This window comes from Pleurodeles waltl, chromosome 11, assembly GCF_031143425.1.
Source record: "Pleurodeles waltl isolate 20211129_DDA chromosome 11, aPleWal1.hap1.20221129, whole genome shotgun sequence".
Classification (NCBI taxonomy): domain Eukaryota; kingdom Metazoa; phylum Chordata; class Amphibia; order Caudata; family Salamandridae; genus Pleurodeles; species Pleurodeles waltl.
In genome coordinates this window covers 450,325,195-450,469,373 of record NC_090450.1, presented here as the reverse complement: position 1 = coordinate 450,469,373, position 144,179 = coordinate 450,325,195, and positions in this window count along the sequence as shown.

Here is a 144,179-nt window from a genome sequence, read left to right as displayed (position 1 = left end):
AAATGTTAGCTTTTCCCTTTGTAAGAATAGGCAGTGGTCCCTGGGATCAATGCATGCTCCGAAAAAATATTTTCGCCCACATTCACAAAGGGGAAGGGGTCCCATATGGACCCTTTCCCATTTGGAAATGAATTACTGCCTTCTCTACTGAGTCGGTAAAATATGAATTTTTGGCGACTGCATTATGGGAGCGAAACATTCATACGTCAGTGCAATTCAGTATTAGGAAGGGATGCCCTAAATATGCTGCATCTTAATACCGATTCACAAAAGCAAAATGAGATTCGGTAAGAAGTTACAGAGTCACATTTTGCCGTTTGTACATGGCCAAATGCATGTTACATGTCTCAAACGGCCCGTAAAATGGTTCGTACATACGGCCCTGAGTTCTTTCTGAAGACTGTATCTGGGCTTGTGTCTTCCAGACTGCTGTGATGAGAGTGAGAATAAGTATCACGCTTACGACATGTCTGCTGTTGGTTTAGGTAGCCAAAGAAAGGTTCTAGAAGCCAAGGAAGCGTCAGCAGAAACGGGGCAGTTTTTGCCCTTCTCCATTTCCATTCAGACTCACTCTTCCATTTCTCAACATAAAAATAAGGATTCGTTCCTACTGCCACAGTGCCCTCTGTTAGGGGGCAAATTACTTATATTTAATTCCTTGTATTCCAATTCAACTCTGTTAGAAATGGGGTTTCTGGTTGGCTAGGGTATGCACCTCAGCCAGGCAGAACTTACCCATTCTAGTCAGGGCAAGGGAGTTACACGTCCAAGATAACCCCTGCTCACCCCCTTGGTAGCTTGGCACGAACAGTCAGGCTTAACCCGGAGGCAATGTGTAAAGCGTTTGCACAACACACACAACACATGTGACGCAATATCCCCACCACAAAGGAAACACAACCCCAGATTATATGAAAATATACTGTATTGTACACAACGCAATTATCAGACCAAACATCACATATCAGTACTATCCTGCTACCTTAGCAGTTGTCAGAACGTTACACATTAGTTACTCTGCAAACTAGCAGTAGTCACACATAACACACAGGTTACTCAGTATTCTGCAACATAGGCAGTAGTCAGGAAAACACGTTATTACAGCACTTGTCATAAGAATATCATAAAATGCCCATAGTAGGAACATTAGAAAACATATGGCAAGTTAGAAAAACATATTAGCAAGCATGTCCCTAAAAGGAACATTTGCACACACATATGTAAAAAGATCAAACACAGGTAGGTAATATAGGAATCAAACAAAAGTCTGTAGAAAGAACTTTGGATTGCAACTATATTGGTCCTTTAAACAGTACCTGGTTGGATGAAGGCACCTCCAGTGCCTAGAAGGCGAACAATGGGGCCCCCGGCACTCCTTTGCGCAAAACGGGGGCCTCCCTTATACTCTGGCATCAGAGGAGTGCGACATGCACCTCCTCTCTTTTATAGACAGGCCCCTCCATGGACCGTGATTACAGGGGGCCCCCCAGGGCCTCAACCGGCCCTCACAAGGGGGGCCAAAGACAGCAAAAACAACTTAGGGCAGGAGGGGGGCACCATGCACCCCCTCCGGTTTAATGACAGGCCCCTCCGGGACCCGCGATCTCTGGGGCCCCCCCCTAATAATGCCCGTTTTACCTAACAGCAGAAAAGGAGCTTCCTGCTCCTAACGCAGAGGCCAGGGGGAAGGGGGCACTCCCCGCGCCTTCACCTGGTCCTGCCGTGAAGCCACATGAAGATCAGACCCCTCCTGGGGCCCGAGCAGACACTCGCCTGCACCCGATGCGGTGCGCAAGTGTTCTTCCAGCTTCCCGGCCCGCTGTGGTGATCTTATTTAAAGGGGCACAATGCAGCAAGGAGCCTACGAGCTCCCAAGGCTCCATAAGCGTGCTGCAATCAGCGCTATGGCAGCCGCAACCATGGAGAAGCACCCTTCGTGAAGAAATGGATGCAGGGCTCAGGGGCCACAGCACCCTGCCCCTGGGGAGCAGAATCTTAAGACAAGGTCCTCAGGTGGAGGGCCCAGCTACAGGCCAGCACAAGGGAAAGGCAGCAAGTGGCAAGTCCTTCACAGTGACCAGGCAGGTCACAGGTCAGCACAGCAGCAGCAGTCCATGGCGGTTCCTGGTGAGTTCTTTCAGCCTTTGGTGTCCAGTTTCAAGATGATTCCAAGAGTCTCCAAATTGTGGGGAAAATTCCCCTGTACTTATAGTCAGTTCTTACAGTGTTTTACCATGGTAGGGAGAAGGGGTTCCAGCCAGTTACAACTGGTTCTGGGAGTGCCCCCTCTCTCCTTTCAGCACAGGCTCCAAACATCAGTGGAGGGTTAACGACCCTATTGTGTGAGGACAGGGCACAGTCTTTACAAATCCAGGTGTGCCCCGCCTCTCCCTTCTCTCAGCCCAGGAAGACTATTCAGTATGCAGATGCCCCTCTGTGACACCACCACCCTCCCTGTGTACAGGCTGTCTGAAAAGTATGCACAAAGCCCCAACTGTCACTCTGCCCAGACGTGGATTAGAGTCAAGCTGCAAAACACCAGAGTCATAAGCACAGATAAATGCGCACTTTCTAGAAGTGGCATTTGTGTGATAGTAATAAAAAATACACCCACACAAGTAAGCAGCATTTATTATCACCATCACAACCATACCAAACATGCCTACGCTACCCCTCATAAAGAAGACAATACCCCTTACACATAAGGCAGGGCATTTCTAATGCAATCCTATGAGAAGGCAGCACTCACAGCAGTGAGACACCAAGTTAGGCTGTTTGTCACTACTAGGACAGGCCATGCAATATGGCACATGTCCTGCCTTTCTACATACATGGCACCCTGCCCATAGGGCTAGCTAGGATGTACCTTAGGGGTGACTTACATGTAGTAAAAGGGGAGTTCTGGGCCTGGCAAGTAAGTTTAGATGCCAGGTCCCTGTGGCAGAAAACTGTGCTCACAGGCCCTGCGCTAGCAGGCCTGAGACAGGTTTTGAAAGTCTACTTCAGTGGGTGGCGAAAGCAGCGCTGCAGGCCCCCTAGTAGTATTTAATTTACAGGCCCTGGGTATAGAGATACCACTGTACAAGGGACTTATAGGTAAATTAAATATGCCAATTAGGTATAAGCCAATCATACCAACTTTAGATGGGAGAGCACCTGCACTTTAGCACTGGTCAGCAGTGATAAAGTGCTCAGAGTCCTAGAGCCAACAGCAAGAGGTCAAAAAAACCAGGAGGAAGGAGGCAAAAAGACTGGGGATGACCCTGCATAAGGCCAAAAGTCCAACAAATTCTCGTTCTTTAGGTTTCTATAGAGTTCATATGGAGGGAGAGAAATCTTGAAAGACGTTTTTGGGATGCACCTATGGTATGATATCATTTTCTGCAATCTGGCAATGGGGCAGCAGTTTCCTCTAACGTTTTATAATTCTGCCTTTACGTATTTCGCTGGGTAAACATATAAACATTTGTAAAGAGTATGCAATTTGACATAGGCAGCAAAAGTAACTGAGTCGCTCATGTGAAATACCAACGCTAAAATAGATGGAATTCCGCTAACATATTATCCTCTGTAACTAGCGCTCTCTCAATAAATCAGATGATAAAAGAGTTGTCGGACAGCAACGCCTTGAGGCATTACACCAGTTATCATATAGCAAAGCCTTGAGGCATTTGATGTCCCATGAAAATAATTGGTTTCCTGGTAAATGGAGCCATCCAAGCAGGCTAAATCAAATTCGGATAGCTACATATACATTTAAGAATAGAGAAAAGGATTATCAGGAATTTTCCGATAATGGCCAGAGAAGTGTAAACACTGACTGACAGCAGATACCAGGGCACATACTTCATACTTTCTTGAGGGAATCTGTTATACTAGTGTATTTAACAACCGCCTACAAATCTTGTTGACTGAGTTCAGAGGAGAATCACTAGGACTGGCAATTTGTTTTCATGACGCAAAAATCTCAAGAAATTTGCAAATTGATCATTACACAAATTGTGTGGAATTTTGCTAGTGCGAAATTTCAAGTGATTTTCACCCCATAAAGCTGTTTCCAGCAGAAAATGTCTTGCGGGAACAGTAGAACTGCAGCTGAGGCACATATTTGTCTCATACCAGTCTCCTGCCAGTATCTTGCATGACATCGAAACAAAAAGGGCCTCATTTACAACTTTTTGGAATGGGGCAGCGCTGCATGGCTTCTTGCTGCGCTGCCCGCATCAAAAGGAAAGGGCAAGAATGCACCGTACTAATGAAATACGATGCATTCCTGTCATTTCTGCCTGCACTGGCACACAAATTGATGCCAAGCTCCAACACAAGCACCGTTGCACCATGATGCAAGGGTGTCTTCATTGTTTGCACAATTGTTTTTGTGCAGGAGGGACACCTTCCTGCACAAAAACAGTCAATAAAGACATTTTAGCAGCACACATAGGAAGAGGAAAAAAAGAGGAAAAATTAAGTTATTTCTCCTTGTTACGCGTCTGCTGGGGAGGTACACAGTTCTGAGCATTCCCAGGTTTACAGATCCTTGTAAGTCTGGGAATGTGTCAAAATTCATGGGTGTTGCTTGGCAAAACCCACTGCATTGCCCATGGAACTCCTCCTTGCAGTAGATTAAGGCAATGCAGTGCTTTGCGCTGCCTTGCCTTACTCTAAATCTATGAGGCAATGCAAACCCACGCAGGGTGGCTTTGCATGACCTCTTAGATATGACTGAGAGGCCTCTTCAAAGTTTGGCTTTGAATTCAGTTTTCATCGAAGTTACAGACAAGCCTTTTTCAAGAAATTTCAGGATCTCTGCCACCCCTAGGTATCACCTTACATAGGTACTCTATTTACAGCATTGGAAAGGAATTCAGTTTTATGCGGCACAATAAAGATGGTCTAGTCTTTTAGAATTCAAATTAAAGGAGAAATCTAACGGTTTAGTAATTATTCGAAAGGAGTTGCGAGTCAACGAGTCAAAAATGGACGTCACCCTGCTCACAAGCATTAAACAAACAAACAAAGGGACAAATAAATAAACAAACAAACACATAAAAAGTGCTCTCCATGCTAAATATGAAACTGCCAAATTTATTCCCCGATCATTATTTTAAAAAACAGAAGTCTACTCCCTGCACTTACACACAGCTCAGTGAAGGCAAAACGGATCACCACACACATTTAAAGAATAGACACAGAAATGCAAAGTGCTGTCTGCTTTAAGATACCAAAGGCCTATTAGTTTCGTGAAAAATGAAGAGCTGTCAAAATCAATGCAGAAATTGGATCAAGGAGGGAATATCAATAGCAGTGCAGCATGTGATGGAGAGGAAAGGCACAATAAAGAGAGCCAGGATTGATTTTAAGGGGATGAGAGTTTTGAAACAAGACTAAATGGAAAGTAAATTAGGATCATTACATTATAACAAGCGTGCTAGGCATTTATGCTTTGAGGGAACTGGAAACTTCTGGAAAGTTAAATACTCTGAACTGATGACAAGTCAGGCCTAAAAAATATGATATCATGTTTCCTTGAAATCATCACCTTTGCTTAGTTGTTGTTGTGTGCCAAGTGGATCATTAGCAACAGTAGTTTCAGTGCATTCAAGCTATAAAACAACTGGAAATTATAGAAAGTTGGCTTAATTTCTTTGTTAAATGTATCTGTAAAGGACGTACTGCCAAAGACAATCCACTTACAAGCTCTTGCAGCAATTGTCTTCCGAGACCAAGAAAGAGGGTGCCACCTGATTAACAGAAGTACAGAACACACAATTGGAGCAGCAGTCAAAGGGTTTTGAGGAGGAGAGTTGCAAGAGATCGACCAAGATCCAGATGCTCCTTTTATGTTTGTAGAGCATGTAGCAATAGATACCACCAATATAACTGAAAGAACTTTCTGCTTGATGTATTGGATTTGTGGTGGGCGGGGTGACCTAGATGGAAACATTTGTCTGTAAGAACTGAAATCGAATATAGACGCAACTATGCTGGGTTTCATGAACATGTGAAAAAGCTGGATTCTGCCCAATTGTAATTTACCTGCTGAGTTAAATTGAGGTACAAAAAACATCTAGAGTCACTCTTCGGGTGAACCAGGAACACAGGCCGACTTCAGGCACGTGTTGCAGTTTGTACACTTTGTGTGGCTCTTGCTAGAGAAATGACGTCCAGGGGAACCGTTCAAACTGCTATGAACCGTGCAGTTTATGTGATGCTTGTGGGTTCTCCTAAGTCTTGTTTTCCTAGGGAGAACTACATTAATTGCACAAACTGAGCAGTTCTGTTTTTTGGTCCCTGGGCAAGATGCTGAGTGGCCACTCACCTGTTTTTCTCGAGAGAATTTCAAAGAATGTGATCATACTTCATTTCTGCATCGTTCAGGATAACAAAACACCCCTATAAGCAACAAATGAATGAAGATGTTCATCCCTGTTTTCCATTACATGCAATGCATCTCGCATAGTAGTTTGAAGGAGATCTTGAATGAGACAGGTAGTCACAGCAGTTTAGCAAGGACTGGAAACACGTGAAACCTTTTGATACACTAAAAGTGAGTTTCAAGGCATAGTTTTGTAGCGGTGAGCCTTGCGGGATGGAAAAGGGATGGCGCGTGGCGGTGATGGGGGGATGGAGGGGAGGAAAACAAATTGTAATTGAGAAAAAAAGGTACCTTTTTGTGCCGCCCCGGGCTGCAACCATCTGCTCCTACACTGGACTCAGACACAGGCTCCCAGCCTTCCCTGCATCCAATCTTAACAGCAATCGTGGCAGCATGAAAGCAGATTTAGGATAAGACAGAGTGCCCAGCCAGGGTGCTCTGTGGCAGACTGAAAGTCTCTGCCTTCTGTCTCCAACCCAGCTGGAGAGAGCTCTGTTCGCATGTGTTTTTGGCCTGCTCGAGACAACCGGCCATACACACATGCGTACTGAGGGTGAGCGCTGTGCACTCCCCCTCATCCCGGTCACAGCCCCAAGGCCCCGCCCCCTTTACTATAAAACGATAATAAACATAATTTTTATTGTTCTATGGCAATAGTTGTGCAGCTGTTGCTGCTGGTGGGCGGGGGGGAACGCTCTTCCGCCCTAATAGAGGAGCCGGTCCAGGTTTTGTAGTAATTGCAGCTTGTCGTTATCAGGTTTGCATAGGTACAAGGAGTTGACATATTGCAGTTTGGGAATAATGACAGCTCCTATCAGGTATTACTTTTACTGAGGAGGGAGAATTGGGTAATTTATTTTGCCTTACTAGGAACCCTGTACTATTATGATGGCATCAACATGGGGCGAAGCGCACTGCCTAAAAAGGTCTTCAATTTAATTTTCTGGTTAATCTGCTGACAGTGTTCTCCAGTTTGCGATCTGCTTAAAGCTGGATGGTTAGTTTTCAACAGATGCTGATTGTGCAGCAAGCAATTTCATACGCCAGCTGTGATGTTAACATTGTTATTGACCTTAATATGTGATTTGATGATATATGTATACATATAGTAAGCCACATTGTGTGATAAGATGATGTCATCAGTGTTTAGCTGCATGAAATGCATTCCATCATTACAAATTGGGGGCCAGAAGGCGTTGCATTGCCCTTGCGCCATGCATGGGAGTGCAATGGTGATGGAAAGACTTATCAAGGCACACAAAGCCACTTTGCTTAGCCCTGCCCGGCTCAATAAATCAGAAGAAACGCAAAAATTGCTGCCTTGTTTTACTCGCCCCACCGAGGGCAAGGGTGTTTCCACACATTCACCGATTTATTTTGCCACATACTCAGATTTATCATGTTTATTTCTTCTCATGTTTTCCTCTTTCTATGTGTGCTGCATTCTGCCTCTCAGGATTGTGTTTGTGCAGGAAAGTGTCCCTCCTGCAAAAAAACAGCCCTACCTACAATGTAGGCACCCTTACACCATGTCACAAGGGTGCCTGTATTAGTGCTAGACAGCCAAAAGTGTGCCAGCACTAGGAAATGACATATAATGTTAAAAAGGGTGCATTCCTGCACTTTTACAACGTGCAGCAGGGAGACTCTTGCTCTCAGGAAATGTCTGAAGAGAAAGAATCACTGCTGGTCCCCACAAATGAGTGCCAGTGGCTGACACCAGCAACCACCAGCTCGAAAATAATTACTAGTTGGTGTCAGCAGCTCCGTGAAGTTCTTCTCTAACTTTAGCACACAAGTTGCCTTGGGAGGGTAGGGGTGCCTGATATGCACAGGTGGCAGCAATTCGAGATTTTGACTTAGTAGGTTAGTGAAATGTTGAAATATTGTGGCAAAGGTATGCAAACCGGAAATGGATTGGTATTTGTGTGAATTAGCCAGGTCAGTTTCTTTGGAGAATGATGGGTTTGAGTTCTTTGAATGTGGAAGGAACTAGACCATTTGTGAATGATACTTTAACTATGTGGATGATGTTATGCTTATGTGCCCTTTCACCTGCTTAAGCAGATTGCAAACGTAGGGGGACTCTGATTGGTGGTAGGTTTATGTAATTTAGGGCCTGATTTAGATCTTGACGGTATTACTGCTAATCTGCTCCAGCAGTGATCCCAAGCACTCTGTCAATCTGACGGAGTTATGACCATCGTATTTAGATCTATGGCTATGATGGAGTGTACTCCATTGTGCTAGCTGTAATCTGCAGCCAACTCGACGGACTCCAATGGTGGTGATGAAAACTCCATCGCCGTCGGGAGAGTAGCATGGCGCCGACCATATTTAGATAACACAACAGAGCTAGCGGTGTACCAGCATCAGTCCCATGATGGCGGGAGTCCTTTGTGGGATCCATGCAGCAATGGAGTATGGCTGGGGCTATTGGATGGATGTTGGCAGTCCGCACCTGATGAATATTGGACAATTGTGAATACCTGCAAAACACACTATAAAACGCACTCCATTTCAGACCATGATCCTTTGCCATTCCACTGCTGACCATCATTATGAGGAGGACCTTTCCACTCAACAGCCAGGTTATTTCTTGTTTTCCTGTTTTCCCTTTGTTTCTTTCCCTTTTTTTGTTTTTTTCATTATTTTTCAAATCACTGTAGGGACACTAATATATATTATTAGAGTAGAGCCACAATTGTTTGGAGCAAAAATAAAAAATACTACCATATCTCAGAAAAGACAAATGTGGGACAGACTAGCCAAGAGCCTGCACACACAAGAGGAAATTAGGAACAGGTGGAACGACCTGTGAGGGCAAGTCCATTCTCTGGCCTCCAAGCATCACCTGGAGGACCAGAGAACTGGTGGGGGCTTTCCCAGCCCCCCCCCATTATAACTCTTTCCCGCAGAAGAGAATGTCTTGCAGATACTCCATCCTGAAGGCTTGACAGGAGTGCCTGGTGGAGTGGAGACTGGTAAGTTGCACCTATGTATGTCTCACTAATCAAAAATGTAGTCCTTGCCCTTAACGTAGCTGTTCAGAATGTTTCTGGACACCTTTCCAAACATATCTATTTAAACTTCAGTTCACAAAATACATTGTGTTATTCAAATCAGCAGCATCATGGCTATTACAACCTATTTAACAATTACCAATATGTATTATCAGATTGTGTGCAGCCCCCCCATGGGTCAACCCTTGCATTTGCTTAGTCCTTTACTGTATCTCAGTGTAGGTTGATTTACTTAAAAAAAACAGGTTCCAAACTCCATCCATATGTATATGAAGGTATAGCGCTTGTAAGTGGCATTGTAACCTTGGCACATTATACACATATTGGTACTTATCATAGATTTGTGTTTAATTTTCACTGTAATATTTTATATGGGTGTGTGTTACTCACTTTTTCACAAGTATTGCCAATAGTGTTCTCAAATGACTCCAACTATCATGATGCCTGCTTTTGTCTCTGTAAAACAGGAGTGCAGTGTGATGTTGCCTAACCTTCCTTTACTTCCAAATATGCATAAAAGACAACGCTTTACATAGTTGTCATTCACCATTTCATGTATGTGTAAAATGTCCATCTGCTGTGTTGATCCAGTATGTTGTCACCTTCTTGTAACTCCATTGAATTGATCTATTTGCTTGCAGAAATCATAGTGTGTGTATATTCAAAGGTTTCCAATCAGGTTCTTTGGTATGCTGATTCTAAGTATTATTGACATACAATTTACTTTGCAGTGTTCATGTGATGACCAATGCCATTTCGTCAAATAGGTTGTACCATGGTTTGTATTGGAGGCTTTTAGGCCTTGAAATGGCTCAGCTCTCAAATCTCTTCTTTACTGTGTTGAGTTGCATGTTTGGTACATGGAATGTACACTTCCGAAATATCATTTTACATTTCAGGACATCTCTTCGTCATTGTTACTGAAGTTTGCCTCTGTGCGCAATAACATGCATGTGTAAAAAGTGAAAAATCACAGAGGCCTCAACATACCATTAATCCTATTTTTTTCTTTTCTTTAGGTTTCGTCATCTGTAGCTGAAGACAGATTTGAGGTACAATACGGACTTTATTGTTTTATTTTTGTAATTCATATTAATATCAACACCCAGGGCAACTGGACTACCATCTGCTACCGAAAACACCTCCATTCCAGGCCAGGATCAAGCCTTTAGTGAGGACACCAATCCTGCAAGTCCGGATGATGAGGGGATAACTGGTCCATCTGGGCAGACAGCCCCAGTGAGTCACACTCGGCCCACACCTACATCTCCCACCCCTACTGCTCCAAAAACTATGCATGGATATCTCTACTCACTGCATCCAGAGGACCATGACTCACATTTTGTGCCCCCTCTGTCCTGGCTACTGTTGAGCAACCACCACCACCTCAAGTGTGCCAGGACCTATTGGAGAGGGCTACACTGCCTCAAGGGCACAGGGTAAAGGGGGTAGGTATCATGGGAGGGAATCAGTGGGCCAGGAAAGTGAGGCCAGTGGCATCGTCACCCAGACCACCATTGACTGAGTCTTGGGAGCAATACAACAGTCCCAAGATGTGAAGGGCCAGGTCCTAACGGATTAGGGACCATAAGCAGGTACAGGGAAGCACATTTTTGAGCTATAAAATCACAACTCCAATTTGTGCTCCTTGACTGGGGTGATGTTTGACATTTATCATCACATGTGCAGGGCTTTTTCAATACCGTCTACCCCTGTCTGTGGCCCTTCTACATTAGGGCACAATACATCTTCCACAGCCACAGGCGGGGAGGCCCTGGCACAACAGGAAACTGATCCATCCACCCCAGTCCCTGCATTTGTGCCTCCCAGGTGGGGAGATTCATCAGGATCACCAGGAGAGGATGGCTAGACCTCCACCACCACCTTCAAGAGACAATGAACCTAGGGCCAGATGTATCAAACTATTTTGCATTCGCAAACGGTGCAAATCGCAAAATATCACCATTTTTTAATGCTAAATAGCCTACTACGATTTATGGAAGGCATTTATTCTCAAATAAGGAATCACAATTTAAATGTATGAACCAATCGCAAATTGCAAATGGTTGCAAAATGGGGATTTTGCATGTGCAATTTGCCACCGACTCAAATTAGGAGGTAATCATGTGCAACCTATAAAATGAGGCCCAGAGTGCATCAGCCCTTTTTAACAATGGCTGCACTCAACGTCATGTCGAGGAGGATGAGGATCCTGGCAGGTTTGAGGAGAGGGAGGAGGAGACAGGAGCGCATTTTTAGACTGCGCATTACTCTATTTGACCAGACAGAGGAGGAGATATTTGATAAGTATAGGTTGAACGCTGCCATGATACTAGACCTAATAGCAGAATTACAACCATAACGGCAGCGACACACACACACACACACACAGAACCAATGTCATACTCACTCATTTGCAGGCATTATGCTCCCTGCACCTCTTAGCCTCAGAAAGCTATCAGGCGGCTATAGCAGCAGCTGGAGGTGTGTCTCAAAGTGCGCTCTAAGCTTCTTCAATTCAGTCTTCAATGCACTGTTATATAAACTTAATCAGCTCATTAAATTCCCCAACACCCCACAGGACTTTCAGCTCACAAAATTAAATTTCTTCTAGGTAGGCCAATACCTACATGTTTGCATAGATGGGACACATATGGTGCTCTCTGTCCACCATCTGAAACTGAGTACATATACAAGAATGGAAAAAATAGCCATTCCATAAACATACAGATCATCTGCAATGCCCCCCACATCATTACTGATTTAGTGGCACATTCCCAGGTAGCACATGAGTCGTACATCTTCAGATATAGTGGATAAGCTTCTTGCTGGAGAGCTTGAAGAAGGATAACTACTTAGTAATGAAACAGAGAACTATGTAGCATATCGTACAGGTGGGGTCATAGATAACAATTACTCAATGTTCACTCCTTTCATTGTAGGAGACAGTGCATATGCAGTGTGGTCCTTCATCCTAATACCATACCTCAATTCAACCACACCAAGTAAATGACGTTAAAATGTGGCACATAGGTGAACACGAAGTGTTATTGAGAGGAACTTTGGCCTGTTGAAAGGTCACTTCCGGTGCCTGCAGAAAAGTGGGGGCGTACTACAATACAGTCTGGAAACCTCCTGAAAGATTGTGGCCACATGTGCTATGATGCACAGTATCGCTACAACAAGAGGAATATCACTGGAACCCACTGGAACCCACAGATACACAGTCAGATGAAGATGATGACCCACTGCCTGCCCCTCACCCAGCAGACCGATCGAGAGCAGCAGATGGCAGGGAAAGATATGCTGAGATTACGCACAACTATTTCTGATGCACCACGTCTTGTTTATTTTTTTGCTACAGGTGTCACATTTATTGCCTCAACATCAGGTCAAATTTGTGGGCATTGGACATAGGTAGTCCAAAATGCACTATCTGTACTCAAATTGAATGCTATACTTTTAACAACATAGTATCAATGCAATGTCACAAAATATGCAATGCCCAGCACATGTCCGCATTACTTTTTGTGTCCACGCACCCCACTAGAATGCTCAGTGGGCTCAGCGGTATTGTGTCTGGAACTGCGATGTCTAGGATTCATCATAGGGTCTGTGACACTGCTGAGGCTGGAGAGCTCCCCACTATCCCGACCGCCCAGCTAGCTGTTATCAGCACTGCGGGCTGTCTGCATGGTATCCAATGTATTGGGAACCTGCGCCAATCCCCGTCTCCACTGCAATATGTCATTTCCACTTGCACGTTGTGACAGCAACGCAGTTGCATTGGGAGGCGATATACAGATCGGCTGAACCCATCCAACCTACCCATCAATTAGTGATGGCGCCTATGGTGGGTGACATGGTCCTGCTGCATTACAGTGCAGAGTTCCTTAATTGCATTTGTCATCTTCCTTAGATTTTCTGCTGCAGCTTTCTGTCCTTTCTGCAGCTGCCACATGTTGTGATTGATTGACACCAACTGCATGTGCATTGATTTAATCTGCTTACATTGTAGGCACTGCAGCTTTAACATGGATGCCTCCAGACCACCAAACAGAGATGGGCCCTCACTTTCCTCTGTACTCTGTGTGACATCTGATCTACGACTCCTGAGGGGAGTTTACTGGTGCTGGAAAAGGGACTGGCATCTGTGGGTGCGTCGAACGCAGCAGTGAATAATAGAATCAACAGTGATATAAAGGCAGCGGGATGCAGTGAACAACAACATGCAGTTACACTAGTTCATCTTAAATCAAACCTGATGGTGGGAAATAACATGTATAGTACGCTGGAGATCAGCCCAAGCTTCCTTTTCTTCTCCCCTTGATGATTCCCCCCCTTCCCACCCTCCCTTTTCTCCTTCATGGCTGGCGCGTCACCTACGCACGCTCTGCGCCCGAATTCACTTAGAGAGCGCTCGGTGCGCTACGTCCACCCTTGGCACGAGACTCGTGCGGAGGGGGGCACAGATGCCTCCCCTCGAGCGACTCCCCCGATCGGTTCCCCTCCTCTCTCTTTCTATCCTCATATCTTTATCCTTCTTTCTATTACATCTCTTTCATGTTCACAATGTTTCTAAATGATTTTGGTTGAATGAATGGCAATTACACATCCAAAAATGTAAAAGATATGCAAGTACAATTAGAATCAGAGCAAAAAAAATAAATAACTGTGTAATTATGTATTTCTTGGAAAACAATTGTACTTTCTTATTAATTGAAACAATAAAAAAAAGATTTAAAAAAAATCTGTTTGTGAGTCTACCATCAGAAGATGGTGTGTGTACGTCTTCAAAGTCATCAGAGTCCTGTGTAAATTCAGGGAGTGGTTCCACTGTTGCCCTGCGTCTGGGTGGTACTGGTGTAATGGACTCGATGATGTCAGTCTCAGACTGTGGCTGTCTTTCCTCATTGCTCCCTGTTTCTGTTTCTGCTGCATCAGGTGCAGAAACACCAGCAACAACAATGTGCAGCATGTCAGTCACAATGTACTTTTTTGATTTCTCATTTCACAGTTATCATTTTTAGTAAACATGTTCCCTAGCATAGTGTCTCTAATTGTCTTTTGTATTGTCTCTTTGCTTGGTTTTGAACCATAGTGCAACTTTTGTTATAGCTGCACTGTTGGGGTATGGACGTCCACTCCCATAAGACATTGTTGTGTAGCATGGAAAATGTGGGATGGACTATTTTTCACAGTGCATGGTAACATTGCACTAATCTAGGGGACAATTATACATGCACATATGGTGATTCAAATCATTAATACCCTTACCTTTGCTGGTGCCCGGTGTGCCTGAGGTGTCTATGTCAGTGACACCACCTACTGCTTTAAGCTTCAATGTTGACTCCACCATGTCTTCCAAGGGGGTGGACGTTGTCTGGGTGGATGTTCTTCCGCCAGTGCTCCTTGCCTCCTTCAGCCTACTTGCTACCCTCTCCTTGGCACTTGACTGTAAGCCGTACCAGCACTTGTGAATCTCCTCAGTCGCTTGCTGCGCAACACCCATCGTGCTGATTTTAGCCTGGCTATCACTCCACATTTTCCTCTTTTCACTTTTCGAGACATGGAGTGAGTTTTTGCTAAATAATTTGTCATGGTTCTTGACCACCTCTTCTGTGACAACCTCCAATTCTTGCTCACTGAATTTGAGTTTCCTCTTTCTTCCTCCTGTGTCCTTGCCATTCCCTCAGTGGCCATTGTATATTATGTTCCTGGCTGACTCTCCTGAGTGTATCCCTGATGCTGTGCTAGGTATGTCTGCCTGCTCCTGTGGCTGAGGCGTCTGGAAGGAAACAGCATGCACTGACTCACTTCCTAGTTGTGATGTCATCATGCTGCTCCAGAAAGCAAAATTTGCAATTTGCGATTACCAAATACCGATTTGCTTTTTTACTGAATTGCTATTTGCGATTGCGAATTTTTAGTAATCACAAAATATTTTGCAATTGCCTTGTTACATCAAATTTTGTGAATCCCAAATAGCGATTTGGGAAAAATCGATATTTGGGATTCGCAATGGCAGGACTTCATACATATGTCCCCTTCCTCCAGTGTGTGTCTATTTCATGGACACATTTTCCTTTTCTGAGGAGATATGAATTTTTTGCATTGGACTCCAAACAATTTGTGCTCAACAAATCTAGGCCTTCATTTACAAGGGCATTGTTCCACTGGAACATCACCTTTAACAACATTCCTGTGGCTCAATGCACTGTCCCATATTTACAAAGCGGCGTTAAGCTACTTTTGTAGCTTAATGCTGCATTGTAAATATAGCCACATCACTTTGCGTGAAAGGGGCAGGCAATGGGTATTGCTGTGGGAATTCCACTGCAACATCCATTGCATTTTGTCGCTGCCCCAGATTTACCAGGATTTGTTAAACTGAGGCAGCACTAAAAACTAATGCCACCCCAAAGGTGGCGTTAGAATGGCGCAATGAGGAGAAATACTTTTATTTCTCTTTGTTGTTATTTTTCTCATGTGCCCTGCATTCTGAAGCACAAATAGGAAGAGCAAAACACCATTAATGATTGTTTATGTGCTGGAAGTTGTATTGTGCAGCACACATAGAACTAGCAAATTACCATTATTGATTGTTTATGTGCAGGAAGGGACAACTTTCTGCACATAAACAATCATTCCCTGCAACGCCTGCATTGGCGCTAGGCAGCTAATTTTAGTGCCAACACTAGCAGAAACACTGGTGTGTGCCATATTGTATTAAATATGGCGCATCCCTGCATTTCTGAAGTGATGCAGCACAGCGTTGCCAAATTTGGCACTGCGCTGCTCCACTTTTTAGTAAATGAAGTCCGTAGTTTCATCCATTATGATGGACTTTTGTTTTTTATTACTATACTTTTTCTTTCTGATTTAAAAGCTACTGCACTCATCTTTTTGTTCCAAATAAATGCACGTAAAACAAAGTGAAAGACTGCTGTTGTATTTATTGTGGTAATTAAAGTTCTATGTCTTCTGTACATAATCATTTTTGGAATCTGTCAAACAGTATGATACTAAAACAAATAATAGATACTAACTTGGTAATATGTTTCCCATGTTAAAAAAAGATGAAATCCAAATGCATTGATGTCATACATTCCTAGGTAACAAGTTTGTGACACATTGAAATATGCATTCCACAAACCATGCAGAAGCCAAACAGTCTGTGCCATTGAGAAGTTGACAACCCAGAACTTTGACAACATGGAAGAAAGGGATTATTACATGAATCAAATTAAATAGGCAAACCTTCATTGATGCATGACCTCAGCTGTAGCTAGACATCCAGCCCTCACAATAGGGATCCCACATCAATAACACCAGTAGTCTACATCATGGCAGTAACACAATTTGAGGCCACATCACTGTTTTATGACACTGTGGCAGTATCCATTGCAATGTCACAACCAACATCCAGTGATGCGTTATAAAAGTTCTTTCATCTATTAGGAGACACATCAACAGCTTCCTACACTGAACACAAATTGGAAATTTAGCCAATGTGAAGGGAGATCAGTAGGCTATGGCCTCACATACACATGCGGTGATAGCATGTTAAACAGCACATATTGCCTCGGTGGCAATATCCCACAAAAAAACTGGTCTGTCGCAAATTCAAGATCTTCCATTCAATCCCAGTGCAAGTTGTCCCTGTACAGCATATGTCCATCCCAGAAGGGTTTCTGTCCCAGGATCAACTCATGTTCCCTTTGTACATTCCAACAGCAACATATCACTGCAAATGTCACAACTTTGAAATGTCCACATGAAGATGACATGGTGAAAAACCCTAAAACAGATTAACAAGGCAAAATCAATGATTTCACACTTACAATTTGACTCAAATGATAATTTAGGAAGACACATATTTAGCACAATCAAAGTTAAGCTATGTCAGTCAATGTAGGGAAACTCTGATCCACAAACATCTTTGTCTTGAACTTTGCTAAACTGACCATTCCTACCAAATTCCCATTGCAGACTGATATGTTCCCTATGTCACAAATTATTCTGACATTGGATGTCACAATATGTAACAATACACTTACACTCAGGTGAAGAAGTTGTCAACGATATCTTGACGTAGATCAATTCCTTTCTCTTCATTGGGCATTTCAACATTCTCACTCAGTGGCTCTACAAGGTCTCCATCCTCTGTGATGACTGGGATATTCTGTCTCAGGACAATGTTGTGCAGCATGCTGCAGGCAACTGTGATTTAGCACACCTTATCAGGTGAGTAGAGGAGGGCTCCACTGGTCTTGCCCAGACACCTAAATCTGGCCTTCAGGGGCCCAAAAGCTCACTAGCCTCCATGTTCTTCCATGGGCCTCCTTGAAGCAGGTTTCCTCTGATGTTGTTTGATTCTTTGCCGGTGCAGACAACCATGGTTGGTTAGGAAACATGGAAGCAATATATTGATAGATTAAAATCAAATAGGGCAATTGAACATTCCTAAGCTGGGGTTAAAGACAATTATCCTCAAGTCATATTGTACTTACGAAAACGCCCGGCTCTCTCAAGTCCAAGTTGTGACATTTTCAGTGCCATGGTGCTGTTCCGTTGTACAAAGGAATTATGTGCTGACCCAGAAAAGCGGGCACACACACTTGAGATGTAGAAATCTGATAGGCAGATAACTTGCACATTGATAGAATGGAAGTTCTTCTGATTGCGGTAAACCTGTTGTGTAGCATGTTGTGGCACTGAGGCAATATGTGCTATCAAGTGCACTAACCATATGTGGTAGGCTGCCCAAATCATAAAAAGTCCATATCCTCAGCTCATGGAAACCTGGTGAAGCTGTTGATGTGTCTCATCATTGAAGCAAGGGCTTCTTGTAGCACACCACTGAAGGTTGACGTGACATGACTCCAGATACTGCTACAGTATATTGAAAAGAGCCAGTGCCCACAAAATGAAGTACTGCCATGAGTTTCACTATTGATATTATTCCTGTTGTGTTCCTATTGTGAGGTATGAGATCAGGCTCCAGCTGCTGACACAAATCCAGTATAGTTTGCACACTTAGGGCCATATGTACAAACACATTTTCCCAAAGATACAGAATGGGCAAAACTGCTTGCTACATCTGGCCCTTAATCCTTGTTTTTTGATGATTTCCCTTTTCTCCATGGTGGCAAGGTCTCGAAACAGTCTGAAGAGTTGAGGACACCTTTTTCTACCCATCCCTAGGTTCATATGTCCGCATGTAAGGAAAACAAACTATCAATAAAAATTGTCACATGCGACTTTCATAACAAACACACATTTCATGCCTAGGTTAGATTAGTGATTTTATTGTTTCATATATGTTACCATAATTTTCAAACAACTTTGCTACTACTAATCAATATTTTTATAGATGTCTAACATTTTTTTAAAAACAATGTGTGAGTAATACATTTGAAATGTATTATTTGCACAATAATATTTTTTTTTAACTGCCATCAACTGAAGTATTGCATACACTGCAGCACTATTGACATCAAACACAGTAATGCTTCACTGTTTTATGTGTCATATCTTGCCAAAAACAGTGTTGTAGGTATCTGAGGCATGTATAAAAAGTAGCAATCATTTTGAGTGCTGGTGATACACAAACAATTTAAAAATACACTGCTACACGTCATAAAATGACAGGTGCCTGACCTAGTCATCAGGATATTGGCAGGTATTGACCACAGAGTAGGTGGAACACTTTCCAACAGATACTGTCATAGGCTGTGTGTGACGGCTATGCATGAAAGCCAATGGCTGTGTCCATCTCCGTCGTGGATTGTGTATATGATAAACTTGTATGCGGCGTATTGAAAAAAACTCACTTGCCTCCTAACAATGCAGCCATCAAAACCTCCTAATTTTTTTGCTGCTGTTACCAACCTCTGAAAGCCAGGATGCTCGGCAAAGCAATTGACAGAGCCCCTGCTTTCTCCTCTGAGGAGTTGGAGCTTCTCACAAGGGAAGTCCTGTCCCTGTACAGCCAGCTGAATTGGAACTCAGAGGAACAAGTACATGTTTGAATGAGAAAGTAACTTTTTCCTTCTGGTCCACAGGCCGTTTGGTGGCTTTTTGTTCATGAATGAAGTGTTGTGATTAGAGTGTAGTAAACTGAATGATTTAGCTGGGTACCAGGTGTTGTTTGAGAATGTTAGAAATGTCTGTGTAATGAAATGAAAAGCCACCTGAAAGATTTAGCTGAGTTTTCAGTGCATGTTACTCACAATTCCAGGTTTAATTAGTCAAACTACAGGCACCTTACTTCCAATGGCTAGTAATCACTGCATCACTAGTTTAAGTGGAAACATACAGCCCAGGTTGAAGTGAGAGAAATGTAAAGTCCAAGTAGAGTTTCCAAAGTTATTAAGTTGTCTGATGCTGCTCCTTCAAGTGTATGTACAGCCCATATTTTGGAATAGGAGAAGTTTCATGTGTTAAACATGTCTAGGTGCCACATATAGGGAAAGGTATTTCCTGTGCTGCCAGTCTAAATGACCCAGACTCTCAATCAGCTGTACAAGTATGTCCCATTACAACACACACCTGATCATACATCACCCAAAACCATACTCGCATAGACACATAGCATCCCTCCCATACTGCTCTTTGTCACTGTATGTGGTGCAAACAATAGTATCCGACTCTTAGAAACTTAGGGCCAGATGTAGCAAAGGATTTTTCCCATTCTGTGTCAATGGGAAAATGTGTTCGTACATATGCCCCTTAGTCATGAGAAAAATGAAGCTGTGTATGTGGTTCTGTGGAAATAATGTATCGGTTGATTACTCTTCAGTAGCTCACAATGAGTTGGACTAATATAGAGTGAGTCTTACTACATGAAAAGTTACCTATCCTTGGCTCAGATGATGTTTGTGTCTTGGATTGCTAACTTGAGGAGAAAGAAAGTGTTGAGGCTACTCCACAGATCACATCAAATTAGTGTTTCTTAGGAACTCTGAAATGTTTGTAAACAATGTGTACTGACTTTTCTGTCAATGCATTGTGTCACTGAACTACAGACAAACAAAATCACTCAAAACATCTTCTGTTGTATTTTGTTCTCATCCATATAGGTCAACACCCATCAGAAGTGGGGTTTGTTGAAGGCCATCATGAAGAAGGTACGGATCCTGGGGATCCCTAAGTGGTACAGCCTGCATTAGAGGAAGAGGTGGGAGGACCACTGACACTGGACCAGGAAGTCCAGCTTCCCAACGAGGCAAGTGTGTACGCCGCGCCCTGACCCCTTTAATGGCCCACATCCTTATGGTGATCTACTCGGAGCTTGATGGGCAGTTGAGGATGCAACAGCAGCGTCAAAGGGATGAGGTATTGCAAGTAGCTAATCTTGTTATTCAACATTTTTTACTTACAGCAAGGTTTTGGACATTAACATGACAGTTGACAAACATGTAACGCAGGCAAGGATTTCTGGAGGTTTAAGTTATTCATACAGTGTCGTACTGTGTTTGGTGTATTGTTTTGTGCTAAATGTTGTCACTAGGGGCCAGATGTAGCAAGGGTTTTGCGACTCGCAAACGGCCAAAAACGCCGTTTGCGAGTCGCAAAAGCCTCACCGGAATGCAGAAATGCATTTTGCGAGTCAGCTCCGACTCGCAAAATGCATTTCCGACTCGCAAATAGGAAGGGGTGTTCCCTTCCTATTTGCGACTCGCAGTGGGATGCAATTCCATTTGCGACCGCGTACGCGGTCGCAAATTGAGTCGCAGTTACCATCCACTTCAAGTGGATGGTAACCCACTCGCAAATTTGTGAATGGACCCAAAAATATTTTTTCAGGGCAGGGAGTGGTCCAAGGGACCACTCCCTGCCCTGAAAAAATACCGAAACTAAAGGTTTCGTTTTTTTTTTTTAAGTGCAGCTCGTTTTCCTTTAAGGAAAACGGGCTACACTTAAAAAAAAAAAAACTGCTTTATTTAAAGCAGTCACGAACACGGAGGTCTGCTGACTACAGCAGGCCTCCATGTTTGCGAGTGCCTATACTGGCTATGGGGCCGCAATTTGCGACCCACCTCATGAATATTCATGAGGTGGGTCATTGCGACCCCATAGCGAGTCGCAGTCGGTGTCTGAGACACCGTACTGCATTCCAAATTGCGAGTTGCAATTTGCGAGTGGCTGGGACTCGCAAATTGCAAGTCCCAATTTGGAAGATTGCTACATCTGGCCCTAGATTCCTTATCACAAGCCAATTATTTTTGTTTTGAACAGACACATGCCTGCCGTAAAAAAAGGGGTACCTGCATTTTCTCCATGTTATGAGGGACATTTGTACCAAACATGCCCCATGTGAGGATTGGGTCAGGTGTGATGCGCCATCACAAATGTGGGTAGGTAGTGTAGGCCCGATTCTGCTGACATGGCATAGTAAGCACTTTTGAGACAGTTCACGGTATAGACTTTAAATTGGTAAGTTGGTACAATGAAAACATGATTATGAGCATCTGCACCAAAAGGACTAGAAGTGTGTGTATAATGCCATCATTCCTTATCTGAAATATGTTTCAACAGCTAAATTCATTTCATTTCATGCAGACAGTAGCAGATTGTCAGGAAGCCTCATTCCTTCCCAAATTTAAATGTAAGCAAGTCTGTGTCAACCAACATGAATTTTCATGCCAAACTGTAATGATTGAAACAGACATGAATATGTCAACTTTAATGACAGAGTTACACATACCCCAAATTACATTTAGGTGGCCTTAGTTATGTCCAGATGAGAAAGCAATGATGTTGAGAAAAGTAAAACATAAAAAGACAAGTGCAGATGGATGGTTCCCTCACATAGATGTTGGAGTATGGCAATATCAGGCCCAAAACATGACTCTTTGAGATATGTAGAAATGTTTGTACTCTGTACTGAAGTGGTTTAGGAATTTAGCCAGGCCTATGCATTTGCTAATGCTGTCAAAGCCATTTGCCATGCAGAGAAATAAAAATGGATAAAAAATAAAAGGCATACATGATATGGACGGCAGCATGGGGGATTTCTAGACTGTGAGCAAATGGTTTGTGGAATTCTTCCCTACAGACATGAGATACTGGTGATTAAAAAGACAAGTGAGTGCCTTGAAGCTGGTTTAATATCTAGACTTGGCAAAAGTTTTGTGAGAAAAGTTCACGTTCAAATCTCTTCACCAAGATACCCTCGAACTGTTGTATCTGTCTTTACAGCATCATCTGGGCAAGGCAAAGGTGACAGCAGCAACGTGGGCAGGGCAGAAGCTGGGCACTGTGGTCTTGGTGCAGACACAACTGAGACAGAGGGACCCAGTGCCACGGAAGGTCAGGGGACTGGCGCAGAGGCCACAAGCTACTCAACATCATCTTCGGAGGATTCCACAGACCACCAGTCCCTAGTGGTGTCGGACCCTTGTGTGACTATTCCACCTGCTTCTCCATCTGACACCCACTTTTCCCTCTCCACCCTTCTTCTATCTACCCCCAGTTTGCCATAGGCAAGCTCCTAAAAGGGGTGACATTACCTTTGCTGCAGACATCTCCCCCATCCTTGTCTCCAAGGCTGCGCTCCACGAAGAGGCTATTGATCTATTGCGGACTATCGCTGTAGGGCAGTTTTTAGTACTCAATAAAATGAATGTCATCCAGGGGCTTAGTGGTCAGATGATCCAAATGCTGTCTTGCCTGTATGGCATTCACAGTGCTATATCTAGCCTACCAGCGGTCATTCCAGGGACTTGCCTCCTCATTGACCACAGAGGCCCAACAACCCCAACCTTGTGCGACAACTCCCACCCCTTCCTCATCCCAAATCCCTCTTTCCAGCCCTATCCAGAGCACATGCACATCTTTACATGTACCCACTCAAACACACACTAGCAGCACATCATCCCATAAACACAAACACAGCAAGAAACACAGACACACACATGCAGACACCAAACACCCTACCACCACCACAACTGCAAGAATACCCCCAAACACCACACCCACCCAACACACCATCCACAATCACCACCAGCCCACCCGCAGACACCACAACACAGACATCCACACTCACCACCAGCACACCCACACCAACACATACCCACCACAACACAAACACCCACCATCACCACACCTGCAGACACCACCCTACCATGGCACACACATGCACCAACACATCAACCAGCACCACAATCACACATAGCACCCTCGCAGCTAACACATCCACACACACACATACTGTACACAGATGCCCACACTCACCCACACAATGGACAGCAAGTAAAAAACACAAACCTAAACATACACCACATACACCAGACCCTCAGGCACGCACACCATCAACTCACACAAGCATAACAGACACTGCTACTCCCTCTACCTTCCAACACCAACTCCCTCCTGAACACCCTACCCATTTTCCAAAGGATCACATTATGTTTGCCCTGATCCCTTCCTCATCCGAAACCACCCCTTTCAAACGGAAAACCACCCTTCCCAAACATCTTGTCACAACTCAACATACCTCTTCCACATCCCAACAGACCCCTTCCGAAGCCAAAACCACCCCTCCCAAATCAAAACCCACCACTCCAAAATCCAAACATACTCCTACCAAAACCAAACCCACCACTCCCAAATCCAAGGATCACCCCACCCAGTAGGATCATTGGGGTGCCTGTTCTCTGCTGCATAGATGCCCCTTTCAAGGGACTTTTATTTGGCAATGCAAATAGGATGCACATTATGGGCATGCAAACCAGACTTTGGCCTTTGCTGTTTTTTTTTGGAATAAATCTTACAAAATATTAGGAAAGAGTTATCCCTTTGTCCTGGACTCATTTTTGGAAGTTAATGTGTGTGCCATGCACTTACTCTCATTTGTGACAGTGACAAGCACAGGTTGTATACATTAGATTTTTTTTAATGCATACATTAGTGTTCTACATTTGAGATGGACATTTTAATTTTGGTGCAAGCTTTTATCAAATTACTGGACACTTACACCAAAATTATATGTGTTTCTGTTATTGTGACTGGAGAATGCATGTGTGTTTATTTTAACATGACGTGTCAATAATATACACATATGCATACCTGCATACATCACTGACATGTTTGCAGTTAGAGGTAGGTTTGGTTGTACATTCTGTGTACACCCACATGTAGCATTTTTTAATGCAATTGCTACATTAATATAGATTTGAGTGCTTCCTATTAGGTATACTGTTTATGTTAGGAATGGTAGTTTAGGGAAAGTTATTGCGCACACCTGTATGGACACATTTCTATTTGGGACTGCTGTGACTTTTTGTGTAGGTGTCCATTGCCATGAAGACAGTTAGTACCAGATTTGTGGGTGTTACTAATATCTTGAGGTATGTTTTTAAACAATTTTCCAAGTACTACATTACAGACCTATGCATTGCACATCATTGTAGTATTGCTTGCAAATGTTTGTTAAACATGCTTGAGTCCAGTACTAATGTACAGCTACAATTCCAAGGATGACAGGTAAAACAGTGGCTTACCTTCTGTTCCAGTGATGGCAGGGTTGATTTTCATCTTGGTCAAGGAGCAGCAGCAGAACCACAGTTAGATTGGTGGTAATGAACATTGTAATTGGCTTGTTGGTAAAAGAGGCTGGAATCCTGCCATCAGGCACTTTTGCCTATGGCACCATTGACATGGGCAGTGATTCATTGCAGTGATGGTGGTTCATCAGCAGTCCTTTCTCTATGAGATCGTCAACATCTAAATAAGATGGGCGGATGGCCAAGTTAACGGATGGAAAATCTGATGGTAAATCGACAGCGGACCGTTACTGCCAAGATCTAAATCAGGCCCTTAATGTGTATGGAGAAAGTTTTAATGGTAAAAAGATATTAGAAACGTGTTGGGCTTTTCGATCTTTTTATTCTTAGACTTCAAGAACTGAAACTTCATATTCTCAGTAACCTAATGACCAAAGCAGCTCTCAATAATTGTTAAGATAATAAAAACAGTAAACAAAAATTGCAAATTATTCATTCAGCATTAACCGGGGAAATACATGGAGTACACTTGCTTGATTCTAGTCATTATTTGGGTAGTGCATTTCAATTCTTTAGTAGGAGCATTCATTATCGATAATTAGAATTACCAAATTCAGCAGTTAATGTTAATACTCAATTCATTTTAGCACACTCCACTTTGAGTTGAGCACACGCCAGCTCTTTATTTAGCACACCTCATATATATACAGTAGTTGGCATATGCGTGTTGTTTTGTGCTGTCCTGTTTTCGTTGTTTTTCCTCCTTGCCCACCTCCTATTATTTTACTTAGCACAGACCGTTTCTTAATTATTCCTGTTCTTATATTGGTAAATCTGTTTTCTATGATCATCATGTTCACATTTGTTATTTAATACACCCCACTCTTTGAGCAGTGCATTCCTGCTAATTGCTTAGCACTGTCTGCATTTTGATGTATTACTTACTCACCAATTTTGGATCAGCACAGCTCTACTGCTTGTAACATTGCCCTTTTATTTATGAAACATATATCAGTTTCTTGTGAAGTACATACCTGCCTTTGAGAAGCGTAGCCTGTTTCTGTGGAAGCACTTCCCAGACCTCAAGAAGCATGTTTGTCTACTTTGTGAAGCACATACTTCTTCTTTGTAGAGCTCCCTGAGCATATTTGAAGTTTAGTAGACAGGGTAGTCTGTCACAAACCTGGAACAGTACCTTGTCAACCTAACTGACAGTTTGCCTACCCTATCAGAGTCAAGCAGACCATCATGTTTCACTCTGCGGTGTTCCTACTGGCTCAGCTGGAGGAAAACTGACACCAACAGCCTAACGGACATGGGGCTGTCAGTATAAGTTAATTAGCTGTCTATCCTATGAGGGCAGACTGTCTAATGTACTTTTTTATCTTTCAGACTACCAGAGGAAAGTCCCAATGTGTCTGGGTCATTAGGAGTTTGTTTTTGTACAACAAAAAAGGCTGCTGAGAGGCCACATGAAACATGGCAGATGTTTAGCAAACTTTCAGTGCTTTCTGAGGACCCGCGGTGGCCACAGATCTTTTGAAGGCACAGAGAAATCCACCAGGCCAGCAGAGATCTATATTGTAGTGGTTGGTAGTCTTCAGTCATTACTTTTTTCCGCCTCGTAGACAGGGGGGCTGCCTGCCAAACTCTAAATGAGGCCATAAGTCTGTTATTTGTGAACAATAGCCTAAATCTTGTGAAAGACATTCTGATTCTTTGAAAAGGACGCCTTGTCTATCCCATCCTCAATCTCTATGAATCTCACACTTGAGCGCTATAACAATACTCTTTGATGCTCACAAGCATGCTTACTGAAATGCACACCAGCCACAGTACATTTCACATACTGTCTCATCATTACATTTGAACCCAGAAGCCATCTTAGGATTATAGACGCCACAGTATCTCATGTCATGTTGTTTCAGTGCTGTTGCTTGCACATAAAGCATGACATTATTGCATCTCCTTCAGCAGGGCTGGCACTGCAGCAGCCTTAGCTTGTGGTGTCACAGCAGTGGCCGCTGCAGGAGATAGACAGCAGTAGGGTTTGTATTGCCTAAATTATGGCCAATAACAATGGATCTACATTACAGTTCATGTGGGAATTTGGATACTGGTGGGGGTTAACTCAAGGCAATGAGTGATGATTGCAGTCTTTAACTTCTGTTGTGCTGGGGTCAGCTTACTAAGAAACCCACGCCAAGCACAGAGTACACCCCCTTGGCACTTGAACCCTTAATTCACACACAACTAAATAATAAATAGAAATATACTCAATGAAAACCAGACTCCTCTGGCCACTGCTGCATTAAAGATGTGTTTATGAAGGCCTCTCAGCATCAAAAAACACATCCGAAACACCCCACTTGGTGTTTTTCATGCAGGTCACAAATTAAACATCATTCTTATTGCGTTTGGACAGATTTCTCAATGAAACCCACCCCAGCTGTCTTAAGACAATTGGGTGAGAGCTTCAAAGTCCACATGTCACTTTGGCAAGCGCAAAACAGCTCACATGTGCACTTTGGAGCGTCCAGTCAAGGCACTAATCCAGTCCTATGCTGCTAGCAGCAGAGGCAGTTAGTTCTCTGCTACCGGCATCAGAGGAAACACCCAGCATATCTTTGGGCTGGTGAACGCTGTACAGGTCAAAATAAAATGGCAATGAAATCTTTTTATTGCCATTTCATTTTTGCCTGCGTGGCTCGCAGCGGGCAGGGGGTGATGCGCCCCTTCCCTCAAGAATAAACTGCCACTGCAGGAGCGGCTCGCATGGCTGGGGCTGGGTGGTGCTCGGAGTGTGCGGGAAAACAATAATTAAAAAATAATTTTAAAAAAAGTACCTGCTTTGCTCCATCACCGTGCTCCTCTCCGGTCGCTGCTGCAGGCACAGGCTCCCAGCCTGCCCTGCGCCAATCCTGATGCTGCTCAGAGCACCCAGCCATTGCACTCCCAGGCAGACTGGGAGCCTGTGCAGACTCTCTCCAGCCCAGCAACTGTGTTGCTGGGCTGGAGAGAGCTCTGTGCGCATGTGTGTTTGGCCGACCTGAGACAACAGGCCAAACCCACATGCGCTCCGAGGGGAGTGCATAGTGCACTCACCTCAGCTCGTCACCCCCAATGCCATCCCACTTTTACATGGAAAGGATAATAAACAGAGTTTATCCTTTCCATGTAAAAGGATTTGCAGTGGTTGCTGCTGGCGGGAAGCTACGCTCCTCTGCCCATTCGGAGGAGCCGCACCTGCGACACTGTTAGTCATAGAGTGACACCATGCTAAGACTAATTTTACAATATTTGACACTGTGTTTGCAGTAATAATGTCGCTATGTTTTGCGAGAAATAGCAGTACTTCTTGATCCGGCTGACACAACTGTTTCCCAATTAAATGCCTGCAAGGAAGAAGATCAACAAAACAAATTTACTATTGGATGAAACTAAACACTCAAGACACCTGTTTGGCCCTTATCCCCCAGGGAATTGATGGATAGCAGTCTAAGGTGTACTCATAGAGGCAGTGTTGGTTAGAGACTCTGAACTCCTTGAAAGAGTCAATGTAGCATATAAAATCAATGTCCAGTCTATGCTTTTACCCTAACATTTGAGGTAATTGCTGCTAAAACTGGCATAAAACTGACATTGATATAATAACTGACTAGTATAATCAAAGCTTTGCACTTTATTCAACTTTCAAGCACATACCTCACTCTTGCACATTATCTCAGACACATGCCCTGTTAAAACATTAAAATATATTATATATAATGAAACAGGAAAAATATAAAAACAATTATAAGACCCCATCAATGCATTTCATATATAAACAGTCATACAGGAGTCACTTCCCCACCAAGCCTCTAAGTTCCACAGCAGCGGAACTAAACTTATCTAATCAATGAAATCCTTTGAGCTTGCCCTAAAAGTAAACAGTCATGAATTATCTCCTGGTTGAAAGAAGTCTCATGTTTGGTCCAAACTGAATACCACAGCATTACTGGGGGCAGCTAAATATGATCTTCCAAAGGGCAGATGTCTAGCTCTGTCTGACACACGTAGCATGGCAAGTTGTTGGGAACTGACAAGAGCCTCCTAGAAAAAAACATTTTCTGTCACTTGTAACTTTGAGGCATTCCTATAGATCCACACACCAGTACCATAGATGACTGTTGAGAGGCACTGTGCCTCATAAATGGCCAGCAGAGTGTCCAAGGATCCAGATCCCAGCTTTTTAGAAAACTTTAAAAGGGCCTGCATTGTTTGTGCAAATCAAAGGCACCTAAGTGTCAAAAGGATGAGACCAATTGCTTTTACTATCAAAAGGGAGACCTACGTATGTAAATGTTCAGACCTCATTTAATTTTTCACCTTGAACGTAGTATGATTGCAGGCCCATGCAAACATTACTCATAATCATCACATGAGACTTGGCTGAGTCCATCTTTGGATCGCCAATAAAAGAGACAAATTTGTTTTGAAGCCCATCCGCTATCCTTGACATCAATATACAGTAATCAGCATAAAGAAGAGCTGGGAACTTCTTAGCGCCCACCCTTTGATAATCTGTTTCTGCCTCTTTCAGAAATTTCTCTAAGTCACTAATGCAGAGGCAGAAGAGAAATGGGGCAATGACACAACCTTGCCTTACACCACGTGACATCTTAATAGGGCCTGTACATTTTCCTTTTGCACCACATCTGATATGACCCGTCACATCCTTGTGTAGCTTTGCGAGGTATAAGACCAATGGTTCGTCAATGCCCATAGCTAGCATCTTGTTCCAAGGCTTGCCCCTGCTTACCCAAATAAATGCGGAGGTCACGTCCATAAAAGCAAGATGTAATCGACTTTTCTTAACCAAAGTATATTTGCTGATGATTAGGTGAACATTGAGACAGTGCTAAACTTTGCAAAGGTCTTTTCTAAAGCCAAACTGAACTTCAAAGAAGCAGCCCTGGTCCATCACCCAAGATTCAGGCAGGCTCAACAAAACTCTGCCCCGAATTTTGCTTGTGGAATCAATGAGTGAAATAGGACAGTAACAACATGGATCTGTCCTGTGTATCACAGTGCACGTTTACTGTTTTACTGTTACTGAATTTGAATTTGAGGGATTGAATTGAGGTTTATTGTGGGTCACAAAATCAACCGAGTCATATCACTAAGAGTTATCCTTAAAAATTCCAGGCAGACATTTTCTACCTTTTGGGGCATCCCACTTAAGTAGTCATCTTTAGCGCTCTATTCGTTGGCTGTGTCCAGGCCATCCTACTTAAAGCTGGCCCAGCTCTGACGTGCAGTGTTGAAGCGATTGCTGCTAAAACTGACATAAACCTGTGATCAATTGAATAACTAACTAGTTTACTTAAAGATTTGCGCTTTATTCTACTTTCTTACACATAACTTGCTCTTGCACATTGTTAGAATTGGGTCTCTAGCTGACAGAGGTATGCATCCAGTCCAAATAGAGGCCAGAATCCTAGTCAGGGTAAGTTGCATCACAACCTAAATTATCCTGTGCTCACCCTTTGGTAGCTTGGCACAGAGCAGACAGGCTTAACTTAGAAGGCAATGTGTAAAGTATTTGTGCAATAACTCATACAGTAAGGCAGTTAAAACACCGCATCAGGTTAGAAAAATAGATTACGATTTTATCAATAAATCAAGATCAAAATGTCAAAAATCCAATATGTAGATCTTGAGATATGCAATTTTAAAGATTTAAGTGAAAATAGTGCATAGAAGGGCAAAGTGGCAACTATGGTTATCTGGTTGTACTGGACCAGGAAAAAGTCACAAGTTCAGGATGACTGTGGTGGAGCGCGGGCCGGCTACAAGGACCCACTTGGGCACACTGAACACAGCATCTTAAATCCTGCGAGGTGTTGTTTTGCATCATCCAGCATCGGTTCCGAGAAGCTGTGCGGTGAGGCTTTGTGGGGCTTGGCGTCATTTTACATTGATCCCGGGGAGCTGTGCGGAGAGGCTTTGTGGGGCTTGGTGTTGCTTTGCGGCGATCCTGAGGAGTTGTGCTGTGAGGCTTTGCGGGACTTGGTGTCGCTATGCGTTGGTTCCGAAGGGCTGGCAGCTGCGCACCACCCAACATTGAGTCTGGTGAAGCCGGCAGCTGCGTGGCGAGGCTTTGTGTTGCTTTGTGACAGTTCTGATGAACACCACAGAAGGTAGAGCACCTTAGGCCTACTTCCAAGGCAGGGCAGCCTCACAGCATATAGAGTTCTGGTGTAGATGGGTTAAGTTTTCAATGTCCCTGAGAATTAGGAACAGGGTCAAACTAACAAGCCCTTTGAGATAACTTGTGGTGGGAAGGCAGAGTCCTTCTAGTAGAGTCAGGGAGCAGCAGATAGAAGGGAAAGAAATAAAAAAAGCAGTCCTTCCAGAAAAGCAGTCCTGTTGAGTTGTATAAGCAGCACAGTAGTCCTTCAGACAGAGGTTCAGTTCCAGATCCAGAAGTGTCTGATTTGACGGCGTCACAGACTCAGTACTGATACCCAAACATGCCTTTGAAGTGGAGGAGACTTCAAAGAGTGGTTTTGAAGTGCGCCAGTTCCCTTTCAGCCCAGTCCTGTCTGCCAGGCTATCTGTGTGGGGTTATCAGTCCTTTGTGTGGGGTCAGGTCACTATCCTTTGAATTGTAAGTGTGAACCCCTCCACCCTTCCTGCCCAAGAAGACCAATCAGTACACAGATGAATTCAGATGCAGTTGAATTTCCTGCGTTTATGGCTGTCTGAATGGAATGCACAAGGGGAGCTGTCAACCAGCACAGATCAGACGTAGATTGGACACAGTCTGCATGGCGCAAAGAGTAGTAAGAACAGAGAAATGCCTACTTTCTATAACTGCCATTTCTGAAATGGTAATGTTAAATCCGACTTTACCACTAAAGTGGATTTATCATTACCAATCCAAATAAATGAAACATGCGGTAGCTACTCCTTTCTGATCTAGAATTACAGCTTTAAAGTATTCTAAGAAAGGAATTCCCAATGCTGGCCTATGAGAGGAGTATCCCTCACATTAGTGAACAATGACTTTGGGAGTTTTTCTCTACCAGGATATGTAAAACCAAAAAGTAGATTTCCTGCTTTTTAAATACACTGCTCCCTGCTCTGTGGGTTACATAAGGCCTACCTTAGTGGTGGCTTATATGTAATAAAAGGGGAGTTTTCGGCTTGGCAAGTAGTATTAAATGCCAAGCCGAAGTGGCAGTAAACTGCACACACAGGTTCTGCAATGGCAGGCCTGAGACATGAGTAAGGGGCTACTTATGTGGCTGGCTCATTCAATACTGCAGGCCCAGTAGTAGCATTTAACTTACAGGCCCTGGCCACATGTGGTACACTTTATTAGGGACTTCGAAGTAAATTAAATATGCCAATTGGGTATGAGCCAATATTACCATGTTTTAAGGAGAGAGCAAAAGCACTTTAGCACTGGTTAGCAGTCCCAAATCCAACAAAAAAGGGTCAGAAAATTAGGAGGAATGCAAAACGTTTGAGTTTGCCCTTCATATAGAACAATTTTAGAATACAAGTTATCTCCATTTTTATTTTTTCTGATTGCCTTATTTTTTACCTGTGTAATGCTAGCCACAGTGTGGACATGCACCCCTGGGGTGCCAAAAGCACAACAAAGGCAAGACAGTATGTGTCCTTCCACACACGGCCAAGACCAGGGGCCAGATTACTTGCTCAAAAGTATACTTAGAAAAGTAGAAGCCACCAGCCAGTGAGTCACCAACTAGATTCACATCTTCAGATGAAGCTTCAAAAATGAGGATTGTTAAATCTCAGTAATCCCTGATTAATCTTGTTAAACCTTTGGACTCTCTCCCTGGTAACAGGGCTGGGAGTACTAACCATGCCGGATTTTCTTCTTATTCAGACTCATTATTGTTAGAAATGGGGTCTCTAGTTGGAACCCTTGTCCAAGCAGGAACCACAATCCTAGTCAGGGTAAGTCACACACAATCCAAATTATCCTGTACCCACCCTCTGGTAGCTTGGCACTGAGCAGTAAGGCTTAACTTAGAAGCAATGTGTAAAGTATTTGTGCAATAAATCATGCAATAACACAGTGAAAACACCACACAGGTTTAGAAAAATATAAGATGTTTATCGGAGTAAATTAAGGTCAAAACAATCAAGATTACATAAGCACAAGGTTTAATATCACTTTTACAATGATGAAAAGAGTCTTAAGTCTTACAAATCAACAAATGTCTCTTGTGTGCACAAAGTACTTAGTATGCTTCAAAATTAAAAGCACGAAGATCGCAGAGGACGAGATGCATAGAAAAAGGAAGGTGTGCATCAGATTTCCTTACGCCCACAGATGCTGCATCGATTCTTCCCACTCTGCAAGTGCTTTATATCGATTTCCAGCGTGCAGTCGTGGATTCTCATTGTGATGTGGGGTCTTTTGATGCCCAGGGACGATGCGGGGAAATCCTGGGCATCACAGGTGCTGCATTGATCCGGTGTGGCGATGCGTTGGAGTTCTGTCGCACTGCAGGCACTGCATCGATTCCTCACGCAGGAAGTCGGGTTGCATCATTCCGGCTCGGCGATGTGTCGATCCGGTATGGCTGTGCGTCTAAGTTATGGTCGCAACGCAGATGCTGCGTCGATCTCCACTCAAGTAGCCGGGCTGTGTCGATCCAGTTCAGCGATGCGATGATTCTTTGACTGCTGGGCAGGCTGTGTATCGATTTTTGCCACACAAGGAGTTTCCTTGGTCTTTTTGGTCCTACGACTTCAGGAACAGGAGGCAAGCTCAATCCAAGCCCTTAGAGAGCACTTCTCAGCAGAGCCAGAGGCCAGCAAGGCAGCAAGGCAACAGCAAGGTAGCAGTCCTTCACAGCAAACCAGTCCAGGTGAGTCCTTTAGGCAGCCAGGCAGCTCCTCTTGGCAGGTTGCAGGATCTGGTTCAGAGTTTCTGTCCCAGGAAGAGTCTGAGTGGGTGGGGTCAGGGACTGTGATGGGTCTTTCCGATCCGACCCACACTTTCCCCGGACTTGTACTGACTCTACCTTTGTCGCACCGGAAGTAACCCAGGATAACAGCGCTGGCATTGGCTGCCTGACAACACCGCGGGACCTGAGCGGATTTAAAAGACGGCTTCCTCCCCTTGCAGGGGAGCGTGCCAGGAATAGGAGCTGGGAGGCACCGAAGGTCCTGGACACAGAAGAACAGACGACTGAAGAAGACGCTGAGACCAGAAAGGAAGAAGCCGCTCTTGGAGGAGCGGAACGCCGCCGGAATCAGAGCCGACAGAAACCCTTGAAGACGTCCGCTGACCCCGGGGAGCTGTGCGAAAGAGCCACCACGCTTCAGGAGAATCGTGGCCTCTCCAGGTACGGGGTGAGGTACAAGGGAAGCGGGCAGGAGGTACGGAAAAGGGCGAGGAAGGGAAAACAAAGGGGCACAGCACGAGGAGAACTGGGAGGAAGGGAAAACAAAGGGGCACGGCATGGGGAGCACTGGGAAGAAGAAAAAAGACGGGAGAGTGAGAAGGATAAAGACAGCGAAGAGAGTTATATATGTACGCTAACATATAACATAAATCCAAAGAGTGGAAAAGGGAAAACAGGAAAGAAAGGAAGTCTCTAGTATCCGAACGACAGGAAAAGAAAGAAAAGACAGCGAGGAAAGCAATAGAACAGACCCAAAAGAAAACCAGGGAAGAATAAGTAAATCAAGAAGAAAGGACAGGAGAAAGGTAAATAGAGAAGAGAAGAAAAGAAAAGAGAGAGAAGAAATAAAGTAAACCACAACCCCACACTTACCAGTGAGGACGCGAATTCTAATCCAGAAGGAGAAGACGCTACAACCTACCAGAATATAACAACCATATATGTCTGTTCCCTATATATTACCTATCAAACCAATAAATCAAACCTACTAAATCAAGAAAAACCAGCGCAGTCTGGGGTTTATAAGAGCCATCCTCAGACAGGGACCCAGTTTATATACCCAAAAGTACCTTTGAAGTGGGAAAGAATTCAAAGGTCCCCTTTCAGTACAGGTCTGTCCGTCAGGGTCACAGTAGGGGGTTTGACAGTTCATTGTGTGAGGGCAGGCCACTAGCCTTTGAAATGTAAGTGTTGGGCACATCCACCCTTCCAACCCAGGAAGACCCATTCAGTATGCAGATGAGTGCAGGTGTGACTGAGTATCCTGTGTCTGTGGTTGTCTGGGTGAAATGCACAAGGAAGATGTCAACCAGCCCAGCCGAGATGTGGATTGGAGACAGGCTGTAAGGCACAGATGGATTTTAAGTGCAGAGAAAGTGGCATTCCCAAAATAGTAATATAAGGTCCAACCTCACCAATAAGCAGGATTTTGTACTATGATTCTGGCCATACTAAATATGACCTGTTTAGCGCTTTCAGAATCTACAACTCAAACAGTGTATGAGGGTAGCCCTAATGTTAGCCTATGAAAGAGTCAGTCCTCACAGCAGTGAAAAATGAATTTAGGAGTTTTCCACTGCCAGGACATACAAAACACACACTCTGCTCTATGAGTTACCTAGGACCTATCTTAGGGGTGACTTATATGTAGAAAAAGGGGAGTTTAAGGCTTGGCAAGTACTTTTAACTGCCAAGTCAAAGTGGCAGTCGAACTGCACTCACAGGCCATGCATTGGCAGGCCTGAGACATGGTTTAGGGGCTACTTATGTGGGTGCCACAACCAGGGCTGCAGGTCCATTAGTAGCATTCAGTCTAAAGGCCCTGGGCACATGCAGTGCACTTTACAAGGGAATTACAAGTAGATCAAATATGCCAATTGGGTATGAACCAATGTTCCCATGTTTTAAGGGAGAGAGCATATGCACTTTAGCACTGGTTAGCAGTGGTAAAGTGTGCAGAGCCCTAATACCAGCAAAAACAGTGTCAGAAAAGTGAAGGGAGGCAGACAAAAAGTTGTGGGATGACTACCATAAGGCTGTCAGGTCTAACAGCTATCTATTATCTACATAAACACACACTCTCGGGTAAAACATCAAATGGAAATCTTCCACCTGCTAGTCTCTGACTTCCCAGATATTCTGTTCCTGGCTGAAACCTAGCTCACTGATGAATCCTCGCCTGACATTTTAGCTGCCCTCCCTGAGGACTTACATTCTCTTTTCCAACACGCCAACACGCCAGCCAGTAAGACAGGGGGAGGCATACCAACACTGATTAAGAAAAGTTTTAGATTTTCTAAACTAACCTGCCTTAATATTGCCAGCGTTGATCAAATTGGAGTCCAAGACCTCACCACTCATATGTATTTTAACTTACAGACCCCACGGAATATATGCAGAATTTCCCCAAGGAGTTTTATGACCTACTTTCCTTCCTCTTAATAGATCATGCTACTGTCTTAATAGTCAGTGACTTTAGTTACTGGGTCAAGAGAATAGTTGTCAGAAATCATTAGACCTTTCAGAACATCTGAGTTGCAGCAATTTAGAACATATGTTTGTTCCTATCCACAACAAAGGCCATACACTTGACCAAGTCTGGCCAATCAATTTACAGTTGCTCCACCTAACTGTACCACCATGTGTTTGGTCTAAACACTGTTTCAACAAATACTCCCTGGCTGGGATCTCTCTCCAAAAACACATCTTTCACCCTGGCACACTTTCTAGGAACTGTTCTTGCATGGACATAATCATCTTCTGCAATTCTCTTGCAGTCTCTATACCTGATCCGAAGCATGATATTGACTCTGAAAAGGCGGTATTTGCCTGGTTACTTGCAGCCAGCAATGTCAGTGCTCTCTTACTCAAGTCCAAATTGGCCAGACATCATGATACACTTAAATGGTTCACTGATGATCTAAATTCAGCCTAGTCAGAATTGCACTGCTGCAAACGCAAGTGGCGGTAAGACTATTCTCCCAGAAAAAAACAAATTTATACAACCTATCTTTGAGATTACAAAGCTCGCCTCTTGCAAGTACAGTCTTTATTTTTTACTAATAAAATTATTCTCCCCATGAACAAATCTAAGGAGATTTTTAAAATTGCATTAGAACTATCCAACCCTGATAGATTCACACTATGTATTTCACCTTCTCAGAATATCTGTGACTCATTTAACACCTTTTATTGACAAGATTAAGACTATCAAAGTTAGTATACCAGCCAGCACATTTTTAAAATATGCCACACATGAAGATAGGAACCCATCCACCTTAGCCATCTTCAATACTATTGGTAACAAACATCTTATGGAGTTGCTGGACAAAGTAAAATCGGGCCCACCCAATGATCCTTGCCTCCCTAAAAGTTTAAAATCTGTATGCTTTATCTCACCTGGTTTAGCCTTGTCCCTCCTCCATTCTTCCCTATGTCAAACCTGAGTACCCAGCCCTTTTTAAGATGTTGTAGGGACTCCTCTTCAGAAGAAAGCCGGTGAGGATCCGTTACACTGAAAAATTATCACCCTAAATCATTACTATCGTTCCTGGCAAAATCGTTGGAGCCCCAGATGGCACAAAGTCTCTGTTCCTTTCTTGAAGAATCTAAATTCTTAAACCCATGCCTGGCTGTCTTTCACCCCACATACTCTATGGAATCAGTAATCCTCTCTGTGGTTGATGATATGCTTCAGGAATGCGACAGAGACTCTACACAAGCCTTAGTTCTCCTAAATCTCTCAGCTGTCTTTGACACAGTCGCCCACACTCTTTTAGTGGATTGTGCAAGGCTGCGGAGTTTCAGGGCCCAACACTTGACTGGATCAAATTGTTCCTAAAGGAATGCTCTCAATCAGTAAGTCTTACGCTTTTTAGGGCAATAAAAGCCCATCTGGATTGCGGTGTACCCCAGGGCCCCTCTCTTTCCCCATACCTCTTCAATACATACACACCTACTCTTATCTATGCACTTAAAAACATGAATTACATAAACTACAATTATGCCAATGACATGCAACTGCTTTTTAAGCTTGATGACTCCCCAGGTTGAATGAAACCTTTAAAAAAAATATGCTTCTTATCCACGTTTGGATGAACAGCAACCATCCTAAACTCAACATGGTCAAAGCCAAGATCACTAGCACAAAAAACAAAATAGACAATTGGAATGCCTTCTTCTGGCCAACTGATATGACAGACCCCGTAAGAAATCCATAAAATATCTCAGAATTCTTATTGATGGTGAGTTATCAATGAAACCCCCAACTAAGTGCAGTGATTTCATCCTGTTTCTCACTGCTCAGCAGGATAAGAAAAATCCACAAGTTTCTGACCTTTGACGCCGTAATCCAAGTTGTCACTGACTTAGTCATATCTCAGCTAGACTACTCATACTCCCTCTATGTTGGACTTCGTAATACTGGCCTTCATAGGCTCCAAATATTCCAAAATAAGACAGCTCGTTGGCTATATCGGCAGCCTAAATATTGTCATATCATCCCTCTACTGAGGGATCTCCTCTGGCTCCCAGTGGAACAAAGAATTGTCTTCAAAACAGCATGTATCGTTTTAAAAACTCTTGAACGTAAACGTTCTGCCTTTATTACCTCTCGACCTCTGTAATATGCATCCAACAGGACACCGTGTTCTTCCTCTAAGAATTTTCTGTCAGCATCTGAATAAAAAAAAAAAGAGAGAATGGGTAGTTCCAGATTTTCTGTCCTTGCCCACTATATATGAACAGGCCCCAAACTACAATAACTTTGGACAATCTCTTAAGACTTGGCCTTTCCAACAAGCATATCATTAAAGCATCTCCTTTTTTAGCAGTCTGTTTTGGTCAGTTCTCATCTGCCCTAGCACCATGAAACTGTTTGGTGTGTGTGTGTGCTTAACAAATAACTGTAACATAAGCATGATAAAAACAAAGTGCTTCAATTTACACACTATTACAGGTGCATGATGAACCAGGCATCTTAAGCCCCTCCTTAACTAGAGATGGATGCAAGAAGGTTTCTTAGAGTTAAACAAAATAGCACCCTTTCTGCTGGGCTGGTGTTTTCAGAGAGATTACAATATGAAACACTTTTGTAATGTATACTTAACAATGTAAAACTCCTTCCAGTTGAATATGTCAGAGTTCACAATTTAAAACTTCCTCCTCTTGTATTTGTCATGAGGTTGCACCATGCAATGCCCACTCCTACTATATTTGACAAAGAGATTATATTAGCAATTTCTCTATTAGTTATGAGCAATGACACTACTTTCTAGCTGGTTTTATTCAACTATAGCCCAAATTAAGGCCCTCATTATGATCATGGCGGTTCGGCCCGCCATGCCGGCAGTGGTGGCTGAAGCCGCCAGACGGCATGGTGGGCCGAACTGCCATATAATAAACATGGTCCACCGCCAGGCTCCCGCCGTCAGGCAGCCTGGCGGCGGGATGAAACACCATCTGCCAGGGTAGCGGCACTACCCAGCGGATAATGGTTAATTTCCCGCCAGCATTTTCCTGGTGGGATATCCCACCAGGAAAAGGCTGGCGGATGGGGTGCCCTGGGGCACCCCTGGGGGCCCCTGCACTGCCCATGCACTTTGCATGGGCAATGCAGGGGCCCCGGTGCAGAGCCCCATCGCGCAGATCACTGCCCGATTTTCGGGCAATGATCTGCGCGACGGGTGCAACTGCACCTGCCGCACAGAGGCATTCCGGAAACAAGGTTTCCACCCGGCGGCTCACAGAAAAGTTCATAATGTGGCCAGCGGAGTTCCGGGGTCGCTGGTGGTCAGTGTTTTGTCCACCAGCATGAACAAGGCGGTTGTTTCCGCCGTGTTCATAATGACCCCCTAAATATCCATAAAGGAAATCAACACAGCACCTTTTTTGATTTCAGTCTGGTTATTAGTGATTATCACAATGAACCACATGCAGAAATCACCTAATCCGGACTCTTTTGCAATCTCTGAATGCCCAATTCAAACATGTGCAGAGGAACTCATCTCAGAAATATACATTGAAATCATCCCTGTAAAACTGGCCACTGGAAAACACTGACATGCCCCATAAGGTCCTGAAAAAGGAAAATGATAGCAGAGAGACATGGAAGAAGAAATAAGAAATTAAACAACAACAATATATAGAATGATTCTTACTCATCCCCTCCAGAGGAGTACACTAAGACCCTCGATGCCAGAAACTACATTGAGCTCTGCCCTTATGACCCCCAATATACACCATTGCCCCTCACCACAGCAGTCCTCTAATACCTTCAAGAAATGCTGCGGTAGTGTGAACCTGAGAGAATGTGAAATGCGTCTGTTTTCTTTTGACCTTCAGTGGAATTGGGACGCCCACAGATGCAGTGAGACTGTTCACCAGCAGCACCTGTTTATTTTCAAACAATGTCCCTTTTTTGGCAAGCATAGCTAGATGTAAAATTTTGAGGGAAGAAAGATGTCTCTCCTCCATCAGCACTCTTTTCTTCCAGACTAACACACTCAGATTATGGTCTCCCAAAGCAGTGGATTAAACCAAAATTGTGCCATCAAGTTCAGTTGTATGTTTCCATTACTGTAGGAGAGAGTTTATATGTATTTCATACCAGTTCATCATTCACTTGTTGTCCCCAAGGGTCTGCCTGAAGTACTTTCCTGTTGTCCACTAATGGTTCAACTGGGATCTCATCTGGGAAACCTAGCACACTAATCTGAGTGCCTCTGATAGGGTTATAAAGGGCCTCTAAATTCTCATCAGTTTCACACTGGTTCCTACAGAAAACTACTTCAGACCTTCAAATCCAGAACCTCCTTCCCGGTCCATGAAGTGTGCCCATTAAGCTTAGTCACACTGAATTCTAGTTACTCCATTGTGTACTCTACTTTTAAAACTTTTACAGTGAGGCCCAGCAGTTTCCCCTCTATGCCCTTCACCATTGTTTCTATGGCCCAGTGTTTCTTCTTATGTCTGCATGACAGCATTAAATTAATTAAGGAGTATGTCCTCACCACTTGTCACTCAGTAGTCTGCATTTTCCTAGTTATAGAGGACATCCTTACCCCTTTTATTCCCTGCAGTTTCACTATGTTTACTTATGTAGTGGATGAAAAGAACGATACACCAAGATACACTGTTCCAAAGAGAAAGACAGAAAAGGAAGTCCTACTTTTAGGAGCAAGAATCCTCACACACCCAAGTGAATGACATGCTTCATCATCGGAATTGCTCCTCGTCAGACTGGCGCTGCAATGTCTGAGGGGCACCCCCGCATTCGGGCTCTTTGCCGGAGATCTTTACTCGATGATGCCAAGACCCCAAAAAGTGAGTTTGGAAGGAGAAACAAGGAGGAAGATAATGGCAGAAAGAGTAAAAATTGGCTCAGGACCCAAAACCTAGGAGTAACCATTTATTCAACCATAGAGGGCGAAGGCCAAGATTAAAACAAGTGAGGAGAGTGAAATGAATACAATGGTCAAAACACTCTCAACCACATATAATGGAGTAAGGGTGGTGTGGAATTACCAGACCATCCCTGGGACAAGGGTCAACATGTTTTGCGTCTTTAATGGTCCAGGTGGATCCAGCGACGCTTCTTCAGGACCAGGTGAAAACTTCTCCTTCTCAACAAATTAAAAAATGCCTATGGACTAAGACTGTCAATTGTCAATGCTACTGTCACTTACACTAATGTGTGGTTTGAACGTCCTATTCCTAATTGTCGCCCTGCAATCAAAAGAACAGGTGACAAGACAATAATGTAGTTATAACAAAATGGTTACAAAAACCTCGTATTTGGTGAGAAACACACTGTGATGGTGCAGGTGGTGGCACACTGGTGCATGCAAAATTGTTAATTAGCTTATCCCCTCATTAAAGGAACGAGCTTCATGTGACAGCGGGGGTCGATTGACCGGGCATGCGCTATCTAGTTGATAATTGAACACAGAAATAGCTGTTAATAGAGGTAAACAAGGTATAATGCCCAGACAGTCTTACAGTGAAGGTGCCCACATTTAAAAAAAATAAGCTGCTGCTGGACCCTTTAATCTCTTGCAACAACATAAAGCTAGAAACCAAAAACCACTGCAATTCTTAATCAGTAAATCCAAAGTCGCCAAGACAATAATAATGAAGTAATAGGATGAAAAATAGGCCTCTCTAGTGTGAGGTTTTTTAGTATTGAAAACATAATCCCCCAAATATGAGATCGAGAGAGAGAGTGACAATATAGTGCCATCACAGCAGTTGTACTGTAAAAAGTGCTTCCGAATAGCGGGAGCTAAAGGTCACAGGCAGCCGCTTGTAATCACATCGAATGAGTTGTTGAACAGAAAGTGGAGCTGCTGTACAGCCCCGCGAATGCCGATACCAGTCGGATAACTAAGTAGTGCCAGTCAGCACTACTAGGTGAAACTTACTTGTGTCGCTCGTGGCCACAGCGCTGAACCTACCCCGGACCGCGCTCCCGAAAGAATGGAGAGAGCATGGCAAGCGGGGAGGAAGAACGTGCTCGCCGGAAGAGGGGGTGTCGGCGTGACGCGAGTGTTCCTAGGCAACACTGGTATGACTTCCGCGCTATGTAGCGGTCTTGTGGAAAAAAGGTCAAAACAGAAAGAGGACTAAACCTCAGTATCATTAACAATCGTGAAGAACGATTGAAAGGAGCTGCATATGTCAAAAAATGCAAACAAAAAATGAAGGAAAAGATCTTCATCAACGAAAGGGGGGTATACTTATTGGAGTGAGTTCACCCAGATGTCATAATCCTAGCAAAATGGGGGCAACATAACAGGGAACTAAAAATTTGTCTTTTATTATATTGAGGATGAAGAAAAACAGCAATGAGCTGTATAAAATAGCATCATATGATAGATGTGACATCAGTCATACAGACAACAGTAATCTCCAAATGGAGAACATGGTTCTGATGTATAGAGGCGGCGGGCCCCGGTTAGGGACCTGTCCTGGAAGAAAGAGACCATATTGACAAAGGACCCAAAACTCAATGTGTCCCCCACCCAAGATAGAATTATCTTAGTGAAAGACTGATCCAAGGTATATCATCGTTGAGTCCCCTAATATGGATGAAAAGAATGCAGGATGCCAGCCGTACATCAGCATAAAAACAATAGTCACTGTATATATAATCTGGGGGGCAATGCACAACAGGCAGCATACCAGCAGGCTACCTACAAAGAAATTATATAGCTTTGATTAGGCTGCAGAACTTGTGGGTGCAGTTTAAACAGGAGTCTCATACACCAGTGTTGGGGTTTCAGACCTCCACAACTCATCTCCCCTCCTCTGCTCCATTAACATATGCCAAACGCCAAGATTATAGCTTTCTTAGTGCTACTTCCATCATCCAGTGTTCACAATGTCTGCCAGCCCTGCCTCCAAACCTCCTTCAGGGCATTAGCTGCACCACAATAGCCACCAAGGCTTCTATCCTCACCATTGTTGGAAATGGCCCTCTCTGCACGGTCATCCCCAGACTTTTTCCCTTTTCCATCCACTTTTTTGCTGAATTTGCTTTTGTTGGCTTTAGGACAGTTAACCAATGCTCAAGTGCATGTGATCTCTGCAAAAAATATGGTAACATTAGCTTATCCATGATAGGCATTTTTAATTTACTTATAAGTGCCTAGTAAAGTGCACTACTAGCACCCAGGGCCTGTAAATTAAATACTACTAGTGAGCCTGCAGCACTGATTGTGCCACCCACTTCAATATCCCTTCAAACATGTCTCAGGTCTGCGATTGCAGGTTTTAAATGGCCACGTCGACCTGGCAAGTTAACCCTCTTGTCAGGCCCAAACCTTCCTCTCAAATACATATGTCAACCCTAAGTTAGGCCCTGGACAGCCCAAGGGCAGGGAGCAGTGCATTTAAAAAGTAGGAGATGTGCTTTTAAGTTTCACATGTCCTAGTAGTGAAAAACTCCTAAATTCCCTTTTCACTACTGCAAGGCCTACGTCTCCTACAGCACTTTGATGCAAAAAAGGTACTTTTTCAGCAGATCAAAGCAGAGCCTTGTATCTGGTCTGTGCTCTATCATGGTGAGTGCGACATTTCAGATTTGCCTAGTCTAGCACAACCAGATAGCCACAGGTACTACTTTATGCTTTTAAGAATTACATTTCAGTTTATTCTTTTAAAATTCACATTTCGAGTTCTACTAATCATGTTTTGACGTTTTGGTCTTGTTTTGTTCATTTAATTAAGCTCTATTTTACTCACCAGGAGTGGTGTCTGTTTTACTGTTTTTAGTATTGCACAAATCATTAACACATTACCTCTTAAGTTAAGCCTGACTGATGTATGCCAAGCTAGCACAGGTTAATGTAAGCTGTGTTGGTGATTTACCCTGACTAAGACTGTGGTTCTTCCTTGGACAGTGTACAAACCTCTGCCAACCAGATACCCAATTTTCTAACATTGGTGGTCAGCGGTGAAGAGCCATACAGTAATTTGGTGTACACTACCAATTCATACCAAAGACCAATTCGAACTCTTTTTCTTTTCTCACTGATTAGCATTTTTATTTTTTCCTCGAAAAATCATGTCTCTGACTGGAGGTTCTATATCTGCACCTGCAAAGATGGACTCTGAGCTGGCCACCCTGGAGTGTTATACAGTGGCCCAGCTCAGGGACTTCTGAAAGGGAATTGGGCTTCCTGCAAAAGGCGCTAAGGGCCTGGACAGAAGCGTGTGCTGCTTTGAATGAAACCCCAGAGGCTGAGGAGCTGGATGAGGAACAACTGGACCTAGACTAGCAGGACAGCCTGAGACTGCTTTCTGTAGGTGAGGGGGGCAACATCCTATCAGAATTTATGATTCCACTCTGGCCAGGGAGAAGTGTTTAATCCAGATGCATCTCCTCAGACCTGGAGGGATGAGAGAAAATTAAATTGGAACTTGCCAAATTGAAATTGGAGAAAGAGGAAACTGAGAGAACCTCGGAGATGAGGTTAGCCATGGATGAAAAGAACTGGACATCAGAGAGTCCAGTGGTGGCAGCATGACCTCACTGACCTCTGAAGATAAGATGGTCCAGATTCCCAAGGGTCCGATGCATGACTTTGTGGTGGGGGATGACATAGATTGATGGTTTGAGGATTATGAGATTGCCTTGAAGATGCACAAAATCCCTAAAAGGGATTGGGGTGGCTAATCTGTGGACGCATATCCCTAGTGAAGGGAGGGACACCTTACTGGTCATAGATGTGGGTGACAGGATGAGGTATCCCCCCATGAATGAAGCACTGATCAGAAAGTATGGTTAGAGCACAGATTTTTATAGGTAGAAGTTCAGGGACAGTCAGAAGGTATCCCAACAGACCTCAGTGGATTTTGTGGATTATTTGTGCATGGCACTGGATGGTTGGATGAAGGCAGTTAAGGCATAGATTATCAAGGGCTGTATAGGTTGATTGAAAAAGAGCACATGTTCAGTCTCTGTTTTCCAGATCTGTGTCAACATCATTGTTAGAAATGGGGTTTTTGGTTGGCAGTCAGGTTACCCCCTGTCCAAGCAAAAGCCCTCACTCTAGTCAGGGTAAGTCACACACAATCCAAGATTATCCTGTGCCCACCCTCTGGTAGCTTGGCACGAGCAGTCAGGCTTAATTTAGAAGGCAATGTGTAAAGTATTTGTGCAATAAATCATACAATACCACCATATAGCACCACAAACATACACCACACAGTGTTTAGAAAAATATATAATATTTATCAGGATAATTGTAGGTCAAAAAGAATAAAGTTGCAATGTGAAATTGTAGAGATATCACTGAAAAGTGATATAAAGTGTCTTAAGTCTTTAAAATATAAACAAAGTCTCTTTCAAGCACAAGTACCTGGTTTGGAGTGGAAAAATCTCCTCAGAGGGCCACAAAAGAAGAGGTGAGTGGAAAAAGGGTGTGTGCGTCGATTTCTCCCCAGCACACACGGACTTGCGTCGTTATTTTTCATGCGGGGAAGTCGTGCGTCTTTTTCCGGCGCGCGGACAGTCTCTTTCTGTGGATCGCGGGGATTACCAGATGTCCCGGGTCTGTGCGTGGATTTTCCTGCTTGTTTTCCGGCTGTGCGTCGTTCTGCGGGGCTGCGCGTCGAAATTACGATCTCACGGCAGGCGTTGCGTCGATTTCTCCTCTAGAGGTCGGGCGACGTTGTCCTTGCGAAGCCATGCGTCGGATTTCCAGTTGTCCCGAAGGCATCCCGTCGTTCAGCGTCGGTGTGCAGCGTTTTTCTCGCCGCGGAACAAGCTGTGCGTCAAAATTTTCGGCGCACGGAGCGTCCAAGTGAAAAAGAGAAGTCTTTTTGGTCCTGAGACTTCAGGGAACAGGAGGCAAGCTCTATCTAAGCCCTTGGAGAGCACTTTCACAGCCAGACAAGAGTTCAGCAAGGCAGCAGGCCAACAGCAAGGCAGCAGTCCTTTGTAGAAAGCAGACAGGTGAGTCCTTTGAGCAGCCAGGCAGTTCTTCTTGGCAGGATGTAGTTTCTGGTTCAGGTTTCTTCTCCAGCAAGTGTCTCTTGAGGTAGGGCAGAGGCTCTGTTTTATACCCAAATGTGCCTTTGAAGTGGGAGAGACTTCAAAGAGTGGCTAAGAAGTGCACCAGGTCCCCTTTCAGTTCAATCCTGTCTGCCAGGGTCCCAGTAGGGGGTGTGGCAGTCCTTTGTGTGAGAGCAGGCCCTCCACCCTCCCAGCCCAGGAAGACCCATTCAAAATGCAGATGTATGCAAGTGAGGCTGAGTACCCTGTGTTTGGGGTATGTCTGAGTGAATGCACAAGGAGCTGTCAACTAAGCCCAGCCAGACGTGGATTGTAAGGCACAGAAAGATTTAAGTGCAAAGAAATGCTCACTTTCTAAAAGTGGCATTTCTAGAATAGTAATATTAAATCCAACTTCACCAGTCACCAGGATTTTATATTACCATTCTGGCCATACTAAATATGACCCTCCTACTCCTTTCAGATCAGCAGCTACCACTTCAATACTGTATGAGGGCAGCCCCAATGTTAGCCTATGAAGGGAGCAGGCCTCACAGTAGTGCAAAAACGAATTTGGCAGTTTTACACTACCAGGACATGTAAACGACACAGGTACATGTCCTGCCTTTCACCCACACAGCACCCTGCTCTAGGGGTTACCTAGGGCACACATTAGAGGTGACTTATATGTGGAGATAGGGGAGGTTTAGGCTTGGCAAGTACTTTTAAATGCCAAGTCAAGGTGACAGTGAAACTGCACACCCAGGCCTTGCAATGGCAGGCCTGAGACAAGGAAAAGGGGCTACTTAAGTGGGTGGCACAACCAGTGCAGCAGGCCCACTAGTAGCATTTAATCTACTGGCCCTATGCACATAGAGTGCACATTACTAGGGACTTATAAGTAAATTAATAGTCCAATCAGGTATGATTCAAGGTTACCATGTTTTAAGGGAGAGAGCATATGCACTTTAGCACGTCTAAAAGCCAGCAAAAACAGTGTCCAAAAAGTGGAGGGAGGCAGGCAAAAAGTTAGGGGTGACCACCCTAAGGCTGTCAGGTCTAACATGTTTCCCCCCCAGCTGAAAGTGGGGAGAGCTACCCGACCTCCTGGGAGCTCTCATCGCTAAGGCGGAAGTATCTGGAGAGACCATCAGCATTGGCGTGGTCAACCCCTGGGCGATGTTCCACCGTAAAGTCCGTCCCCTGTAGGGAAATGGACCACCTCAAGAGTTTTGGATTCTCACCCCTCATCTGCATGAGCCATCTTAGGGGCCTGTGGTCGGTCTGAACCCGGAAGTGAGTCCCAAACAGGTAGGGTCTTAGCTTCTTCAGTGCCCAGACCACAGCAAAAGCTTCTCTCTCAATAGCACTCCACCTCTTTTCCCGTGGTAATAGCCTTCTGCTAATAAAGACTACCGGTTGGTCTAGGCCCTCCTCATTTAGCTGTGCTAGTACTGCCCCTATGCCATGCTCTGAAGCGTCTGTCTGCACAATAAATTCCTGGGAGTAGTCAGGGGCCTTGAGCACTGGGGCCGTGCACATGGCTTCCTTCAGGGCGTCAAAGGCTTTCTGACAAGCCTCTGTCCAATTCACCAGCCTAGGTTGTTTCTTGGAAGTGAGTTCTGTTAAGGGTGATACAATGGTACCATAGCCCTTGACAAATCTGCGGTAGTATCCTGTGAGGCCTAAAAAGGCTCTCACCTCCGTCTGCGTTCTAGGTGGTTGCCAGGCCTTGATAGTTTCAATCTTGGCCTGGAGTGGCTGCACCTTGCCACCACCCACTAGGTGTCCCAAGTACACCACAGAACCCTGCCCAATCTGGCACTTACAAGCCTTGATGGTCAGGCCTGCCTGTTGCAGGGCCTGAAGCACCTCCTTGAGGTGAAGCAGGTATTCCTCCCAGCTGGAACTGTAGACAGCTATGTCATCCAGGTAGGCTGCACAGAAGGCATCCTTGCCAGCTAGGACCCCGTTAACCAACCGTTGGAAGGTAGCGGGGGCATTTTTCAATCCAAAAAGCATCACCCGGAACTGGTAATGGCCATCAGGGGTTGAAAATGCGGATCTTTCTTTAGCCCCCTCAGTCAGGGCGATCTGCCAGTACCCTGAAGTAAGATCAAACGTACTCAGGAACTTGGCAGCGCCCAGTCTGTCAACGAGCTCATCAGCTCGGGGGATGGGGTGAGCATCAGTCCGTGTGACTGAGTTGAGACCCCGGTAGTCCTCACAGAACCGGAGTTCTGGCTTCGCACCTGGGGCAGTAGCCTTAGGGACCAACACCACTGGGCTGGCCCAGGGACTACTGGATTTCTCGATAACCCCTAGAGCTAACATCTTGGAGACCTCCTCCTTGATGCTGGCCTTCACCTTATCCAATAACCTGTAAATGTTGTTCTTCACAGGGAGACTGTCACCGGTGTCAATGTCATGAACACAGAGGTGGGTCAGTCCAGGAGTAAGGGAGAAAAGGGGGGAGAACTGCTCCAACAGCTCATAGCAGTCTCCTTTCTGGTTTAGAGTCAGGGAGTCAGAAAGAATGACCCCGGTCACTGACCCATCACCTTCTTGGGCAGAGAGGAGGTCGGGGAGAGGTTCACTCTCCTCTTCCATTCCTTCATCTGTGACAAGAAGCATGTTGATCTCCGACCTCTCAAAATGAGCCTTTAGTCGGTTAACATGGAGCACCCTTAGGGGGTTCCTAGGGGTTTGGAGGTCCACTAGGTAAGTGGCCTCCCCTTTCCGCTCCTTTACTTCAAATGGGCCAGACCAGCGGTCCTGGAGAACTCTGGGCTCTACTGGCTCCATTACCCACACTTTGTCTCCAGGTTGAAACTCTACCAGGGTGGCCTTCTGGTCATACCAGCGTTTCATTACCTCTTGACTGGCCTCAAGGTTACTTTGGGCCTCTTTCCAGAAGCGTGTCATCTGGTTGCGGAGGGCCAACATGTAGCTGACCACATCCTAAGGGGGTGCCTTTGGAGCTTTCTCCAATCCCTCCTTGACAATGCTTAAGGGTCCCCTGACAGGGTACCCATAGAGAAGCTCAAAGGGACTGAACCCTACCCCCTCTGGGGGACCTCTCTGTAAGAAAAGAGAAGGCATGGTAAGAGGACGTCCCACTTACGCCTCATGGCCTCAGGGAGGCCACCAATCATGCCTTTCAAGGTCTTGTTGAATCTCTCCACAAGATCATTAGACTGGGGTGTGATAGGGTGTGGTGAACTTGTAGGTTACACCACACGCATCCCACAGAGACTTCATGTATGCAGACATGAAGTTAGTGCCTCTGTCAGACACTATCTCCTTGGGGAATCCCACACGGGTAAATATCCCCATCAGAGTTCTGGTCACCACCGGTGCAGTTACGGTCCTCAGAGGGATTGCCTCTGGGTAACGGGTGGCATGGTCCACCAAAACCAGGATGAACCTGTTGCCTAAGGCAGTTTTGGGGTCCAAGGGACCAACAATGTCGATGCCCACCCTTTCAAAGGGGGTGCCGACGACAGGAAGTGGAATCAGGGGAGTTTTAACCCTTTTTCCTGCTTTACCACTGGCCTGGCAGGTAGGACAAGATCTGCAGAACTTATCTGAGTTTGTCCTCATTCTGGGCCAATAAAAGTGGGTGACAAGCCTGTTAAAGGTCTTGCCTTGCCCCAAATGTCCTGCCAGGGGAATGTCGTGAGCCAGACCCAGTAGGAAGGTTCGGTAACACTGGGGGACCACCAGCGTACGTGCTGCCCCAAAGGCCGGAACCTTAGGCTCACTGTAGAGGAGATCATTCTCCCAATATATGTGGTGTTCGCCAGAGGCTTCACCTGCCGCCTGGTTTGAGGCTTGTTTCCTCAGACCTTCTAGAGTGGGACATTCTTTGTGCGCCTTGCAGAGTTCCTCCCTGGTGGGTCCACCCTCAACTTGCCAGCCAGCAAGCTCAGGTAAGTCACCTAGGGTGGCAATGTCTTCCCCAGTTGGCTCGGGAGCCTCCTCCTCAGGAACCCCGTCAGCCACTGCGGGAACTTCTGGGGCCGGTTTCCCGCGCCCCTTGTCCCTCCTCTTGGCAGCTCTCTGGGCCATCGTTCCAGGCTCCAGACGCCCTTGACTTCCCTCTCGGTCAGCCATGGACCGTGTGGTCATGCAGACCCACTCAGGTAACCCTAACATCTCCAGGTGAGACCTGAGCTCCACCTCTTTCCAGGCAGTATGCTCAAGATCATTGCCTAACAGACAATCTACAGGCATGGCAGGACTCACAGCTACTTTCAGAGTACCAGAGACCCCCCCCCCACTCAAAGGGAACCAGAGCCACCGGTAGGTGACTCTCACGATTATCAGCGACTATGACCTGGTGGAATGTATTAGGGACTATCTGCTCTGTTGACACCAGCTGACTCTTGATAGTAGTCATACTGGCTCCTGTGTCACGCAGAGCCTCCACCTTCTGCCCATCAATGGTGACCCACTGCCTGTACTTGGAAGTATTTTGGGGCATGTGGGCTGTGGGCACCATTTCTCCTTCTCCCAGGGACACTAGGGAAATCTCTACCTGTTCCCCAAAGCTATCTGGGTCAATCTCCCCCCCGAGCGCTACACTAGTCAACCCAGGTGTCTGTCCGGTAGTGGACGGTGCTCTCTTGGAGCACTGGGTGTCGCCTTTATAGTGACCATACTGGTAACACTCCATGCATTTGGGGTTGGATTTTCCTGACTTGTCATATGTCCCTGGCTTTTTCCCAAATCTGGAAAAGGAAGGGTTGCCACCCCCTCCCTGGGAATTCCTTTGGGGGCCTTTGGAGAGTTCCTTATCTGTAATTTTATCTCCCCCCTCTTTCTTCTGTTGGGAACCCTGACCACCTTTGTGGGAGTCCCCCCCAGGTACATTCTTGGACACTCTGGTGCTAACCCAGAGGTCCGCCTCCTCAGCAAGCTTCCTGTGATCAGTCAGCTTACTATCCACTAAGTGCTGGCGCAACTCTGTATAAGTTGTATTAAGCATATGCTCTCTCAGAATCAAGTCATATAAACCTTTATAATCATCTACTTTGTTGCCCCGCACCCATCCATTCAGTGCCTTACTGGAGAAGTCAAAGAAATCTACCCATGTTTGTGTGGTTTGTTTGGTGCTGTCCCTGAACCTCTGACGGTATCCCTCAGGGGTCAGCCCAAGCTTGGCAAGTAAAGTGGCTTTCTGAAGTGGGTATGTGTTTTGATCAGGTTGATCCAATGTGAGGAGTGTGTCCCTCCCCAATGGCGGTACATAACCCCACATAGCTACCCCCCATTGCCCTTCAGGAACCTCATGAGCCCTTAGTGCAACTTCATAAGCAGCTAACCATTTATCTATGTCATCTCCCACCACAAAACTGGGCACCACATTTTTGGATATACGAACCTTCTTTTCTCCAGCAGATCCTGTCAGTATGCTGCCACCATTATTGCTGGATTCAGACTGCTTTGCCTTGAGATCCAGCTCCTTGAGACTCAGTTCATGAGCCAATAACAGTTTCTTTTTAGCCAAGGCTCTCTCAGCTGCAACTTCCGCTCTTTCAGCTTCCACCTGTTTGGCTTCTCTTTCTGCCCTTCTTTCCTCTTGTTGAGCCTCAATTTTCAGTTTTGCCATTTGCAATTGGAACTCCCTTTCCTCTCTCCTTTCCTCTGCGGTCAGGCTTTGCACAGAGACACTGCTCCCTGGTCTGGAAGGGGGCAAAATTGCAGTGGTAACACCATCCACAGATAGTGAAAAATCCTCTGAGGGGCCATTTTCTGGCTCCTCTTCCTCATTATCCTCTTCTAAATGGGCTTCTGCTAAGGCTCTCAGTGCCACTTGAAAGTCCTCCTTTTTGGAGGCCCCTTGGGTGGGTACCCTCATTGCCCTGCAGAATCCTCTTAGTTGTTTGACTGTATATGTATCCAACCGGACTAGGTCAAAGTCTCCTATCTGAGACCCAGTCAGAGACATGTTGAGTGAGGATTTAGTTTTTGAAAATTGTCAGGAAAAATGAATTTGCAAAAAGAGATAAAAATCAAGTTGACCTTCAACTGTGGGTAGGTAGTGAAATACTTAGCTACTGTATGTCACTGCTCAAATACAAGTCCTATCCTCACCGCTGATCACCAATGTTAGAAATGGGGTTTTTGTTTGGCAGTCAGGTTACCCCCTGTCCAAGCAAAAGCCCTCACTCTATTCAGGGTAAGTCACACACAATCCAAGATTATCCTGTGCCCACCCTCTGGTAGCTTGGCACGAGCAGTCAGGCTTAACTTAGAAGGCAATGTGTAAAGTATTTGTGCAATAAATCATACAATACCACCATATAGCACCACAAAAATACACCACACAGTGTTTAGAAAAATATATAATATTTATCAGGATAATTGTAGGTCAAAAAGAATAAAGTTGCAATGTGAAATTGGAGAGATATCACTGAAAAGAGATATAAAGTGTCTTAAGTCTTTAGAATATAAACAAAGTCTCTTTCAAGCACAAGTACCTGGTTTGGAGTGGAAAAATCTCCTCAGAGGGCCACAAAAGAAGAGGTGCGTGGAAAAAGGGTGTGTGCGTCGATTTCTCCCCAGCACACACGGACTTGCGTCGTTATTTTTCACGCGGGGAAGTCGTGCGTCGTTTTCCGGCGCACGGACAGTCTCTTTCTGTGGATCGCGGGGATTACCAGATGTCCCGGGTCTGTGCGTGGATTTTCCTGCTTGTTTTCCGGCTGTGCGTCATTCTGCGGGGCTGCGCGTCGAAATTACGATCTCACGGCAGGCGTCGCGTCAATTTCTCCTCTAGAGGTCGGGCGGCGTTGTCCTTGCGAAGCCGTGCGTCGGATTTCCGGTCGTCCCGAAGGCGTTGCGTCGATCAGCGTCGGTGTGCGGCGTTTTTCTCGCCGCGGAACAAGCTGTGCGTCGAAATTTTCAGCGCAAGGAGCGTCCAAGTGAAAAAGAGAAGTCTTTTTGGTCCTGAGACTTCAGGGAACAGGAGGCAAGCTCTATCCAAGCCCTTGGAGAGCACTTCCACAGCCAGACAAGAGTTCAGCAAGGCAGCAGTCCTTTGTAGAAAGCAGACAGGTGAGTCCTTTGAGCAGCCAGGCAGTTCTTCTTTGCAGGATGTAGTTTCTGGTTCAGGTTTCTTCTCCAGCAAGTGTCTCTTGAAGTAGGGCAGAGGCCCTGTTTTATACCCAAATGTGCCTTTGAAGTGGGGGAGACTTCAAAGAGTGGCTAAGAAGTGCACCAGGTCCCCTTTCAGTTCAATCCTGTCTGCCAGGGTCCCAGTAGGGGGTGTGGCAGTCCTTTGTGTGAGAGCAGGCCCTCCACCCTCCCAGCCCAGGAAGACCCATTCAAAATGCAGATGTATGCAAGTGAGGCTGAGTACCCTGTGTTTGGGGTGTGTCTGAGTGAATGCACAAGGAGCTGTCAACTAAGCCCAGCAGGACGTGGATTGTAAGGCACAGAAAGATTTAAGTGCAAAGAAATGCAAACTTTCTAAAAGTGGCATTTCTAGAATAGTAATATTAAATCCAACTTCACCAGTCAGCAGGATTTTATATTACCATTCTGGCCATACTAAATATGACCCTCCAACTGCTTTCAGATCAGCAGCTACCACTTCAATACTGTATGAGGGCAGCCCCAATGTTAGCCTATGAAGGGAGCAGGCCTCACAGTAGTGCAAAAATGAATTTAGCAGTTTTACACTACCAGGACATGTAAATGACACAGGTACATGTCCTGCCTTTCACCCACACAGCACCCTGCTCTAGGGGTTACCTAGGGCACACATTAGAGGTGACTTATATGTGGAGAAAGGGGAGGTTTAGGCTTGGCAAGTACTTTTAAATGCCAAGTCGAGGTGACAGTGAAACTGCACACCCAGGCCTTGCAATGGCAGGCCAGAGACAAGGAAAAGGGGCTACTTAATTGGGTGGCACAACCAGTGCTGCAGGCCCACTAGTAGCATTTAATCTACCGGCCCTATGCACATAGAGTGCACATTACTAGGGACTTATAAGTAAATTAATAGTCCAATCAGGTATGATTCAAGGTTACCATGTTTTAAGGGAGAGAGCATATGCACTTTAGCACTGGTTAGCGGTGGTAAAGTGCGCAGAGTCTAAAAGCCAGCAAAAACAGTGTCCAAAAAGTGGAGGGAGGCAGGCAAAAAGTTAGGGGTGACCATCCTAAGGCTGTCAGGTCTAACAATCATATTGATAGTAAGTTGTCTGACCTGAGGAAGCTTGCTAAGGAGGTGGATTTCTGGATCAGCACCAGGGCCCACAGGAAGGTACCACCCAGCAGAGTGAGGGGGATCAATGGAGACACAGACGAGTCCTAGAATAAGGGGTTAGTAAAGGGTCCCTTGTCCCTTCTGAGAAACAGGTAGGAGGTACTGGTGGGCAGTGGCCCCTGGTGCCCCATTTCCAAACCTGCTGCTTTGATTGTTCTCAGCTAGGACACAAGCAACAGGACTATGTCTGTCCTAAGAAGCCACCCACAGATTGTACCACTACCAGGGTGGCCAATGTGCCTTAGGATAAGTAGTCCTCAGGGGCAGGTCATAAACCATGCTATGATCTCCCTTAGTTGGGAGGTAGACTCAGGGGGTGAGCTGGTGTGTCCTTAAAGGCTAGTGTAGTCGCGTCCACCAGGTGAGAGTGAATGGGGTCCCATTCACTGTTCCGGGAGACACTGGGACTGGCCAGACCATGTGGAAAGGCTCCTTTCCCCACAGCCGTACACCGGCCAGATGTAAAGGGTAACTCCAGCCTATGGGCAGGACTTCTTCTGCCCTATGGCCATGGTATCCTTCGAGTGATGAGGGGAAGTGACCCAAAGGAGAATCATAGTTAGTCCCCAGATGCCCACAGAATGCCTTCTGAGGATTGAGTTGCCCCCAGTGACAGGAGAACTGGAAGGAGTGCCACCACGAGAACCCTATGTTCCGATTTCTAGGGGTACCTGTCCAGAAAACTATTGCCAGCGTTGTTAAGATCGTCCCACAGCAAAAATTATTCCCCTTTTCCTTGTACCCACGTTGGTTGCAGCGGTTCCTCACTCCCGGTGGCTCTTGCGGAGGCTCTTCTTAGAACTAGCTTCTTCAGGTTTAACTGCCTCTCAAGATGGTCAGCGCTCTAGTGTTTTTACCTTAGTCTTGTGCTGAAGCTTCCCTCCAGCTGTTTCTCTCTGGGAGCCCTGCACTTCAACTGTTATCCTGAGAAGAATGAGCAGTGTTCCTGGGGTGCTTCATTTCGTAGAGAATTCTTTAAAGTTTTAAGTAATTTGTTTTCTTGTTATGGTGTGCACACCAGCTACTTTTTTGAAGAAGCTGAATTTTTTTCTTCTTCCAACAACTGGCTATCAGCTTTCTGAGGAGAATTTGTTTCGGCTTAATAGAACTTCAAGCAACTGCAGTGAGGAATCCTTTTGTATGATTTCCAGACTTGCCAATATATTTATATATACATATACATTCAAGAACTCTTTGCTTTGGAGACTTGTTTGTCCTAGAAACAACCCTCAGTGCTCAGACTAATTCCTAGAGACTGTGATTGAGAAAATTGAACCTTGAGAAGGAGTTTTCGTTTCCTGTAAAAGACATTAGTAGTTTGGATATTTGTGAACTTTTGAACTGTTCTCCAAAGAAGCTTGGAAACCTCTGACTCCTGAAGAAAAGAAGAAATTAAGTTAACATTGTTCTCTGAGAGAGAGAGGCTAGTCTCTCAAAAGATACAGGTTAGGAGAACGACAGAATTGGGTGAATGTGAATGGCTGAACAGATGAATGCGTGGTAGGAATGTACTTATCTATGCTCTTATCACCGGACTGCAGGTCCTTCCTTTAACGAAATCCCAATAAGTAAAAAGGTGCAGGTTTTCAGATACACACACTGAATATGCTATCTTCAAGTGGGAAACATGGGTTAGAACTGGATCTGGAGGTGGTCTCTCTTTTTCTATTCCCATTCCACTTTCGCCCTAGTGGATACAGGGTTCAGATAATCAGTTAAAGTCTGAGCAGGAATCTGTTGGAAGGAGTTGAGTAAAAGGCATCTGCTCCTGTGGAAGTTTGATTTAACGGGTAATCTTCTGACAGTACCACTCCCAAGCAAAGGGTACAGGAGTCCAGATGGAGAAAACTCTTTAATTAATTTATCACTACTGCAAGGCATATCTCTTCCATAACATAACATTGGGATTCCGTTATTACTTTTAGTAAGTGTAATTTTCAATTGGGAAGTGATGGGACCCCCAAGTGCGGTGTCTCTGGAATCAAATTTAAACTCACAAATTATGGTGAAGTCGGATTTTAATTTGTAATTCTGATAATGCCAGTTTTAGAAAGTTGGCATTTCCTACTTTACCCATTTGGTTCTTTCTTCTTGTCTCTGAATGCAAGTCTGTGATGGGTGACAGTTGAGCTTTGTGAATTCCCTCTAGACAGCCACACACTAAGGGAGCTTAGGTGAGACTGATGGGCCATCCACAGCCTGATGGGCCATTCAGGACAGGGTGCAAGGGAGGAGCTGACACACGCCTGAATGGGCTGTATCCTGTTCCCACACAGAGGGCTGCATACCTCATGTAGTTAGTCTGGAGACAGGGCAGAAAGGGCAGGGACTCTGTGCACTCTAAAGGCATTTCTTTGATGTTCCTCCCAATTCAAAGTCCCAATTGGTAATAAGTACTGGACTTCAGACACCACCAACTCAGTCTACTTCTGGAACTGTGGATACTCTGCCAGGAAGAAAGACTACTGTTTTGCTACAAGTGCTGCCACTCTACTGGACTGCTACTCAGGAAGAATGGGTTTCTTGCTGTGCTGACCAGCTGCCTGCTGCCCTCCTTGTCTGGGTGAGAAGGACTGGACAAACAACACTTGAACACAACACCCAAAGTAACTCCAAGAGCCAGCTGACTGGTCTCCAGTTTTCTGAAGATTCATGGGCACAAAAGACTGCCAACTCACTGGCTACAGCACCTGGACCATTTATGAGTCGTGCCCTGTCAAATGCTTCCAATCCATTCTTGGGTCATCGAAAGTGGGTATAAAGTGCAGCTCCAGCCAAGAATCAATGCATTGATGCCGCTGCGCTGCTCAGAAGTGGCTCATCTCCATCAGCATAAATGCATCGCCGCTGCTGTGAGGACTGAGTGCAACGCATTGCTGACTGCACAGTGTATTAGCTCCATTTTCAACATGTCTCCAACTTTGCGCGGCTCGGAGCTGATGCATCGCCTCCACCCCAAGGATCGACAACAACAAATCCCCTCCTCTGCTCTGCTCATCTTCTTCGACGTTCAAGCAAACAAGGTATTTTTCCAGGGGACCAAAGCTGGTCCTTCTATCTGACCCGCACTCCATCACAGTGGGCCGTACTTATCAATTTTGACCCAGTCTAACGTGACCAGACAGCCCTGGTTGGCAGTTTATGCTTTTAAGCACTACATTTCAGTTTCTTCTTTAAAAATGTATATCTCAAGTTCTTCTAATTGGATGTTTGTCATTTTGGTCATGTTTCTTTCATTAAAGTAAGCTCTATTTTTCTAACTAGATGTGGTATCTTTTGTGTGGTGTTTTCATTGCTTTACTGTTTGAAGTATTGTACAAAACTCTGCGCCAAGCTACCAGGGGTAAGCACGGTTTAATTTAGGGTGTGTTGGTTGCTTACTCTGACTAGGATTGTGGTTCCTGCTTGGACAGGGTGCATGATTCTGCCAACCAGGAACCTAGCTTCTAACATCCCATGACTCAGTACAGCTCTGATAATCCCAGAAGGCTCTGGGAGGCCACTTGAGGACCTCCCATCAAAGCAGCATCCCAACAATATGATTGAGAGTGGAGCCTCCAGTCAATCCTCTTATTCCTCTCTCTGAGATGGTCAATGGACATCGAAGGAAGTCATACTAGCAGGCAACTAGGGGCCAAGATAGAAGGTCCATTGGGTCACAGTCATCTTTGGACCTTCAGCACTGCCCTTATACTACACTTTAGATATTTTTTGCATGAACTGTGGAGTAAGTCCATCACCACATATGGCCAACCAATAGTACTGCAACACCCTACCATAGAAATTAAGGAAGTAGAAACTTAAAATAAAACCCCAAAGGAAATATGTTTTTAATAAATTACATTTTTAAACTATTTAATAATATAAATACGCGTTACTTAATGTTAACAATTATATACAAATAAAACAAAATTATTAATTTATTTTAGTTATTTTATCTACCTTTTCCAATTTAAAAATGTAATTAATATTTATGAAAAATATATATATATTTTTGATGAATTCCATACATCTCTTTTAATCATTTTTTGGTACTTAATCAGAAGTATATTTTGAAACTTTATATAGGTGTGTTTTTAATTTCAATTTTAGAAAAATAATTTTATTTTTATTTAATAATATTCTCAACATTGAAATATCAAACTTAAAATGAAGTTTATAATCCCCTAACGTTTTGATGATGTTCTACACTTAACATAAATATAGAAAATTATCATTAATATTTAACATAAAAATGTTTTTGTTTTTTTTAAGTTTAATTAAATCTATATTGCAGACATTTTTGCCAGGTTTGCTGAACATTAAATGCATTGTAAAGCCTTTACTCGTAGTAACTTTATGGTTATATTTGAAATTTTCACTGGCTTCTCTTCCTTATTCAGATGGTGTAGACATATTAGTGTGTAAGTTAGCGGATTTGAGATGCTCATGGTAATAAAGGCTTGTGGCTGCAGACCAGTTATCAAATAGAATACCACAGAAATATGCAAAGATTTATATTGTTGTCGTTTTTAGATAAGTTCCATATTGTTCCTACAATAATTGACATACATGTAATGTCTAGAACTGCGTCTTCGGCTTTTGGCAGATGGTACAATACTTGAGAACAGTCCTCATGATCACTAAAATGTAGTATACTTCTCTGCTCACTGTAAATGGTTGGTATATGCCTGTAGAATATATCTGGATCTTTTTTAATTCTATTTGGGCAATTAGTTAAAAAACATTTCTTTAATAAAGGGGACTATTTCCTGTGTATTGTTTGGCATAGTGATGTGTTTGTGAATAACGGGGAGATTGTGAGTGGATTGTGTACAGAGGATTGATCGTAAACATCTTGAAGGCATCTGCTTTTAACCTTGGGCCTTGATAATCACCAACGTTATTTTGTGTATAAAGTAACCTTACAATGAAGGCTGTGTGGCCAACAGGAAGGTATAGGGTCAGCTCGTCTCCTACTTCTTCATTTTTCTTCGTCAGCGTTTTTTGGGTGGGGTTCACACAGTTTTCTGCCAGAGAAGTACTCAAACAATGCTACATTTTTGTGGTGACGAGTTCACATCAGGTATTCCTTGTCCAGAAGAACGCCTTTAGGACGAGATGTTTACAAGTAATTAAAACAAATTAAAGAGGTATTCTACCCGAGGTGGGGTATCTCCCCGACATCTACAGAGACAATTCTATAGCTGTACAATGTTTTGATACCTGAACTCACACAACGCATCTTCTATTTCTTGATTATCGAGTTGTTAGCTTAGAGGAATAGTTGCAGAACGTGTGAAAATGTATCACTGTAAAGGTCATTCAATCAAAACATTTGTACACAACATGATGAGATTTAAAGACAACCTAAGAGAGGTTTGAAGTAGATACGTTAAATGCTTTGGGGGAAATTGGTGACATTTTTGCATGGAGAAGGGGAGGATGGAATAAGTACATTTCTGAAGAAAGATACAGCAACTAGTAAATATTCAGCATTACCAATAACGGGATCGGGAGCTAGCCAGGCAACAGCTTCACACCAAGGCTTTGGTAGTGAGCGGTGGTTACACTGGTTGGATGTTGGCACCCTGGCTTGTTGGTGCTGCTTGTAGCGAGCATGTGATTTTAAAGCTGAAGATTGTACTGTCGTCCTAGAAAAAATGATGACCTCCTTTCACCTGTAGCAGGCTCATTCCCGCCGCATGGGTGCAAACTGTTGCAACTAATCTTGGTAGGGAAGACATTCATATCCGGAGTCTGAGTGGGGCTCTCGTTTGCTGCGTTACAATTGAAGAAAGCAGTGGGTACTGCTGCCTGTACTGGAAAAAGAAAGAAGTTAGCAGCAGGGTTACGAATGTCGACTCCTAGGAGTGAAACTGAAGCCTAGGCTACCTGGCATGAGGCCATTGAAAGGCTACCATATTGACATGCACATTGGTAATCCATCGTACTCCCATGATAGTTGCAACTATATTTCTTAATATACCTGTCATCATGTTCATGGATTGTAAAGGCCACATTGTAGAGATTATTTCGGTTTTCTGTTTGAAGGTCATTTTCATAAAGTTAGTGCAAAATTGTTCATTTCGATACATACTGTGCCAGTAATACTAGATACAACGTAATAAGGTTTATGTCCTACAATAAATTGTTTAGAAAATGAGAAGCAGTAGTGCATATTTAAAAGTACAATAATGGTGACAAATATATATGATGTAAAATACTTAAAGTCTCATTTTAACCCTTCTTTGCCTAACTCTCTATCTCTCTCACATTTGCTTCTTTGCACTCTTTAATTCTTTCCTACCCATTTCTCTCACACTGACTGCTCATTCATATTCGTTCCCCTCTTACTCAGTGTAATTTCCTGTATGTCTGTCTCTCTATCCATCCCTCTCAGTTCCTGTTATCTCTCCCTCTCTGATTTGTCTCCCTTCCCTTAGCATTTCGTTTTCATTTTTCTCTCCTTCTCCCTCTCATTAATTGTTCTTCTACATCTCTATATTCTCTCATGCTCTTTCCTGCTGCAATCCCATTTCTACCCCTCAATTCTCTACTCCTAGTCTCTCAAAACCCATAGTTAAAACACTTACCTCCCTCTTCAAATATTCTATTCCATTTTTTGTTTTCTCTCCCACTAACCTGTTCTCTTACTCCACCCTAATCACTTAATCACTGCAGTGTCTCTACCTCGGTTTTTATCTGCTTCTTTCACAGTTTCCCACTCTTGCTTTCTCTCCCTCATGCCTTCCTTCTCCCTCCTGCTCACTCCTCATCTTTCTGAACACATCCCCTCCTTTTTCAATATTTTAACCTTTTCCCTTCTTCACTCTGTTCTTTTCTTCCTGCTAATTGCAACTCCAATCCCTCTATATTCCCGTCACACTTTATTGGGCTATCTGAATAGAGCTTTAGCGCTAAGATTTTAGAGGCATGTATGGTAGTGAATTCCCTCAACATATTAGTTTCATGAACCCACTATGCGGCACAACATATTATTTTATGTCCCATTCCCCTGAAAGTAATCTGTCGAGATTGGAAAATAATTAATAAATAAGTAATATTTTTCTATTCTAAGAGTACAAAAAACATGGAACCTGTGGGAATACAGCCTGTATTGGTCCTATACTATGACAGAAGTGCCGCGTATCTCTAACTTTTCTGAGAAACAACAAAATATCGTTGGCAGAGACAAATCCAGCTATGCAGACCCTGGGTATCGACAGTAACTGTCAGGAAAAGACCGAACAATGCAGCATATCTATATTCTGGAAAGGGTTCAAAGCATCATCAGTATAAAAACGTTATTCACTGCACACCTCCTCTATGCCCATATTATTCGTGCAGCGGCAGAACCTGCTCTGAAGCCGATGCACACTATTTCTGAACCTGCTGTTTAATCCTCTGCCACCTCCTCCCAGCGTTTTCCTTTTTTACATTTTGATGATCATGTTGTGCATTTTTACTATCTCTGACCATTTTATTGTTTGTTGATTCGGTTATTACTTTTTTAATTATGCTACGTTCACGAAACCCCTAAACAATATCTATCCTTAAACCCGCACTCTGAAAACATCCGCCCATGACGCCCAAACCTTCTCTATAAATCCTTCTACCTTCACTCCTTAATCTTTACCCTTCAGCCTTCTCCCTTTATCACTTCACTCTGGAACTCATCACCCTTCACCACTTCACAGCAAAACCCTTCATCATTAAACTCTTCAACCTTAAACCCTTCGCTTCTGAACCTGCCACCAATATACACTATACACTTCAGCCTTTTAAATTCTTCACTGTTCATCATTAAATCCTTCACCCTCTCCTCCTAAACCCTCGACCTTTCACCATTTACCCCTTCTCCTCGTACCCTTCATCAATCACCTACAACTCTTTTAGTGTTTATCCTTAAACTGTTCCTTCTACAGCCTTCAGTTCTTCACCCTTAAACCATACACCCTCAACTACTTCACCCTTAACCATTCACCATTAAACCGTTCACCCTTCAACCCTAAGATCTTCACCCTTAACCATTCACCATTAAACCCTTCAAACCTAAATTCTTCACCCTTAAACCATTCACCTTTAAAAACTTCACATCCTCATGGCTAAGCCTGTCACCACAATCCCTACATCCTTCACCACTCACTCCGTAGCCCTTCACTCATAAACCCTTCCCCGTTTATTGCTAAATTGCTAGACTCTTCACCAGCAAGCCCGTCAACCTTTAACCCTTAAACTTTATGTAGTGTTAGAGCTTGCCTTAACACACAACACATTCATGTAACCGCATCTCTACAACCCTGCAAAATCAATTAAAAGTATGAGAAACACTCAAGTGGAGAGGATAAGGATGATATGTCAGTTCTCTGATACTAGTTTGCATATTCAGAAGCGTTCTAAGAGATGTCTCACAGATTTGAAATCCGGTTCTAAATCCATTGTTATTCCCCTACCCAAGTACACTTTATTTGCTTAGTTTTGGAATAGCACAATTAGAATGTGTAACATATGCTCCCATACCGAGAAGGCAGAGTAGGAATCTGTATATATTCCCTCTGTTTTCAGTGATGAACCTCAGATTTGATAGATCTGGGTTGGCACTGGTAATTTATTTTGTCCCAAACAGCGATGGCTTCCTCTTCTTCATTACACGGCAGTTGAGCAGTAAGGAACTTCTGAATCCTTCCACTTCTAGTAATATATGCAGGGAACAGAGGGTTGAATCCAAGTCTATTCATAAAGAAATTATTATTGCTAAATCTGCATCTGTTGACAAAAACATATCAGTACTCTGCGTTTTGGATTAGTCGGCAAATGCATGTGTTAAAAACCTGTGATCATGTTAAAATCCGACAAGGTTTTCAACAGCAGTTGCGAAGGAGTGAAGCTCCCTGATGTTAGGCAAGGCACACATTTGTAGCAATAATCCGACACTTCCAGACTAGGCTCTTATCAACGTACTATTTTTGTTTTTCTAGGAGGCAGGTGCCTTGAATACGATTCCGAGAAATAATGAATCCAGGAGCAAGCGTTCTTGTATCTAAATATGGAGCTGAGTGCTTCATTGGTCTACACACGCAGTGTTTTAAATACACTTCTCAGGCGACAAGAACAACCACTTCTGCTGGAAAGTAAGGACTTCTTTATAGCACTTTATTACGGCCTCCAAAAAGGCAGCTGTTACAGGTTGCATGATTTGGCTCTGCATGATTGTATTTTAGTATAGGTTTAAGTAGATACAGCAGTTTCAATGTCCTTCTTGAAAGTAGCGTTTGAAAGAGATTGAGGATTTTCTCTTGAAAAATGTTTCTGCATCAAATGTGGAATTAGAGATGTTTTGCACCTCAAACAGGAGGGTTCCTTTTGGGTGTTTTGGTGTCTTATATTTGTAGCCTACATTGTACTGTAAACCTATACATTTGAAAGTCTTTGCAGCAATCGAAACCTATTGTGCTGGGAAACAATAGGGCACTGTAAGAAATGTAGATTTGAGATAAGTTCCAATAAAATCAATAGTTCTTCCCGGTAATGATTTTCACCAACATTTCTAAATTTACCTAATCCTCTGCCTGGCTTAGTTTGTAGCTTTTGTACACATCAGAGCCCCGTAGTTGTTCTTTTGGATGAGACTGCTGGGTGCCTAATCTGCAAAAATAAGAGCTAGTGCCCAAAGGTTTTCTAAGTAGGCATCACTCCCCTTCTGTTATGGGCATGGCCCACCTCATCACATGTGCATTGGCAGGGATACCATCCAAAGTTTTCAGTGGTCTTCAAAGGCGCATTTGGGGCAACTCATGATGTCAAAATGTTTCAGATCTCTTGAACAAAACATTTAACCCACAGAATATTTACTATGATCGAAATCTAAAAGTACAAACAATTATAAAATATAGTCACTGTGTTTTGCGCTACTACTCTATTGTGTTGTTGTGCTTGTTGGCCCAACTTTACGTTAAGGCTTTTTTGATGTAAGAAACAAAGGGGCTGAATGTGTAGGGAATAAGTAATACTTCAACCTCTTTTACTAAGAGGTTGTTCCCTGTAACCATCATCAAGACAAAATTCTAACCACACAGAACAAGAAGATTGATGGGCACACAATGACTCAGAAAATGGTAATAATTAGGTGCTTTGTAGCTCATGGTCTTTAGGTCATAAGATGGCACTCTTGGTGACTAAGCGAGTTGTATCAAAGGCAGTTTTCTGTGTTCCCATGTCTAAATGGTTCCCGGAATCACCACAGTTAAGCCAAGAGAATGAGAGTCCAGTACTTTAGATGAGGAGAGAATCTGCTCTGTGGTGACCAGAAAGTCAGCTTATGTCTTGCCCACCCGGAACTAAGTCCACTTGTTTTTATCATCGTCAACATTCTCTCAAGCAAACAGCTGAGCTAGTCTTCCATCTGGTATCATTGTGGATGGACAACTACAGGATTGAGTGCAGAGACTGATGTGGATAGTCACATTGGTGTTATATGTAAAGTTTGATGTGGCTAGCTGCATTGTGTTATATGGCTTATGTCCAGTCCTAATCACGTCACTCGTGGCTCTCACAGCTCTGGACTCTCAGACGTTAGCACCAGGCAGTATCAGAAGCAAGGAAGTCACTTCTGGGCTCCATGCTGGTAATGGCAACAGGGCATGAGAGGGGAGAGGCCAACAAGGCAGGTAGAAGCAATAATGGTACTTGCAGCAGGGGCCAGGCATACTGAGATGCTGCAAAACTAAATTAACATGGCATAGGCCCACATTGCTCCGAAGCACTGACAACAGAGAATGGCAACAAAATGTGATATATGTTTGAAACTCATATGGTGCATTGTGTGGTGACATCATAAAGCCCAGCCCAGTCAGTTACCATCATTGACCCACCAGTGAGGCACATACATGTTCATTTATGCATGTGCCTCATTATAGGCCTAGACTAATTGGAAGAGAAGGTGGCTTATAGGTCCTCTTGGCACAGATAAGTGGTAGCTGTGACCATCGGCTCAAAAGAACCCCTGTTGTGATCAGTTTGTGAGGCCATAGTGTCCCAAGAAGCTTTGTAGGACATATTAATCTTCGAAGGTGTGGTCCTCTTTTCAATAGCTCAGTTATGATTTTTGTAAACTGGTCACAAATGCTTTGAGTAACATTTGCTTGAAAACTGAGAAGATCTACAGATCTATAGCAAACACTGTATAAACAAGTATCGACAAAGCCAATAGTTCTTGCCTAAGTGTGATTTTTTGGCTTTGCTAATGTTTTCTAGCTATGCTTCAAATGACTGAAAGTAATGTAAAAAAGCTGTATGAGACAGCCAACACTGTCTGCGTTATACCACTTTTTCACTTTCAGTGAAGCTGCACTGAAGCTAGTGCTGCTGTATAATATGGTTAAAAATCATTGAGAAGGCCACTAGATTTCACATAGGCGTATATATAGTATTTACAATGGCTGAAGTGCTAATGTTGTAGATTGAGAATGCCCTTGCCAAGGTGTTACTGTGTCCATATTCAGAAGCGCTTTAGGACCATACAAAAACTGTGAAAACGTGCCATATAAATACGCTGGAAGTAACATAAGATGCAGGTAGCCAGAAAAGTTCAATAGGTTACAGCTTTTATTACAGTGATGCTTTAGGCTATGTGCTACTTTGGGTGCAATGGTTACAAAACAAACCAAAAAGCACTCCTGATTGCTTTTTTGTAGTAAACTATATCAATAATCAGCCTTCAGTGGATTCCCTTGATCTTTTGGCCTCTGTGCCACTGCACTTGCTACACCATTCAAATCATGACCTTAGAGCCTGCAATGTAACTGTGATTGTGACTTCTTGATTAGTAGTGAAATAAAGCAATAATCACTGTTCAGGGGGTTTGATTGACCTTTTGGCCCCTGTGCTGCTGCACCGTTCAAATCATGGCCCCTAGTCCTTGTAAGGTAACTGTACTTGTGATTGCTTGTTTAGTAGTAACATATAGCAATAATCCCTGTTTAGTGGGTTTCCTAGACCTTTTGGCCCCTGTGCCACTGCACTTGCTGCATCATCCAAACCATGGCCCTAGGGCCTGCAATGTTGTGACTGCTTGTTCAGTAATAACACTTAGCAATAATCAGTGCTCAGTGGGTTCCTAGACCTTTTGGCCCCTGCGCCATTGCACCTGATGCACCATCCAAACCATAGCCCTAGTGCCTGCAAGGTACTGTGCTTGTGACTTCTTGTTCAGTAGTAACATATAGAAATAACTGGGGCTCAGTGGGTTCATTAGGGCTTTCGGCCCCTGTATCTCTGCACCTACTACACCAACCAAAATATGACCTTAGTAACGGCAATTGTGACTGCTTGCTTAGTAGTAACATATAGCAATAATCAGTGCTCAATGTATTTCCTAGAGCTTTTATCTACTGTACCTGCTGCAGCACCCAAACCATGGCCGTAGTGCCTCCAAGGTAACTGCACTTGTGACTGCTTGCTCAGTATGAACATAAAGCAATAATCGGTGCTCAGTGGGTTTCCTGGACCTTTTGGCCCTTGTGCCACTGTACCTGCTGCACCATCCAAATCATGGTTCTAGGGCTTGAAGGGTAACTGCACTTGTGACTGCTTGCTTAGTGGTAAGATATAGCAATACACAGTGTTCAGTGGGTTTCCTAGAGCTTGTGGTCCCTGTGCCACTGAACTTGCTGCACAATCTTATTCATGGCCCTAGTGCATGCAGAGTAGCTGCATTTGTGACTACTTGCTTAGTGGTATCATATAGCAATAATCTGTGTTCAGTGGGTTTCCTGGAGCTTTTGGCCCCTGTGCCATCACACCTGCTGTATCATCCAACTCATGGCCCTTGCGCCTGCATGGTAACTGCACTTGTCACTACCTGCTTAGTGGTAACATATAGCAATAATCAGTGCTCAGTGGGTTTCTTACAGCTTTTGGTCCCTGTGCCACTGCACCTGCTGCACCATCCAAATCATGGTTCTAGTGCTTGCAGGGTAAAGGCGCTTGTGACTGCTTGCTTAGTAGTAAGACATAGCAGTAATCAGTGTTCAGTGGGTGTCCTGGAGCTTTTGGCCCCTGCGCTACTGCACCTCTTGCACAATCCAAATCACAGCCCTAGTGCAGCAAGGTAACTGTGCTTGTGACTGCTTGCGTAGTAGTAACATATAGCAATAATTGGTCTTCAATGGGGTTGCTTGAGCTTTTGGTCCCTGTGCCACTGCTCCTGCTACACCATTCAAATCGTGGCCCTAGTACCTGCAAAGTAACATAAGGAAATTGTTTATATCCAGTAAGGCATATGTTCTGAAAAAGGCACAGTTGCAGACTGAATAAATAATTATATTGTAAATAAACATAAACACAAAAGCTTTCAATAAAAAGTGCCTTTACTTATCCAACTCCCCAAAACAAGTTGACAGGGATATCATGAATAAAGCATATGGTGTACACATCAAAGCGAAAATCAAACATTATTAAATTGTGTTACCATGTGGCTGACTCTTTCCTGTGAAAATATCTTAACCTGTGCTTGGCAGTGAATGGGCCATAAACAGTGTAAATTGCTCAACATACTATATGTTAGGCTGGCACTGAGACAGAAATGCAGCTTTGTACTTTGTTCCTAAAAAGGCAGTTTCACAAATCGAATGGGCTCACCAAAGAAAAAGGATTTTGCAAAAAACTTGCAAATGTTTTGTGTGGCTATGTGTAAAATAAAATAAAAAACGTCCACAAGCAGGTTCCATGTCCAAAGTATGTGGCATTCCTCTTTCCTATAAATGCTGTCACTTTGAAGTCAGCAGAAAGAAAAATAACCAGGTACCCACAAAAACACAGATTTACATTTGACCTCGGTCTTTAAATGCCCAGCAAATGTGATGAGATAAAAGCAAGATTTAAAGGCCTGTTGACAGAAAACAAGTTTCTGGAAGTATTTAGTAAACACAGCTTTCTTATCAGATGGAACAAACTGAACCTGGACAGCCTAAAGCAAATAAAGCCAGCAAATGAGAAGCAAGAAAACATGAATTTCAAACCACAAAGCCAATGGAAAGCAACAGGCAGAATGCATTCCCAGGTCAACTTTGTAAAACTCCCTAATGTGTCTTTTGCATACCACACAGCTGCTCTGTACAGTATGGTAGGCTACGACCTAAGGTCATCAGAAAGAAAAATATCCAGGCTCCCATGTAAGCACAGGTTGATATTTGACCTCGGCCCCTGAATGCCCAGCAAAGGTGATAGGATAAGAGCAAGATTTAAAGGCCTGTTTACAGAAAACTGGTTTGTGGAAGTTATCATTGAACGCGGCTTTCGCATTGGGCGTGACTAACTGAACCTAGACAGTCTAAAGCAAATAAAGCCAACAAATGGGAAGCAAGAAAAAGTGAGTTTTAAACCACAAAGCCAATGGCAAGCGACGGGCAGAATACATCTTCATAGATGCCTGTCAACAAGCATTATACATGTTCTACTTAAAATTAAAAGCATTACTTAATCATTGCATGCTACTTGTAATAGAATGGCCACGGTATGTGGTAACATATACAACACATTTGAACAATGTATTCTATCCTAAACACTCAGCTATATACCATGTAAATAGAACAAGGAGAACAAGATTTGAAAATGTGATTCTTCAACAGAACATCATGCCCCTGTTTTAGTTACATTCCCTTTTCATGTCTGAATTGCATCTGTGTGGCTACTTCTATCTCTGAAAAATTGAAATGTAGATCAAATAAAGTGGTCTTAGACTCATAGAATAGAATAATAAGAAAACATTTGTGGTTCTCATAACTAATTGTTGACTGAGCTTTTATATTGATAACCATACAATTTTGTAATCATTTCTAGAATCTGTTATATTTCCTAATTGATTTCATAACCTTGGATGTGAAGTGTTGTAGTGTTTACCCCTAAATAGGGAACTAACCTCCTACTTAGTTTCCTTTACGCCATTGCTATGATTCAAGGAGATTTTGGCAATGACCTCATACCTAATTGGTCTTACTTCTTGTTGCTTTCTTGCTATATATATAAGTGCATGACTTAACAGAATGTTAGTTCCTTGAATACAGCTGAAAAAGGAGTGTTATTAATTAGTATGAAATGTAATGTATTTTAATATGTAACCTATTTGCATTTTATCAAGTTTTTGTCTTCTTTTTGCACTGCCAAAATGTATGCCCTCATTATGACATTGGCGGTAAATCCGGCCTACTGCCATGCCGACTGCTGCCAACATAACGTCGCAGACAACCGCAAACCATATTATGACACACACAAACCAATCCGTCACTATACAGCTGCACACACAAGTCCACCAGCCGAAAGGTCAGTGATAAAGTGGTGGTACCCAAACCCACACCATTACGCCAACAGAACAAAGCCCACAACATTATGACCCAAGAATCACCGCGGCGGACAGTCAATGGTGGTAAATCATTGGTGGTACATGCCGCTGTGCTCAAAATACCCACACTCAAACAAAACAACACCACATTGGACAATTCAAACTACACACACCTGACACACATACACACACCACACCCACACCACTATAAAACACACACCCACATTACCCACAACCCTTTACGACTACAAACCATTGCCACGAGATAGACACCACAGACAAGACCAGAGACACACACCACCATCACCTATACACCACCCACACACCCCACATCACACACCCCAACACATCACCCTACACACCCTCAAACACACAACTCACACTACACCCATGGCACCACAACCACACCCCAGATTCTCTGAGGAGGAGCTGAGGGTCATGGTGGAGGAAATCCTCTGGGTAGAGCCTCAGCTATTTGGATCACAGGTGCAGTAGATATCCATTGCTAGGAAGATGAAGCTATGGCAGAGAATCGTGGGCAGTGTCAACGCTGTGGGACAGCACCCCAGAACAAGGGATGAGATCAGGAAGAGGTGGAACGACCTATGGGGGAAGGTATGTTCCATAGTAGCAAGACATGAGCTCGCAGTACAGAGGACTGGCGGTAGTCCCCCACCTCTTTCCCCACAACTAACAACATGGGAGTAGCAAGTCTTGGTACTCATGCATCCTGAGGGCCTGGCAGGAGTAGGAGGAGGATTGGACTCTGGTAAGTCAACTCTCTACTACTATAACCACCCTTACCTGCATGCCATCACATACCCTCACCCTCACCTTCTCTCCCATCACTCCACCACTTCCCACACACCCCACCATCACATCTCACTTATCCCAAATGCCAAAACCTGCATGCAACACCAATGCATGGACAACCCTCACAGACCTGCATGGACACCCATCACCACTGCATGAACACTAGAGACAATCACCTAGCCCACCAAATAACAATTCACATAAGGCAAAGCTGCCAGGGCATTAACAACCATAGAGGGAAACACACCCATGCACAATATGTCACACGCAGAAACAATAACACTGCATTCACATCCCCACAGGTACCCCGCCCAAAGTCAGAGGTGAAGAGGTGCCAGCAACATCAAGCCCCCACCAGAAGAGGCCCACAGTGTTGACAGCAGCTCTGGTTGTCTGGATCTGGATGACCAACCTGGCCCATCAGGGATCTTCGGATAGTCGGTTACCCAAGCACACTCTTACACCACCAGAGAGCCTCCCCCCTCAGGAAACACCACCACTGCACCCATCTAGCGGGCCCATACCTCTGTCCCCAGGACACATCTACCAGCAGTGTATCTACCACTACAGGAACCCCAGGCCGCCCCACAAACACAGGACAATCACAGACCTGGGGTCAGTGGGCACACAGTTCAGGAGACAGAGGCATAGAACAACTGGGAAGCTGGGAGGACTGCAGTGCGACAGGGGGAGGACAGGACCAGGGAACTGACTCTCCAAGAGGCACTACCACGATCCTGGAAGAATACCAACATTCCCAGGATACACTGGGCCAGATACTGGATAAGCTGCAGGAGAACATTCAGCTGCAGGAGGGACAGTACCTGGGGATCAGGGAGGACCTGAAGGACATCAACACCACCCTGGTCTCAATTGCAGGGGTGCTGGCAGACATGACCAACACTATGAGGGAGGCAGTGGCACACCACCAGGCCCCTGACACCAGCAAAACTGATGAACAGCCCTCCACCTCCTCTGCCGCTAGTGGACAGGAGGCCCGCCACAGGAACAACAGGCCACCATCACCCCTCCCCCTGCAGAAGGAGAACCACCCCTCAAACGCTCCCTGCGATCCAGGCCGAAGCCAGAGACTATTGCCAAGACCTCCTCCAGGAAATAAGACTCTCCTGAATGTCACCCTTGTGTCACACTCTGTCACCCTGTCCAACCTGAACTGCCATTGCTCCCCTTGCTATGCCCCCTTGGACAATGCACCTGTGATACAAATAGACTGGACTCTAACCTGGACTTTCCTCCATCATCACCCAGCCCATTGCACTTGCCTCTCTACTTCTTAGCACCTAAATAAACACCCTTTGAAAAACTATGGAGTATGTCAAATTATTCAAGTTTGTACTTGTTAAACAAGGTTTAAATATTGCAATTCAACTGTACAGTAATGTGTACATTGGAAAGACCTGTAGTTGGCAGCACTGAACACACCAGGAGCAATAGTGGGGAACCAACATCTGCAAAAAGAGATGCCAAAAGGTACTGTGAGTGGGCATAGAAGTAGGAATACACAGCCTGCCAGTGACAATGTCACACATCAAACCGTCTATATGTGTATCAACACTGTCTTACCTGTGTCTCATTGGAAGTATTGATGTATAATTGCACTTCTGTTGTGCTCATCCTCATCCTCTGCCTCCTCATCTTCACTGTCCACAAGATCCACTGCTGCTACACGGCCATCTCCAGCCTCCTCCTTCTGCAGAAAAGGCACCTGGTGACGCAAGGTTGTGCAACATACAGCATGCCATGGTGATCTGGCAGACTTTCTTTGGTGAGTAGCACAGGGCTCCACCTGTTAGATGGAGGCAAAGAAACATGGCCTTCAGGAGGCTAAAGGTCCTCTCTATAATCCTTCTTGTTCACCCATGTGCCTCATTGTAATATTCCTCTGCCCTTGTCCCGGCATTCCTCACAGGGTTCAGTAGCTATGATAGGTTGGGGTAACCAGAGTCACCTGAAAATATTGAGGGACAACTGTTAGAGTCACACTAACCTTTAGGGCCCACACCATACCCATACACCAACATATAATAGGTGGGAACCATGGCTCACCTATTAGACACACCCTGTGCCTCTGTAGTTGGGTCATCACATTTGGGATGTGCTATTCCTCAGGATGAAAGCATCATGCACAGACCCGGGATCTTCACATTGACGTGGGAAATGTACTGGTCCGCCAGGCACACCATCTGCACATTCATAGAGTGAAAGTTCTTTCGATTTCTGAACACCTGTTCATTTTGCCAGGGGGGACCAATGCAATATGTGTTCCATCAACAGTACCAATAATGTTGGGGATATGTCCCACTGCATAGAAATCAGCTTTCAGCTTTCACTGTGGCCAAATCCTTCACCTGGGGAAAAACGATGTAGCTGAACATGTGTTTAATCAAGCAGACAACACTCTGGAAAGCACTATTGAGAACATTGGCTGTGACATTCCTGCTGCCAAGCCCACTGTCACTTGGAATGAGCCAGTTGCCAGGAAATGGATCACTGATAGCACTTGCACAAGAGGGGGGATCCCGGTGGGGTGACGGATAGCAGAGATTCGACCAGTCTCCAATTGGGCACACAGCCCCGTGATTGTGGACCTGTCAAGTCTATAGGTGAGGATAATGTGCCTGTCCCCCATTGTTGCCATGTCCACCAGGGGTCTGTACACGGGGGTGTCTCCATCTCCTATTCATCCGCAGCGGTTGCAATCTAGGGGGCAAAAGAGTGATCAGCTGGTCATTATCTCTACATTCCAACCACTACTTTTCAATGCATGTTGTGATTGTAACAGTAATTTGTTGGAGATGACCAATTGGTGCATTTGTGTACTGTGACACAATTAGGATCTATGGCCTGCACCCCCCATGAAATGGCGCACGCCTGTCCTGTATGGAGGGACAGGTGGAAATGAGGTAATTCCGCTGGCATTGTGCGGCGATGCAGGAGGCGGTTGAGAATCCGCCGTGCAACTCCTCATTGGTTATCATTGGACCCTATGGGGTACAGTGGCCAATGGTGATGTACGCTGGTGGTGTCGGTACGCACCGCCGCAGACAGGACCACCATTTTCTAGCTGTGCACTCACTTGCTACCTGACCTTCAACAGGAGAGGACCTACACTGCAAGTGCTGTTGTGACTTGTGTCTGGAACCGACCATGGCTCATGTGACTGGGGAAAAGGCCCCTGCTTTCACCTCAGTGGAGTTGGAGAGACTAGTGGATGGGGTCCTACACGAGTACCAACTGCTGTATGGGCCTCCAGACCAACAGGTGAGTACACTGTGAGCACAATGCATGGGACGTGAATGCATGGAGTGCTGTGTGTGAAGGCTTCGTGTGAGGGGAGGTTGGTGGATGGGCCCTGGGCAGCGTGCAGCATGTATGGTGGGCCATGTCTGTGCTAATGGGTATGGCAGAGGCATGGTAAGCCATGAGTGTAACAGGCAGGACGTTCGGACTAATACCTTTCCCTGTGTCTATGTCTCTGCAGGTCAGCGCCCATCAAAAGATGGGGATATGGCGTGCCATTGCCAAGGACGTGCGGACCCTGGGGGTCTATGGCAGGCAGATTACCCACTGTCAGAAACGGTGGGGGGACCTGAGACGCTGGGCACGGAAGACGGCAGAGGCCCAGCTGGGGATGGCCTCCCAATGAGGAAGGGGTGCCCGTTGAACCCTGACCCCCTTGATGGCCTGCATACTGGCGGTGGCCTATCCGGAGCTAGATGGGCACTTGGGGGCATCACAGTAGCCACTAGGGGGTGAGTACAGTGCCCATCATTACCACTTATGCCTGGTAGGGTGGTATCCGGGTGAGGGGTGTGGGCCTTGTGGGTGCCCCTAGGCCAGGCCTGGCATTGCAGGGTAGGTCCCATGTAGGGAAGGGTTCTGATGTGAAAGGACACTTACCAAGCTAGTAGGCATCCACTACTGGGCAGGGGTCTGTGGGTCTCAGGTATGCGGCAATTTGCGTTAGGTGTCCCTCTCCATGGGCTGGTGACTAGCATTGTGACTGGTAGTGCGTTGCCTAGTGAGTAGGGCTGTTCCCTGTGTGTGTGTTGTGTACGCCACCGGTGGTGTTGGTGCAGACATTGACCAAGTGTATCCTTTGTCTCTCCTCCCCTTTTTGTTTTGTCATCCTATCCTTATGTGCATTTAGCACCATCTGGCAGAGAAGCAGGGACACTGGCTACAGAGGGAGCTCCATCCCACAGGATCCAGGAGGCAGAGTCCACCGGCGGTGAGGGCACCAGTGGGACAGAGGGCTGGGGAGCATCACGGCGGAGACAGAGGGGACAGTTCTGACATGGATACCTCCTCCGATGGAATCTCCCTGGTGGTGGCGGACACCTCTGTGCCCACCCCAGCTACAGGTACATCCGCCACCCCCGTAGTATCAGCACCGCCCTCCCAGCAGCCCCTCGGCGAGTTTACCATGCCCGCTCACTCAGGAGGGTGGGCGTCTCCTTTGCCCCAGGCACCTCAGTCCCTGCCCCAGTTAGCCCTTCTGCCCTGATTGAGGAGGCTATTGACCTCCTGGGATCCATCTCTGTTGGGCAGTCAGCCATTGCGCATGCCATCCAGGGGCTGGCAGCCCAAATGCAACAGACCAATGCATTCCTGGAGGGCATTCACACTGGCTTGGCGGCCCAACATAGATCAATCCAGGCTCTGGCCTCCTCTCTGATGGCAGCCATTGTCCCTGTTTCCCCCCTCCCCCCTCCAACTTCCTCTTCCCAATACCATTCCCCTGAACCCCAACCTATCGCATGCATACAGTCAGACCAGCATGCAACCAGGACAACACACAAGAGTGGACATGGCAAACACAAGCAAAACACTTCATCCAACAGGCACTCAAACAAACACCATCCAGAAGCAGACATACAAACATCTACTGCCTCCACTGTGGCCCCTCCTCCTCGTCCACCTCCCTCCCTGTTGCGTCTCCACTTACACCTGCATGCACTACATCCTCATCCACCATCACCAGCACACCTAACAGTACACGCCCCTCACTGGCAGTCACCACCCCCACATCCATGCACATGTCCTGTGTCCTCTCCCACTGTGTCTGTGCCCCCTACTCCCAAAGTACACAAACACAAGCACTCAGACACCCAACAGCCATCTACCTCACAACAGCATCCAGCCCATGCACCTGCACCCAAACACAGACGACTGACACCTCCTACAACCACTCCCTCTTCCTCCACTCCCAAACCATCTCCCTCTTCCCACTCCAATGTCCCTAAGAAGCTTTTCCAAGTCAACATTGACCCCTTCCCTAGCCCCCGGTACCTCACGTCAGGCCAGTGTGGTTAAAGCCCAGGTAAGCACCTCAGCCACCCAGTCCACGGGCACAGTAGTGTCCACAGCTACTCCAGGTGGGAGAGGATCCCGGGCAGCAGGTAGCCACACTGAAAGGTTGCCTGCACCAAGTGCTGCAAGGAAGGGCAAGGAGGCACTCCCAGATGCTAAAAGGAAGGGCAAGGAACAGTTCCCAGCTGCTGCCAAAAGGAGCAAGGAGCCATCCTCAGCTGCTGGCAGGAAGGGCAAGGGGCCTGCACCAGCAGGCAGTAAGGACAAGAGGCCTGGTGCTGGGACTCAGTCAGAGCCCCCACCACCAACCATGGTGGTTCAGCCGTCTGAGGCTGCAGGGGATGGGCTGGAGCCTCCCCCCACCACGCCCAGCACCGCCACCAGTACAGCCACCAGCGCCGCCACCAGCACCGCCACCAGCAGCAGCACCTCAGTGGGCAGCCGTCCAAGGCTGCAGGGGAAGGGCTGAAGCATCCCCCCACCACTGCCAGCAACGCCCCCAGCACCACTGCCAGCAGCAGCAGCCCCAGTGGGCAGCTGTCCGAGGCTGCAGGGAAAGGACTGGAGCCTCCCCCCACCACAGCCAGCTCCACCATTAGCAGCACCACTGCCATCACTGGGCAGCCGTCACCGCTGGCAGATAGTGTGTAGTCCTGCGTCCATGGGCTGTTGTGCGGCCTTTCCCTCACAAACCTGTGGGTCTGACACCTAGGTGAGAGACTGTGACCTTGCACTCCCAAAGATCTGCATCACTGGGCACAATGCCCCCTCCAGAACCAGTGGAAGAAGCCATCCACTCACCCCATCCTCTACAGGATGAAGCTCACTGGACACAATGCCCACTCCAAATCCAGTGGAGAAACCATCCACTCACCTCATCCTCCACAGGATGAAGCTCACTGGGCACGATGCCCCCTCCAGGACCAGTAGAAGAAGCCATCCACTCACCCCATCCTCTACAGGATGAAGCTCACTGGGCACAATGCCCCCTCCAGAACCAGTGGAGAAGACATCCACTCACCCCATCCTCCACAGGATGAAGCTCACTGGGCACGATGCCCCCTCCAGAACCAGTGGAAGAAGCCATCCACTCACCCCATCTTCAACAGGATGAAGCTCACTGGGCACAATGCCCCCTCCAGAACCAATGGGAGAAGTCACCCACTTGAGAGACTGTGGCCTTTCACTCCCCAGGACCAAGCAGTGGGCAAATCACCCACTTGAAAGACTGTGGCCTTCCACTCCCCAGGACCAAGCAGTGGGCAAATCACCCACTTGAGAGACTGTGGCCTTGCACTCCCCAGGACCAAGCAGTGGACAAATCTCCCACTTGAAAGACTGTGTCCTTGTCCTCCCCAGGACCAAGCAGTGGGCATGTTGCCCCCTCCAGGCCCAGTGGCGTTGTACCATCTTCCGGCTGAGGTACCCCCCATTCCCCATCCCCCTGAGGTGCCTGGCTATTTTCGACCTGATGCCCCTGCAGTGTTCTCTCCGTGTTGTTGCAGGAGTAAGGTGGGTCCTCGGACTATGTGATGTGGGCCTGTGGCCCACAGGCATTGAGGACTGGGCAGTGTCCCAACATTTGTAAATATGTATATACTTTGAGATTTTGATGCACCTATTTATACTATTTTATCTTATTACACTCACTTTAATCAATTCCTTTTGTCCTTGCATTATTCCTGAGAGGTACGGGGTGGTTATGTAATCTTACTGCATCTGTTTGTGTGTATGGTGTTGGGGGTGGGGGTGTTGCGTGAGTGTGTCAATCTCTTTTTCCTCCCCACGTCCCCTGTGTGCTAGGAGGCAGTATTCACCGTGGTCGTCTTCGCCGGCGTTGGTGTTCATAATGGAGCAGAAGGTAGATGAGCATGGGGAACACATACAACTCGGGCTCCATGGCGGCGTGGTTCTTCCCTGAGTCTCCACAGGTCAGTAATTTGACTTCTGAAATCTGTTTCCACCAGGCTTTTGATGCCGTTGGTACCGCCCCAGAAAAGGTGGTGGATTGGTGTGTCATAATACAGTGGGCGGAACATTGTCTTCCGCCTGGCTGTAGGCAGATACCGCTGTGGTGCCTGTTGGTTTCGCCCTGGCGGTCGGTGTGTTAAAGTGGCGGTCTGTCTGAGCGGTTTCTGCAGTAGGCATAATTTCATATTTATTACCACTGGCCTTTTGGTGGTATTGCCGCCACTTTATCACCAACCACCAGGGTTGTAATGAGGGCCTTAGTCTTATTGTGATTATTTTATGAAACCTGAAAAAAATGAAACTGTAGATGTCAGCAAGGGGAAATAACTGCAAACGACTTAAATTTTAAAAGCTTTAGGGATGAGATAGTTTATTGCAAAAAATAAAGACAAAGATTTGCAGGAGACATGAGAGACTTGGGGCCAGATGTACAACCCAGAGTTTTGCGACTCGCAATTTGCGACTCATTTACGAGTTGCAAATTGCAAGTCGCAAAACCATATGTACAACAGTATCCCTCACACTGCATTAATATTCATGAGATAGGTCGCAATTTGCGACCCCATTGGGAATAGTGCACTCACAGGAATACACTCACAGGAATGGTGGCCTGCTGGGGACAGCCGACCACCATGTCTGTGACTGCTTTTAAATAAAGCAGGATGCATATTTTAAAAACAAAAATGCAAAGTTTTCTTTTCATTTTTTCAGAGCAGGCAGTGGCACTCGCAAACCTATTTTGTGATTCGATAAATAGATTACCGAATCGCAAAATAGGGTTTGAACATACCAAAATGCTTTTTTCTTGTCGCAAGCGGTCCGATTCTGCAAATCGGGCCGTTTGTGACAAGAAAAAAGGTACGTACATCTGGCCCAAAGTCCCTTAGTGCTTTTGCAGTCTGAAATCCCACCCCTATGCTTCTGGAATTCTCATTGCCTGCACTCAAAGTGGTCTGTCGTCATTTTATTGAGGTTAGCAGTATATTTGTCTATGTATTGTGAGTTGCGGTTCATAACAGGTTGTTGTGAACTTCCACCCTGTTAGATTTCCTCAATTTGAAGAGAGAAGAAACCCTTATTTGCAAGAATGGATAGATAGATAGATAGATAGATAGATAGATAGATAGATAGATAAATATATTGATAGATTGATAGATAGATGTACAGCCAAACATATTGAAATACCTGGTCCTGGAACAGTACACATGCACAACTGCAGATCACTATATGTAGGCCAGTACTAATATTTCACGCAATGCACAGCAGCCAGGGAAGTTGCTGCGATGAGTGAAAGGGAGACAGTAGAACTTCTCAATATTTCCAAGTCTTAGTGCAGTTCTGCTCTCTAGTAGCGCTGGCCCACCTGTGGCTATCTAGCGCCAATGCGGGCACCTTTGCCTCATGTTACAAGGGTGCCTGGGTGGCCATGATAATTTTTATGTAGAAAAGGTTACTTTCCTGCACAAAAACCATCCTTTAAAGCATATTCCTCTTTGTATGAGTGCTTTAGATTGCAGCACACATGCAAAGAGGAAGTAACAAAGATAAACCCAGATTTCGCCTCAATACACCAGCCTCGGGTAGGAGCATCATTTTGGCAGAAACCTAAACTTACAAGTCTTTGAAACTAAGAGTTTGCCACAAAATTTATGGGTGGATAGCCATGTAATGCCTACCTGATGCAAGGTAATAAGTAGGCCTGGATGGAGTTCGTGTAGCAGCACTACGCGAAGTCAAGAAAAAACGTTGTTGCGCTATGTGGAGTTCCGCTAACAGAGTTTCTTGCTGCGCCCCTTTGCGTGACATTTTACGTCACTGACAATGCAAAGTTGTACCTTGCATTGGAATTCTCACACGAACAGCACCACGTGGTTCACATAGGTGCGGCCATCTTGTTTTTTTACTTGTGGTGCTGCCGTCTACTTTTCTGTCTGTTTATATCTCCTCCATCCCTCCGTTTTAAAACCTATTTTCCCCTAGTTTCTTTTTATTTTATTACTTTTTCTCTTTCTCTTTTCATATTTTAACTTTTCTCCTAATTTTTTGTATTTTTTGTGTCTTTTTAACTTTTTCTTTACTTTTTTTTCCATTCCTTTTTCATAATCCTTTCTCCCTTTTCTCCCCCCCCCTCCATGTCCCCAGCGCTATGGCACTGCAGGAAAGGGTCCGGGCCAGACCCCCATCTGTCAGCGGCTTACCTTGCGGATAGCTGTGACATCAAAGCTTGCAACCCCCTGCCATATTTTCTGAGATGGAGGTGGGTGCCTTTGTTGTTCCATGTGCAACGCCACCTACCCTCCACCTTGGCAGCAGGCGGCAGGCCCGTGTCTGGGTATGGCCTCCGGGAGCACCAGCTGCACTGGAAGAGGGTGCCCCAAGCTGTGCGCCGTAGCTCTGGGGTCCTGTGCACCCAGGAACAGCTGATGCACCGGTGGGCCAACATCTTCGATCAGGAGACGGACCTGCTTGACCTGCTAGGTGTCGACGGTGCGGGGCTTGGTGAGTAAAAATTAATTATTAGTTGTGCTCTATGCTAATAATTGCTTTCCAAATAGCAAGCATGCTGCTCACCCGCAGGTCAGTTAACTTTATGTTACAAATATAATATTATGTGATCGTCATCTAGAAAGGTGTTCAGCGTTGCCTAATTGTACTTCTTCTTGGTCTTTGCATGGGCTTATAAAGAAGTAAGGCAGAGACTCATCCTGTGTCCTTAGTATTGGTGATTTAGCATGTTCTTTCACTTCTCTATGCCTTTCTTGTTTATAGGTTGTACAGTGCCAATTGCCAAGCAGTTTCCAAGTGATATGTGGTTGTTTTGCATGCATCCAATCTATGCACTGAGAGAATAGGAATGAGATGAGAACTGTGGAAATCATTAATTGAACGTTATTAGTAATTTCGAAATGTAGCTCAGAGACGGTCTTTCAATGCTGCATCCTACAGAGGCAGGCGCAGTTAAAGGCCCATCAGGCAAGTGTGGAGGGCTCCTTAGGAGAATCCTGGCCTGCTTTTATTGCCCCCATCTGTCCCTTTTTTAACCTTTTATTCTGGTGGGTGGGACTTGTGGGTAGAGCGGGTGGGAATGGGCTTGTGAAGGATTTTTATTTTTTTCCTCCTTTTGCCACATTGGACAATTGGACATTTTCTGTTTTCAAACATTGGTTGGAGAAAGGGACATTTATTTGGGGATAGGGGTGGGCCAGTTATGGGTGGGAGCGGTGGGTATTTATTATTTTTGTTAGGGATGGAGTTAAATAAATAGTTATTTGCAGTTCTTTATGCCTAAAATCTTTTTTTGGGGTGTTTTACTTCGCACTGCTGCCTTTACACAGCATGTTTTTAAAATCTGCTGATAGTGTATTCCTTTTAGTGAAGCATGTTTTACAAATTTGCTGATAGTGTATAACAAATATTTATGTAGTTAGGTAACCTTGTCCCAATACTCTTCTAGTCTCTGCAGTGTGTTCTGCAACATTTGAGCCATAGCCGTGGGGTGGAGAGATTTGCCATTGCCAATTACATTGCCTAAACTAAAGGTACAACAATGCTCCATAATTCTCTTAACTGAATGGATGAAATGAGGACTACATGGGTTCTCAAGGTACCATGGTGGTGTAGTAGTAGCATGCTAGCGCACTTACAGTGAAAGCATCGGAAGGAGGTCCCGCTCCACCTAGGTGAACTCAAATGAAGATCCTGCACACTGAGTTGAGGTTGCTTCTACCACATCCACCCCACCAATCAATGATTAATCAATGGTGTAAATTAAGAAGTAACACCTCAATCAATCACACAGCCTGGGCGAATAGGGTTAGGGATTTGATGAATGGATTGGAAACAGATTTTGGTAAAGGTGTGAGAAAAAGACAAACACAACACAAACACAATATTCATCTGGGAAATGATCACCAGCCTGTCAGAGGAATAGAAAACATGAATATGTATGACACAGATAAATTTACATTCTGCCAGCCCCAGTGAGACCCAAGTTGTATATATCTACAAATGTTCAGCTAAGTTTGCAAAATAGTACATATAATTAATCTTGGGGTGAAGCTAACACACACAGTTCTAAGAAAGAGTATAGAAAGAAAAATGATACTAGTCTGTATTGCCAAATTGGGTGGTGCATCTGCAATCTTCTTGGATTGCCCTGTCAATCTTCTTGGGTGCCTGCCTGAAGCGATCCTATCAGGTAAGCATGAGTGTTATGGTGCAGGAGAAGAGAAGGCCTGTGGATTGTAAAACAGAACTGATTATCATAATAATATTGTAGAATCAAGAAGGACGGAATGTAAGGTATGCTTCATGAGGAGTAGTGTACAAAGAAGAGTCAGAGGTGGCAGAGCAAGAGGAAAAAACTTTACGATCATCCACCAACAATTGCAGACAAGTGCCAGCGTATATCGGGATGATCAAACTCGTAACTGTCATGCTCATCGTAACAGTTAGCCTAGAGCACTGCATAATGTGACATACTCATCCATCACATGTCTGTCTCCTCTGCTTTCCTACAACAGCCCCCCCACCAAACCACATAGTTTCAAGTTTAAGCCAGCCAACAGACGCACACAGCAGCATTGCATTTCTCAAATCAAGTAATTGACGTATCTCTCACCACCAGTCCACAGACTGCAGTAGGCCTCTGAAACTCATCCTTGCATCACCACTGTTGATTTCTATGAAGCTGATAACTTTCTTCTTCTGGCAGTTGTTCAATTGTCGAATCACACTCTGATTCTTTCCATCTTACTCCAGACTCTGATTAAGGATTATTATGTGAAGTTCCATGCCAGCTGCTCCCGAGAGTCACAGCCTAATGACCCAATTGAGATAGAGCGCCCTGTAACTGTTTAACAACAAGAGAAACATTAAGTATTTTTTATTTTCTGGACTAGAATTGTGTTTGTTAGCTACATGGACTGGTTGGGTCTTCTTTGACAAATGTGAACCAGAAAGTAGAGCACCAGAAAACAAAGCAGTGTGAAAACGCCAGCAAGCAAATGTTGTTAAGTCTAAAGGGCAAGGGGAAAAAATCACCTTCAGGAAAATAATTATCACCCATTATTATTTTTATGCCACCAACATTGTAAATCAATCACAAGACAAAAGCAAGCAGAGTAATATATTTAAACAATATAAACACCCACTCTCACTATCTGCCACCACTAGACATGATGCGTCACATGAACCATCTCAATTCTCAACATTGAAACAAGTATCCCTCATCAATTGTTGAGGCATATATAGCATTACCTACCAGTTCCAATCAAGCATAGTGGCACATTACTGATCCTCTTCGATTCAGGAAACAAAACACACTTTGGCCAGTAAGTTGTAAATATAATATTTGGGGCAGTCCTGCTAGGGGACAAAAGAAGGAATAGGCACAGAATGGAGGCAAGCATTGTCTCTCAAATCTCCTTAAGTGATATTGTTGGTTTTGGGGGCTTCTTCAATGCACACTGGTCCAACTACAATTCGGCCATACATGGGTCTAGAACAGTTGTGGTTCATTAGTCATTTAGACAGGACTAAACAGTATACAAATTCTGCCAATGAGTGGGCCCCTACTTTCCAGCCGTTCTTTTTTCTAGGCCTCTAGCTTGCTCAGCAATCCATAATTTGTAGGTTGAAACATCCCCATCTGAAAAAAAAATTAAAGTGGCCAGTAATTGTTTGTACCGTGGGTCAAGATTTGTAACACAGATGTAATGTTTGGATGACACAATGGGGGTCATTCCGACCCCGGCAGTCAAGGACCGCCGGGGCCGGGGATGAGGAAGCACCGCCAACAGGCTGGCAGTGCCCCGCAGGGCATTCTGACTGCGGCGGTTTGGCCGCGGTCAGACCAGGAAAACCGGCGGTCTCCCGCCGGTTTTCCACTGCCCTGGGAATCCCCCATGGCGGCGCAGCTTGCCGCGCCGCTATGGGGGATTCCGACCCCCTCACCGCCATCCTGTTCCTGGCGGTTCCGACCGCCAGGAACAGGATGGCGGTGAGGGGTGTCGTGGGGCCCCGTAAGAGGGCCCCACTTTGAATTCCAGTGTCTGCTTTGCAGACACTGGAATTCGCGACGGGTGCCACTGCACCCGTCGCACATCCTCCACTCCGCCGGCTCCATTCGGAGCCGGCTTCCTCGTGGGGAGGGGTTTCCCGCTGGGCTGGCGGGCGGCCTTCTGGCGGTCGCCCGCCAGCCCAGCGGGAAAGCCAGAATGGCCTCCGCGGTCTTTCGACCGCGGAGCGGCCATATGGCGGCTCCCTCCAGGCGGGTGCCTCCCGCCGCCCCTCCGGGGTCAGAATGACCCCCTATGTCTCTTCAAAGCCTTATGTTAACAGATAAGTGACAGATTAAGATCTCTACCAACTCATGTGTATCTGTTTTTTCATCCACACCTATGTATGTTTCCGACACCTCCTTTAGCTGTTTCTGTAGCATATGCACCAATGGGATAGCTTGAACCAAGGTACAGTCCTCTTTGCTGACTTCCCGTGTAAAAGTTTCAAAGGGAAGCATCATCTCTGTCAGGTATTTGACCAGGCCCATTAATCCATCTCAATGATCAAGCCTTTCACAGTTTCATCCCCTCTTTGCATGACATATTCATTGATCGGCCTGTACTGCTTGAACACATGTTGCAACATGTAATAAGCAGAATTCCAGTGTGTTGCCAAGTCCTGTATGAGGGCTTTAACTAGCATTCCATTATGATGCTGGATAATCCTCAACAGCTTGCGGGCTTTAAAAGAATGGCTAAAAGATTCTTCTGCATGTGGACAGTAAGTTACTGACTCGAGGTTTTTTTTTTAAGAAGTCCTGCACAATGATGTTTATGCAGTGCACCAAAAACAGGACCCTGAAATAGCCATCATCTGACATGGTCTTAACTATATTACTGTCACTATCCGTTGCAACAAATCCAATGTTAAGCCCTCCGGGCCCAACCATTCAAAGACCTTGCTGTTAAAGTCATCCAAAATGTTTCAGCTGTATGGGATTTCTCCATTGTGAACATAGCTACTGTTGCATGCTTCCGAGCACCATTAAGATTTAAGCTGTGATAACACCTGCAGATATCATTTTTCTAATTCTCACAAAAGAGATCCAGTGTGCAGTGTTCACATGTAATCAGTGGCTTGGCAACTGGTCCACACCTTCTGTTGTCAGGTGGATTGTCCGGACAGCGCTATGCTGCAAAGCTTGTTCAACCAATCCTGGCACATCGTGATGTAGCGATGTAACAGCAACTCTGCCGAAATAGGTCTGGCTGGGTATCTTCCATTTCATGCAGATAGCTGTCACAAATTATATAAAAGGCAGTCCTTCCACAAAAGAGAAAGGCAGGAGGTGCTAACATTTTAGCCAGCTTCCGTTGTACAAACATGCCGTTGGGTGGTTGTGTTCATACTGACCCTCCTGCCTAAACATGGCAGTAATAGTAGCCTGGATTTTTTTCTTTGCTGGTGCCACTGATGCAGGTGACTTAGAAGGTGGCAGTAGGATCAATGTGCGTCTCTGGGGGGAAGCCAATGTAGGTTCTTGCCTTGGTGTTTCGACCTGTCTCTGAGTATTCCTGTGCCATTGCAATGTTGCTGATGTGGATGACGATTCTTCTGCACTGCTGGGGGCAGGGCTGATTTGTGTAACAAAAATGTCACCCTCTTCTTCACCTTCCACCATAATTGGATCAGATGCCCTGCGTTCAACACCTTCACTAACACCATTTGCAGGCTTTTCCTTTTGGCTGCTAAGGTGCACCTCTCAGCAGATTGCATGGTGTTTTCTCAAATGGGTTGTTTGGCTTCTGGTTCTATAGTTTCTACCAAGCTTACCCTGACTAACACTTGCTCAGCAAATGGAGCATATGGCAATGTTTGGCTCCTTTTCACTAACCGTAAAGAAGTCCCAAACTGGGGAGGTCAACTTTCTAACACTGGTGCCACTGCCATTGTCTGAAGAAGTGGCGATAGGTGGATGTTGTTTTGATGATGTTTGCCTCTCTGCAGTGCCTTCTACTGAGGTGGGTGCGGATGAAGGTTGCACCCGGTGCCTTATAAATATGGAAGCTGGTGGAGGTGGTGGTATCACTGCCACATCTCTCGGCGCAGGTTGAGAAGATCGATTAATGTTTGACTCCACTGGGGCTGGGTTAACATCCATGATGACTGGCTCATTGTCAGACTCGTCATCCTCCTCTTCTTCATCCATAACTCTAAGGCTTTCAGGAACCTTTGTTTTCACACCTTACCTCTCCTGGCGTGTCTCAGACTGAGGTGGCATCCAAGTGGAGTCCTGAGATTATCGGAAGGGGGTTTGAGGAAGAAGATGGCGGAGATCTGGAAGACAGTGGATCTTGTGAAAGAGGAGCTTCTTTGGCTTCCTCTGTATGAACATCAACATCCTGATGTGCTCCTACTTAGGGAGGAACTGCTATCGCTGGCTGCGGCTGTTCTTGTTCACTGGCCTGAGTTTCCGGCAACAATTGGGTGCTACTTTGAGAAAGAGATAAGTCCAATTCAATGTCACTGCTTGTCGATGTTCCTGTGATTAGAGATGCTGCCTCTGTGTCAGACATGGGCGTGGGCCTACTTTGGAATAGGGACACTGATGCAGGAGTGGTGCTCCCAGCTTGCTCCCCAGAGGCTAGTGCGGCAGGCACCCGTTTTTGCCCAAAAAAGGTCTGGAGCGACATACCAGTGGGGGGAAGCTCCTACTTCTCATTGGCTGCTTTCTCTGTAGCAACTTCCCTTGGGGCTATCTTGAAGCTGTCAGTTGGCAGCAGCACTTAGCTTCAGCAGCTGAAGAGATGTCCGTATGGTCCTGAGTGTGGTCACGCATCACGTCGAGCACAGGCCTCTGGCAGTACTGTGAGTGATGTCTCTTTCTCTTCGTGCACCTAAAAGCAAGCATGCACGAAGGATCAGTGAAACATGGCATTGTTGTTGCAGTTGCATTAGTAGTAGAAACAAACAATATCATAGAATAGTAACTCAAATAAGTGTATAAATAATTATGAAATACAGTGTATCTATTCATAAAAACAACACACCAATATTAACTTTCATTAGCATGTACAGTCATGAAGGATAAGAAAGAGCAACAACTACGACATACAGAATGTAACTGTTAGCTTTATCTGTCTGTATCAAGTTGGCATGTGGCACTCAGGAAGGTGCTGGTGACAAATGGAATAATAATAATCCTTGAATAATGTAGTGTTATATAATGTAGTGCAACTGAATGCCTATGGCAGACATGGGGCTAATGGGAAAATGGGGCAAAAAAATTGTATTTAAAAAAAATCAAAAAGCATGAAAAAAGTTAAATAATAAATAAATCATTATTATTATTATTATCATCATTGTTATTATTAGACTGATATACAATCAAATAAAATAAAATAAAATAAAGGTTGTGAAAAAAATTAGAAGAAAATGATAAAAAAAGTTTTAAAATAGGTTGCAATTGCTGATGTACTAGGGGAAGGGGACTAGCATGAAAAACCACAGGAATTCAGGAGGCAAGGATTGGTGGAGGGGTCAAATTAAAAAAAATATATATGATAAAATATGAAAAAAATTGCTCATACAGTCCATTTAGTGATAAGCATTGATCTACTAGGCCTCAAAAACACACACAAAATGACCGCCAGACACATGGTCAAACTACAACCAACAAGGAGGCATGGTCTCCACAAAAAAGAAGAACACATGCAGCTCGAAAGCACACTGGCTGCCTATACAAAATGGCCGTCAGCCAAATGGTGAAACAACAACCAGTAAGGAGGCATGGACACCACAACAAAGAAGAATACATGCAAGCCTAAAGCACACTGGATACCTACACAAAATGGCCGCCAGCCACATGGTCAAACAACAACCAGCAAGGGGGCATGGCCACCACAACAAAGAAGAACACATGCAGGACCACTGCCTGCCTAAACAAAATAGCCACCAGAACATCAAGCAACAAGCAGGGTGAATAGAAAACAAAAAACATATATTTGTATAGAACCATAATTTTGACTATACAAAAAGAGCCCCTGGCTACATAGCATGGGGAACAAAGACAAATGATGGCCTATGACAAACACTCTCATGCACTGGTCAGACAAAGAAGGCATTGGTACAGGAGAAAAAACTGCATTGTCAGTATTAGAAATTCCAAACGCTAAAATTAAAGGCACAATTTTTTTTTTTTACAAAAACAACATACATCATACAAAGGCATCAAGTACTATATAACCCCCCCATACACTGCAGAATAAACATGTGAAATACCGCCAAACAACATTTTTTTTTTGTTTAATCCAATGTCATCTATGGTGTTTCAGTTTCGGAGACACCACAAACAGTTATTTTTCATCATGTACCCATGACAAGTACTGGGCCTACGCTAGAAGGCGTATTACATTAGCATGCTATACCACTTAACAATAACATTCTAATTAATGAATAATGCAAACTTACACAACAAAACATGGATCAAATGTAGTGCACTGTTAAACATGTTCCCTTTGTAGAACAAAAATTACAAGTAAAAATATAACTAGGCCGCAAATGCAGGCCACATACCAACATAAATAAAAAAAAACAAGTAAAAGTGTGGTTAAAAGCAGGGGCATGCCTCCTATCAAACAAACAAGTTGTACAACACCCTTATACAAGTGTTTTTTAAAACCCAAATACAACAGTCTTTAAATATAATGATATATTCAGGAGACAAAAAAGGTGATCCGTCCAGCTCGAAATCCAAGTGAAAAGTGAGCAGGAGAGGGACAAAGCAGTGTGAGGAGTCTGCTGGACAGGAACAGGAAGTTTGAGTCTCTGTGCACTTCCTGTTGTTGCGGGAAAAAAATAAAGTATTCCTTGCATAACAATATCAACGCGAACGGTCAATTAGAGAAGATTTTTTACTCGAAGTTGTAGATTTTAGCTGCTGCAGCTTCACCAGGGTGCAGCAGCATTGGATTGCGCTCACTCGCATACGTCAGAAAAGACATGCCGGAAGTTGCTGGCGTGGCACTAACTATCGCGAGCAGGTGAAAAATCTTGTTTGTGATCACGAGTGAGCAGAAGTCTTTTGACTCAAATCACGGTTGCACAAAATGACAGAAAGCGCACATCAACAGGGGATAAACAGAAAAAAACTCTGCTATGTTGCGGAGTGCAGAGTCTATCAATAACTCTGTATTCTCTGCGGAATGCAGAGTTACCGAATTCAGCAAACTCCGCCAGCGGACCAGAGTTTTTCACCCAGGCCTACTAATAAGACTAAGACCCTTTAGGTCCTCTCATCCCTGTTTATCTCCTATGATCGATGGGTCCATAGGCCATTACTAAGTCATATGACACTCTGGGGCTGCAGTTACATGGAAACGTTTGGCCAGGTCTAATAGATCAGTCGCAGCCTCTTGGACTGAGGATAGGGGTGTTTCCCTGCAGGAAATTTGCCGAGCTGCCACCTGGGCAATGCCACATACGTTTCTTACTCACTAAAAGTTGGACATGTTTTCTTCAGACACTGAACATTTTGTTTTTTCCGTGCTTGAGTCTGGTTTTCAATAATTCTGGAAACAAACTTTTTCTGTTTTGTGCATCATACAATTGCGTCTGTTGTTCATTGTTAGAGTTAATCCTCATGGGTTACTGCTATGACAAGAAGGACTGACGTATAGGTAATGAATAGATTACTTACATGTGATCTTCATTATCATTAGGATAGACCTCCTCATCATAGCTGCTTACCGCCCCCCACTCTTCCTGGGACACAATTATATGTGGCTTTGCTACTTACAGGAAGTGTTTCAGGGGAGGCACCTTTTACCATATTGGTGGAGGCTGTTTTTTAATAGAAAGAGATTAAAGCTTTGGTAGTGTTTCCCTGTTGAGAGGCGAGGCGACCTCATGGGTTATTGCTATGAGGAGGAGGACAGACGTAGGGTAATGAACCATTTACTTACAGTGATCTACATTACTTCGAGTTCTAGTATTCCTCATCACAGTCCAGAGTTCCCATCATCCCTTTCTGTGTTATTAGGATTCAGTTCCCAGTCTTAATAAATCACTTGGCATGTTAGGAATTGCTAATGACGGCTCTCTCATTTGTAGAATGGGGTAGATATCGACTCACAAGGGAAGCCAAATTGGGAGTCTGTGACAATTATATTTTTTGGTTGGCTACATTAAAACTGGGACGAGAAAGACGGGTGAAGAGAGAATGATACTTCAAACTACCAATAGCATGTGGTGGGAAAGAGTTACTCTTCTGGGTAGAGCTAAAGACGCTGTATGTATAGCTCTAAGAACTACTAACAATAGGACACCAAACACTACTAAAAGGCCCGACCTAAAAAGCAAGTCTTGAGGGCACCAGCGCGATGATTGTTAATATTTGGCACATAGGAAAAATGAGACATGTGCTCTGAAAGTAGTGTGAATTCACGCTGTCTTTGACATTTTGTTAACGTTATCGATGGTGTCTGCAGCTGCGCCTCTCAAATGCTGAATTTGTTTTCCATTGTCAAGGAGAACAACACTGAAAAAATGGAGCCCACTAACGGCAGATAACATCTCAGACTCTTATTCACCTCTTACTGAAGGACGCTTACAACTGCACTACAGGTTAAAGACAAGTTTGTCTGTTGAAATATTTGTTCTGCAACAAGCAAGCCAGAGTACAAAATTTGTGTATATGAAAATTCAGGCGGAACGGTAAAGCATTTCCCCAGCTCGCGGCTTTTACAAATCTGTATGTTAGAAAAAACCGCAGAACGGAGGCGCCCCGCAGCCCCCTCGGCCACGATGTTAACCAGTTCGAGTCCAGGTCTGCTTGCCAATTCAAATGTTCGGCCCCAGAGGAAGCGGTCCAGTGCATGCCGGGAAACCAACAATATTAAGGAAATAAAAATGCTGCAAGTGCCCCAGGAGCAATATTCGTAACAGCAAATGTTTTAACAGTGCTCAGTCCATATCCAGTATTGGCAATTGTATTTCACTTAGCCTATGCAGTTCACTGGTAGAACACTGAGGAGATAAGTGAAGCTGTATCTCCCCCTGCTGCTTTATCATTTCGGAATCGCTGAATGGGAAGATATTCTGATGGGATATTTAGTTTATTTCAGGATACCAAGGAACAGATGGTTGTTAATATTTAAACATTGTGTCTACAGAGTCAAGGGCATTTTTTAGTTAGGTGTAAGAATGTCAAAGGAATTATGAAGCCTGTATAACTACAAAAGACAGCCAGACAGATGAGTATTATGGTATTAGTGCTAGTATGGGCCAGGAGGTTTATATATTTATTGTCATAAGAGTTAGGTGTCATCTTTAGTTGGGGGTGGGGTGTGGGTATACGTGAATTCTTGGAAAGTGTTGACAGTAATAAAAGGTAAGTTAAAAGAAATTAGGTAGTGTTAGGCTACAGGGTATGTCTTTCTAATGAGAGGTTTATGTTTATGAAACGAAGTGTGGGCAATTTTCAGAACAACAATAATAAAGATTAAGACAAACATGCCTGTGACTTAGAGTAGGCTGTGTTCAGTGAGAAGAGGCCTGAAGAGGATGGAAAGTGTCATGTCCTCCCCAATCCAGTAACATGCACAAGAACACATCACACATGGAGCTCATAGTTAACGTCTTTACTTTACAGCGTACAACATTCACCTGAACCCTCAAAATCCCAATATCCGTGTAAGGCCACACCTTGACAACTCCCAGATCGATTACGTACTTTTCTTCATGAGTCCACCCCTAGTCACAGGGTCCTAATGCTTACAGTTTTAAGACACTACAGCCTAGATTTCAGTGGGCCTAGCACCATTCCAATGCCACATTAGTGTCATTTTTTTACGCTAACGTGACACTGGAAGGCCAAAAACACTGCGCCAAGCATAATGGATGCAAGGGGGCATTCTGGCGCTAGGGGTGGATCAAAAAATGGCGCAAATAAATCTAAGAGACTAAGAGCAGGCGTTAAAGGCAGGCTCCGATTGTTTTCAATGGGCTTGTGAGTGCTTTGCAGGATTAGAGTCAACATTTTTTAAGCTAATCCTGGAGAGTGCCATACTAGCGTCAAAAATTATGATGCTAGTACCCCTGAGTACCACCATGGTACGCCATATCGTAAATACGGTGCACACATGGTGGCGTTACGGGGGGCATGTAGGGGCTCAAGAAAAGTGGCACTGCACTTGGTGCAGTGCCACTTTTCATAAATCTGCCCCTATATGTCCTCACTTGTTGAATAAAAAGACAGAACCAAAAGACATGAAATAATAGCAGCATTACATTTCTTTGATCAGCCATCTAGGTGCTCATTCAGTTAGGCCAGACAGTGTGGTATGAGGTAGTTGAGCTGTCCCTGGGGTGGACCCCAGGGGTACAGAGTCTAATGTCTGATCAAAGTTTTCAGGTGGGGCAGTTTCCTCTGAACCTGTAGGGACTGATAATCAACATGACAGATGCCTGAAGGAGGAGAAGTCCCTTGTGATGGATTTGCTGGGACAATGCTGCATTATCCTATGTCACTTTAGTATCACAACTTGGTTCAAGATCAAATGGAGGATCTGTCTTTCACTTGACCAGAACTAAGTCACCCTCATCGAACACGATCTCTCGAGGCTGACGACATCGATCAGCATACATCTTCATCTAATGCTTCTGAGCAGCATCAGTAGCACAAACCACAACATCATGTAAGGTTTGCTCAAGAGTCCACTGTGGTGGTTTGGTTCTCATGGCACTCCCGAACATCAGAGTAGTAGGATTCCCTCATGTAGTGGAATGAGGAGTTGACCAATAAGCACAGAGGGCTTGGGATAATGCCTGACTCAGATCAAGTCCCTCTATCAATACAGGTTGAATCACCCATTTCAGAGTCTCCATAACTCATTCCACGACAACGTTGGCTTGAGGCCACAATGATGTGCTTTTCTGATATTTGATGTGAAGACCGTCTAGAAACTCCTTGCTGTTGAACGGTGTACCATTGTCAGACTCGAGAATGTCTGGTATGCCCCACACTGCAAAGATGTTATCCAGCTGCTCAATGAATTTGTCATGAGTTGTGAATGACATGTCTTCTACCAGAGGAAACTGGGAATGTTTGTCAATAATCACCATAAGGTGATATCCATTGGCCAGAGGCTCAAAGAAATCAACAGCAATTCTTGCTAATGCATGCACAGGGAGATTGGACATTGTCAAGGGATGCCAGGTCATCTTGGGAGACCGGCGGTGGCATAAAGGACACTTCTTTAGTTCCCTCTCCACTTATTTGTCCAAGCGAGGAAACCCCATGCAATCCCTCAATGCCCTCTTGGTGGTCTCAATGCTACAATGGCCTTAATGGGTGAGCTCAATAACTTGCTGTCTTAAGCTCACAGATATGACAATCCGGGATCCTCTTAGCGCAGTCCCTTCTTTAGTGACAGACAGTTCATTTTGGACATTGCAATATTTTCTAAATTCTACATGGTCGCTTAAAAGTCGAGCACTCTGTCTCCATGACTAGCTGGGACTTCCCTATTGTACCTATTTTCAATCTATCCACTCACCAACTCTCATTAGCTGAAATTTCACTATTGAGCTAAGGCCTCTCGTTTGTCTCCACAACTCACCCTAACTTTCTTGACCTCCAAACTGAGATGCTGGGTTTCCTTAGGAAAATTTGTCTTCATGCCTTTTTTGGCAAATCCCAGCATTCCTTGTACGGCTAACACAAATTTTCGTATGTCTTCAACATTTGTAGTAACATTTATATAGTAATCCTCTATTGTAGATCAGGCATAATTTATTATGTCCTGATGAGGATCCCGATATTTGGTTAAGGGATTGCAATGCTGTTGACCACAGTGTCTTTGCTTAATTTGCCTTAACTGTTTATTTGTTGACATCTGCATGGATACATTTAGTTGGTGCCTTTACCATTGTGCATTTTATTGTCTTGTAAAATGCCTGAGTATGGAAGTATTTCATGATTTTCCCTGTGGTTGTTTTCCCACTGCAATGTTTTTATATTTTGACTCAATAACTGCATACAATTGTCCATTTGGATATTACTTATAGACTTCATTGCATGTCTATACTTATCACCAACTACAAGTACATCATCACTGTAATTGAAGATATGTGTCACAGGCTGAATATTCCTACTTTGTTAGATATTATGAGGGTCATTCTGACCCTGGCGGTCGGTGGCCGCCAGGGCCACCGACCACGGGAGCACCGCCAACAGGCTGGCGGTGCTCCAACGAGCATTCTGACCGCGGCGGTTCAGCCGCGGTCAGAAGCGGAAAGTCAGCGGTCTCCCGCTGACTTTCCGCTGCTCGTTTGAATCCTCCATGGCTGCGGAGCGCGCTCCGCAGCCATGGAGGATTCCGACCCCCCCTACCGCCATCCTGTTCATGGCGGGAAAGCCGCCATGAACAGGATGGCGGTAGGGGGGTCGCGGGGCCCCTGGGGGCCCCTGCCGTGCCCATGCCAATGGCATGGGCACGGCAGGGGCCCCCGTAAGAGGGCCCCGCAAAGTATTTCAGTGTCTGCCTTGCAGACACTGAAATACGCGACGGGTGCCACTGCACCCGTCGCACCTTCCCACTCCGCCGGCTCGATTACGAGCCGGCATCCTCGTGGGAAGGTCGTTTTCCCCTGGGCTGGCGGGCGGTTTTTCAGCAACCGCCCGCCAGCCCAGGGGAAAACTCGTAATACCCGCCGCGGTCTTTTGACCGCGGCGCGGTATTTTGGACGGCGGCATCCTGGCGGGCGGCCTCCGCCGCCCGCCAGGATCATAATGAGGCCCTATGTCTCTAGTTGGCAGAGTTGGTGATGGAGCAGAAATGTTAATTAAGAAATTATTAATGACTTATGTGTGTGTTTAATAAATGAGAAAAATGCGTAGAGAAATAATAATAGAAAATAATGTGCATGTTTAGAAATGTGCCCTCGGGGAGTGATCACCACATGTACTAAAGTGATTAAATGTGCAAATTAATGAAAAATGTATGAGAACAATGTACTAATATATAATAATAATGAGATGTATAACCTATGCTTTGTATTAATTCAGTAGTTTAAGTTAGCCGCACCAGAGGCCTAGTTTCACTGGGCCTTGCTCATTCTGAACATTGAGAATTCAAACGCCTTGCAAAGGACTGGTAACTGGGGACTGCAACCTTAAACCGCTCAGAGTTCAAGTCGCTTAGCTAGAACATTCTGCAATGTACCGACGGACAGGAGATGGAGAAGACAATCTGAAACAATTATGTGTAGTGTAGGCCAAATGCACTTTCCCAGGATGAAATTAAAGCACTGACTAGAGAACCATGTGCAACAATTTTGATCCCTGAAGAGCCGGATGATATCCTCATCGCAAGAAGAACCAGTCAGCGTTTTGTGAAATGTAAGAATATGATTTGGTAACTGTAGGTTAGAGTCATATCATCCGACTGACCAACCAAATAGCAATTAGTGGGATGGACTGGGAGACCCTAATAAAAAGTCATGACAAGAGGTGAGGAATCAGAACTGCGAGGAGAAAGTTGATGACGTCAGGAGATGCTGTCTGAGGTGCTGATATTGGGCTCTTACTCTGTGAGCCTGATTTGTAGCTGACTTTTGATGACCTGAAGACGAAGACTGACTTGTTGCTGATCCATCCTGGATAGGTAGCTAAGAACATGTGACTGACAAATTTGGTGCCTTTTATTCTAAGTACCAACTGCGCTGTTTTTATAGAGATTCTTCCTCAGGTAGAATTTTTGCATATTAATGTTTTATCTAAACTGTTTTTGCATAAAGACCCACATGCTAATGCTAATCTTGGTTAGGTAGACTGTTGGGGTGACGTTGACAGTGACAAGTGAATGATGAACTAAATTGCGGAATACATTATTAATGCTGGTATTCATAGCTTATGTTATTGCATTGTCACATATGTTTTCTTTGAGAATAATGTCTTTCTATTAATGGATTAATAAAGATTGATTAATAAAGCTTGCATTAATGGATGATTAGAATTGTAATCAATAGGGAATAAAAAAATGTAACTCTCCATGAGTAGTGATTATTCTTGAGTATTATGTTTAAAGCTGGTTTTCATTTAATGCTCCTTGATTATTGATGTTAGCTACCATTTCAGTGGTCACTGCATGACTAGGATACTCCTTGCACTTCAAAAGGTTCATGGGCCTATACACGTCCCCTTGTAGGTTTACTTACTAAGGACCAGGCGCTCTAGCAGTTTTTGGTAGCAGCTTGATGGTTAGTTTCCTTGGAGTACTAGTTACGTGGTGGTTATTGGTTATGGTAGTAGTTTAAGTTCGGACTAGTTGTTCATATTCTATGAGATTTGAATTTTGTTTTTCTGAAATGGCAATTGTAGCAAAGATGATGTCCCCTTAAGCCCAGAAATGACTTTCCCAGATCCTGGATCCTGCTAGTAAAGTTGGGTATGTTCTCGGCGTGTCTTGAGATAGTGTGAAAGTGGTAGGTTGTGCTTGCACATGCTTAAGCAACCTGCAGGTGAATTGTGAGGTATGTGAGGTAAAGTAGGGAGTCTGTGTACTCCAGTTGAGGTTAGTAAGGGTGTGCTTACTCCGTGGTATGTGAGTAGGGAAGTCGTCGAACTTCATATGTGTGTGGCGCTTTGGGCTTAAAAAATCCATGTGGTTGTTGGTGATGTACACACCCTGCGTGGTCTATGACTCCGGAGTATATTGACAAGTGTAGGAGACACTTGATTATACTTTGTATTCTGTCTGGTTTAGTAGGTTGATCGGGTGTGGTCAACAAATTGGTGTGTGTGAGAACTGAGATTTGGCGAGTTCTATGTGCCCAAGGACAGACACATTGATCAGTTAAGAGTAAAATTTGCGGGTCAAATTTTGCTTGCGAATATGGAGGACTGAGAAAGAGGAATAGATATATGAGCCAAGAGAGCCACTGGTGGAAATCCATAAGGTCTTTGAAGCGATAGCGTCCCGTCCTGTAGTAAACCAGCAGATTTATTTTAGTTATTGGGTTTTGGTAAGTGCTTGCAATACTTTGCATTAGTTGTGTGAATCAAGTCGAGGAGGACGAGCCACAAGACTTTGTCAGCCGCTGTGTTTGAGTGTGACATCAGAGTGTGCCGCGCTGGGATAGGTTGGTTAGTAAGAAAGGTGGCGAGCGGATTGGCAGCCGTCCATAAGAGGCAAATGGTTGAGTAAGCGGGTGAAGGGAATCTTGGGAGTAAAAGTGATTTCATTATTGAATTAAAAGTAAACAAGCAGGCAAAATGAAGTTTTACAAGTCATTTAAGAGTGCGATGAAGGGTGATACTTACATTAAAGCATCAGTGGGGGAGCCGACCCCACCAGAAAATACTCTGGCTTATATTGTGATGGAAGAGCGAGGTGTAGCACCGTGTCTGTGGTTGAAGCAATGGTGTAAGTTAACTAAAAACCCATGGTCTTTAGCGTTTCCAGAGCATGGAACGTTTAATTTGAGAATTTTGGATCAATTGCGAATGTCATTGTATGATATGAAGCCATTGCCGAGACCGGCACAGTTTGAAGCTTTAGCGGATTGGGAGCTAGTGGCCAGACAGCAATAAGAGATGAAGTTCAAAAGGACAATGAAGCGAGTAGAGAAAGCATTAGCTGAAGCTAGATGGGATTGGGAACAAAAAAGATGGAGAGCAGTGACATTACAGGATGTTAAATTGTTTCCTGCAATTACGGAGGGAGTTGAGGCAGAGAAGGAAGATTGTGCTAAAGAGGATGAAAGTGTTGGAAGAACGAAATAGAGAAAATCTTTTGTTGATGCAGACGATTCTGACGTTGAGGATCTCATTATGCAGCTGTTAAGATACCGACCACCACCTTTAATGACATATTCGGGGGTGCCAGGCACTAGTGCTACTGTCACTATAGCTGCTCTGGAACAAGCCCAGGGAGATGAGGGAGCTGTACAGGCAGAAGGTGGACAAATTCCAGGGGTGATACAGAGTACACCTAATGCAGGAACTACTACTGTAGTTCAAGTGCAGATACATCCACCTTCAGTGCATGGAATTTATCCCGACGTGCCAGTCCTAGAGACAGTCTTGAACATAATCGTGCCAAGGCAGCAAGTGCTTCCGAAGCCAATGCTGGTTCAGACAGACCCGACACCAATGTTATTGCCTTCAGCACAGGCACAGGGTTTGCCAAAGCTTACACCACTGACAGGAACGCAGTCAGATATTACACCAGTTATATATCAGGCAATGGGGGTAACATTCCCGCAAGGTGGAAGTGTTAGGGCAGCTCCAGATGCAATATAGCTACCAATTACTGTTGGTCCAGCGGTACCCTTATTTGTGCAGAAGAAATCAGACGCAGGGGAGCAGAGTGAATTGTCCCAAAGTCTTGTGAGGAGGAGAGTGAGTGATCCTGTGCAGATGTTGTCGTCTGCAGGACAGACTTTCAATGGATCTTAGTCCACTTGAGCGCTTCCAGATGCAGTGAATGGCCTGAATGCGAGTCAGAGTGTGAAACTTTTGACCCCGCAAGCTTCAGGTGCAGTGATGCAACAGATACAAGTGCCAAATGTAAGTAACATCTCATTGCAGGGATTGTCATCTCAGCAACTGAGTGAGTGGTTAGATAGTCTAAATACACCTCAAAATGCATCTACGGGTGAAGATCAGGTAAATCATGTGAGGTTGAATATAGAAGCAACCAAATTAGTTGAGGGAACAATGGGTGTGAACAGATTAGAATCTTACACAGAAGAAGAGCTGTCCAAAGATTACAAAGGAAGTGAGTAAAATACATCAGAAAGTGGCAGAGCTAGCAGAGAAACATGACATTGAGATTGAGAAAATGAAGCATTTTAAATGCAGTTACAGATTAGATTTTGAGGCAAAGGATTTCGAACACATGAGATCAGCAGGAATGAAGGCACACTTGAGAGAATTGCTGCAGAGTGCACAGATTTGGGGAGCATTAGAGAAGTGGGAAGGTAGATGGACAAAGAAAAAAGATAAACGAAAACAAGATTCACAAGAAGGGTCTGAAGGTTTCGTCAAGGGAGAATCAGTTAAGATGCTTCCAATGAGAGAAATTCCAGGAGGGCAGTTTGTTCATGTTCCATGGCACAGGAGTGATACAGTGTCATTTACAAATGATTATCCAAAATTGAGAGAGAAGCCGGTTAAGTGGTATCAATAGACAGAGAGTTTTGTGAAGCTTTCCAAATGTTTGTGGGAAGACTTGAACACGCTATTGGAGATAGTGGTGCCGGCAGACTTGTGGGTGGAGTGTAAGAGAGCAGTAGACTGGGCAACAAGTGAACCGGAAAGGGATAAAGTAACAGGTGCACCTTCACCTGAGGTAATGAAAAGTTATTATAAGGTGATTGAGTTCCTGAAGACAAGGATTTCTCCCAAAAACATTGATTGGCAGAGGACTGATCAAACAGTCCAAGAATCTAAAGAGTCAATATATACCTACAATGAAAGGTTATTGAAAGCATTTAAGGAGTACAGTGGTAAGGAAGGAATTGAGCCAAAGGACATGTTGCATTTTGAGTTCAGATTCGTCGAAGGTTTTAGACCAGAAGTAGGGCAGATGATTAGGAATCATCTAATTTGCTGGCAAGCAAAGCCGATTGATGAGGTGTTGAAATATGTGAAATACTGTATTGATGAGATTGAACTGAAGCAGTAAAAGTTGAAGGAGAAATCGATGGTGATGCAAATAAAAGCAGCTCAAACAGGAATGCAAGGAGCTTTAGTACCGCCTATGCCGCCACAGGAGAGAGCTGTTATGTTCCAGCCTCAAATGAGAGTTATAGGACGTTGAATGGACATGATGCGTGGTCCGGACTTAGGGACTGGGGTTGTTCAGAATGACATGCAAGGAATGAAAAAGATGTTACCATGTCATTTGTTTGGAAACGTGGGACACTGGAAGCGGGAGTGTCCATTGATGGTGCAGGAAGGTGTTGTTCAGCAAGGTGACGTCAGTACACTTTAAACTGTAAAAGTCCCAAGAATGAAAGGATTTATTCCTAATGCTCAGAATCGAGGACAGAATTTCTTACCGGTGCAGCAAATGCAGGTGCCACGCCCAGAATTTACCCAATTACAACCAGTACAGCAGCAGGTCTCCATGATACCTAGACAGCTAATGCATATACCTCAAGCCCCGATGGAGCAGCAACAGGTGATGCTTACTCAGAGGGTCACAGGTCTAAGATAAGACAATAGTAATAACACAGTGCATCAGTTTCCATTTTACAGTGAGGATGACATAAACGAAGAATGGATGAGTGACAATTCGGATGAAGGAGCTTGTATGCTTGCCGCTTCCCTAGAAGTAGATCAGAGAGGTTCTTTTGTGAAGGGAATGGTGATGGGCTACAAGGTCTCATTCCTAGTGGATACAGGAGCTACGTGCTCTACAGTAAGAAGCATAGAAGTCCCAAATGTACCTCTTTCGGACAGAACAGTTCAAGTTTTGGGTGTGGAGATAGACAGTTGACCAACCCAATCACAGAACCAGTGCAGGTTGAAATTGGAAATGATCAAGGATTGCATAGATTTGTGGTGTGCGATTCAAGTCCTGTATCCCTATTGGGAAGAGACTTACGGTGTAAGACAAAATGTTCCATTTATTGTTCGGACACTGGGATAAAAGTCCAGACAAACAGTGATGATGAAGAAGAACAGGCAACTGAAATGATGGTTAATAATGCCTATAGAGAATATCCATTGATTGGATTTTTCCCAAAGTTTACTTTGAAAGAATTGCATGCAGACTTGCAGGGAACGGTGAAGGAAAAGGTCTGGGATTTGACGGGGAAAGAAGTAGGTCTAATTAAAGGGGTGGAGCCGATTAAAATCACTCTGAAGCCCAATGCAGTGTTCCCGCAGATTCCATAGTATAACATGCCACAAGATGTTTTGATGAAAGTGGCACAAATAATTGGAGACTTCTTAAAACAAGGAGTTTTGAAGGAAGTGCTAAGCAGCCCATGTAATTCACCGATAATGGGTTTGAAAAAGCCATGTGGGAAAGTACGAGTTGTACAAGGCTTGCGAAAAGTGAATGACATGGTGGTTAAATGTTGTCCAGTAGTGCCCAATCCAGCAGTGATACTGTTTCAGATTCCTTGCAATGCAGAGTGGTTCACAGTGGTAGATCTGTCACAAGCTGTCTTTTCTGTGCCTCTTCATGAGGATAGTCAGTTTTGTTTTAGTTTCAAATTCCTAGACAGAGTCAACAGCTGGTGCAGGCTTCCACAAGGGTATACGGAGTCGCCATCACTGTTTAATCAGATTTTGAAAAAGAACCTGGAGTCATTAGAATTGCCATATCAATCAACCCTAGGGCAGTACATTGATGATTTGCTAATTGCATCCAGAACAAGGGATGAGTGCACACTTGACTCGATGGTCCTGTGGAATCATTTGGGAGAATTTGGACATAAGGTCTCACCTGTGAAATTGCAGTATTGCCAAAAATCAGTGAAATACCTGGGACACCAGATTGAGAAGGGATTGAGGAGAATGTCCAGGGAGAAAATTACTATGATTCTGCAGCAAATTCCCCCAACTTCACAGAGAGATGTCAGAATGTTTCTAGGAATGGTGGGGTACTGTAGACAGTGGATTACAAATTTTGCTGAAATTGATAAACCTTTGCATCAGTTGACACATAAGGAGGATACAGATCCCATTACCTTAGATGAAGATCAGATGAAAGCATTCACTGAGTTGAGAGAGAGTTTGTGCAGAGCTCCAGCATTGGGAATGCCTGATTACACAAAGCCTTTCACATTGTTTTGCCATGAACGTGATGCTTGTTCTTTGTCTGTTTTGATGCAGGTCCATGAAGGTGCTTATTGCCCAGTAGCTTATTTTTCAGCTACCTTGGACCCGGTCGCAGCAGCAATACCAGGTTTTCTGTGCGCAGTAGCCACAGTTGGTCAAAGTCTTTCCCAATGTGAGTGGGTAGTCATGGGATACCCTTTGACGGTAATGGTACCACACTCTGTTGAGATTTTACTATCCCTCTGTTTACAAAGCAGAGGACGATTCAGGAAGACTACAGACAGAGAGGGAGAAGGGGAAGAGGCAGAGAGAGAAACAGAGGTAGTGTCCCCATTTTTAATCTTTCTAAATATCTACTTACACCATACGAATTGTCAGTACTAAGTAAAGGTCTGTCATTTGTTCCTACAGTACACACTAATTTCTTTGAGGTTAAGCTGGAAATGCAAAGATTTTTCACAGAATATGGTTGAGCAATTTCTTTAAGGGAAACCCAATTGGAGATCGGATAGACATAACTGGTCTGCGACTTCCCTCTTCATTTACACCACCCTCCCATGCAATGCCAGTGAAAATATTGACATTCGAAAAAATGATTTTGAAGGACTTGACCATCTGAGTCAGAAAAAGAAGTATGTTAAGTACAATCTCACATACAATGAGAACACAGCCTTGAAAGAGTTGAAAAATTAACACAAAGTGGTAATCAAAGCAGCAGACAAAGGAGGAGGCATAGTTTTACAGAATATATCAGATTACCGTCAGGAAATTCTGAACCAACTAAATGACACTAGTTGTTACCAAAAGATCAGACCAGATCCGTCTAAGGAGCTGAGGATGAGAATTGCAGAAATAACAAAATTGGGACTAGATCAAGGATTCCTTAGTTAGCATGAACACCAATTTCTCAACAAGCAAGATTCTAGAAAACCTATATTATACACATTACCTAAAATACACAAAAGGTTGGAAAATCTTCCTGGTAGACCTATTGTGTCAGGCTGTAGTTCCTTATTGGAACCCCTGTGCCAATACATAACTTTTTTCTCAAACCCTTTATACCTCTGACCACTACATATGTGAGGGATAGCATGCATTTGATCACTATGTATGAAGATGTAGAGTTCTCCAAACAAACAGACCTCCTAGTGACAATGGATATACAGTCCCTGTACACTAGTATTCCACAAGATGAGGCTTTGAGGGTAATAACTAAGGTGCTCGACTCCCGTACTCAACCAATGCAAGTACCCACTGAATTTCTCATATCTCTGATGGAAATAGCTATGGGAAAGAACTATTTCCTCTTTGATGACTGTTTTTATTACCAAATAGAAGGCGTGGCGATGGGTGCAAGTTTTGCACCAAATCTAGCTGTCCTTTCTATGGATGATTATGAGATCCAGCACATCTTTGCCCAGACTAATCCTTTTTTAGGAAATATAAAGAAATGGTCAAGATACATAGACAATGTCCTCATGATTTGGCGAGGCTCCAGTGTGGAACTACAAGAGTTTCAACAATGGCTAAACAACAGGTCGCCAGACATACAGTTTACTATGGAATTCAATGAAGATAACCTCCCCTTTCTAGACCTAAATATAGGAGTAGATGGGGATAAGTTATTTGTCTCTTTGTGTCGAAAACCGACAGAAAGGAATATGTTATTAAACTACAAAAGCAACCATCCAAGAAGTCTGAGGGATAATCTTCCTTTTGGACAATTTCTGCAGATTCAGAGAAACTGTTCTAAAAAATCGGATTACTTCAGACAGTCCGATATCTTGATAACAAGACTCATAGAGAGTGGTTACCCCAAAAGACTTGTAAAAAGAGCGAGAAAGAGGGCTTGGTAGAATCACAGAAAGTGGCTTTTAGAACCCAAACCACCAAAAGGAAACATTAACAGACTGGCCTGCTTAACCACATTCAATCCGGCCAGTAATGATATTAAAAAGATCATCATGTCCCATTGGGAACTGATTAAGGAATATCTACATACATCAGATCCCCCTCTGTTCTCCTTTAGGAAAGGAAAAAATCTAAAAGACATTTTGACGAGAGCACTCTTACCACAAAGACAAATCATGCCAAATAATACACTGTGGGGCCTGACAAATGTGGACACTGTGTGGCTTGCAAAATCAGCTTTAACACTACGGAGTTTTGCTATAGAGACATCGCCTTTTCTTTGGTCGGATTCACAAATTGTAACACATGTGATGTGATTTATGTGATTTGGTGTCCTTGTAACCTGATGTACATTGGAAAAACAACTGAAAAGGTGGAATGTAGGATTCTACAACATAGAAGTAGGATCAAATGTAATACTGCAGGAGTGGCCCTAGTGGAACACTATCAAAAAGTCCAACATGATAGTGAACAAATGAGATGGCAAATTATTGAACGAATCACTTTGGGCCCAAGAGGAGGGGACAAAGATAAACTTCTCAATAAACGTGAACTATATTGGATGGCAAAATGTCAGACTATTAATAATGGGCTTAATACCCTAGAAGATTGGAGACAAGCCTCAACACTCTAAGCATACTTTTTTGTTGTACTCTATCAGGTCGAGTGCATGTTAGTTCACCCCATTGAATAATTCAATTCTATTATATCTATGATCATGATATATATTATGGTCCTATACTGATAGGACGTAATGTAAAATATACCTTTAGTGGACATCAATCATTACCTTTACTACGTATGTCTGTGTATTACATTCACCTGATAGCAATAGACTTAATTCCAACCTCCTATTTACTTATACAATTGTAGATTGATACTACTAGGTAGTAATAACAATTACAGAATAATCCCAATCATTACCCATTGAATTATTAACTATTTTTCAAAATTTAAGGGCCAAATACAAAAGATGTAGATATATTGAGACTAATTGTTTATCCCGACCTTGTGTATATCAGTTCGTATTTAGGAATTGACAAACAAACTTGTTAAGTCATTCAGCTTCACATTCAGGTGAACCAGAGAGAGTACTTCCAATTGGACGATATTCTGGTAGAGACGTCCTACGTCAAAATGGCCATGGGTTTACTTAAGCGGACCGGAGGGAGCACCACCCGACATCCTAATTCACATTCGGCGGACCTTATTGTTTACTTTGCCGTGGAAGTCAAGGCATACACTTCCCCCTGTTTGGACCATAGTGTCTTTAATAGTTACTTACCCAGGTCTAAGGGTTATTGGGTTGCCTCAGTTTTCTAAATCCGTCTGCACAATTACAGGCACATTAGAAGCTTCATGGCTTCCTGGTGTATATTCTGCACAAGTAGCAGAATTAGTAGCTCTTACTACAGCATGCTATGTTTCTGTAAGATTAAGAGTCACAATTTATACTGTGGCCAATATGGATTTGGAATTGTTCATGATTTTGGCCAATTGTGGTCACCGTAAGGTTTTATGACCTCTACTGGAACCCCAGTGAGAAATGGCGACCGAATCAAAGAGTTGTACGCAATTCAGTTACCTGAAGAAATTGCTGTGGTAAAATGTAGTGCACATCAAAAGATACAGGATTACATTTCCTTGGGAAATGGATATGCGGATCAAGTCGTGAGGTTTTGCTCATTGAACTGTATATCGTTTAAAGACAAGTGGGAACTAATGCCTGAAGAAGAAAATAACTGTGCAAGTTTTGCTTTGAAAATAATTGACACACTAGTAGAATTAAAAATATTGCAGGAAAATACAGACAAGGAAGAAAAAAACTTTGGGTAAAGTTCAAATGTGTTCAAAGACCTGATGAAATTTGGGTTTGTGAGGACGGTCAGATGGTGCTGCCAAACAGTTTGTTCAGTCAGATGGCCATGTACTACCATGGCCAAACACATATTGGAAGAGATGCCATGGTTAGACTGCTTAAAGTTGATTGGTTTAATCCAAAGTGCAGACAAGCAGCAGAGGCAGTATGTCATTGATGTGTAATCTGTCAGCAACTAAACGTGGGGAAAGGGACAGTGGTGAATTTGAGCCGCATCGGAAGAGCAGGAGGACCATTCAGCAGAATGCAGTTGGATTTCATTGAGATGCCTGCCTGTGGTGGAATGAAGTACGTGTTGGTGATTGTGTGTGTTTTTAGTTATTGGATTGAAGCATATCACACACGAAGGAATGACAGTCTCACAGTTGCAAAGTTGTTGCTTAGAGAGTTAAAACCACTGTTCCAATTTCCGATCTCCTTAGAATCAGATAGGGGAACACACTTCAATAACAAATTGATTAAACTCTTATGTGCAGCATTAAACATTGAGCAGAAGTTGCTTTGCTGTTACCGCCCAGAAGCATCAGGACTTGTAGAGCAAATGAATGGTACACTGAAATCAAGAAGTGCCAAAATGCGTGCCGCAACAAATCTGAAATGGCCAGATGCATTACCTTTGGTACTGATGTCAATGCGAAATATTCCTGACAGGAAGACAGGACTGTCACCCCATGAGATTCTCATGGGCAGAGCAATGAGGTTGCCAGCAATTCCAGCTAATGTTCTTGTCAATATTACAGATGATATGGTGTTGGACTACTGCAAGGGTCTGGCTGATGTGGTTCTATTGTTCTCTTAGCAGGTGCAGGCTGTTACCCTGCCACTCATCCATGACCCAGGTCTCAGTCTGAAAGCTGGAGATTGGGTCGTCATCAAAAAGCACATTTGAAAGACTTGCCTAGAGCCATGTTGGAAGGGTCCATACCAGGTGGTGCTGACAACTATGACAGCTGTGAAGTGTGCAGGACTGCCGAATTAGATACACGCAAGCCACACAAAGAGAGTGGTGAGTCCACAAGAGCATGAAGAAGTGTTGTTGAGAGCACTAACAGCAGCAAAACAGGTGGCTGTACCTGAACCAGAACAAGAGCAGAATGAACCTAAGATTTATCCAGAACTGGTGGAAGATGGGTCAATCACCCCTGTAATAGACAGAAATGAAGAATTACAGGTGGGTGAGCAAGAGCTTAACAATTCAGAGGATACAGCAGGAGAACCGAGCACAGCAGGGGTTCTCCCAGAAGCAGACGGTGCTGAAAAACAAGCAGAGCAAGTGCCACATCAAGAAGGTGAAAGACTTGAGACGGATCAAAGTCAAAGTGGTCCGACTCCTCCTGAGCACGTTGCAAGTCCATCAAGAGAAAACACTATAGAAAGAGGAAAAGAGAAGAGTCCAATCATAAAGAGAATACTGACAGAAAGAACAAGAAAAGGAGACAATTGGCCTCAATCACAAATTGGAAAGAAGAAAGAATTGGTTATAAATGAACCAATAGCGGAAGAAGTGGATGCCACAAGAAAAGACGAACTAAGTGAAGGAGAATTAGGTGGAGAACGAAGGTTGAAAAGAAAGAGAGTAGCAAGTCGAAGATACGCAGATCCTGAGTGGGCATATGCAGCAACAAGTGAATGGCAAAACAAGTTTATGTCCTTTTGCTTTGACAGAGAAGTTCCGAATCAGTACTTTGATGCAACCTGAAAGGAATCAATAGACTGAGTTGTTGAGCTAATCTGAAGAAGAATTTAAAAAGAGACTGTCGAAAATAAAACCGGAAAAGACATTGATAACCTGATATGACATTTGAAATCCTGGATGTGACAAGCTGCTAACCAATTTCTTACAAAGGAGAAAAGGGTTCCTATGTGAGAAACTGAACTGCGAGAAATAAATATTTTTCTTCATATTCTGATTTTTCTGTTGCACTTTATCCAAGGGTTGATTCTACTTTCTGATTATTTACAGATCATGGCTGAGGTAAATAATTGCATTAGAAATATTAGATATTGTAGGTATTTGAGTGTTGGAGGTGCAATTACGTGTAGAATAATGTTCATAGTAATGATTGTGGGTATGTCTGTTCATTAAATGAAGGAGGCTACTCTTGCTTCTGTTCCTGAAACTAGTAGACTAACAGCTTTAAAGAAGTTTAAGTTAGATGAAAAATATTTGCATGACTACACTAATGCAAAGGGAGAGCTTTCTTCTAATGTGTTCTATCGGTTGTTGAGTGAGTATGTGGAGATGATGGATGCAAGGAATTGTCTTGTGTGTACACAAATTCCTTCCTCTGTGGAAGAAGGGATTACATTTCATAGCTTGCCACTAACCTATGGCATAACTTGTAGTCTGCTACTAACCAGATTATATAACCAAGAGTATATTCAATATTTGTATTCCAATCATGACATAGGGGGTCATTCCGACCCCGGTGGGCGGCGGGCGCCGGGCGGAGACCGCCAGAAGACCGCACCGCGGTCAAATGACCGCGGCGGTCATTCTGACTTTCCTGCTGGGCGGGCGGGCGACCGCCAAAAGGCCGCCCGCCCGCCAAGCGGGAAAGCCCCAGCAACGATGAAGCCGGCTCCGAATGGAGCCGGCGGAGTTGCTGGTGTGCGACGGGTGCAGTGGCACCCGTCGCGATTTTCAGTGTCTGCCAAGCAGACACTGAAAATCTGAATGGGGCCCTGTTAGGGGGCCCCACGACACCCGTTCCCGCCAGCCTGTTCCTGGCGGTGTAAACCGCCAGTAACAGGCTGGCGGGAAGGGGGTCGGAATCCCCATGGCGGATTCCCTGGGGCAGGGGAAAACCGGCGGGAAACCGCCGGTTCCCCTTTTCTGACCGCGGCTTTTCCGCCGCGGTCAGAATTGCCCCAGAAGCACCGCCAGCCTGTTGGCGGTGCTTCCTCCGTCCCCGGCCCTGGCGGTCCATTTCCGCCAGGGTCAGAATGAGGCCCATAGTGTTTTCCTTTGTTCCTATGATTAGATGTTTGAGTAAAATAGCTAGAGAACATGATATAGTATTAGTTAGGGGATTCTTTGAGCCAACACTAACATTTGGAACTGCTTATGCACATTGAAACAATTTAACCTATTTACTAACTCCATTAGAAAAGAGCTTTATAGGACATACTGATGACCGAAGGAAGGCATTGAAGGAGAGGCAAGAGAAGGGGTTGGAGAAAAGGACTTATAAGAATGATTATGCTTACACTGCTATTAAAATGGAAGGGAAACTAGCTTTAGATGCATTACATTTAGGGAAGCTTTGTATATATAGGCCAAAATCACGCACTGACAACTTGTTTGTAGGAACGAGTGAATGTAGGCATGTGTTCTTGTTTCAGAGTAAACTGACTTTTATGCTGAATTGCCAGGACCCTGCAATTCCTGGAATCTACTATATTTGTGGACTTAATTGTTATTACCGTCTTCCTAGAGGATGGTATGGGACAGATGATCTAAAGAAAATTCCGAAAGTGACTGAGTTACACCATGAACAACAGAGGAAGGAAACCTCTTCTGCAATTGTGGGAGATATTTTTGGGGAAGTAATTCCTTCTGTAGGAGTTATTTTAAATGCAATAAAGATACAAAAGTTGTCTACTACTGTGGATAACATGCTGACAAACTTTACAGGGGCAATACTCCTGTTAAATACTGAATTTGCTGCGGATAGAGCTATGACGCTTCAAAATAGGCTTGCTTTAGACATAATTTTAGCGAAAGACGGCGGAGTCTGTAAAATGATGAATGCTAGGCATTGTTGCTCATTTATTCCAGAGAATGATAAGGAGATAAGAGACTTACTTAGTAACTTAACTAATTCGAGCAAGGATTTGAAGGATTTTATGGAACCAGGGGTTTGGGAAAATGTTGGAAATGGATTTGCCTCTGTGGGAAATTAGTTTAGTCAAATTTGGAATAGGGTATTATGGAAAATTGTCCAGGGAATATTAATTGTGATTGTTTCTATATTAGAATTATGGGGTACGTGCAAATAATGGCAAAAGATAAAATTAAAGAAATCTAAGAATGATCAGAGGAAGGAAGAACCACCTAGGAGACGAATTTATAGGGAAAATTCGAGGAAAAGGCAAAATACATCTGGGACAGAATTATAAGTGTTGACAAGAAGGGTGTGATGACAAATTTAGTCACAGAGGAGGGGCTGATGGAGCAGAAATGTTAATTAAGAAATTATTAATGACATGTTTGTGTTTATTAAATGAGAAAAATGCATAGAGAAATTAATAATAGAAAATAATGTGCATGTTTAGAAATGTGCCCTCGGGGAGTGATCACCACATGTCCTAAAGTGATTAAGGGCCAGATGTAGCAAGGCTTTTGCGCCTCGCAAACGGCGAAAAACGCAGTTTGCGAGGCGCAAAAGCCTCTAAGCGATGCAGAAACGCATTTTGCGAGTCGGAACCGACTCGCAAAATTCGTTTCCGACTCGCAAATAGGAAGGGGTGTCCCCTTCCTATTTGCGACTCGCAACGCGATGCAAGTTGATTTGCGATCGTGAAAGCGGTCGCAAATGAACTCGCAGGTACCATCCACTTGAAGTGGATGGTAACTCATTCGCAAACGGGAAGGGGACCTCTTCCGCTTTGTGAATGGTCACTAAAATATTTTTTCAGAGCAGGCAGTGGTCCTATGGACCACTGCCTACTCTGAAAAAACCCGAAACAAAAGGTTTCGGTATTTTTTTCCAAGTGCAGCTCATTTTCCTTTAAGGAAAACGGGCTGCAGATGGAAAAAAAAAAACTGCTTTATTGAAAAGCAGTCACGGACATGGAGGCCACCATCCCTGTGAGTGCCCAGACTCGCAATGGGGTCGCAAACTGCGACCCACCTCATTAATATTAATGAGGTGGGTCTTTGCGACCCCATTGCGAGTCGCAGAAGGTGTCTGAGACACCTTTCTGCATAGCAAATTGCGAGTTGCAATTTGTGAGTCGCTCGGACTCGCAAATTGCAAGTCGCAATTTGCAACGTACCTACATCTGGCCCTAAATGTGCAAATTAATGAAAAATGTATGAGAAAAATGTACTAATATATCATAATGAGATGTATAACCTATGCTTTGTATTAATTCAGTAGTTTAAGTTAGCCGCACCAGAGGCCTAGTTTCACTGGGCCTTGCTCGCTCTGAACATGGAGAATTTGAACGCCTTGCAAAGGACTGGTAACCGGGGAACAATGAAAGCACTGACTAGAGAACCATGCGCAACAATTTTGATACCTGAAGAGCCAGATGATGTCCTCATCGCAAGAAGAACCAATGAGCGTTTTGTTAAATATAAGAATATGATTTGGTAAATAAAAACTATAGGTTAGAGTCATATCATGTGACTGACCGACCAATTAGAAATTAGTGGGATGGACTTGGAGACCCTAATAAAAAGTCATGACAAGGGGTGAGGAATCAGAACTGCGAGGAGATAGTTGATGACGTCAGGGTGACGCTGTCCGAAGTGATGATATTGGGCTCATACTCTGTGAGCCTGATTTGTAGCTGACTATTGATGACCTGAAGATGAAGACTGACTTGTTGCTGATCAATCCTGGATAGGTAGCTATGAAAATGTGACTGACAAATTTTGTGGCTTTTCTTCTAGGTACCAACTGCGCTGTTTTATAGAGATTCTTTCTTAGGTAGAATTTTTTCAAATTAATGTTTTATCTAAACTGTTTTCGCATGAAGACCCACATGCTAATGCTAATCTTGGTTAGGTAGGCTGTTAGGGGTGACGTTGACAGTGACAAGTGACTGACAAACTAAATTGCTAAATACATTATTAATGCTGGTATTCATGGCTTATGGTATTGCATTGTCACATGTTTTTTTTTAGAATAATGTCTTTCTATTAATGGATTAATAAAGATTGATTAATAAAGATTGAATCAACGGATTATTAGAATTGTAATCAATAGGGAATAAAATGTGTTAACTCTCCCTGAGTAGTGGTTATTCTTGAGTATTATGGTTTAAACCTGTTTTTCATTGAATGTTCCTTGATTATTGGTGTTAGCTACCATTTCAGTGGTCACTGCATGACTAGGATACTCCATGCAATCAAAAGGTTCATCGACCTATACGCGTCCCCTTGTAAGTTTACTTACTAAGGACCAGGCGCTCTAGCACTGGTCACCCTGTCCAAGTAGGGAACACAATCTTAGTCAGGGTAAGTCAGTTACACTACCTTAATCAACCTGTGCTGACCTCCTGGTAGCTTGGCGCAGCGCAATCAGGCATAATGTAAGGTGCAATGTGTAAAGTATTTGTGGAACACTTAATTACAGTAACACATTCAAAAACACCACAAAAAGACTCAACCCAAGCTTAGAAGAACAAAGAATATTTATCAGAGTAAAACAAGACCAAAACGACAAAAATACAATAAGTAGATCCTGAGATATGTAATTTCAGAGGTTTAGGTGAAAATAGCACATAGAAATGCGAAGCGACAACAGTATTTATGAGGTCACAGTGGACCGGGACAAACTCACAAGTTCAGGCTGACCTCGATGGAGTGCGGGTCAGCTACGAGGACCCACTTGGGCCTGCTGATCACAGTACTTTAAATCCTAGTGCGCGGTCTGAGCAGCATTGTTTTGCAAGGCTTTGTGTCCCCCCTACAGCAGCAGCAGTAAGCCAACATAGCAGAGCAAGTAGCAAAGTGGTAGTCACTCCTACAACAACAGCAGTAGGCCAACACAGCAATGCAGTTGCAGAGTGGTAATTCCTCCTGACTGCATAGTAGTCCTTCTTCCTGGCAGAGAGTTCTTGGTTCCAGTAGAGATCTGAGTTAGTGGGTTTTTGGGTCCAGTATTTATACTTTGGTGCCCTGGTTCTGAAAGGTGGGAGAGGCTCCCAGAAACAGGCCTCTGCAATGTATAGTTGCCCTGCCTCCCCTTTCCTGGCTCCAAGTTGGCTGGAATGACAATACAGGACCGTGAAGCCCTAATATGGGCAGACAGGACAAGTCTATTCAGGTGTAAATGAGGCCATGCTAAGCTTCGCCCCACCCTTCAAGCTAGTTAATGCCCCATTAAGGCCCAACAAGTCACACCTAATCTCCTATGTGTCTGGCTCTCTAGAGGGAATGCAGAGATCCCACCTGTCACCCAAACCGGGTGTGTATTCAGAAGCAGGCAGAGGCACAGAATGGCTAAATTAAGAAAATGCCAACTTTCTAAAAGTGGCATTTTCAGACTTACAATTTAAAATCCGACTTCACCATAAGTTGTGATTTTAAATTGTGAGTCATGAGTCACCAAACTTCACATTTCTATCTTTTTCCAATTGGGAGTTACACTTAAAAGATGTTTAAAGGTTATTTCAATGTTATCCTATGAGAGAGATAGGCATTGCAATGGTGAAAAACAAATTTAGCATTTTTTCACTATCAGGACATTTTTAACTGGCTAACTGAGGCCTACCTTAGGGGAGACTTACATGTAATAAAAAGGAAGGTTTAGGCCTGGCAAGTAGTTGCAATTGGCTGGTCGAAATGTCAGTTTAAAATTGCACACACAGGCTTTGCAGTAGCAGGCTTGAGACATGTTTAAAGTGGTTCTGTAGTGGGTGGCACAATCAGCGCTGCAAGCAAACTAGTTCCATTTAATTTACAGACTCAGGGCACCTATAGTGCACTTTACTAGGGACTTGCAAGTAAATTAAATATGCCAATTGTGGATAAGCCAATGTTATTATATTTTAAGCAGAGAGCACATGCACTTTAGCACTGCTTAGCAGTGGTAAAGTGCCCAGAGTCCTAGAGACAACAAAAACGAATTCAGTAAAAATGTAGGGAAAAGAGCACTCACTAATGTCATGTTTCAGCAAAGCTTCCATCTCCCACTCAACCGATTCTTGTAGATGAAATGCTGTCCTGCGGTGTTGCTGTGCAACCATCCTGATGTTTCCATTCATGTAAAGTTGCACCTTTATCGTTTTGAGCCTTCCTAGACCATGAAACAGTGAGGGGAACTGAGTCACATATTCAAGTTGCATATTTAAGTTGTAATTGACCAACTATTTAAGACAAACAGAACCCCTTGAGCTCTTAAGTTCAAATTCTCTCACAGCCCTAAAATTAATTATCGCTAAAAAGGCCTGTGTCCAGATGGTATTCTAGTGGATTTGTATGCCGCTGAGTTTAATGTTTGGGTCCCTTATCTTTACACTCTTACGAGAACAGTTTTAAAAGGAGGCCCTATCCCAGAATCTTGGACAGAGCGACAGCCCCAAGATCATCCCAATATACAGGAAAGGGCATCAGGACAATCCTGGCGTTTAGTTTAATAGATGAGCTCCAAAAGATGTTTTGTCGGCAAATTCTAGGGAAACTAATAGACTTGGCCTTATCAAACCATATCTTTTTGGATCTTCAAGATAAAATAGTAGTGCTAGGAAAAGGCCACCTCTACATTGATTTCATAGAGCTTAAGCCATGTTTTGACCTGTTTCCTTGTAGGAAACTGTGGAAGGTCCTAGGTAGCATGGAAGTGCCAGTAAACATTCTAGACATTCTTATAAGACTACATGCGGACAACTTCGCACCAGTCAGATATGGGAAGAATGGGGAGCAATCTGATTCTTTCAAGATTGAGAGGGGAGTACTGCAGGGTTGTGTTTTATCCCAAACACCCTATTCCCTGTTTATAAGTGATTTGGTCAATGTCCTCAATTTCCCAAACAATGATACACCTAATGTTGGTTCCATTAAAATACCTACACTATAATTTGCAGACAACACCCTTCTTATATCGAAAACTCCTGCTGGTCTTAAATCGATTATTGTCATTTTGCATGGAGGGAGGCCTAGAGCTTAGTGTAAGCAAACACAGTTTATGGCGCTAAACCCATATAAATGTACGCACCAAAGAATTTTAGTACAAAACTTGTGCTTTGAACAAGTGCACAGCTTTGTTTATCTAGAGGTGCGCTTGTCCTATAATTGTAGGTGAAATGCCAGGATAAAAAAGTGCATTTAAAGTACAACAATCCTTAAACTGGCAAGGAAAATGAGACTGAAAAATTAACACCCAGCCATACAGCTTTATTAATTAAACGCAAAAATGTACAGCTCTCTATGACTCAGAACTCTGGGGCCATTCAAACACCAATGAACTCACAGTAGTAGAAAACAGCTTTCTTAGACACCTACTAACCTTCTCCAAAGAACACCTTGCCTTCTTTTGCCGCTAGATATGAGATTGCAACCAATCTCCTTTACTATGCAAATGAGACCTTTATTGTTCTGGCACATAATCTGGTCAACTCCAGAACTGGAATGCGATAGGCTCCCACTTAGGGAACTCTTACATTTTAGGGGCCATCTCGTAATTCCCTGGCTGTCCTATATGAACAAAAAAATGTTCCATACCTTAGGACTGTGAATCTTTATGGGATAATCTGGATAAAGCCACCCTGATCTCAGGACAATTGATCAAGGATAGGTGTATAGAATATCTCTGGTGGGAAAAGGTCACAAATTGCAAATCTGGGACTTTGACAGACCAATTTCTCAATCATTAAAAACATATTTGTTGGAAATTGGGTCTCTAGGTGTCAGAGATATGCATCCTGTCCAGGTAGGTACCACAATCCTAGTCAAGGTAAGTCACAACACAACCTAAATTATGCAGTGCTCTCCCTCTGGTAGCTTGGCACAGAGCAGGCAGGCTTAACTTAGAAGGCAATGTGTAAAGTATATGTGCAATAACTCATACAGTAACACGGTGAAAAACACCTAAATAAAAACTCCACACCAGTTGAGGAAAATCAATAATATTTATCCTAATAAAACAAGACCCAAAAAATGTTTTTGCTGCGGCAAAGACGATGCATTTATTCTTTCCACGCTGTAAGGCGATGTGTCGATTCTTTCCATGCTGCAAGGCGATGTGTTGATTTCCAGAAGCAAAGCCTTGGTTCTTCACTGCGATGCAGGGAAATTTTGATGCAGAGGGATGATGCGTGGAAAACTCAGAACACTTTGCGCAGAAGCGTTAATCCGACAGGCGATGCAGTGATTTTTCAGCCACGAGGCAGGGGCTGCGTCCACCCTTCAGGTGTTGCATTTAATTTTGCAGCCGTTGCATCAATTTTCAGAAGCACTTAATATTTTCTTCTTTGGTAAAGTCTATTATAGCCCTAAAACCTCACAACAGGAGGTAAGCTCAATCCAAGCCCTGGCAGAGCATTGAAGAGGAAGGCAGAGTCCTTCCAGCAGAGTCAAGGATCAGAAGGCAGCAGGGAAACAAACAGACCAGAAGTCCTTCCAGCACAGTAGTCCAGAAGAGTCCCTTGGGCAGCCACACAGTCCCTCTGACAGAGTCCAGTTGTAGGTCCAGAAGTGTCTGATCTGGTGGGCTCACTGACCCAGGATTTATATCTAAAAGTGCCTTTGAACTGGAGGAAACTTCAAAAACTAGTTATGAAGTGCACACTTTTCCCTTTCAACCCAGCCCTGTCTGCCAGGAGCCCTGTGGGGGGTTACCAGTCCTTTGTTGGAGGGCAGGCCTCTTAACTTTGAAGTGTAAGAGAGAGCCCCTATAACCTTCTTACCCAGGGAAACTCATCTGTACACAGATGAATGCAGATGCAGCTGAGTGTCCTGTGTTTATGGTTGTCTGGGCGAAATGCACAAGGGAAGCTGTCAACCAGTTCAGACCAGACGTGGATTGGAGACAGGCTGTGAGGCACAGAAGGCAGTAAGTGCAGAGAAATGTCTACTTTTATAAGTAGCATTTCTGAAATAGTAATGTAGAATCCAACTTCATCGGCAAGTAGGATTTCTTACTACCATTCCAACCATACCAAATACGACAAGTCTATTCTTCTCAGATTGGAAATTACCACTTAAAAGCATATAAGGGAATCTCTAATGATGACCTTTGAGAGGAGTAGGCTTCACAGTAGTGACAAAATGTCTTTGGGAGTTTTTCACTATCAGGACATGTAATACTTATAAGTACATGTCCTGCCATTTACTTACATAACGCCCTGCCGTATGGCTTAACTAGGGCCTCACTTAGGGGTGACTTAAATGGAAGAAAATGGGGATTTAGGGATTGGCAAGTAGTTTTAAATGCCAAGTCGAAGTGGCAGTGAAAGTGCACATACAGGCCCAGCAATGGCAGGCCTGAGACATGTTTGAGGGACTACTTATTTGGATGGCTCAATAAGTGCTGCAGGCCCACTGGTAGCATTTAGTTTACAGGCTCTGATCACATCTACTGCACGTTAATAGTGATTTACAGGTAAATTAAATGTGCCAATTGGGTATGAACCAATGTTACCATGTTTAGGGGAGAGAGCAAAAGCATTTTAGTACTAGTCAGCAGTGGTAAAGTGCGCACAGCCCTAAAACCAGCAAAAATGAGATCAGTAAAGTGGAGGGAGATAGGCAAAAATTTGTGGGAAAGACTACCCTACGGTTGTCAAGTCTAACAATCTTCCTTTATGAAGTTTCCCTTGAAGCAGTGGAAGTATTCTTGCCCAGACAACTTTAGAAACAAATTCAGAAATGGGACCCTCCCAATCAGTGGGTTCACAGATAGCTGGGGAAAGCATCCTGGTACAAATAGTGTATGCCCTGAATGGAATCTTGCCCCTAAAACCTTAGCTCATTCTCTGTTTTTTTGTTCTGTTTATTGTGCCCATTGTATAAAAAGGATTATACTAGTATCCCACTTACTAGGAGTAAGGAAATATGCGGTGGCTTTAAGAATTCTGAAATCTGATACAAGGGAAGTGGTAGGGGTCAGTGTGGTTAAATTTTTGCATGCCGTCTGGTTTACGAGCAAGCAGTCCCTGGCAAATTCCTCTTCTTTCTTAGAAAACAGTGAATGAAAGGTATCCATCACTTTAACGGGTGCCTTATGGATACATATTACCTGCAATTATGTGTCTATACAATCTGAGACAGCAGGCCAGGACAGATTATTGACACTTACCGGGGTCACACATGTATGGAAATTGACCCTACACGAAGGATACTGACGAACATGAAGAACATAAAGAACAACGTTCAGGAGTTTTTAATTGACATTTGCACCTGTTGTAACCATGTTTTATCATATCCACTGTGCTTATAGCTACTGAGGCCTTATGTTTATGGAACCATAAAGAACAAAGATGTAGCTTCTTTTAATGTATCTCTGCTTTTTTAAATTGCTATACAAATGCGCTTAACCTAAAAGTTTTAGAAAAGTCATTGTATTTACTATTTGCACAGAAGGCTCAAGCGTTAATCAAATTAATTTTAGTGTGTTTTGAGTGTCATGAATTAAGCTTGTAATGTTATAAAAAGATCTATTTTATTGTGTGCATGATCTTTTAATTTGAATATCTGAAATAAACAGTTTTTTAATGAAATCATCAAAAGTCTCGATCCACATGTTACATCTTGCCCCAATATTCAGTTTTTTTGCTGTATCGAATGGTGCTGGAGGTTCATAGTTCACCTGAATTTGTGCCTTTTGGAAGTACCGGCTTCATGCCTCAGCTTGGGTTGTCAGACCAGCCCAGTGGCTGTGAAGCAACGTATTCACTTTTGATGGTGAGCTTTCTCTTTCAGGCCTAACTTGTGACTTTGATAACAGCAGGGCTGTGCATTTGAGCTGCCTCGCTCGAGGCAATATTTAGAATGCAGTGGATGCTACTTTCTACTTTGTACCAATCAGCCTCTCCAGCAGGTCTCAACCACTGTGTCTGATGCTTTAGTTGTGACCGTTTATTTTACTGATGAGCATATATTTATTTCTCGTATCTGGTAGTTGCTGCCTTTCTTGTACTGTTTTGGCGGGCTTTTCCAACAGTAGTCCTTGTTGGGCCTTCAACTTCTGGAATGGAGCTTGCACATATGCCAACTGCAGGTTTCTTCATTTTGGCTTGAGCACATCTGGCACAAGCAATTTGCTGTTTCTTGCAAACTTTCAGGGAGAGCCCTTTTATTTCTTAAGGTCACATATCTCCTACTCGTTGCTAGTTGTTGCATCCTCCCCAGTCCGGTAGCATACACAAGAACACACCACACACAAAGTTCATACTTAACATTTTTACTCATCAGTGTACAACATTCAACTGAACTCTCAGTATCCCAATAACTGTCAAAGACTACACCTTAACACCTCCAGATCAATTGTGTAATTTATTTCCTAAGCCCTTCCCTGGTCACGGCGACCTAACTACCAACAGTTCTAAGGGCCAGATGTAGGTAGGTTTCCTTTTGGGAGGCTCAAATTGCGAGTCCCAACGACTCGCAATTTGCACCTCGCAAAAGGAAATGCAGAAAGGTGTCTCAGACACCTTCTGCGAGTCACTATGGGGTCGCAAAGACCCACCTCATTAATATTAATGAGGTGGGTCGCAATTTGCGACCCCATAGCGATTCAGGGCACTCACGGGGATGGAGGCCTGCTGGGAACAGCAGACCTCCATGTCCGTGACTGCTTTTAAATAAAGCAGTCTTTTTTTTTTCAAAGTGCAACCCGTTTTCCTTAAAGGAAAACGAGCTGCACTTTGAAAAATAAACCGAAACCTTTAGTTTCGGTATTTTTCAGGGCAGGTAGTGGTCCATTGGACCACTGCCTGCCCTGAAAAATATTTTTTTGGGCCAGACACAAATGGGAAGGGGTCCCATGGGGACCCCTTCCCGTTTGCGACTGGGTTACTTCAAGTGGATGGTAACTGCGAGTCCATTTGCGACCGCATTCGCGGTCGCAAATGGAATTACATTGCATTGCGACTCGCAAATAGGAAGGGAACACCCCTTCCTATTTGCGACTCGGAATGCATTTTGCGAGTCGGTTCCGACTCACAAAATGCATTTCTACATAACAAATGGGCTTTAGCGACTCGCAAATGTCGTTTTTCGCCGTTTGCGAGTCGCTAAACCTTTGCTACATCTGGCCCTTAGACACTACAGTAAGGAGCAGTTCATCTGAAAGAAAAGGAGAGGCATCATTTGAAAGTTTTAATTAAACGTCAATTTTCAAGGAATACAGAAAAGTCTTAGCTAAAGATGCCACTAATTAGTATTAAGTAGGCCCCTCATGCTTTTGGCCCTCGTGCCACTGCACCTGCTGCCCTTCTGAGATACACACCCCAGGTTTTGGTGTCTGAGGTTCTTGGCCAGATAGGTGCTCTTGTCCTTACCTAAGCTGTTGCACTTATGCACACAATGGAGGTATGATGAGTAAGGGATAGAATAAATGTGCTTTAGAGTAACTTACTATTGCGTATGGTTGAAAGGCTATGCATTGTGTTTGTGGCCTATGTGGAAAGTGTTTTTGTGTCATCGATTATGAGCAGCGGGATTCACTTCTTGGGATTCCATCATGTTCTATATGGTTGCATGGAGAGGAAGTGACAAAGAGAGATATGTGGGCATGTGGACTTGCAAACCACCTAGGTTGGGCAAAGGTTCAGGTCCTTAGATGGATGAAAGTGAAAGAGAAGCTTGCCACAGGAAATTACTTAATTTAAACAGGCAAGGTGAATGCTCACTAGAATCCACTCAGAAGAAAGAGATTGAAACCCCAAGGTATGCAGCCAGCTAAGGTATATTTTGTAGGGAATTCTCCCAGGGCCAATGGAGAAGCAACCCAAAGGAATGCAACAGTAACAACAGAAGTGTTCACATACAATTTCTCAAGGGCCAAATTGTCTTGGGTGTGGCCAAGGGCCATTTTGCTGCTGGTAGAGATTGACTGTAGAAAAACATTTATTCATGGGGCACTGTAACTCATGGATCACATTTTGGGGGTTAGATTCTATACCGCTGTCCTCTAAATTAGGCTGAGAAACCTCTTTAAGAAATACAGATTTCGTAAGACATTTACTTCGTCAACTGTATTACACCATATCTGAGCGCCAGTGCGTTACTGCCTCCTGAAGCAAGCCCTGAGTGCGCACTACCACCAGCCTAGAATAGGCAAGTGTAACTGGGAGTAGCTTGGTTATCCAGCTGAAATAAGTAGTAGTGGGACATCATTGTAATCAATGGTATACCTCAAGGATACGTCCCATTAATCACCTACTGCCCCCAAGATAAAGCCTAAAAAATCCCCCTTTAACCTTATTTTCTTATCATTGAAAGGTTAGCAATGCTTAAAAAGAAACTTGATTAAGATGGTGAGGGCAAAAAAAAACACACTCACACTACCCCAATAAAATGGGCAGTTCACAAGTATATAGACACCACAACCTCACTCATACCACTAGATGAGGTCTAGTGGGTAGGTTTTAGCCATGTGACCCGGAGACTTGATATCTAACCTTGGCTTTTACCACTTTACCAAAATATGTAAGTAGCAAACACTGTGTTACAGTTCTGGGCAGCACCCCACAACATACTGGCATTTACCTAAGGAGGGCAATTACTAGGCCTCGTCATTGGAATCATCCTCACTCAAACTGTGGTGTTGTGAGAAAGCCACATATTGTAGGATGTCGTCTTTAATTCTGGCTTCAACATGTGACCAATCTGTGCTCTCAATAACTTTTTGAGCTTATTCCTCAGCTTCTGTTTTTTGTTTTTTAATTGATTGAAAGTAGTTAGGTTGATGCTAAGCACACATAGTAAGTGTATGATAGAAATATTAGAATGCAATCTAAAATATTTTGGCTATAGCCCCACCCGCTCCTCCTTCCCGGAGGTAGACAGTGTACAGTGCCCATTCACAGAGATAATTAATAGTGGCAAAGTTAAACCTTGAAAATAAGTATTTTTTGTTTGAAGCTTGGGTCTACGATTAACAAATCTATTTGATCCTGGGCACATTATGTTGTTCCTATTGTGTTGTCCTCTTAGCGGCCCTGTGTGGTTTTTATTCAGACAGGATTATGATTTATTCAGTTTCATGCTTAAATGGGTATAGTGGGCAGGTAACACCTAGACCACCACTGTCCCTAATTAAGGAAATTCCATAACACACTCTTTAGCACAGTGCTCCTGTTTACAAAGGGGCAAGGGAAAATGCTTGGTGGGCTGCATATGATCTCTGGGTCGTAGACTGAGTACCCTGTAGTTTCAAGCTGCCATGATAAAACTGCTCCATAGAGCAAGGAGTGACATGGGAGCAGGGCACTGAATGCACTAGATACAAGCAGTCAATATAGATATAGGGGGTTATTACAACTTTGGAGGAGGTGTTAATCCGTCCCAAAAGTGACGGTAAAGTGACGGATATACCACCAGCTGTATTACGAGTCCATTATATCCTATGGAACTCGTAATACGGCTGGTGGTATATCCGTCACTTTACCGTCACTTTTGGGACAGATTAACACCTCCTCCAAAGTTGTAATAACCCCCATAGAGTCCTTCCAGAAGTGAAAGAGGAGCAACTTACAGAAATGAACTGCTTAATGACAACATAGTAATGTGATCTATAAGGTTCCCACATGAATTACATAGAAGCAGCCCACAACTTGCGCTGGATTCTGTCAGTCACTATACTTTGTAGAGTCTACATTGAAGCAAAGGTGGTACTAGGCATCAGACTCCACAGGCTCCAGTCAGCCTCTATAAAATGTTCTACATGATCCTCTGAGGAGTGACAGGAGTACAACCCACAGGAAATAACTGGTTTGAAGCAGAAGGGTAAAAAACTGTAGAGGGCTCAACCAGACATGATGAGGTTTAACCCTTTGGAATGTACTGGTTACAGGTGCAGGCTCAAATACATAAAGGGTGTAGGCTCAAATACGTTAAGGGGTTATCTCAGAAAAGACAATGAAGCAGTCCACTGCATGCATCTCATATAGGCAGCCAGTTTTACATGCCCCCCACAGTCCACCTAGGTTTAATTCAAATGCAACCCATAGGAATGCACTAGTTACAGTCTGACAGGATGAAATGTTCGATATGGGCCATCCATGAGGAACAGATGCTCAGTAAGGAATGCTCCATCTACAACCAGCCAAAATAAAAAGCTCTGTATGTCCACCTACGAGCCAAAGGAATGTACTGGCATCACACAGCCATGATAAAATGCTCTATGGGTTCCATCTAGGAGCAGCCTGGTGGAATCAATGTAGCAGATATTTGACACTCCTGATTAATAGTGTTTGACAAAAGGGTAATGTTGTAGAGGTATTCTGCCAAAATATTGTTTCCAAATGTTTGAGAAATACAACTATTGTGCAAACATATTGTGAGGTCAAAAGAATCTTGGACAGAATATTGAAGATAAGAATATAATTTTTGAAGTTTTTTTTTCTTTTTTGCCAAAATTATTTTTATTATTATCAGTTTTACCATAGTACAGCAATGCAAAAGGCAACAATCGTGGTCTCACAATCTTCTAAGTCAGCTAGTAAAGAGGCACATTATCTTCTGGTAAGGAGACCAAGAGTGAAACATGTTGTAAATGAGATTATCATTGCTGCTCAAGCAATATAAAGAAGGAGGATATCTACCCTCCTCTAACATGTAGGGGTAGTGGATAATAAAAGGCAATATAAAAAGAGATGCTTAGGTTTGAGGACACAGCCTGTTTTACAAAACGTCCAATGGGGGTCAAGTCCCTAGTAGCCGTCACTCGAACGTCAGGCTGCAAAACCCAGTGTCTCAATTGTTTGTACCAATAGTGTTCACCTGGAGGAAGATGGACATTTCTCTGTCAGTGCTCCAAAATTAAAATCTCCCACCCATGAAATAACTCTGCAATAGTGAGACAACCTCTGGTTCCCCATGCATTGTACGGGCCTGGCTATAGTATGGAGGAAAGGCTGGATTGAAATGAATTAGAGTAAAGGGAGAGGGGAGGGAGGTCCAGTTGACACTACGCAGGACCTAATTACATACCTTAAGTGTGGTTGCTGTGAGTGTACTCAGGTATGCATTAGGTGGACAATCTGACTTTGGCTCCCAAAGTAGGTCCCAAATCTATATTCCCGCTGTCGCTCTGTCCAGATGGAGCCAATTCTTATCCAAATTGCATTTGGACCATTCGGAGATTACTCGTGATTGGGCTGCTTTGTAATATAAATGGAAGTCAGGTAGACCCACTCCCCAGCTTCTTTAGGGAGCCTCAGGAGTTTTGGGGATAATCGGGCTCTACAAGCTTGCTAGATAAAGCGTGTCTCTAGAGACTGAAGAGAGGTGAGGAAAGTGCAATCAAAGTTTATAGGGAGGCCATGAAAGGAATAAAGCAGGTGCGGAAGGATGATCATTTTGAATCAACAATCCCAAATCCCCCTAGTTTCTCGACCCCCTATCTCTATTCTGTGTCAACCTCATTGTATAATAGTTCGCCCCCCCTGCAGGATTGTAAGATTCATGTAAAATGTAAAAAACTAACTTGAGAATAGGACATAACAAACAAAATACTAATGGGGCTCCATGTCCCCTTAAAGACAGAGACGTCATATGTATACATGTGACAGGCAATGGTCACTGTCTTCTATAGCAAGTTATTAGAAGCTAGTAAAATTTGAGGCATGTGCGGGGTGCTTCAATGTGCCTCTGGCCCAAAAAGTTCCTACCCAATCGCTGCTGTTGAGTACTTGCGTAGGGTAATTGTATTCTCCCCCTGGGGGGCAGTCAGAGAGTTTTGAGAGGAAGAGGTTGTCACATCACCCCCAACCAGGGTAATCATTCCACTATCTGCATAACAGGCAGGTTCCCAAGGCCGCCAGGGGTCATTCTCTGGTGCCGCAGAGAAGACAGCGTACTGCCACCAGTGTTTCCCCTGGGATCGCCCCTGTTTCTGAGTCTGCCAATGAGATCAGTCTGTGTTCCTTGGTCGACCAGAAGGGCCTAAAGGTTTGCCCCCATCTCGTTGTGGGTCTTCAGGGAGGGAAAGGCCCAGGATTGCTGCTGCTTCTCGCAGGTGTGTCACATGATGCCTCTTATTATGGAGCTCAAGGGCCAGGCCGAAGGGATATGTCCATCCGTACTTGATTTTGTCATGCCTGAGTTTGTCTGTGATAGGTCTCAGTTGTTGTGGTAGAGCTAGCGTTGCTGGTGCTATGTCTTGAAAGAGCACACCCATGGTCGCCTGGAAGGAGATATCATATTTCTTACGGGCTTCCTGCAATATCACATCATTTGTCTTAAAGAAGTGGAGCTTGATCAAGATGTTGCGTGGGCAGCCCCCGCCCCCTGCACCTCATAGGCCCATTTGTTGTAATTTTGATTTGTGCATGAGCCTCTCCCAATAGTTCAGAGAACAGGCCCACAACATAGGCTTCCACGTGTGGGCCTTCTGCTCCTTTCACCAAATTCCTAATGCAGATATTATCACGTCGAGATCTATTCTCAAGATGTTCACATTTTAAGATGGAGGTCTGGAGCTGTGTGTGGAGGCAATTACATGTCTATTCATTTTTCTCCATTCATTTATCTAGTTTCTGAGACTTAGGGCCCAATTACGAGTGTGGTGGGTGGCCAGCTAAGGAACAACTATCTCTACTAGGATCTCAGATCCATGCAGTCTTGCGGTTGGTTGCAGTCCTGCTTGGGAATTATGCTCCCCTTCTCTGCCAGTGGTTTCATGGAGTTAGCACCACCCATTCCTTTGCCATGGGCACTCCAGAGGCCCCCCTGGCCAGCACCATTGAAATATTCACTGTCTGCTTTGCAGACAGTGAGCATTGCAAGGGTGCTTGTGCACCATGCAGGTTACAGCATTGCCGTCGGCTCAATTATGAGTGGGAGTCAATGCTGTAGCCTGTTTCCTGCTAGGCCAGCAGGAAACTCTTAATAACACCGGCTCAGAAGTTGCCGCATAGGCAGTGGTCACCCTGTCTTGAATTTGGCAGATTGGTTTTCCATCTGCCAAACTCATAATAGAGCCCTCAGACTCTAGGTCCAGTGCTCTCGTACCCACAAAGACTATGGCCTTCATTTTAAGATTGGTGGTACATGCCGCCTACCGCTGCAGCGACAGGCGCCAAAAGACCGTCGCCGCGGCTACCATCTGTCCACCATGTTATGACCACAGCTAGAATCCTGCCACAAGAAGGGCGGAAATCTGGCTGTGGCCACACTGCGGATGGCGGTAAGGTGGCGCTGCTACCTCCAGCAGCACCACACCAGTAGACCTTCGCCAGCCGTAATATGACAAATAATACGGCTTGGCGGTGTTCAGTTGGCGGGCGCTGCTGGTGGTAGCAACACCCTGTCCTGTCTTCTGCCGGAAGACCCCCTGGATCCAGGTAAGTCAGGTTTTGACAGGTGAGGAGGGTTGTATGTGTTGGGGGTGTGTGCATGTATGTGTAAGTGTGTGCATAAATGCACTGTGTGTTTCGTGTTGTGTGCATGAGTGTACGAATGTGTGTGAGTGCGTGTATGTATAGAAGTGTGAGCGCGTATATGTATGGATGTGTGAGTGCGTGTATGTAAGGAAATTGGAATGCGTGTCTGCGTGTATATTTTGATGTGTGTGCAGATGTGTGCGTGAATGGATGAATGCATGCATGCATGTATGTATGTGTGAATGAGTGTGTGCGGGTGTGTGTGAATGGGGTCGGCGTTGAGGTAGGAGGGTATGGGTTGTTTGGAGAGGTATGGGGAGAGGGGGCCTCCTATCAGTGACAGGGAATTCCTTCCCTGTCACTGATAGGGCCTACCGGCATGGTTTTTGTGGTGTTACGAACACCACGAAAACCATGGCAGTAGGCAGGGACATTATCCTGCCAGCGGCACAATGGCGGCCGCCATGGCGGTCAGAGTGGTACATTGGCGGGTTGGCTTCAGCTAACCCGCCAACTTCATAATGTGGCGGTAAGTACCGCCAGCCTGTTGGAGGTACTACCTCCACATTAGCGCCGACCGCCGGGGTCATAATGACCCCCTATATCTTGTTGTAGCACAGTGATGTGAGGGAAATCAAGAGGTCATCTTTTGTAAGGACCATTGTATCTGTTGTGCTATTGCAGGGATGCGCTCCTCTGCAGGGATGAATTAACTGGAGACTCTGCTGGATTGAGTCTTTTTCAGAGGCATAGAGTCAACAGGGGGTTTACTGTGGCAGATGGGCTCCGGCCATATATCTGATAGCTGTAAGTCTGTAGTTGAACAGTTTTTTGGCTGGGGTGAGATGTCCACTTCCCCTTAGGCGTGCGAGGTTCCAGCATCTCTCCACATATCTGTTCTCCAGGTTGACAGGATGCAATTAGATCCCCTTCCCCCAGATTCACTAATAAAGTTATCAATAATGTGTAGGTGGCAGCATTGTGGGTGTCTCTCTGGTGATGTATCGTGTGCAGGCTTTGTTGCCCCCAGATGCTTTGGGGTTGAGAGAACACAATGATATATAGGAGGTCATCAATGCAGCTCATAGAGGCCACAAGGTAGAAAGGTCAACAAAGGGGAGGAATGCTTCAAGTGACAAGGAAAATTCAGGGGGTCTAGAGGCCAGCAATCATGGAAGTACCAAGTCGTCGGGACACCTCCCTTGAGGCCTACCACACAGACAAATTTGTTGAAGGCAGCCCACCGAGGATACCATCTGTCCCAGGCGCCAGCATTCCCATTTTAAGGTCAGGAACCTTAGGGTCAGGCACTTGATATGTTTTGTTGTATGCCGAGTGAAAGAATTATTTAGCAATAATCATGTCCCCCAAGTCTGTAATCCTTCCCATTGGCCTGCACTGGGGCTTCTGCTCCCCCCTCTGATCCACCACTGCCTTCTCTCGGCGGCCACCAATCCTCGGCGACCACCTCTGGAGATGCACCGCAGCAAAGAACTGGGCCGTTAAAAATCACTCAACTCAAGGATGGGCCATGGAAGTAGCCGCTAGCCACAAATCATATCCCGTGGCTCAGGTCCGCTCCCTCGAACCATTGACCCGTACCCCATTTGTGACGCATCTCTTAGCGGGCACTGCCTCCACTGCAATCTGCCTCCAATCTGCTCACCTCTGCCGTCTGGGGCTCCAGACACCCATGTTACATTTTCACATGTGTCCTAGTGCCTCAGCGACCCCTTGGGGGGTGAGCGTGAGCACCCGCCTGAAACTCACAAAAAGTTGCACCAGAGCTCCTGTGGATTACATCCACCCGGCCATTTTAGCAGGCCACGCCCTTCTTTATATCTTTTTTTAAATATAGTTGTAGATAGTATTGTTTTTCAATTATTTAATTGAGTTTTATTCGTTTTGTGTTATTTTAAGCAAATATTATTTTAAGGTTGGTTATGTTTCCTCTTTTTGGTGTGTTATTTTTTTCGATTTGGTAACAAATGTTAAGTTTTTTTGTGTGAGGTAATTTCGTTTTTGTCAGGTTGTCTGGTTTGTAGCGAATAGGGTGTGAAGCTTCTTAAATATTTATTTTCTTAAATGATTCCTTTTGTAAATTTCATTTGTTCATTAGATACTGAACTATGGCCCATATTTATACTTTTTTAGTGCCGCATTTGCAACGCTTTTTGACGCAAAAACGGCGAAAACTTGCAAAATACAATAGTAGTATTTTTAGTTATTTAATTGATAATATTCACAATATGGTAGTCTTTTTTATTTGTTAGTTGGTTAATTAGATAATTGATTCTGTTAATTATTTAATTGGTTTTCATTGTTTAATATTAATTATAATATGTTTATGTTTTTTTATACTAATCAAAATGTATATTCTTCTAATTTAAAATAATGTTATATGTTAATAGTGTTCTGCTAATAACTTATTCCTTTGTGTGTTATTTGGAATTTCGGGCACTAAAATGGGGAGTATTTAATCTACATTTTTATTTGTTCTATTATATACTTAATATAGTTTTATGTATAGCATTATATATTAATTTTATGTATTTACTTTTCAATTATATGTATAGATTATAGAACATTAAAATATTTGAAAATGTTTATGAAAATATATTGTTATCTTATTTATATGTAATTTATTATGTATTTATTTCTGTTAGTGAAAATTAAACCTGTGATTTCTAAAGTTTAAAATTGTCCCTAATGTTGCTTACGTTGGGTGGGAATAGTAGTTTTGACCCTTGCAACATGCAACTCTGACCTCACTGTTGGTTACGTGCAAGTGGGAATAGTAAATCTAACCCTTCCGTACTCCAACACTTTACCTACTATTGCTCAGATTGGAGTGGGAGTAGTAAGTATGAACTCACCAATGCCCAACATTTTCCTTACCATTGCTCAGGTTGGATGGGGAGTAGCAGATCTAACACTTCCAAAGTCCGACACTTTCTGTATCATTGCTTACATTGGAGTGGGAATAGTTTATCTGACTCCTCAAAAGTCCAACACTTTCTTACTTTTGCTTACACTCGAGTGGGAATAGTAAATCTAACCCTGCAGAGTCCAACACTTTCGCTACTGTTGCTTATGTTGGAGTCAGAATAGTAAAACAATGTACGAGAGCGCCAAGCCAGAAGGCAGAGTTGCATAGCGAGTTACATGACCACTTGTAACCAACAAAGGACTGGCCAGTATTTCTTTTCATTTTTCTGTTTCATTTACCAGGTATACTCCCACAACCACCAGATTTGTATATATTGCCCTTCCATTTATAAGTATTTATTTTAAGTGAAGTATTTTCCTTCACCTTTTCATTATTTTACATATCTGCTTTGCTTACTTAGCTGTTATTTCTGAAAGTTTTGTAGCCGGGTTTTTATTATGTCTGATTGCTTTGCTATGGTTTTCACCCTGCAGTTATTGGGTTTGGGATGGAATAATTACATCACCTTCCACCATTGTGCCAGGTAAAATAATTGCCAAGCTCGTTAGGTCTAGTATCTACTGTCGCTATTGGCAAACTCTGCATCGAACACCTAGCTTGCATTTAGAAAAACAAACATAGATAGTTGAAGTGAACAAGTAATGTATTAAACTCTTAGCTTGCAAGAGTAAACTGAAATTTGTGCCCCTGTGGAAGTTTAAAAATCACAGGCTATGAGGCCAAATGAAGGAGTAAGTGAGCCCCACCTGAGAAAATGGTTGTGCCTTGCCTCTATTTAATTCTAGTTCATTGACATGATGACACTTGATTTTATCAAGAGCATTGATAGTGGATTGAGAATCAAAAACAACTGTACAGTGACCTCTGGTGACAACAGCAATTATCTGTAAAGTTCTGAATTGCTGAATATTTATAATGCTTCTCAAATATACACTAAAATACTTAATCTATTTCCATTTTGCACAATGTTATGCCGTTTATTAAGCATTTTGTTAATCTGAGTGACTAAAGTATGACATTCCTCGAACTGAAGCAACATTAATTTAAATTATTACTAGCCACAAGGTCTATATAGATGCTGCTGCTCAGCCCGTTAACTGATGACTGTCAATTCAGGGTCCAGGCAAATAGAGTTATGTTAGACGTACTAGGAGTAGGCTACAAATAACCATTGAAAACTTGCTCATTTCACCACTGTTTCAAAAACACTATGCTTTTTGGTTTTCTGTGAAAAAATGTATTTTAGTGCCCCACTGTTTCTTTGGTAAGGTTAGTTGATTATTGAAATTGTTAACGAGACAACCCCATAAACCAACTTCAAGTATACCAATGTGTTGACATTAGAGGGTGGGCTCTTCATATAAGAGTTTGGAATCATTCAGGTAAGAGGTAAGGTCTTTATTTCATTTTAGTCCAATAGGCTACAGTAACAGTAGGTAGGTTGTAAAAGGGGTTTATCCTAATTCAATCTGTGCCTATCTCCCAGATACAATTCCACACCCCAGGCCAACATTCAATTACATCATATACTCTCAGAATTACAGACATCAGCTCAGACATACAGGGAATGGGGCATGTAAGATTATATTCAGTGTGTCTTGTGTTGTCATTGTTTTCTAATTGGATATAGATCTCCTCAGACAATATGCACATACAAGCATGAATACTTGTATATGTGCATATGTAATGCAACAATTGAGGTAGAGCTTCCATTGTCACTAAATTGGCTTAGCAGAAGTAGACATTTACAGGGAGAGAATGCAGCATTCTGAGTGGCCCCTGTAGACGTTGAGACCAGTGGAATGTAACAGGAGGGATATGCAAATTAATCAGGCAACGTATTGGAGGACTTGGACGAGCAAGGTCACTGTTGACATCGAAACAAGATGTGAACATTATATGGAGCTGAGAAAGAGGGACGGCAGCGAGGAATAACAACTCTCAATAGCAGTTCAATTGAGACAATGAGGTGGCCTTCCCGGAATAATGCTTTTATTATGTCTCTTGTCTACGTGGGCCATGTTGGGGAGGAGGGGACCTGATGGTGAGAGATGGATTGTAAGTCATTCCGAAAGGGCAGAAACAAACAATCGGTAGGAAGCGATAGGGCAATGGTTAAGATTATGTGAACAACGTGGAAAGAGATAGGGTAATAATGGCACAGAAAATGTCAGAGAAGGTGTAACATAGCCCTCAAAACACCTACAAGTAAAAGAGGCAGTTCAACATTTGTCCAGCAAATACTTGTGTCATGCTGGTGTTGAAGATAGACAGAGATTTGGTCATGGACATGAAGACAAAAGAGTAGCCATGGATAGAGACTGCCATGATGAATAAATGTAAAACAAAGTGTCAGAGAGGATTGTAGGCAGCACCTATGGACCACATGAGCCTGCAATTAAGGAATGAATAGAAACAACAAAGCCTGTGAAGTTTCAAAACAGCAAAAAGGAAGAAAATATAGCAAACCGAACTAGAAGTAGGTGCAAGAGCACAAACAAAATTGACGGAACCATCCTACAGCAGAAAGAACACTGTGGAAAAGGGGACTTGTCATACACAAAGTGCATAGTTGCAACAAAGCTGCAAATGAACATGTCATGAGCCAATGCCTTGGCACCAAAGAAGTCCATAGCGAAACGGATGAAAGGGAAAGTAGGAGATATTCAGGACAATAGAGGGGGAGTCAAGCAAAGAATCATAGAGTACAGCAAAATCAAGTGGAGTTCATTCCAGTAATCTAAAATAGTTTATTAGAAAGGAGGGGATTTTGCACATATATCATTTTAACCTACATAATTGAATTACTGCTTTAAGGTCCCTCATAATATAACCGCAATTGTATTGCTACTAGCACCTAATGAAGAGAATGAGGTTCAGATAATAAAAAATATACAAACTTGTGTTTAATTTCTATTTGTAAACATACAAACCAATGTATGGCTGAATCAGAATTAATCTTTAGGAGATCTCAAAAGCTAAAGCCAGCAATTTATCTTTCCATTGTCTCCAAGGCGTTACCTAAATCAGAATTAGGTTACTATCTTAGTACACATTTATAGTGAGTTTAACAAGGGCAGCAAAATGTTTCCTAATGGGAGTTATCTCATGGTCTGTATTAGGAACATCACTCTTCGTTAACAACAAAACAGACAAAAATGAGATACCTATTGCTTTAGGTTGCAGGAGACCGCATGGGCATCAAAAGGACCATAACTTATTGACAGTGAAACAACAATGCCCTCAGATCGGAAAGGCACCATAGACATGTGTCTTGTATTCTACAAGCACAAATTATTCCAGTATCAGTCAAGTTTTGAGAAATTCCAGGTAATCATAACACATGCAAAACAGAAAACATGAAAACAGTGCCTGGAGGAGGGGAAACAGTTGTGCAGTACACAAGGCGCTTTATAAATACTTTTTTTTTCAAGATCATACAGTTTTAGCAGTATGGAAAGCATATATTCACTAGAACATGTTGACCCTATAACTGAAACCAGTGCAAGACCCTGATAGCCATGGGTGCTCAATTACCTCTGTTATGCAGGGAACATCCTGTTATTTGACCACATATCATTTTGCTGTCCAATTCTCAAGTGCTGGTGTCAGCACGTTTGGGACGCATTCACTTTGGCTCTCCCAGTCCTTTTGATCTTCAATACATTTTACCTTCTCAAATACTATCATCTTTTCAGTGACATCAACTTCCTTTGCAACAAACAACAACCAACTCTGGAGGGATTTAAAATTCTCAGCACCAAAATACATTATCACTATCACCAATCTGGTCCAACTCTCCCTTGTTGCATTCCCACTTTCCTTCAGCTGCCTCCCTCTGCACAATTTCTGAACTAATCCGTCCGCTCCCTTACTAGATCCATGAATTTCTTGCGGGGCTCACTTTCTCTATTTCACCTCTGTCTGCGAATTCCCATTGCCAAACCATACTATTGGATTTGATGGACTTAATATTAGACTTCCAACGTGTGGTAGAACCACAGCCCTTTTTCTCCCTTCTTTCACAGGCCAACGAGCATCTCAAAGCCCTTTTGAAACTCATTCGGAGAACTGCTCCGAGTATCACTGCTGATTAACACTTCTACCGAAAATCTGTTCTGCGTTTTTTTTTTCTTTTCTGGTCAGAGATATGTGGGGTGAGGTAGAGTGCTCTGATGTGGCTGTACGTCACTTTATAAAGGTCAGTAATATTGACCCTCAAAAATATCTCATCCACTACATGGCCAAAATCAATTCCACTATACTGAACTTCACTTACACTTACCTTCACAACATAATGGTAGTTAATGTATTGGATGATATATTTTTGTCATGCAATATATTGTATATGATATAGTGATCACCCCAACCTTCTGACTCTTTTTCCCTATTCTCCTATCTTGATTACCTCTTTCGATGTCGTGGGAGGAGTGGCTGAGCCTTGACCATTCTTTCCCCTGATGTAGCCCTGCCTGTCCTTTCCTTGTTACATCTTTTTTTACCACTTTCTTTCCCTACCCCTCTGTTATCGTATCTGCACCTTTGCAATGTCTGTCTAATACACGTAATTCTTGTGGAAATTACAGTCTTTATGCACATTATTCATGGGCAGATGCCTACATCTACATTTTATGTGAAGTATTCCTTCCTTAACATACGAAACACACACAAGCAGCTGCACGCTCCCACTCCCTGAAGGAGAATTCAAGAAGCGGTAAAAACACAGAGTGCAGTGGCGGCCACGGACCTGGACCCACTTGCGGATGTTTGCAGCCCAGCATAGCAGCTTTCCCCCCGCTCCTGTGCAGAATTCACAGAAAATTGAAGGAGGGCAACACACAGGGCAGGGGCAAAAAGGACGCGGACCCCCACCCCATCACTCTGCTCACACTGCACTGAAGTGCCAGCCAGAACCGAGCCAAACCGCAGCCAAGCCACACACATGGACACGCCAAAAGCCAGAGACACCAAACGCTTGGCAGCAGTGGCAAGCAAGGCATGTGGCATTACTGCTATTGCAATCGTAAGCAGTAATAAGTGAAGAGCAGTAAGGAAGATCACGTCAGCAGTGAGAAGGTAAGGAGAAGAGAGGCAGGCTGGAGGGTCGATAAGGGGAGAGAGACTGAGTGACTGACCCACCACCCCACCTCACGATATTAGCATATTATCATATCAAGCACACAATCCACCACACAACCCGGCCACCACCACAAGAAGGGAGATAGGCAGAATGCAGATATGGTAACACTGCAAAAGCAGCCTGATAACACTGGGTGCATCTTCCAGGTGTTCTAGTGGGGTTCTGCTGGGTGATTTGCCCAGGGTCAGGGCTAGCAAAGGAAGAGTGGGCCTGTCACCGTCAGTAACAATTAAAGAACAGTACCTTTAGCCCTCAAAATGAGGTCAGAACGTGAAAGAAAAGTTGCTACAAGAGTAAATAAAAGGAGAGGCTTGCAGATTGGGCAAACCTAAAAAAAAAAGTGATGGCAAATGCGGCAAGAGAAGATATAGCTCTAATATTACCACTCACAAAAATGTTTGATAAAGTACTGAAAATCCCAGAAAAATAAAAAAAATTAAAGGATCCAGTGGAAATAATCTTCTCTACTCCCAAGGACACAAACTTACTTACTGCACCAATCACACCAATAAAATCCAGCTCAGTACATCCAAAGGATTTAAGGGGCGATGTAAGAGAGAACTCGCAGGGAAGTGCACTAAAAACTTTTTTTTAAAGTCAGGAAGATGAAAGTAAGGAGGAAGCTGGAGACAGTGTGATGCTAGAGTGGGGTCGGTCAGTGACACAGATCTTTTATCAATCTTGCCAGAGTCACCGTTTCAGCAAAACAATAGAAGTGAGAATAAAATTCCCCTGTTGAGGAACGGACATCCAATGCCAATAGAAGTTATTGTGGAATCTGTTGGGAATAAGACAGGGGAACAAAGATACCAGCTATAAAACCAGATGAAATGGATAAAATTTAAATAAGTGAAAGAGAAATGGAGGGTGACAATAAAGAAATGAAAAAATGTGAACCATACCAAAATAACTCACTAGCAAAACATATTTGACAGCAGATGCAGGCCACACATGATAGCCAGGAAAAATTAACAGATCAACAAAATGAGAGAGGGCCGGCAGCTAACATAATAAACGTGTGGGAAGTGATGTTTAAAACATCACAACTGACTCTCAAGGTACTGACATATCAATCGAATAAAATGGATGTCCAGATAGATCTAATGAATATATTGGCAACCTCTACATCAGGTATCGATCAGAAACTGGCGGATCTAAATAATTTGATTACTCGAGCACAAACCCAAGCAGAAACAGCAAATATAAAATGTGCATGCGCCCCAGTAGTGGACAAATTGAAACAAATCCCTGAACTGTTAAGTACTAGTATAAAAGATTTAAAAAATGAATCATTTTTAGTGCACAGGAAAATAGAGAAGGAATGGAATAAGTGCTGTAATCCGACGAGGGAAGACTATGAAACAAAAATGAAAGATAATGAAGTAACAAGAGACAATAAAGAAGATGGTTCCAGAAATCTCAATATAGGAACTAATCATTAAGATATAGGAATCAGTGAGATCAATATGTGTAAGCTTCAATTCGAAAATCAGGAAAAACCTATGGTACCTAAGATGCAAGCAAAAAACTGTGCCCTAAAACGAGGAATGACAAAAAAGCAGAGAAATAAATTGCAGAAAGCCAGAAAAAAGCAACAAATAAGTTTCGCAAAGTTAGAACTTCTAAATGTGAGGCAAAAGGTAGAAAGAATTGGTGAGATGACACCAGGAAAGGTCTTACTGGAGATTGAACTAATAAAATTCTTTCAGATTTTTCAAAGGCAGGAGAGGAGCAACAAGGATAATGCTGGAAAGACCGAAGATGTAAAATTAACTAAGGGAACTTGTTTGGCAAAAAATACAATGGAGGCAGATCAGTCTCTTATCACAATCCCCTCATGCAATGCGGATAACATAGTCTCTAGACAGAGCCACCGGGTTCAAAGACAGCAGCAATTTAAAGGGCCTAGGATTGTGGGAGCCACAGGAATTCAAGGAATCAATTATCAACATCAGCAGATGAACAGTGAGGTGAACAACAAGGGAAGGAAATTGCAACTCCAAGATACAAATGATTATGTATCACAAGTACAGAGTGTAATTGGCAAAGATTTGATGTGCTGAATACTGGACTTTGATGACAAAGGAAATAGGAAAAAGGAACTGGGAATAATGGTCAAGTGAGAAAATCAACAGAAAGGGAAGACAGTAACTTTGTCACCGAAAGCCCGAATGCATCAAACAAGATCATGTTTACACCCATATATAAGTCTAGAGGTTCTCATGCCATTTTGAACTGGGGTAATATATTACATTTATTGCATGCAATCCCATCTCTGTCAAATTTAACATCGAATTATATTGTTTCAATTGAGTTTCTGGCCCATACCGAAGGGAGGGTGCAGGAAGCCACCATGGCTTCTTTTCAAAATTACTTACTGGCTCAATCAGTAATGAGAGAAAAGGCTATTTTGGCATCCTGGAGGATACAATTATCTTTACCCCCACAAGACATGTAACCAGAACAGTTTGTGCTAGTAAAACTCATAAATGGGGGGGAGGGTCAATTATACGCAGTTCTTAGAGGTGCTAGAGGGAGGATAGAAAAGTCTGAGGAGTTTCATCAACCCCAAATCCCATAGGAAAAGGAAAGGGCTATACAAGTAAATGTAGGTTGGATAACTGAGTCACTACAAAGGAAATGTAGGACATGATCTAATGGGTATAATGCGGCAAGTAGATGGTATGACGTTCTATTCATTAGTTCATGGAACATCAACGAGGCACAAACCAAGTCACAGAAGAAAGATTTAACCTTGTTGCTAAAAGGAAGTCAAATAATATGCCTCCAGGAAACATGGGCGATTGAAGCTTTTGATATAGTAGGGTATGCAGGACATTACAGACCGGCAGTTAAAACAAAAAACTTAGAGCCGACCAAAAGGAAGCTTTGCAATTTTCATCAAAATAGCACTAAAAATTGAAGCAGTCCAGGTATCTCTAGGAACTAATACCATTCTGGTACTAAAACTGAATAATTGGCTAGACGATACAAACACTCCATTGTATATAATGAATGTGTATATTCCCCCAAATGAAAAAATAAAGTCTTCAATAGTACTTAAGCTATGTGATGCGATAATGGGTGTGTTAAAGGAACCAAATCTTCCAGACATGATAATAACGGGAGACTTTAATATGGAGTTGGTGCACAATTTTGAGAGTGAAGAATATGGAATCCAGCAAGATTATATATGGTCAAACCCCTTCCAAAGGAACAGTAACCTCCTGAGAAGAGCATAGGATAAAAGGCCAAACTCCTTAACAAAGGACTTGGAGTCACTAGGTATGAGAATCCTAAACGGGAGATTTCAATCAGACAGCCCACTGGAAAGGAATTATTACTCGGCTACGGCATGCTCCATATTAGATTACACAATCTTAACGCTAACTATCTGGGATAGGATAAAATCCTTTAGTATAAATAAAACATAAAGTAGCGATCATGGACAACAAAGAATTGTGCTTTCCACACAAGTACAGTATCACCAACAGGTACCCTTGTGGGTTAGGGAAGATACTACAATAAACTACAGAAGGCTAATTTGGACTAGTAAAGTGAATGTCCAAATAAAGGAGTTAGCTGAAAGATCAGTAAAAGAAACTGTAGTAAGCGGATACCGTAATAAAGTAAAACAGTGGGGGAATTTTCTTAACAGAATAATAGAAAAAGGAGCTGCAAAGAAGTCCCATAAGTGCCCTCGAGAAAGGTTAGTGGAGGGAAACAGGTAAAATAAAACTATCCATTTCCGCTCAGAAGCTAGGAGGAAAACGGAACAAACTGCAAAGGAAAATTAGGAAAGATCCACAAAATAGAGATCTATGTCATACCTTCCATAAAGTAAGTAAGAGGTTTCAAAGACTGGTCTGGGAAGAAAAAAGGGAAGTAAATGATGATTTCTGGACTAAGATGTTATATTTAGTGAAAGAAAAAAATGCAAGGCAGTTTTGGAAAGTTGTTAATGGAATAAATCACCGTCAAAGACCAGTAGTTAATTCCAACATAACAGAACAGACATGGCTACAATTTGTAGACAAAATATTTAAATCAGCATCAATCAGGCCTCGAAAAGAAAAACCTATAAGTGAAAACATCAGGAAGGGGGCTTAGAAACCAAAGACCGCGATATAGATAGTTTCCCGGAGAATCAAATAAGGAAATTAGTATTAAATTCCAGGAAGGTAGGTGCCCCAGGACTCATCAAATATAGACTTATGGATACCAGTTCGAGCTACAGTTTATAACTGTGTGCTACAACAGCAGATGGTGCCAGATTCATGGTGGGGCTCTATAATAAACCCCTAAGATATATTAGAAAGGTAATAGGGATGCACTTGAAAACTACTGGTTGATAACGTTCCAAGATAAAGAAGCAAAGTATTTTGCTAGCCTATTACTGAGTGAACTGTGAGAATGGACAATAGATAGAAAGATTGCCCCACTAAACCAAACTGGATTTACACAAGGAGTAGGAACATAAACTAATATATTAGCATTATCATTATTAATGGACAAGCAAACCCTCAAGAAGTTACCAATGTACCTTTGCTTTGCTTTGCTTTGTCGATTTTAAATCAGCTTTCGACTCAGTGAATTGTAATTTCACTGGAGGAAACTTACAGCATTAGGTATTCCATCTGGTCTTCTCAAGGCTATCCAGCTCCTGTACACTGATACTTGGGTGAGGATACGGATAGGGGATGGGTCTGTGTTCTCAAGAAAAATAGATACTTTCCAAGGACTAAAACAAAGCTGTGTCCTGGCACCCTATCTTTTTAACTTGTTCCTACCATTCCTTTCACATCAACTAAAAGTAGTAAACTCACATGCACCAAGACTAGGCTATATCTAATCTGCTTTATGCAGACGATGTTGTTCGTAGAAGCCAAACACAGATCAGACTACAGAGATCAGGGGGAAGGTTATCAAATTAGTCGAAGGAAAATGGTTTTACAGTAAATTTAGAAAAGACCAAGGTAATGGAATGTAGCCGGAGGATAAATAAAAAGCATAGATGGTTCATGAATGGAGAACAGGTGGAGTTAGTCCAATCCTATCGCTATCTAGGAGTACTGTTTGATGAACGGGGAGGATTGCCCAACATAGGGAGGACTTAAAAAGGAAAGGTTTAACAATGCACATAGCCCATTCAACTCTAAAAAGAAACTTGAATGGTCCTAGCATTTTACCATTATTAAGGGTGATATCAGTCAAATTGGCACCTACCTTAACATATGGCAGTGTTGCACTGCGCGGGTGCGATGCAGTATGACTAAACACAAGTATAATAAGAACATATAGACAGATATTTGGCTTACCACCAAATGCATCAAACTCACACTCCACCTGGTGTTGGCGTAGCTCTGGAAAATAAGGACTAGACATATGCTCTCCAGCAATTTCATCACTCGGCCCCTCACACAAATTAACCAAACTTCCCTTCACCCAACCATTCATTGACTCAGCCTTGAAAACGTACCCCACATCATCCTCCTGCCCTGAGACAGGTGAGACAGTACCTGACTGTCCCTGACACTCAACTCACACTCGTCTGGGATGTCTTCACACTTAATAACCAGGACTTCTACCTGGGGGTACCCCTCTCCCTGTCACTCTCATCTAGAGTCAGCAGAATGCCCCTCCCATCACTAGGAATATGAATCCCTATGCCAGTTCCCCAATCTACCTCAGGGACCCTGTACATCACTGGAGCTACCTCATACCCCTGAACCTCCTGGTGTGTGTTAACTCCCTCCTTCAAGTAAGACACCACATCTCTGGGCATGTGTACTTCTTCAGCAGTACTGGATATAAGATTTTTGCTGCCACCATCTAAACTGGACTCAGCCCTCATGGCTTCCAGCTTCAGCTCTTCACAGCTCAGCTCTTGAGCTGCCAACCTTTCCTTTTCCAGGGCTAAGGCTCTGTTCTCCTCAGCCCTCTCAAGCTCTGCATCTAGCTCTGCCAGGCTCTGGGTTAGAGCTAGGAGCCAAACATCTCTTTCTGTTCCATCCCCAGGGCCACTGCCCTCCTCCTCAGAGTACTCCTTCTCCTCAGACTCATCTGGTGGTGTTGCCTGACAATGTTTCAACTCATACTGAAACAGGGCTTACTCAAGATCCTCCCTTCTGGATTTCTCATTCACAGCCAATCCCCTTTCCATGCAGAATGCTTTAAGCTGCCACTTTTTATAGATAAATAGGTGCCAGAAATTGACTTCCATTCTGCAAAGGCTTCCCAACCAAAAAACAGAGTCCCAAGATATCATCAATATATCCAGGAGGACATCAGAGAACAAAAAGCAGAATCACAAGACAAGTAGTATGTGATCAAGTAGTGGTCTGAACTCCAACAGCAGTGTACACTTAATCATTGTATGTCAAGCACAAATGCAAGTCCAAATCTCACCGCCACCACCAATGTAAGAAATTGGGTCTTTGGTTGACAGTCAGGTTACCCCCTGTTCAAGAGAGGACCCTCACTCTAGTCAGGGTAAAAGAGAATCACCCTCAGCTAACCCCTGCTTACCCCCTTGGTAGCTTGGCAGAGCAGCAGGCTTAACTTCAGAGTGCTAGGTGTAAAGTATTTGTACCAACACACACAGCAACTTAACAAAAACACTACAAAATGACACAACACCAGTTTTGAAAAATAGAAAATACTTATCTAAACAAAACATTACCAAAGCAACAAAAATCCACAATACACAAGTCAAGTTATCAATTAAAAAGCAAAAAGAGTCTTTATGTAGTTTAAAACACACACTAACACTGTTAGCATGAAAATGTACCTTGGGTGCATCAAAAATAACCCTGCACGTGCGAGTGTGCGTCAAAAAGGGCTTGAGATGCGTTAGTTTCACTCACGAGCAAGACCTTGCGTAGTTTCTCCTTTTGTTGGGTCAGGCGTCTCTCCACAGGAGAGCGATGCATCGATCCGGTCAGCACTCTCGGGTCCAGGCAGGCCTTGTGTTGTTTTTACACGCCCAGCGTTGCTTGCGTCGGAAATCCAGCCGCACGATGATCCGAAAACCATGCAGTGGGGATTGCGATTGCCCAGCCTCCGTTCAGCGATGCTGCGCATCGTTTCTCCAGCTCCGTGCTTCAATTCTTCGGTTGTGTTTCATGCAAGCATCGATTTTCAGCAGTGGAGCCTGCGGCGCGTCGTTTCTTCAGCTGCAGATCGGAGTCGCATCAATCTTTTCCCCGCACAGCGCTCTGTGCGTGGATTTCCTCCTCTTAGGCTGCCAGCTTTTACTTTCAGGGTCCCAGGAACTGGATGGGCACCATAGGGCAGAGTAGGAGTCTCTCCAGAGTCTCCAGGTGCTGGCAGAAAGAAGTCTTTGCTGTCCCTGAGACTTCAAACAACAGGAGGCAAGCTCTAAATCAAGCCCTTGGAGAGTTCTTCACAAGACGGAAGGCACACAAAGTCCAGTCTTTGCCCTCTTACTCTGGCAGAAGCAGCAACTGCAGGAAAAACTCCACAAAGCACAGGCAGGGCAGCTCTTCTTCCTCAGCTCTTCTCCAGGCAGAGGTTCCTCTTGTTCTAAAGAAGTGTTCTAAAGTCTGTGGTTTTGGGTGCTCTTCTTATACCCAATTTCTCCTTTAAAGTAGGCCTACTTCAAAGTAAAGTCTCTCTTGAATGTGAAATCCAGCCTTGCCCAGGCCAGGCCCCAGACACTCACCAGGGGACTGGAGACTGCATTGTGTGGGGACAGGAACAGCCCTTTCAGGTGTAAGTGACCACTCCTCCCCTCCCTCCTAGCACAGAGGGCTCATTAAGAAATGCAGACTACACCCCAGCTCCCTTTGTGTCACTGTCTAGTTTGAGGTACAAGCAGCCCAACTGTCAAACTGACCCAACAGGGAATCCACAAACAGGCAGAGTCACAGAAATGGTATAAGCAAGAAAATGCTCACTTTCTAAAAGTGGAATTTTCAAACACACAGGGGGTCATTCTGACCCTGGCGGCCGGTGACCGCCAGGGTCACCGACCACGGGAGCACCGCCAACAGGCTGGCGGTGCTCCCGAGGGCATTCTGACCGCGGCGGTTCAGCCGCGGTCAGAAAGGGTAAACCGCCGGTCTCCCGCCGGTTTACCGCTGCCCCATTGAATCCTCCATGGCGGCGGAGCGCGCTCCGCCGCCATGGGGATTCAGACACCCCCTACCGCCATCCTGTTCATGGCGGGAAACCCGCGGGGGTGCCGCGGGGCCCCTGGGGCCCCCGTAAGAGGGCCCGCAAAGTATTTCAGTGTCTGCTTTGCAGACACTGAAATACGCGACGGGTGCAACTGCACCCGTCGCACCCCTGCAACTACGCCGGCTCAATTCTGAGCCGGCGTCCTCGTTGCAGGGGCATTTCTGCTGGGCCGGCGGGCGCTCTTTTGGAGAGCGCCCGCCGGCCCAGCGGAAATGTCTGAATGGCCGCCGCGGTCTTTTGACCGCGGTGCGGTCATTCGGCGGCGGAACCTTGGCGGACGGCCTCCGCCGTCCGCCAAGGTCTGAATCACCCCCACAATCTTAATATCAACTTTACTAAAAGATGTATTTTTAAATTGTGAGCTCAGAGACCCCAAACTCCACATGTCCATCCGCTCCCAAAGGGAATCTACACTTTAATCATATTTAAAGGTAGCCCCCATATTAACCTATGAGAGGGACAGGCCTTGCAACAATGAAAAACGAATTCAGCAGTATTTCACATTCAGGACATATAAAACACATTACTATGGGGGTTATTCTAACTTTGGAGGAGGTGTTAATCCGTCCCAAAAGTGACGGAAAAGTGACGGATTTACCACCAGCCGTATTACGAGTCCATTATATCCTATGGAACTCGTAATACGGCTGGTGGTATATCCGTCACTTTACCGTCACTTTTGGGACGGATTAACACTCCTCCAAAGTTAGAATAACCCCCTATATGTCCTACCTTAACCTTACACTGCACCCTGCCCTTGGGGCTACCTAGGGCCTACCTTATGGGTGTCTTATATATAAGAAAAGGGAAGGTTTAGGCCTGGCAAGTGGGTACACTTGCCAAGTCGAATTTACAGTTAAAACTGCCCACACAGAAACTGGAGTGGCAGGTCTGAGACATGATTACAGAGTTTCTAATGTGGGTGGCACAACCAGTGCTGCAGGCCCACTGGTAGCATTTGATTTACAGGCCCTGGCACCTCTAGTGCACCTTACTAGTAAATCAAATATGCCAGTCATGGATAAACCAATTACATACAATTTTACACAGAGAGCCTATGCACTTTAGCACTGGTAAGCAGTATTAAAGTGCTCAGAGTTCAAAAGCCAACAGTAACAGGTCAGAAAAAATAGGAGGCAGGAGGCAAAAAGATTGGGGATAACCCTGCATAGGCAAAAAAGTCCAACACATTGCCAGCACAAATACGCTTGGACTTCGGGCTAATAAACCAGACAATAGCTAGAAAAGGGGTCTACACAAAAGCCTGGTACAGAATAAAAACAAACAAGAGGAATGACCTGTGCCAGGTCTTGTGGCAAGAACTTCAAAGTAATAGTGAGCATCGCGCTGCACTCTACTTGGTTGTAGCAATAAGGGATTTAGGGTTGCATGAAAGTTGGGAAAGTAACCCATCTGTAGCATGCTTTAAAAGAGTAGTAAATAGCTAAATGAAGAGCCTATTTTTATTGAAAGATAAAGAAATATTATTGAAAAGATCACATGCATGCAGGTTTTAAATGATTATAAGCTCCTTTGACATCAGCTCTATTTTGAAGTAGGCTGGTCCCTTGTCATAAAAATAGAATGTTTGCATTTTTCGATTAGGGAAGTTGCCAGGTGATAACAAAGATTACACAAGGGGGAGGGGGAGCTAAAATGAGAGTTGTAGGTTGTGCAATAATTGGAAGAGGAATTTGATACACCTCTTATGTCTGTGCCCAGCCTTAGTGCAAGATAGAAAATGCTTGCTAAAATCGCTTTTTAATCATCTTTTAATCATCGTGGTAGATGGACATGCAGACAAGCAGTAATAGCATGCCTAAAACCAGGCGACCCAATCAGGAAAGTTCTAGAAAATGAGCGCACAGAATTATGCGATCAGGAGGGGTACAATATCACACAGTGAAATATGAATTAGTTGCTGCATGGATACCAAAAAAACTGAGGTCATGGGTAAAATCTGCTTTTTAAACTGTATTTTTTTATGAGTTTGTAATATTTATGCTTTTTATATGG